Source organism: Amblyomma mixtum, chromosome 1, assembly GCF_055824585.1.
Source record: "Amblyomma mixtum isolate Tamu chromosome 1, ASM5582458v1, whole genome shotgun sequence".
Taxonomy (NCBI): Eukaryota; Metazoa; Arthropoda; class Arachnida; order Ixodida; family Ixodidae; genus Amblyomma; species Amblyomma mixtum.
The window spans coordinates 89878718-90022896 of NC_143012.1; positions in this window are offsets into that span (position 1 = coordinate 89878718).

The window sequence follows — 144179 nt, forward strand, 5'->3', positions numbered from 1 at the left end:
ATAAGGAGGGTCGTCAGGTAAAGCTGCTATGGCATTTAAAATCGCTTGCAGCTCCAAACGAAGAGGTGATGAAGTGTCAGTACAGTAGGTTTGTCAGCTGCAGAGATGAGGGTGTATCGGCCTTATAAAAGCAGTTGATCCCCCTGTTGGGGTTATGGCGACATCTGTGTAAAGGATAAAGCTATCAAGTTGCGTAGGAAAAGCTGGAGGTAACGGCGGAGATCAGAGCTCCTTCTTATGACGAGCAGGCTTCTTTGATGTAATGTGACAGTAGTCCCATGGAGGTGGTAGGCTCGAACATCGGATGAAGAGAAACTTTCCGTGCTCTATTGGTTTATCGTTGGGTAATTTAATCTTCCAGTGTGTTGAGCTTCGCATACTCCTGCAGCAGACAAAAGGGAGTTACTCGGGGTAGGCCAGCAATGACTCGCATGGCTTCGTAGTTGAGTGCTTCAAGTGTGGACCACTGTCGATTGGTAAGTTGTTGAAATTGAGCCTGGTATAGGAGCCGAGGTTGAAAGACAATACGAAGAAGTCGACGAGCCGTATCTGAACGGGCACCTCCAGAGCGATTGGCTATTCTGCTGATGAGGCCAAGTGTGTTTACAGCACTCTTACGCATAGCTGACAACCACGCCGTGCCTTTGCCTGAAGCATGAACGTACAAGCACGAAACATGGGTATATTCCACTTCACCACTTCAGGAAGTGGTACATTGTCAGCAATGAGCACGAATGGAGTGGCATTGAAAATACGGCGGCCAGCTTTATTGCTCACATGCAAATAGAAGGATTTGGAGAGGTTGGGGGGGGGGGGGGGAGGCCAGTGTCGGCAAGAAAGTTATGAAGAAGATTCAGGGCATTTTGCAGGGAGTCTTGCTGCACCTGAGCTGAGCGGCTTGTGAACCAGAGAGTGATGTCGTCTGCATATGCCAGAATTTGGATGGAAGGATGGAGAGACTGTGTATGAGAGGAATGAATGCGATGTTAAATAGAGTTGGGGCTAAGACTGAGCCCTGCGGTACTCGTCGATTAGAAAGGAAGCGGCCTGTGGGTTTACCATTAACACGGATAGCAAATGTCCGTTACGAAAGAAAGGCTTGCTCGACATAGCTGCAAAGGCATGCCAAGTGATGGCATAGTGTTGAGAATGGCTGCGTGGAGAATGTCGCGGTAGGCCTTCGTGATATCTGTTGCTAGGACTGTGCGAACGAGACGGCTGTTAGGTGAGCGACGTATCAGCTCGTTGGCAAAGCGGTCAAGACCATCCTCAGCGCCGTATCCTGGTCAGAAACCAATTTGGGCAGACGAATATTTCTGATGATGGTCGAGCCACTAGGAGATCTGAGTGGAAAGCAATTTTTCATACAGCTTACAAATAGTTGCGGTAAGAGAAATCGGTTGGAGGGCTCTAAGAGTTATGGGTGACTTTCCGGGCTTTGGTATTGGAACTACCACTGAATGTTTTCAATCAGATGGCATTTCACTGGATGTCCAGATTTCATTAAAAATTCTGATCAGTGAAGTCAATGCTTCATTGTCCAGATCCTGGAAGAGAGCGTAAGGTACACCGTCATGACCAGGTGCAGTGTTAGGGCTGATGTCTTCAATGGCAGCTATAAGCGCACCCATGGTAAACGGGCATGTGATCTTATCCTCTGCCTCATGTTTGGGACTGACTGGAACAGGTGCAGGAAAGCAATCATAATTCGGAAAGTACTGAAGGGCAGCAGAAAGACGAAGGGCATAGCGAGCACTCTCGACGTAGTCTTTGATGGATGGCTTGCGTTCTATGGAATGAAATACACGCCAGAAGTGGCGGTTGCCGACAGGAGTATTGAGTTGAGAACACTCTGTACAGCGCTTGTGTAGAAGACGTTTAGAATACAGACGGGCTTTAGCGGTGTCTTTATGAACTTCCGTTTGTGCATTCTGATCTGACGTCCAGCTGCTTGCGCCTTGCCCAGAGATTAAGAAGGTGAAAGTCATGACTTGGTTGGTTTTCGTTGACAGTGTAAGAAATGGTGTTCTGAGGTAAGAAAAGCATGAATGTAGAAAGGGCTGAGGCAGGAGGTATAGAGAGGAGGCGACCATCCGTGCGAAGACTTGCGGCGAATTTTACATGATGTACTTCAGACAAATTCAATTAGAATGGGGGAGTCGTCACTGCCCCAGGTGTCTGCCTCGCAAGACCAATAAGGATTGCCGGGACCCAGCCACCACGTAATCTCCGGAGTTGATGGAGGAGCACGCAGGCGGGCATAATGAGAGTTGTTCAGAAGTGTAAACTACTGGTCGAAAAATATGTCGTAAATCTGTTCCCCACGTTTGTAGTTAAGAATGTGTCCCCAGGCTGTATGTGGCCCATTGAAACCTTCTCCAAGTAGTATGGGTACACGTGGGTAAGAGGTGCACAGATGTGTAAGCCATCCAAAGTTGAATACAGAGGTTTGGAGCCGACCATAAAGAGACCAATAAAACCGGAGTACGCTGCGGCTTAGTGAGAATGGCAGTTACTTCTTGACGGTTATTGCACCAACGAGATCGGTCGACGGGAGAATGTGGTGTCGAACAATGAACATATATAGCTGCTTTACAAGGAGCAAGACCACGGCGGCGATCGGGTATTGACGGATAGTGATATGCACAATAACCAGACAGCGTAAGGATGCCATTATGTTCCTGCAGAAGGAAAACCCTGGCAGAGACTTTGCCTTCTCGAATACACAGCTTCAGTCCAGGGAGCTTATTATTAAGACCCGGACATTTCCATTGTACGACATGGGAAGTAGCGTTAGTGGTCATTCGCTTGCAAAACAGATGCAGTCATCTGAGGCAGTGGCTGCAACGGGATAATTGGGGATGAAATTGAAGTTGTAGTTACAGATTGCTCGGATTGTTCATATTTTGAGCCTGAACGATTGTGCACATTAGATAAAGGAGGCACTTGACAAACAGGCCCAACTCGAGGTAGATGCGGACGTCGTAGGAAGAGAGAGCGCTGTCGGCAAAGCTGGTCAAGTTGTTGGCGAATGTTGGCGATCGCATTATCGATGGCAGAGATCTCATCAGGCGTAGAGGAGGTTATCGGAGGAAATTCATCTTTTTCCCGCTGGGTGCGGGAACCTGGCTTTAAAACAAAGGCATAAGTAGGGCGGATACTAGAAGGTGAAGGCAACGATGCTGGCGGTTTTTGAGTATGATCCACATCTGTGTCGGTCGAAAGAGAAGGAAAACTGTTCGAGATCTTGACTCCAGCCTGAGCAGGCGCAGCCACCGGACGACGTTTCTTTCGAGGGCATTTAGAATAAGTGATGTCATGGTCGTTCGTCTTAAAAAATGGACACCTGAATGAGGGAAGACCATCTGCTGATGGTTTGGGCAGAGTGTCTTGTGATGCAGGGCACAATGTTTTGATGTGACCTTGTCACAGGCCCAGATAGCAGAAGACTGGTGCAGGACAGAAAGGCTTCGGATGACCGAGTCGTCCATTGTAGAAGAATAGAGTGGGAAGTTCTAACGGGCTCACAAGCAGAAGGAATGTGCCCCAGCTGCCTAGTCGGCGGGCATTAAGCACTGAGTGGGTGTCGGAGTAGAGATTTGTCACCACTTCCTTCGGAGGGTCTATAGGTTCCAGGGCATAAATGACACATTTTTGCAAGGCGGGTCCAGATGCTAGATAGGCTTGCACACGTATACATGCTATTACTCACTGATATATAATTTGTCAATATGACAGATCTTTTCGGCATCGGCAAGTGACGGTACTTGGACAGTGATGGAGTTGGAGGGACGATGACAAATAAAACCGCGGTACCCTGAGATGCCCAGTGCAAGGGCAATAACCTTCTGCACCGATCCTGAAGGAACCGACGTTATGTCGTTATTGCAAGGTAGGCTTAATGTGTACTCGGAAGGAGCGACTAAGTTAGTGGGGTTAATATTTCGATGGTGTCATCTTTGAAGCGGCAGGATCGGTTGGAGTGGCCTCTACCTTCAATCAAGGCGGAAAGCTGGGCTAATTGGTGTGTCGTCATTAATTAAAAGAGAGAGAGAGAGAGAGGGAGGGAAAGGCAGGGATGTTAACCAGAAAGGATTCCGGTTGGCTACCCTGCACAGGGGAAGGGAATGAGGGGAATTAAAGAGGAAAGAGAGAAGTAACGGGAAATAATCACAGTCTGTCAATTAAGGCAGTCGCTCTCAAAAAGCGAAAGAGTGCCTTGTAAGCCTTGATGGCAGTTGACTGTTGTGGCCACGGACCGAGGATCTTGGCCTCTGTGATAGGGCGAGGGTCCAGGCGGTCCAAAGCACATCGCAGCTTATGTCTTTCGGCTACAAAGGCAGGGCACTCACACAAGATATGGGTGATTGTCTCATCACAGGCGCAGTTCACACAAGAAGGGCTGTCGGCCATCGCGATCCGGAAAGCCTACTTATTCGTGAAGGCAACACCGAGCCACAGACGACACAGTAGTGTTGCTTCACGACGCGCTACATTACACGGAAGACGGAGGCGCAGTCCAGGGTCCAAAGACCTGAGGCGACGGTTGCACAACTCACCAGAGTTCCACGCTGAAAGTGTGAGCTCCAGCCTCAAAGAACGAAGCCCACACGCTGCGTCAGCTCGCGTTACGGGGATATAAACGGGGATTCCATCATTGTGGGCAGAACGGGCAGCTTCGTCAGCCTGGTGATTGCCATGAATGCCGCAGTGGCCCGGCAGCCACTGGAAAATTATGTTATGTCCTTTCAATGTGGCGTCATGGTAGAGCTTGCGGATTTCGGCAACGAGTTGTTCGTGTGACCCACGGCGTAGTGCAGTTTGCAGGCCTTGAAGGGCTGCTTTAGAGTCGGTGAAAACTGTCCAGTCATCTGCAGATTCCTGACTAATGAACTGAACTGCAGCCCGTAGGGCAGCTAGTTCTGCACCAGTTGAAGAGGTGAGATAGGTAGTCCTCACCTTCATTAAAATAGACCTGGCCGGTATCACCACAGACCCAGCAGAGCTTGTTGAAGTCACTGAGCCATCTGTGTAGACATGTATGCGGTGTTTATGGTTAAAATGCAAATGATGCAGTGTCAGTTGCTTGAGAGCAGGCAATGATAAATCAGATTGCTTATTAATTCCAGGAATAGATAGGTGCACCCGGGGTTCATGGAGACTCCATACGGGTGAGCATGATCTTGATGGGTGGGCGAACTGCGAAGGAAGATAGGCACGGTGAGCTTGAATTACATTTGCAAATGCAGTATGTGGTCTGAGTACGGGAAGAGCTGCAAGATGACTCGGAACTCGCGTGAGGTGCCGAATGTGTGTTCTCATGGTTTCAACAGCAATGTATGAAGTAACAGGATGCTCCCCAGCGACAAGAATAGTGGCTGCCGTTGAGGCACATTTAGGTAGCCCAAGGCAGATTCGTAGAGCTTGCGCTTGAACACTTTGAAGTGTCTGAAGGTTTGTCTTTCTGATATTGTTTAAAATGGGAAAGCTATACCGCATGTATCCCAGGAACAGCGAACGGTACAGTTGAAGCATCGAGCGTACAGATGCACCCCAGGACTTTCTCCCGAGGAAGGAGAGTATATGAACAATCGCTGTCAGTTTCTTTCGCATGTCGTAAAGATGGGGACTCCACGAGAGGTTCCTATCGATAACAACGCCAAGGAAGCGATGGTTTTTCTCATAGGGAATGGCGTTTCCATTAATATATATGGGGTAACTTGTCATTTTTTTTTTGCGTGAACGCCACGAGGGAACACTTCTCGGTTGAAATATTTAGGCCCTGCTGACGAAGGTATAACGTCAGTATCGTTGCCGCCTTTTGTAGTCTCGCACGAACTTGGGGACGGGTCACGCTTGATGCCCAAATGCAGATATCATCGGTGTATATTGAGATCTGGACTGATTGTGGCAATGAGTCAACCAGGCCGACGAGAGCTATGTTGAAAAGAGTTGGGCTCAGCACTCCACCCTGCGGGACTCCGCGCGAATTTAGATGCGAAGAGGTTGGTCCGTCTTCAGTCTGGACAAAACACGACCTCCCTGACAAATAGCTGCGTATCCAGCTGAACATGCGGCCTCCAATCTGAGCAGCTTCTAATGCGTCCAAAATGGCCTGATGCGTTACGTTGTCGTAGGCGCCCTTGATGTCCAAGAATAGTGCCGCAGTCAATAAGTTTTTTTGGTGCTGGACGGACGATACAAGGTCAACCACATTGTCAATGGAAGAGCGGCCACGTCGAAACCCAGACATAAATGCAGGGTAAATTTGGTATCGCTCCAGGTACCATTCCACGCGTGTTAACAGCATTCTTTCCATGACTTTCCCGACACTGCTGGAGAGTGCAATTGGTCGGTATGCTGAAATGTCGAGTGGTGATTTTCCCGGTTTAAGGAGTGGTACGAGACGACTGGTCTTCCATGCATTAGGAACTATGCCCTCGCACCATGACTTGTTGTATGTGTCCAGAAGAACCCGTCGAGCCTCTTGGGCAAGGTTGGCGAGCGCGGAGTATGTCACACCATCGGGCCCCGGCGATGACGACCTTCTGCAACAAGCCAGCGCAGCGTCAAGTTCCTCCATGGAGAACAAGTTATCCATTCGTGAATCCCGCGAGGGTGGAACATCACTGCAGTGCAGCGTTCTGGATGGGTTCGGTTGGCCTGTTATCCTTGCGCAAAATTCTTCGGCTACCGCGATCTCGCTGCGTCTTTGGTGGAGCGCGAGGGATTTAAACGGGTGGCGCTGTTGAGGGGACGTACGAAGGCCACGGATCACATTCCAAACGCGTGACAAAGGCTTTCGTGGGTCAAGTGTCTCGCAAAATGTTCTCCAACGTTGTGTCTGCAGGGCTTGAATTCTGCGCTGGATTTTCTTCTGCAGGCGTCTTGCATCTCTGAGGTCTAAGCGCGACTTTGTGCGTCGGTATCTGCGCTCTGCCCTGCGCCGTAGTGCCCGCAGTTGTTGTAATTCAATATCAAAGTCGGTGTACTTTGCGACGGGGTTGTAGCAACACGTTGCGCTCTCCATGACCTCCTTAATTTTTTGTTCAAGACCTGTCGAGAATCCTTCCATGCATGCATCCTCCATACGCGCTTTAAAAACTGTCCAATCAATGCGCTGCATACGTGTGGCAGAAAGGGACGTGCAATGGCCGGTAAAAATCAGGTAGGTTGGGATGTGGTCACTGCCATGGGTTTCTACATCCAAAAACCATTGGACGTTGTTGGTTAGGCATCGCGAAACGAAAGTCAAATCTAGGCAGCTGCTATAGGTCACCCCTCGAATATACGTCGGGGTTCCGTCATTTAGGCACTGGAGGCCGTGGTCAGAGGCGAAGGAGACGAGTTTCCTTCCACTAAGGTTCATCCTAACGCCTCCCCACATGGTGTGGTGAGCATTGAAGTCACCTATAATCACCCATGGACCGGAGGTGGCTTGCATCAAATCACTCAACCTTTTTTCGTCAAAGCGGCTTGACGGCGCCATGTACACAGCCAAAAGCGTAAACGTGAGGTCACGGCTCTTCACTGTGAGGCAAACATACTGGTTGTCATTGTGTGGGGGAACCGAATGATGCACATAAGTAAGTTCACGTCGAATGTAGATGATGACTTTGCTGGTTCTGTTGCGCGTGGGGGAAGTAAAAGCTTCATAACCGGATAATCGCAAAATGTTGGGTAGATTCGGTTCACAGATAACAAGAATGGGGAAGCGGTTTTCATAAACATAATTTCGAATATCTGTAATCCGGGACTGGAGCCCGCGGGCATTCCACTCAAAAATAAAAGCTTGCTTGACTTTCTTCGTAAAAGATTGTTCCGGGGGAGCCATGGTGCCTTCTAATGAAGAGCTGCAAGAACTGGCTGTAGCGCGTCCAGTACTTGCAGTGCGTTGTGTGCTGCTGGCGTGCGCAAGCCGGACAGCAGAGCATGCATAACATTCATCAGTGACGTTAGCATTGCAGTCACTTGTGTATCTTGGCCGTGGTCGGAATCGTGCCTTTTGCCCGGATCAGTTGTAGGTGTTGCAGACATGGGGTGCGGCAACGTACCGGACGAAGTGTGTGCTCTAGGCTTTGGTAGTGGTGGCCACGTTGCGTCAGAGGCAGCAGGTCGTGTGTCACCAGTCGCCAGGCTTTCCTGATTTGTTGTCGGTGGAGGCGGACAAGCTGCACTGCCGCTTGGGGTCTTCTCTTCGAGGGTATTTGTGTCATTCAACGACCTTCGGCGGCGGCGCGAACGACGTCGTCGCACCTTTGCAGCGGCTTCTCTGTGGGTGGAATGATCACGCACCATTTGCTTCAGTGCCGCCCTCTCTGTCTTTAGGCGAGGGCAGTCCTTCGAGGAAGAAGCGTGAGGGCCACGACAATTGGCGCACTTCAAGGCAGTCGCGCGGCAACTGTCGCCGCTGTGGGGCTCAGAGCATTTTGGGCACACAATGGTGTTTTGACAGACCCCGCTCACATGACCAATCTTCATACATTTCCGGCACTGTAGCGGCTTAGGTACGAATGCACGGACTGGGTGACGAAAGTGCCCCACCTTCACGTAGGATGGAATGCAGTCACCCTTGAAAGTCAGCTTAACGCATGTAGACCTTCCAAGGCGCTTAACTTGCATTATAGAAATGCTGTTGGTTGCCGGCTTGATTAATATGGGCAAGTCGGCGTCAGGGATAGCGATGTCGACGTTGTAAATTACGCGAGCCGTGGTTCCGCTGTCTTGTAGAATAAGGGGGCGTACACTGATATTTCCCAGTTTGGTGATGGCGGCCAAACTGTCCAGCTCGCTGGGCTTCATGACATCAATGGCAATGATGTTCTTATGCGGGTTAACTCTGACGTCTTTAATCCCTCCTGGTACAAGGCTTTCAAGGAATACGGAGATGGCTTGCCTGTTCAGGAGATTCAAGTTTTCTGTTGGCTCCAATGGCACGAACAAGGCTGTATGGGCCTCGGCACTTCGCGCCGTGATGACCGTATCCGTACTTGAGGACGTCGTTGACGTCGACTCAGTTTGTCTCCGCAGTCTGCGCTTGGCCTTCTTACTGACGACGGGTACAAACCCATCGTCGGTCGAGGAGTCATCACTTCGGGGAGTCGAGTAGTCATCACCGTACACAACGGTGTCCTGGCTGCTGGAGTCACTCGGGGCGTACAGGCGCTTCCTCTGAGCGGCCGTTGCCGACCCACCGGGATCCACAGAAGGCACAGCGGCCTCCACTTCCATCGCCGTGACACAAGGGGAGCGGCGCCTCCCTAATTACGGCACAAATTATCAAAAAACTGCAGAGATATGAAGCCAGCGTTCTGACACAGAACAACTTCTTGCTCCTCATCATTAATTAAAAGACTAACGCATAAATTAAGGACACAAACATAGAAGGAGACAGGACGCAGCCGGTTCACTGCTGGCATCACAAACTGTCCGCATAGGAGTGAGCACGAGTGGTGTAGGGGTAGGCTCAGGAGTAGGCAAGGCGGTAGCGGTTAACGTTGATTCGTCCCCTGCAAGTGAAGACGGCGACTTGAGTAGCGATGAAATACCGGGTGCAGGAGGAGCTGAGGGGCTGAGGATACATCCTTGAGGTGGAAGGGCAGGCGAAAAAGCAGACTTATTAAGAGCAGGATGGGACTTTTGCATGTCATAATTACTGTTCATGTCCGTTGGCCAGGCTGAAGTAGGCCTGTGCGTCTCACAGAACGATCGTCGGCATTGCGAAGGCAGTGCCGGAGGGCCAGTCCCGAGATCTTGTGGCGTTCTGGGGATCGTCAAGCAGCGTGAAGAGGTGACACTATAGCCGGTAAGGTAAACACAGCCCATAAAAGCACCAAAGGAGCCGATCGGTACAGACAGGGCGACAGCCCAATTTGGTCTTTATCCTGTTGCTTAGCACCCCCGTTAGCCATTAGATTCGTTCGCGCCCCCAAAGCCTACTCTGCCTCGTCGCTATCGCTTTGGCCACATCCACCTCGATCTGTTTGGGCCGCTTACTCCGTTTTAGGAGTCCCGGCACATCTTGATCGGGGTTGGTCGCTTCACCCGTTGGCCGCAAGCTGTGCCCACTCCGGACATCACTGAGGAAATAGCTGCACAGGGTTTCTTAGCACTATCGTTTCGCGCTTCGCCAGCCCTGGCACAGTCAGAAAAAATCGCTGTAGGCAATTTCAATGTGCCGTACGCAGCCACAGCCTTGCCCCCAAGCACAGCCGTACCACCGCATACTATCCCGTCGCCAGCCAAATGGCCAAGCGGCTCTATCACCATCTCAAAGCTGTCCTCACTGCACACCTTGACATTCAGCACTGGTCGACATCCTACCTGTGGAGCTTCTCGGTTTACAAACCGCCCTGTTTTGAGATCTCGGTTGTTGCGCGGCCACACTCACCTTCGGCGCTCCGCTACGGCTTTCTGGCTACGCTTCCGTCACCCCAGCCCCAGCACTATTTCTAACACCTCAAGACTGGGTGCAGAACGTCCGCCTTGTTCCGCCACGATATTCTGTACGGTTCATTTTTGTGCATCTTGACATCATGCATTCGAGGCACATTTATCTAAGGCGGAACGTTGTAAAGGCGCCTCTTACACCATTCTATGACAGCCGTGCCGAGTACTCAAGACGGCCAAGTTTGCAGCCGTACTCCTTAGTACCAGGAAGAGATGGTCACGTTGGACCACCTCAAACTGGCATACTTCAATATGGCTCTGATGGAGCTGCCCACGGATGTTACTGGCGTATCCGCCTATCTCTCTGCTGCTGTAAGGAGCCAGCGCCACACTGCGGCGACAGAAGACGCACGCTAAGCGGACGAAGAAGAAAAGGAAAGGAATACGTGGCAGAGAGAACGTGCGGGTGAGAAGAGGAAGACGGCGGTCGGCGACGGAGGTGGACCTGTTCTGCTGGCGCCCCGAGTTACCAGGCTTGGGCCTCAGCTGCAGACGTCCGGGTGACCAGACTCGGACAGCCGTCGTCGGGAGCCTCGGCCGTCACATCCAGGCGCCTCTCTTCCCGCCCAGCCGACAGCTTCTCGACACGGGCCGCCTCTAACATCTCCGTGGAGCACCCGGGCTACCTGACCTGGGGGCCGTGTCCGGAGCACACAGACGCTATTTTCTTCGGCAGCGTTGAGGCCGCCTTGGAGAACGCCGCCAACCGGGTGTCAACGAAGGGAACCCGACACATGTGCCTAAAGTCTGCCCCGACGCCCAGCCACGCCTCCTCGATCGACGCACCAGGCTCATCACTGGGACACAAAGAAATTTAAGTGTGACTTTCCTTTTTGACTGTCTTCTCGCGAGAGTTTGTTTTCCTTTCCTTTTTCCTCTTTGTTCTCTCTCTTGTCTGTTTTTTTTCCCGTTTCATTTCAATACTTCAATTAGATTTTTCTTTCCTGCAAATGCCGCCTCGTTTATTTCTTTCCTATAACTCATGAATGTTAATGCGTAAATTTGACCTGCAGTCTTCACCTCCTCACAAATTTGGCGTCCGCGACAGGACGATGTCGGCTGTTATCGCTTTGGTACTTGTTTTTCTTTAACCACAATGAGCGCGTCTGAGCTTGTGGCGGCAGGAGAGCGCATGGGGCTCCAAGGTGCAGAGTTGCGCGCGTGGGTAGAAGAGGAGCTTAAGAGATCGCGGGATGAGAGAGCCGCTGAGCGTGAAGCTTCCAAAGAACGTTTGGAGAAAGAGGCACAAAACTTACAGTTGCGAGTGAAGCTTATGGAGGGTGGGGAGCGACGTGCTGATGTTGAGCCAGCTGTTCCCAGGGCCGAATCGTCTATTCCCATCAACCCTCATGGGCTCATTCCCGCTTTCAACGAAGGTCGGGATGATCTTGACGCATACCTCAAGCGATTTGAGCACGTGGCTACTGGTCAGGGTTGGCCGAAAGACAAGTGGGCCACGGCGTTGAGCCTATGCTTGGGAGGAGAAGCTCTTCGTGTTTTCGGAAGGTTATCGCCGGAAGACTCTCTAGATTACAGCAAAGCTGAGCTAGCGCTTTTGCAGCGATTACGATTCACGGCGGAGGGATACCGCGAAACGTTTCGCCATAGTAAGCCCCACGACGGCGAGACCGGTAAGCAGTACGCTACGAGGCTGTTGAGTTTTTTCGACCGTTGGGTCGAAATGAGAGGACGACATGACGAGGTTCGCGACATGATTGTCGCCGAAGAATTTTTGAACAACTGCCACGCCAAGCTTGCGATATTCATTCGTGAGCGTGACTGCAAGACAGTCGACGAGATTGCGGTTGCCGCGGATCATTTTTTGGAGGCCCAGCGGCAATCTAACTTGTCAACTTTCAAGGATGAGTTGGAGCCAAATATCCCCAAGGTGAAGGACAGTACTACGGGATCCAAATTACAAGTGCGATGCTTTTTGTGCGATAAGGCGGGACACAAAGCGTCGGACTGCCGGACGCAGCCGAAACAACCGTACTGCACGTTCTGTCGCACGCAGGGTCATAATGTACAGTCTTGCAGGCGCAAGAAACCAGGAGACCGCGAGGCGTCAGCCAGTTGTATGCATCCTGCCATTCCTCCGGTTGAAGTGCTGCCTGATATCACCAGTGTGGATGCAGGCTTCCGGCCAACGGTCTTGAGTGTCAGCATGCCGGTGCAGCAAGGCGAGCTGTTCGGGCAGCCGGTTTCTGTTTTGCGGGACACTGGTACGAACAGTATCGTGGTGCGTAGAGACCTGGTTCCCGACGCGGCTCTTACTGGTAATAGAACTACTTTGCTCCTGGTGGATAGCAGTAGTTTCGAGGTCCCAGAGGCGGAGGTGCTGATCTCGTCGCCGTATTTTTCGGGCAAGTCCATCGCTCGGTGCTTGAAGATTCCACTGTACGACGTCATCATTGGGAATGTACCAGGCGCTCAGGACCCCTTTTCCATCAACCGAACGGTACCACCAAGAGTTCTGACTGTCCAGAAAGGGATAGGAGAGGCCGAAGGATCTGCGGTGCTGGGGACGGCGAAGGTTCCTATGGCGTGCAGGGACGGGTCCATCAAAGCATTGGAGGTGTCGAAACCCACCTTCCGAAGGAAGCAAGAGGAGGACACAACATTGGATGTGTGCCGGAACAAAGTCGGCGAGACTTATCCTGGCAAGAACAACACCGCCTATTCATTTCACTTCGAAGACGGAGTTCTGTTCCGTGCGTTCCAGAGCTGTCCAGGACAAACGATACAGCAGGCCGTGGTACCGAAAAGCCTGCGCCATCAAGTCCTTACGCTTGAGCATGAAAGTGCTTTCTCCGGCCACCAGGGCATCCGCAAAACCACTGAGAAGGTGCTCAGCGAGTTTTATTGGCCACCTATGCAGGCGGAAATCAAGAGATTCGTGAAGTCTTGCGACATGTGCCAGCGGACTCTACCCAAAGGAAAGGTAGCGAGAGCCCCGCTGGGTCGTCTACCGCTCATTGATACACCATTTGAGCGAGTAGCTGTAGACCTGATCGGGCCACTGCAACCTGCTTCATCCAAGGGAAACCGCTGTATCCTTATGTTGGTAGACATTGCAACATGATATCCCGACGCGATACCTTTACCTGCAATCGACTCGGCCACTGTCGCAGAAGGTCTTCTTGAGTTGTTTTCACGCATTGGATTTCCGAGAGAGGTTCTGTGTGACCGAGCCTCAAGCTTTTCGTCGGCGTTAATGACGGAAGTCAATCAAATGCTCGTCATCAAGCACCTGTCTTCGACACCATACCATCCTATTTGCAATGGCCTGGTGGAGCGATTTAACGGGACGTTGAAGAGCATGCTCCGTAAGTTGACTCAAGAACAGCCCAAAGCTTGGGACCGATACCTTGCGCCTCTGCTCTTCGCGTACCGGGAGGCACCGCAGGCAAGCTTGGGCTTTTCCCCGTTTGAGCTAATCTACGGCCGACAAGTCCGAGGACCGTTGGCGATCCTCAAAAAGCTCTGGACCGCGAGTCAAATAAGCGAATCCGCTAGAACTACCTATGGCTATGTTCTTGACTTAAGGGCGAGGCTGGAGAAGACGTTGCAACTCGCACATGACAACTTGGCGAAGGCGCAGAAGTCACAAAAACTGTATTACGACAGGCGTTCCACTCGCAGGCAGCTGCGCGTCGGAGATCGCGCTCTGGTTCTTTTGCCTGCGTCGGAAAACAAACTGCTTATGCACTGGAAAGGCCCCTTTCTTGTGACCGGCAAGAAGAACGACGTTGACTATTGGCTCGAGGTCGGCCACACGAAGAAGCTATTTCATATTAACATGTTAAAAAGGTACGAAGAGCGACAGCCTGCGACGACTCTCCAAGCGTCGTCATTCGTCGTGGTGGAAGAGGAAGACTCGGAGCAACCTATACCGACCTTCGCTGCGAAGCCAGGGGTCGGCGTGGAAGCCATCAAGAGGTCCAATGCGTTAGATAGTTCCCAGGCGGCTCGCCTTGACTCGCTGTTGGCTTCGTACAGTGATATATTTTCGGAAGTTCCTGGGCACACCAACCTTCTTCAGTGCCACTTGGACCTGATGACAAGGGAACCAATCAACACTCCTCAGTACCCACTACCGTTTGCCATGAGGGAGGTTGCTGAAAATGAAGTTAGTGACATGTTAGCGCTAGGAGTTATTGAACGTTCCCACTCTGCATACAACTCGCCTTTGGTCCTCGTGAAAAAGCCGGATAACACATACCGCACTTGTGTAGATTTCCGGCCTATCAACACTCTCCTAGTAGCCGACGCCGAACCCATCCCGAGGAAGGACATCATGTTCGCGGAGGTCGGCACTAAGACCTACTTCTCGAAGTTGGACCTCACAAAAGGCTATTGACAGGTCCCTCTCGACAAAACCTCTCGACCAATTACTGCCTTTTCGACTCAGTCGGGACACTACCAATTCGGGTATATGCCTTTTGGGATCAAGACCACGTCTGCTATTTTTAACCGCCTTATGAGGTTCCTCCTAGAAGGCCTCCCAAATGTAGTTCACTACATAGACGATGTCCTAGTCGCAACCTCTACTTGGGAACAACACTTGCTCACCTTGACAGAGTTGTTTGGCCGCATTCGAGCGGCTGGTCTTACTGCCAAACCTCAGAAATGCGAGATTGGTGCGACCCCGGTCATTTTTCTCGGTCATACCCTGGGTGATGGAGCGATCCGACCGGTGGACGCGATCGTGGCAAAACTGCAACATGCCGCGAGACCCGAAACTAAAAAGCAAGTTCGCTCATTCCTCGGTCTGGCCGGCTACTACCGCAGTCTCATTCCCCGTTATGCTCAGCTGGCTCAACCTTTAGTTGAGCTAACGCGCAAAACTGAAGGCAACCGCGTAAGGTGGACACCTGAGCGAGACCAGGCATTTGACAAGCTTAAACAGGCTCTAACATCCAAACCCATTGTCAGGGCGCCTGACCTAGCGAAGGATTTCATTCTCCGCACGGACGCTTCTGGCACTGGTCTCGGGGCAATCCTTTTGCAAGAATACAACGGCACCCTTTATCCCGTATCATATGCTAGTCGACAACTCCTTCCCCGAGAGACGCGCTACTCAGCTATACAGCGGGAGCGTCTTGCACTTGTGTGGGCGGTAGAAAAATTTCACATCTTCCTTTATGGTAGCTCCTTTACCATTCAGACTGACCATCAGCCTTTGAAATACTTGTCTCAGGCCAAGCACCACAACAGCCGTGTGTTGCGCTGGAGCCTTCTACTCCAAGAGTACAAATTCCATATAGAACATATTAAATGGTCCTTGAACGCCGGTGCCGATTATTGGAGCCGGGCTTGAATTACTGACGTGTACTCATGCTGTAAATATTGAAGCGGGTAGACGACGACGACGACTAAGAGCGTGGGAAGAGTGGAAGACGACAACGAAGTTCGGACTGTGTTCTCGGTGCCGCTCACAGCTGTTCTTCTCTATTTGTAAATATTTGTAAATATATTCTTTCCCGCAACATATTTGGTGGAGGTGCGGCTTTCCCCTACGTCTACCGACGACGGAGCTCCGCAGCGGCCGCCAGTTGCCTTCACTCATCATGACCCAAGACACCTCCCAGCAAACCTCAGCCCCGGCCATGACATCACTCGTTCTTTCTCCCCCTCGTGACCCTGGGACATTTTCTGGTACCGACAACACTGACGTCGACGACTGGATCAACATGTACGAGCGAGTGAGTACCTACAACCGCTGGGATCCGACCCTTATGCTCGCAAATGTAATATTCTATCTAAAAGACACCGCCCGGGTCTGGTATGAGACCCACGAAGACCATCTAACCAGCTGGGACGTGTGCAAAGAGAAACTCCGCGAATTGTTTCGACGGCCGCTCGGCCGAACACTTTCCGCTAAGAAGGACCTCGCCTCCCGAGCTCGAACATCTACGGAGTCCTATGTGTCGTACATTCAAGATGTGCTGGCCCTCTGTCACAAAGTTGACGCCAACATGCCCGAGTCTGACAAAGTCGGCCACGCGTTGAAGGGAATCGCCGACGATGCCTTCAACTTGCTCGTATACAAGAGCTGCACTACAGTCGATGGAATTATTAAGGAATGTCGACGCTTCGAGGAAGCCAAAAGCAGGCGTATTAGCCAGCCGTACGCACGCCTCCCCAACACGGCTGCGACTTCTTCATGTGAAGACCTGCGACACCGGGAAACTCCAGCGCCCCCAGAAAATGTGACCCGCATCATCCGACGCGAGCTCGAAGCTATGTCCCCTGCCCCCCTTCATCTACATGATGGCGACAACCGCTTGCCCACCATCTCTCTGGTACAAGCTGTCGTCCGCCAAGAGCTTGCCAACCTTGGTTTCCAGCCCATCAGTCCTGTACGGTCTTCACCACCACCCGAAATCACTGCGATTGCTCCTGGACGACCTTCGTACTTCACTCCACGACGCCGAAACCCTAACGACTGGCGGACAACCGACGACAGGCCCATTTGTTTCCATTGCCACCGCATTGGCCACATCTCCCGCCACTGTCGAAATTATTGGTCCCGTCGCAGCACATACCGTCCTCTGAGCTCCCACCGCGACGACGAACAGCCCAGCCACTACACGCCCCCTCCAGCCCAGCACAGTGCTACAGTCGACGGCCAGATTCCCCGCTCCAGCCGCTCCCCGTCCCCCCTGCGTCGACAGTCTCGTTCGCCCCAACGCCGTCGCTCCTCTCCTGGCCCCTACGGACGCTCGCAAGCGGAAAACTAGACGCTGCAGTGTCTGGAGGTGATGCTGCAGTACAGCCCCAGTCCCAAAATCCTCGATTAGCCCTTCGCGCACACCATAATTTGCTCGCCATTCATGTCGATGGAGTGCCTGTGCGAGCCCTGATCGATACAGGCGCGCACGTATCCGTCATGAGTTCAGCCCTACGACGCCGCCTCCGAAAAGTACTGACCCCTGCACCCAAAGCCGTTCTCCGCGTTGCCGACGGCGGAACGCCTCATGTTGTTGGACTATGCACAGCCCGTGTGACCATATCCGGCCGCCATACATCCGTTCTGTTCTCTGTTCTGGACCAGTGCCCTCATGAAGTCATTCTTGGCCTCGACTTCCTATCTGAGCGTTCAGCCCTCATTGACTGCCCCACTAATGTTGTTCAGCTTGACCTTCCTCTTTCTGCTGAGTCGCCGTCCCCAGTTATACACCGTCTTTGTGCTGTCGACTTTGTCCGTCTACCGCCTCAAGCCGCAACTTACATTTCTTTCTCATCTGTTCCCCCTGTACCTGATGGTCACTACGTAGTCACTCCGGAACTTGACGTCGCCCTGACGCGCAGCATTGCGCTTCCACACATTGTATTTACAATGTCGGCCAACCGAGCGTACCTTCCGGTCCTGAACTTTGGTTCATCCATCCAACCGCTCCCGCAAGGCATCTCACTCGCCACGCTGTGCCCTGCTGCCGAATGTGTGATATCAGTGGTGGACAGCTGCTTACCTTACACTCAGCAATGCCGGTTGCCTGCGGCCCCATCAACAGCGAACCCAACGGACGACTACGCCGACATGATCGCTTCTGACCTACCGCCGATGCAAGCTCGCGATCTTAGGTGCCTCTTGTCATCTTTCCGCGACATCTTCGACTTTGATAGCCGTGTTTTGGCTCGGACCTCTGTGGTGACGCATCACATTAACACCGGTGATTCCGCTCCTCTCCGCAAACGTCCGTACCGAGTGTCCAGCGCCGAACGCACCGTCATAAATCAAGAGGTGGACAAGATGCTCGCAAAAGACATCATCGAGCCCTCGTCAAGTCCTTGGGCTTCACCAGTCGTCCTGGTGAAAAAGAAGGACGGCAGCTGGCGCTTCTGCGTTGATTATCGGCACCTCAACCGCATCACAAAAAAAGACGTATATCCACTCCCAAGGATCGATGATGCCTTAGATTGCCTCCACGGCGCCAAATATTTCTCTTCAATTGATCTTCGATCGGGGTACTGGCAAATATCCGTTGATGAAAAGGACCGCGAGAAGACCGCCTTCGTGACGCCTGATGGCTTATACCAGTTTAAAGTCATGCCGTTCGGCCTCTGTAACGCCCCGGCTACCTTCGAACGAACGATGGACTCCCTTCTTCGTGGCTTTAAATGGTCCACCTGCCTCTGTTACCTAGACGATGTTGTCGTTTTCTCGCCTACTTTTGCCACGCACCTCGAGCGCCTCTCCAATATTCTGACAGTGTTTCGTAACGCCGGACTTCAGCTGAACTCATCGAAATGCAAGTTCGGTCGTCGCCAACTCACTATTCTCGGACACCTCGTTGACGCTTCTGGTGTACGCCCAGATCCCATCAAAATTCAAGCTGTGAAGGACTTTCCTCTTCCAAGGTCGTTGAAAGATGTGCGCAGCTTTGCCGGCTTGTGCTCGTATTTTCGCCGTTTTATCAAAGATTTTGCCGGCATCGCTCGTCCCCTCACTGATCTTCTGAAGAACGACACCCCCTTTACCTGGGGCCCTGCTCAAGAGAACTCATTTTCATCCCTCGTCCATTTGCTGACCACTCCGCCCATCTTAGCACATTTTGACCCGTCGTCTCCCACAGAGGTTCGCACCGACGCCTCCGGATATGGCATCCGCGCCGTCCTAGCCCAACGTCAACAGGGTCAAGATCGAGTCATCGCTTATGCCAGCCGCCTACTTTCAGCCGCAGAGCAAAATTACACCATTACTGAGCGCGAGTGTCTTGCCCTTGTCTGGGCAGTAGCTAAATTCAGACCCTACCTGTTCGGCCGTTCATTCGCTGTTGTCACTGATCACCACGCTCTCTGTTGGCTGTCTTCACTAAAAGATCCCACCGGTCGCCTTGGTCGCTGGGCATTGCGCCTCCAAGAATACTCATACTCCGTCGTGTACAAGTCAGGGCGCCATCACCAGGACGCTGACTGTTTATCCCGATACCCTGTGGAACCACCTGACCTAGAGGACGCTGAGACCCTGCCCTGCCTCTTAGCTATCTCTGATTTTGCCAATATTGTACATAGTGGTCAATGTATATATGCTCCTTCAGTGTGCTCCTTTGTTTCCCGTGTTGTGTTTCATTGTGTTCCCGGCTGTATGGTTGACTGTCGAGTGTTCAGTGTTTTCTGGTGCGAACTGGGCTAGTGCGAACCAGTCGTTCGGTTCAGAGTGCGTGTGTGTGGTGATGTGGTGCGTGCAAAACAGTGTCCAGCGCCTCCTCGTCGCGTCTTCGGCTTCAGTCTTGTGTGCCGCTGCCCCAGGTAATTTTTTCCGATGGAAAAAACTCTGAAAAGGGGGCTTTTGTAAGGAGCCAGCGCCACACTGCGGCTACAGAAGACGCACGGGAGGCGGACGAAGAAGAAAAGGAAAGGAATACGTGGCAGAGAGAACGTGCGGGAGAGAAGAGTAACACGGCGGTCGGCGACGGAGGTGGACCTGTTCTGCTGGCGCCCCGAGTTACCAGGCTTGGGCCTTAGCCGCAGTCGTCCGGGTGACCAGACCCGGACAGCCGTCGTCGGGAGCCTCGGCCGTCACATCCAGGCGCCTCTCTTCCCGCCTAGCCGACAGCTTCTCAACACGGGCTGCCTCTGACATCTCCGTGGCGTACCTGGGCTACCGGACTTGAGGGCCATGCCCGGAGCACACAGACGCTATTTTCTACGGCAGCGTTGAGGCCGCCGTGGAGAACGCCGCCAACCGGGTGTCAACGAAGGGATCCCGACACACGTGCCTAACGTCTGCCCCGACGCCCAGCCACGCCTCCTCGCTCGACGCACCAGGCTCATCACTGGGACACAAAGAAATTTAAGTGTGACTTTCCTTTTTAACTGTCTTCTCGCGAGAGTTTTCTTTTCCTTTTGTTTTTTCCTCTTGGTTATCTTGTGTCTTGTTTTTTTTCCCATTTCATTGCAATACTTTAATTAGATTTTGCTTTCCTGCAAATGCCGCCTCGTATATTTCTTTCCTTAAACTCATGAATTTTAATGCGTAAATTCGACCTGCAGTCTTCACCTCCTCACAGTGGTATGCGGACTCCCAGGGATTTATGGACGTTAAATAGCGAATTCCGAATTCTGCGTATCTAGGCATTACCCGTTAAGCTAACGCGTTATACGCTTAAAGGTGCACTGAAGAGGAATCTGAACTCGTCTTTTTGCCCCGGGAACTCAATCTACACGTTCTGAGCATTCTTATAAACTTCGATTTATTGACCTGTGTGGCCGATTTCCCTAATTAAATCGAATTAATGTCCGGCTCCCGCCTTTTTTTTTTTTATTCTCCCTCGTACGGTGGGCGGAGTCGACCAACGCGCGGAGTGCCTTTCACCCAGTCCCGTGGCGGCTTGCCGCTTTGCCATCGGCGGAGTAATACGTAGTAATCCGCAGAAGCAAATAGTTCGCGCGTATTTTTATTTCTGCGGGCTTATTTTGCGGCTATATTATCTGCGAATGAAACTATTTATTCGTGGAAACCTAAAAAACAACATAAAGCGAAAGCAAAGCCTCCACGGAGATGGCTGAAAGGCACACCACGCGTTGGTCGACTCCGCCCACCGTACGAGGGAGAATTAAAAAAAAAGGCGGGAGCCGGACGTTAATTCGATTTAATTAGAGAAATCGGCCACACAGGGCAATAAGAAGGAGTTTCTAAGAATGCTCGGAACGTGTAGATCGAGTTCCCGCGGCGAAAAGTCGAGTTCAGATTCCTCTTCAGTGCACCTTTAAGGCGGAGCTGAAGTGCCCCCTCGAATTTTCGCGCTGCTTCCATTGTTCCAATTTCTTCACCAGCTTACAGAACGACCGTATGATTTTTACTCATTTGCAGCGCAAATGTTTGATGCTAGAAGACGTTTTTGCTAGCAACGGCTAAACGAAATCCCCTGAAGCTTTGGGAAGTGAACTTTCCCAAGCATAACTTAGTGATATAATGCATGGCGTGTTCTTTCTTTGTTGTCTGTGCTGCGGCTTTGGTTATTGGCTATTCTGCAATAAGTGTTTGCATCACAGAAAAGCCGATGCGGCAGTCTCTTCGAGCATGCACGTAAAATAACACCCACTTCGGCTTCATAAATTGTAAATTAGCACCAAAAAAAATCCCGAACTCAGCAGTCTGCCTAGCGCAGAGCACAAGTAACAGTCACATAAGTACCACAGCAAGTGGCATAACCTCGCGAGCGCCGTTTTCCATCCTCCTGTGCACTACAAGTGAAACGTTCCATAGGACCGCTTTCATCAAATAACAGGAATACAGAGTACATACGATATCAAAAAATCTATGGAAGTCATTACGGTCTTCCTATATTTTTTAATAATTTTCATATCATTTAGCTTCGTTGCCCAACTATCTGTACATTATGACAGTCACGCACTAACAGGTTCGTATAAATTTCCCCTCCTCCAAATATGTTCTTCTAGTACGCACAGAACACATGCGCCACATATTTCCATGAGAGCGATGGACACAACAAGAAGTTATGGGTATCGTCACGTGCAACGTTATCCTAGGCCTACATTGGCAACGTTTGCCTTTGGGTGCCGGCAGGAGTTCGGGCTTAGCCTATTCGGCAACTTCTGTCCAAACAATAACCCCGCAGGTACCTTATACTGCTGTAGATTGCAAAGCCTCACCGATTGTTTCGTTCTCAGGGACGATGAGCGATAGCTCTATCGGCATATTTTTAATAAAACCGGACGAAGTGCACGTGTCGTAAAAAAAAAATGCCGTGTTTTGCGGTGGTCGCAGCACGTCACACCGGTGCTTACACCTGATCTCCATCCTGCCGTTCCTAATTCCCGCGTAGGCACATTTTCTTTTGTTTGTCTTTAAACCCGATTTCAAAAACATTTGGAAAATCTGCTTGGACAATAGCCGAAGCTAGTGAGGCCCTTTGTACACATCTATTATTTCAGCCACAGAATTTACATAAAGCTCGATAACACGTGCTCAGTCAACAAAACAATGGCGGTCAACATTCAGGATGTAGAATATAAAAGGTCAGCCAATATAGCCTTAAACCTTCAAAAAGTAAAGCCGCTCAATAGAGAATAGGAAATTGCTAGTCATTTTGATTTGCACTGAATTCCAACTATAGCCCAGCAATACGCAATTAAATGCTGCTGATAGATGTCTCGGGCTATAGGTAATTAAAAAAAATTGCTCGCACTTCTGGTATTTTTCTTAGGCAACAAAAGAAACATTAATTGAAAGTTGGTAATAATACATTATGACGTTACTTATTACCATTGCGATTCTCGTTTCGTAAAGCAACGGAGATGGCAAAATCTGTAACCTGTTGAACAAAGGGGCGCCGGCTTGATACGTGTTCAAGTGGGATATTATACGCAGTGCTCGTTTCTGCAGAGAAATAATTGGATCACTGTAGCACCTGCATGTACTAGCAACACGACTCGCAGCAGTAGGTCAAGTGGCAAAAAAGGGAGAAAAATAAATGGCTTTCAGCACAGATATGTCCATCAACCTCCTCGTTCTGAGTGGGGTGTGACAAGCTGAAGCAAGCTTAGAACACAATCAATCAATATGCGCCTGCCAATTAAGACTGGTGTATAATGTTACACGAAAGTATTTAATGGCGTCAACTTACTGAAAATGTTATCAAGGGGAACATGTAATTGAGCAACAATGATATGTTTTAGTGTTGATTTAAAAAGAATGTTCTTTAAGCCTTTTTCTTACACTATTCCTTGCTTTGCGCGGTACAGATAAGGAAAAAGGATGATAAATGCGATAGTTATCAAGCACTCTCGAACATTATTTAGTTCAACTCGAAGGAGAAATTTCTTCTCGTTATGAGTACGGGCTAAAAGGACCACATGGAGAGAGAGGGTTTGATACAGACCATTTACAGAGCTGGCTCATGTAAGCAGCCATATTGGCGCGAATCTTTGTAGTGTTTGTTCATTCTTGAAAGCTGCTCGCACACGGATTTATCTCTTTGTTTGTGGCGCAAGACGCGACCAGATTTATCTCGATCGATCGCATCCAGGCGGTGCCGATTCTACGTTGTTCCAGAATGCTGTGGTAACTTCCCGCCGTATCTCGAAAGTTTGGTAACAGATTTAAATTGAGCATGGCCGAGACCGGCTGGCATTCTCTTCTACCACCACCGAGAACGCTTGCTGCTTTCGCCACCGCCAACTCATTCTGTTCATTGTGGGCGCAGGTCAACCCAATAAACAGTTTTCTTTTAAAGCGAAAGCTTTACTACTTGCACTTCCAGCCTTTGCCGTGGCGCGGCGGTGCCACCATTGACCTTTAGTTGACCTCTGTGTGACGTCATGTGTGACATCACGCCGAAGAGAAAGGCGACCGACTCGCGCCGTCGCAAGCCCCGGCGGTGCCACCAGCGGCGCCTAACTCCTGCGCTCTCCGCTAGGAGCGCGATTGTGGCGTTACGCTGAATAGATTAGGCTCGACTCACGTCGCTAGAAAGCAGTAGCTGTGCCAACCACCAGCGGCTTAACACTGCTTCGCGATCTCTCACCGTCCGTGTGCGACAGCGGTGCACATGAACGGCGGCCTGACTAGACTGGATTGTACTGGATTGGATTGGATTGAGTTGAATTGGATTAGAATAGATTAGATTAGATTACATTGGATTGGAATGGAATGGATTGGATTGCATTGGATTGGATTGTATAACAGATGCATCGCCACAAGTCTAATCACAAGCACCACCACCAGCTGCACTACCAGCTGAACCATGGCGTAGGTACGGATATTGTTTTCGCAATCACCGGGCTTAACCAAGCTAAGCCACAGCGAATTTTTTTAGAACTCGCTGTCTTGCGGTCTTCTTGGACTGCCGTAACCACTACCTGACATCCCGTGGAGGGGGTAACAGATGCGTGGGACTTGTACAAAAGAATATGCAAAAAAAATATTTGTATCATTGTTTTATTATGTCTCGTGATCCCGACCTACTGACTTAGTTCGAACGATTTATAAGCAAATTGAACTGGTATTAAAAAAGGGCAGTGAAGATTACTACGAACGAAAATTTGAGAACATTCAATACAGTCAACGAAAACCGTGGAACACGGTGAAAGATTTAACTAGTCGAGGCAAATAAAACGCATCGTAAATATAATTATTATTGATGATGCCAGTCTAGTTGGAAACGACTTTGTTGGCTCAGGGATATATAGCGGGCGAAATTCAGAAGTGGATGATTTTATTCTTAGAGGACAACCTGATTCCATTAAGCTTACGCCAACAGCTCCAAGTGAAATAGAAAGAGTTATGATACTAGATAACAACGCTACCACCGGGGACGTCGAAACAAAGGCCTCACCTATCAAGTGCGTAGCGCATGCTATTAGTCCTGTATTAGCCCATACAATGAACCAGATGGTTGCACAGTGTTAATTGCCAGATGAATTATATGTAGGCAAAATAACAGCTGCTTACGAAAATGAGCAGATTTACGCTTCGCCGTTATTTTTCAACATATTTGAACGCGTTAATAATGAGAGATTTACATGTTTTCTGTGAAAACACGAAATAATTCCTAAGTCTGAATATTTTTTTCATAAACATACATCTGCAGTTCACGCTCTCGTATAAAAATACAGGAGAAAATAATAGAAAATATTGAGAGGAAACTGCTCATTCTGGAGATACTCTTTGATCTTAAAAAGCTGTTGACACTGTACAACATGATATTCTGCTTAAGAAGCTTGCTGGTTACGGTGTTAATTAAATCTACGTTCGAGGTTTAGCACAGAATACAATTAAATGGTGTCTTTAAAATCGGCATCACAAACTGAAAACAGAATACGGCGTCTCTCAAGGACCCATCTTATGGACCTCTCTTGTTTCCTCTTGAAATAAATTAGATAACAAAAATAATCTGCTCTCGTGAAATAATAACACTCGCCGATAACTCTCATTTTTTCTACACTGGCTCCACGAAAAATGTGAGAAAAATCAGCAGACAGGTATCTCTTAAACCTTCCCCATCCGCTTAAAAGCAACCGGCTCAGTTTCAACATAAGCGACACGAAATATATATTTTCAAGCCAGGAAATGAAAAAGATCCGTATTGCAATGAGCTGAAATTTCAGAGCTCAATATTAAAACAAGTAACCAAACAAATGTTTTGGGGTGTAGTGTTTCTTAACATAGAATACTCATGTTGACAAATTAAAAAGCGAGCTATTCCCAGTTACCGTATGCATATATAGGATAAAAAATGTGTTACCAACAGGTTAAGACAAACCCTATACTACAAACTTTTCTATTCCAAACTTAGTTATGGCATTCTGGCATTCTGGTAAGTCTGGTAAGTTATGGGATTCTGGGGACCGCGACCGCTTGAAACTATAAAAAATTAATAATTGTTCAAAAGAAAATGTTGGGAACGTGTGAAACTGGTGATAAACGAGCGCTTCCAACAAAATCGCTCTTCATTGAGTATAACGTGCTTAAGGCTCATCAAGTTTATTAATTCAAACTGCTTCAGTAAAATAGGTACAAACTGCTTCAGTAAAATAGGTTACATACCACACCTGTCGATAGCTGCAATCCGCATGCAATGTGTAAGCCATACACTAGAAGGCCCGCTACGAGAAACTAATTGCAGGAGGTAAATATTGCATTTTCATCAATTATTATAATAAACAATGATCACTTCAACGTACAGTATACAAAGACCTTCCACACTTCAAGAAAGAATGCAGAATGTTATTAGTGGGCAGTGATACTAGATTGGGTAGTGATACTAGGTGATACTAGTGATATTGTCCTCATATTGTTACGGTGTGGGGCGACACAGGAAGACACGAATTAAGGAATCCCCGGAAAACCACCGACCGACCGTCCTTCTCGTTCAGTTTCGCGTATGAATGCCTACGCGCCCCGATTCGTTCTCGTGCCTTTCTTGCGGCGGGCCTCTTCGTCCTCTTCTGCCATTGCAATGTATTTCTTTGTCGCAGGAGCCACATCATTAGATCAGGACACGTCGCGGTGGCTCAGTGGTTATGGTGCTCGGCTGCTGACCCGAAAGATGCGGGTTCGACCCCGGCCGCGGCGGTTGAATTTCTTTGGAGGAGAAATTCTAGAGGCCCGTGTAATGTGCGATGTCAGGGCACGTTAAAGAACCCCAGGTGGTCGAAATTTCCGGAGCCCTCCACTACGGCGTCTCTCATAGCCTTAGTCGCTTTGGGACGTTAAACCCCAAAAACCAAACCAACCAAACCATCTTTATTTACTTTCTGCTTTCCCAAATCCCTTTACGCTCTGAAGAAGTATATAAAGTCCTAAAAAAAAGACTTCAGATTTCCTTTTTTGGAGTTTTCGAAGCGAAGCTGGTGATCTGAAAATCATATTTAAATTACACTGCGCTTTGGCGTGTACAGTTTTTTTACCTGTGCGAAAGCGGAAACGAAAATCACATTAGCTACGATATGTAGCTAGATCAGTGAGTATATTGAAAAGGAATTCTCGTGGCAGTCAAGAGAGCGCCTATTTTTTATTGCGCGTTTTAATTAGATCTTGACTGCGTTTCGTTTGGATGCGCTGAGCATTCGGTTTCGTTGTAAACGTTGTATACAGGGGTGCCGCACTCCTTGAAGGCACTCTCGCAGCATGTATGATTTCCATGGAAATCATCATGTCTAACCCACAGCGCACAAGATTTCATTGTTCCACTTTGACTGGATTCCGCAGGTGTGTTGCGGAGATCATCTGAAAAAGGGTTGAACAAAAACATCACTCCTATAATATTGTAAGTGGTTTGGAAGAAAAATGGAGCATTTATGGCACTAAGAACCCTAATCTCGTTTCTTAATTATCGCAGTGAAGTGAAGCGCTCTGTTCCTTTTTCCAAATGTACAGGCCCGGACAAAAGTAAACAGAGCACGCAACTGTCTTCGAATATTTTTCACGCGTCACCTAATTGAAATTTCCAGCAGTGGTACGCGCATGCTGGCAGCGGAGGTTGGTGGGCTTTCTTGTAGAGAAACAACGCTTCTTCATTGCCGATGGAGAAAGCGTGATTGCACTTCGAACGCAATAGCGTGCTCCGTTTACTATGGCCGCGCCTGTACCTGCGTGTCCACTTCAGAGAAAATATTTATATAATATTGCGGAATGAAGCCTCACACCACACGCACCCTAAATGTTTAAATTTCCTCTTAGCGTGTTCTCTTCTAGGAGTTGTGATTAGCGCATCTTCTTCAACATGAAGGGTTACTGGTGTACGTCAAGACTGCCTGATGGAGCGTTGTCCATGCTATATCATCTGCCAGGGACGACCGGAGTGTAGAAGCGGTAGTTGAAGTGAGTGCCCGCGAAGCTCGGAGCGGTGCCACCCATAGGGCATCGGCCTTAGCCAGCATCTCTCCTTTTTCTGTATCAGGTAGCGATGATTTGTATTGCGAGAAGCGCCGCAACTCGGCCTTTGTTGGAGCGCCTGCGCATGAGCAGCTGCGGCTCCCACAGCTGCGTCAATTTGCCTCAGTGAGGACGGTGTCTGTTGCTGGCGTTTCAAAGACTTTTTTCTGGTATCGTAAGTTATGTTCAATTCAGTTTATTAGCTTAAAGCCCCCGTAGAAAAATTATTTAAAGTCGGTGTTTTTACAGAAAGGTAAGCACCTCGTCATAACTAATCACTGAACAAAACGGTTAATTAAAAGCACGTGGCTTCCCGCTGCGTCCGTATAGCGTTCTGCTTTTTTCTATACGGCAGTAAAACAGTGTCTTGGCTTCTGTTTCAGGTGTTGTGTGAGTAATGATAACCAAGCATAAATCGAGAAGTAGAAATGCGCAGTAGCAGGGCATGGTTATGAAAATAAACAAGATAATGTTGGCTTCGAGGAAGCAGCAGAAGTGACAGGATCAATGAAGAAACACAGAAAATTGTAGAGCACATTTAAGCTCCGCCTCAAGGGTATGACGCGATAGCGTAGTGGGTTAAGCTTCCCATTCTGAGCCGATTGACACCTTTCAACGCAGTTTTAATTTTTTCAATTGTTCCAATTAATTAATTGATAAATTACACAAAGTAACTTTTCTTAATTAGCATCATAAACCACTGGCTTTTCATTGCGAGCATTTTGACAACTTCGAATCCCCTTCTTCAAATTTTTCCTTTGCTTTAATTAACCCGTTACAATATTTTTATTAAATTTCACCTCCTATCACACACCAATCAATCATCAATCACTAGAGCCACAAATTACCATGATACTGTTTTTTTTTTACGCAAGCCACAACCATGGGCCACCAATTCGAATCCCTTCCTCGGGCTAGGCTTCAAATTAGCTAGTAAGCTTATGCTGCTAGAAACGCTGAATCGTACGATACCATTCGAAAAATTCTGTGGCAGACGGTTGGCATGATACGATATTTTTTACGCAGCCCCCATTATTTCCAACAAAGGGCGCCGACTACGAAGACGGCTTTTAGACCAAACGAGCTTTATACGCTGTCACGTAAAACAAGTTCCTATTCTGTTTTCCGTCATCCTCGGAATCAACTTTAGCTACGAACCAACTAGCCCGAACGAAACTATTTAAACAGTGATCCCTCTGTTTTTCAACTTATTTTCAAGAGAACGCAAAGGCAGCAATGAAGGGACGAATATTACGTGGATAGATAAGATTAGGAAACCACACACAAATGGTTTGTCGCTGCTGCCACAGAACAACGGAAATTAGTGGTTAACAGGAGAGGTCTCTGTAGTTCAGTGAACACGTGTAGGCTGCTGCTTCTGCTGCCGATGCTGATAATGTTTTTCGTAGTGCGAACTCTTTGCTCCTAGAGCCCGATAAGTTCAAATTGTGTCATGTATTCTCAGACATGTGGCATCCAGTACGTAGTGCAGCATGCTCACACTGATCATGCAAAAAATTACAGGCGTATTAATGTTTTCTGCCAGTAGTTTGTATTGAATTTGTGTGCGGTCATGTGCAATAACTTCGCTCAAAATATGCAAACCTGGACTGATTTGCGTTCACTGCAGAGGCAAAAATGAAAATAGCCAAACGCAAGCGCATGCAGTATTCAAAAAAACGACCGACTTACTATTGGGGATGTAAGTAACCTGAACAACACTGCAGTTCTTCTCCGTATACAGGAATTGGTATGATGTGTTCGCAGGGCCTAGTTATTAAAAGAAATCATTAGCATCCCTCCTTGAAGTAACTCGATCTGCTGTTATAAACCAGCTGTGAATGGAGATTTTCCCGCATGCAGTAGAGAAACTAACCTGCCGCGCGGCGTCTTTTAAAACGCAATTCAAATATGAGTACAGTTCTTACAAAAAGATCAACAAATTAACTTGCACACAATGTTCAACGTCGCTTTATGCAGCCCGATTAGTCTGTAGTTTTCTTAAGGAGTTTCTTTTCTTTGCAGCGAGTGCTAAATATGGCGCCAACAGTGAAATCGTAACATCGTAGTCCTCCCCGCACGCCCCATGTGGGTACCCACGGACCTAGTTATCAAAACATATCATTAGCGTCCTCCCTTGAAGAAACTCGATATACTATTAGGACATAGCTGCCAATGTCATTGGAATTGGTATTACCTCTGTGATTAGGTGGGTCGGCTTTTTAAAAACTACTGGAATTCTTATTCTCAACTACATTAATTTTCTTTCCAGAAAAGCAATGTGACAAAAGTCTTCGCGTCTTGGAATTCAGTAATTTATGCGTATTCACTGCACATACACAATAACCCAGGGCATGGCGCTTGACAGCCATTATTTAGATGAATTTAGCGCTAAATGAGAATAAAAATCACGTCAGTGTCAGTTGGACTTAAGCAAACAAAGGAAGGGGAATGAGGGGCTCGTTATAAATATGAAAGAAGTCAACAGCCACAGAAACCAAGGGGCACAGGGGATTTTTTTAATTTATTTATTTATTTTGTGGTGTTGATCAATTTAGAATATTACTGAATACGTTATCGCTTAAAGGTAAATGATTAGAAAAGCAGAAGAAAAAACAACCACATGCCGCCGGTGGTATCCGACTTGTTTGTTCACAGTAGACAAAATTTGAGGCATGAAACTTATCCTCTAAGTATAGTGTGAAAGCATCCAGGAAGAGAACCAGTGCGTCGTGCAATGATACAGCGTTTCTCTATTATTGTCAGTCCGCGTCGGTGTCATAACTTCGGCACTGTAAAAGAAACTGTCGCCGTCGACAGTAGGCGCAAGCCCAAGAGGCATTCCACGAAGGTGTAGCCTATATTTTAGATGGCAAGTAGATGATAATGGCAGCAGTCTGGCAACGGCTATGTCCCTTGGCTGCTTGACGTGTGACCTCCTTTGTTCACCTTTGCTCTTGGAGCTGGGAACGCGCATGCTCTTTGCTAGTCTATCGGCCTGTGCTGCAGCCACGATCAGCCGCTTTTCTTAACAGCCCAGCGCCTTCGAAGTCCCTCCCTTGTTTCCTTGCTTGACACAAGAAACCAGGCGTCGTCTATTTCTCCACCTTAAAGGTGCAGTGAAGTGGAATCTGAACTGGTCTTTTTGCCGCGGGAACTCCATCTACACGTTCTGAGCATTCTTAGAAACTTCGATTTATTGCCCTGTGTGGCCGATTTTCCTAATTAAATCGAATTACCGCTGGCACCCGCCCTTTTTTTTATTCTCCCCGTACGGTGGGAGGAGTCGACCAACCTTTCACCCAGTCCCGTGGTGGCTTGCCGCTTTGCCATCGGCGGAGTAATACGTAGTAATCCGTAGTAGCAAATAGTCCAGACATATATTTATTTCTGCGGGCTTATTTTGCGCCTATATTACCTGCGAATGAAACTAGTTATTCAAGAAAACCTAAAAAGCAAAAAAAAATCGAAAGCAAAGCCTCCACAGAGCTGACTGAAAGGCACTCCACGCGTTGGTGGACTCCGCCCACCACACGGGGAGAATTAAAAAAGAAAAGGCGGGAGCCGGACGTTAATTCGATTTAATTACGAAAATTGGCCACACAGGGCAATAAGTCGAAGTTTCTAAGAATGCTGGGAACGTGTAGATTGAGTTCCCGCGGCAGAAAGACGAGTTCAGATTCCTCTTCAGTGCACCTTTAAGCAAAGCATTTCTCAGCATCGCCATCTTCGCGGCTACCTAAAGCTTCCGGTGACGACACAGGCGAGCCTTTCTGTCTCTTCGCTGATTCGGCTGAGTGAAGAGAATGCACTGCAAGACGTACTCCTACTTACCTAAAGTCTTCGTGGTATTCATGAAGTTGTAGAGGCCCTCTTCTTCGTAGGCCTTCAGATCCATGTAGCCAGTGATCCTACAATAAACGGAAGGTTGAGTGGCACGTAGCAGCAATTTATCCACTTCCGAGATGCATATTACTTGTTAGTTTCAGTGCAGTTCCCATTCCAATTCTTATGCCCCGCTACATTGTATCACGCGCCCTGCTGTCCGTAAAGATCACACCTGGAGGTAAGGCAAAAAGGGCCGAACTTAAAAGCAGCCTATTCGCCAATATTCGGCCTTGAGCATCCCTGCTTGGCCGCTCTTTTCAATTACTATACTGCTAACTATAGCTTATTAAGATACAAGATAGGCAAAAGAGTCAAAAATAATAATCTTTTCATGTCAGAGCATAAAAATAAAATAGCGGGTGCGTTACAATCTGAGCAATCTTAAAAAACTGAAAAGGCGCAGTTATTGGTAACTAGTGCAATGCAATCATTGAAGTATCACATGTTACTTTCCCTAACGTTTTACTTCAGCCACACATTCCATACACTAAATTTAAATATGACACACTGGAAAAAAATTTCTTCCCTTCACCATTACACAGGTACATAAACAATGTAAAGTTTATATTCCCGCGTGTATGGTAATGTTTTAATGCTATGTATAGCCATAGACGCACAAAAAAGAATTACCATGACACTTAAGTGGCCTTAAACATATTGGGATATCACAAGCAATCAAATATTTTTGTGCAACTTTTAAATGCGTATATTGCCACTTTTTGGAATTATTATACTCCATGTTCTTCAATGAAATTCCTGCTGGCCTTCTGAATTTATTTTTGTTTTCTTCTCAACGAAGAAACCTAAGAAAAAAACACCCATTCGCTCCGCAAATAGCAAGCCGTGAATTCCCACTGCTGGATTGCCGGCATTAGCACTGCCAGTATAGCTCGGTTTCAAGCACATTTCTGCTCCCACAAGACATTTTTGTCCTATTTCGCGATCTCATTTTCATGAAACATGTAACATCCCCAGCTTGCTATCCGAGCTGTTCTTGCATACTAGTGGTTCCTTCGAAGTTGCTCCTGTACGTTTTAAATTACAAATTCCCCAATGGTGCTAATACAAAACAGCCTATGGTGTGCCTTATCTTAGATTGCCATTGACTGCATTAGTACTCTCATGAGATTCGCTTCTAGGCTAAGCTTTAAACTTATTTTATGTCTAGCAAAATAACAGCGCCTTTCCGAAAAATTATTTATTTTAATACTTTTTTGTTTTCCTCCATGTGATTTGAGCGATAGGCGTATCTGGCACGTAATTTTTTGTAATTGTACTTCACTAAGATGCAACACACAGGGCTTTTGTCTTTCTGAAGCAGAATTTAGTATCCTGTATTTCTTTTAGCTGGTTATGTGCGCGGTGCAAAATGTCATGCGCTTTTGAACAAATGCCTTCTCTCTAATGGTCTCATCTCGAACGTTCATGAATGTCACCTCGAATAGCTTGTCAAGTTCGTTGCTAGGTAAACTTTTCCAGCCGCCACAAAAGAGTCCAACGTTTAAATGAAGAAGATCTCTCACGTACACTGTCTCTCCTGGTGATAGGTTACCCAAAGTCTTCATTTGTGGTTGATAATGCAGTGACAGTAAGACGTAGCCTTCGATGACGTAGTTTCATAGACCATGCAGATAAATGTGTAATACATGCAATATACTGAATTAGTGATAGATTCTTAACAAATGGCTTCTTCGGAAGTCCTTCATATACGTGAGGAAAGAGTTCTTCTGCAGCAGTGGGAATAATAAATGTATTCCTGCGCACCTCTGAAGTTTCAAAACACGTCATCATAATGTCCTTACCATGCAGATGAATTCCAGTACCGCACAAGCTGCGTTAATGTGTGTGTTTCTTCAGATTTATTAACGGTAGTGCTGCTCATACACGAAATGTTCGCAGTCATATTAAAAGTTCTTTTGACCATGTCAATTTGTGAACCGTTCTGTAAAAACTGAAAAGAAAATAAACAAGATACATGTAGCCGTAAGTGTGCAGCACCAAAAGAAGAAAAAAACGGTATCAAGAGCCGTTTTGACCGGATAGTTATCTAATGTACTCTACACCAAGAAAATTCAACAGAAAGCTAGAAAAAATCAATAATATGGCAACAATGATCTGTGTGCAGAGGGGATGGAAATCGTACCGTTCACATTGAAAACCAGCCATGCTATGTACACCCCCCTGTCATAAGTATTCGGCCCAAGGGGTTTGCTTGTGAGGCTTGCAGCATGCCTCGTTATGCATGTTCAGCGACCCTAACCTCTCGAAAGAGGAATGGCTTCGGTTCCTCAATCCTCCCAAGCTTTGGACCGCTAGATGTACTAAGGAGACCCACTAAACAACATAGAAGCAAACCCCTTGGCCTGCATACTTTTGACGGGGGCTGTACGTACCGAGTGTCACCGCTAAAAGTAACCGGGCTTTAAAGGTAAAACGACGGAAGGGTTTTATCTTAGTGAAACCAACTGGGGGCTTTGAGAACCACATGGCCTAGGCACCTCTGCTTTTTTTGTTTCCGAAGTAATTATTCTGAAGTACTATTAAGCCAACTTTATAAATATTATCTTCAAAAACAAAGTGCCAATTTAGAAGTCTTAGATCAATTCAAAACCAACCAGCTGGCACAAATGTCTGCTCCAAGGTACCATTTACGCGGCTTCCTTTGCTGGCCTCTCAATAAAGCTACCATTAGCTGGGGATCTCACATGTATTTACATCCCTGAGATGTATCTTAAGACGCTGAAGCAGCAATGCGGTACCGGGAAGCTCTTTGATAGCGTGGATTATATTTAAGGCCAGCAAAATTAATTTTTTGAAATGGTACCTTGTTGCAAACATTTCAGTCAGCTATTATTCATGACGATCTAAAACTTTTGAATTGGCACTTTCTTCCTGACGACTATATTCAGAAACCTAGCTAATCAGTCTATACTAATAAATTAACTTTGGAAAGGAAGGAAGGGAAAAGGGAAGGGAAAACTTTATTTACACTAATGGTTTTTCCTGTGGTTTGGGGGCATCTTCAGAGACGTCTTGGTTCTACCCCCAGGAGGCTTCTCTGTGGATGTCGTCCGCCTCTAATCAATGGTCGGTTGCCCTCAGTCCAGGGCTCCGCTGGCCACTGCCGCCCGTTGAGCTCGCTGTACCAGACCTTGTTGGTCTTCTCAGCGGTCGCTGGACAGCAGAGTCTCCCACTGCTCCGCACTCGGGTTTTGGATTTTGGGGACCACGTCTATGTCTTGGCAGGCCCATGTGATGTGGTATAGAGTAGGTTTTTCGTCGCACCAGGGACATTTGTCCGCGTATATCGTAGGGTGCATTTTGTTTAGTATATGTAGGTTTGGGAAAGAGCCTGTTTGTAATTGTCTCCAAGTGACAGCTTCCTCTCTGCTGAGAGATTTGTGCCGTGGGGGGATATCGCATTCTTCTGCCTCTATAGTTTTGTAGTATGGCCGAGTATTCCCTGGGTGCTGGCGCGAGTTCCGCGGTCTCGTCGGATGCTCGAAAAGCAATGTATCCTCGAGCTATCCTGTCGGCCTCTCGGTTCCCTGCCACCCCCGTGTGCCCTGGTATCCACACAATTTTGTGTCGGATCTTGTCGTTTTGTTCTTCCCGGTTTTTAATTCTGTCACTCGCTGCGAGGAGTATACGGAGCGCGTGACGACCTATCCTGCCATTCATGTAATTTCGGCAGGCTGTTTGAGAGTCCGTAAGTATTGTTAGTGACCGCCCGGTTCTATAGCCCTCCGCCACCGCTAGTGCAACGGCTACTTCCTCGGACTCTGCAGCTGTGCAGCCTCGGAGAGACGCGCTGGTCATTTCGCGTAAAGACGAATCGACCACCGCCGATACAGCGATTTTGGTATCTCCGCCTCTCCAAGACGCGGGTGGTAGCTTGAGGAGCGTATGTTTTCTCAATGAATTTGGCCCTCGCTTCTCTTCTGCCTCGATGGAGGTTGGGATCCATGTTTTTTGGTATTGGAGCTACCTTGAGGGTCTTGCGAGGCTCGTCGGGGATTGTTGCCGTCCTCGACATTTATCGCATCTGCTCGCGGTATCCGAGCCTCTGCAGGAGCGCTCTTCCAGTCCTTGTTTCCAACAGCCTGAGTTTTTGCGACTCAAGCTGCGCCTCTCGTAGCTCCTCAGAGGTGTTAGGTAATCCCAGGGCCATGAGTTTTTCTGTAGACGTGCTGCGCGGTAGTCGGAGCGCTGTCTTATACGCTTTGCGTAGCAGGGCATCCGCTTGTTTTATTTCGTTTTTGTTGAGGCACTGGTAGGGTAGGCTGTACGTGATTCGACTAACTACTAGGCTTCTGACTACTTTTGGAGACAAGGCCACGTGACTGTCGAAAGTCCTCAGTTGGTATAAAGGGACTAGGATTATTCATGTTTTTTTAAAAAGGAGGTCTCCATTACGTGGGGAATTCGGCATGTTCATACATTTGTCCAAAAAGTAATCTAAAAAGACAGCCTAGTGGCCACCGGGAGATTTTTCACCACCCAAGGTGACGCGCTTTTCTATAAAATCCCTATTAGATAGCCAGTTTCGGCACCGACGTGCAACCGGGAAACGCCGCCTCAACAGCTTTCGGTATCATAAGTTCCCGGCTCCTTGCCATAACGTGAAAAGCAGCAGTGGTTGTAGCCGACGTGGTAAGCTTTGCTATGGCTTGGGGAGCAAACTGAATTTACATGCTCCGAAAGCCTGAACGAATCGTCCAGCACAGTAAAAAATTTTTGGCCGCAGAGCACAGACTGCAGCATTGCGATAACTGAACTGCTGTTGAACATGTTCTCAGTAAGCACAACGAAAGTTTTTTAGCAGACACCAAGTATTACAAAGTGGCGCTAGTATATCGTATTTGGTGATGGGCTTAAGCCATCCGCTGTCTGAACTCGCCGCCGCCGTGGTCATTCCTTTTAATGCACTCGGCTGCTCAGCAAGAGGACGCAGGGTGAACTTCACAACGGAAACGTTTCTAACAAGGTGGAGTGAAAAAAAATTCAGGGGGGCACTTTGTTGACCTAAAGTGCGGTGAGACGAAAGCTTTTAAGGGCGATGTTGCTGCTGGTGCAACTGATGTGTGGTTCAGAGGTTAAGCTGGTTAAGCTTCGCCTCTAAGGGTGGAACAAGACAGCGTCTTGCAACGCCGGCAGAGAGTCCACAGAACGTCATCGCCCGTTCGGCTCTGCGCCTTGCTCGTTGGTGAATATGTTTTTGAGGAAAGGAAATATATCGGTCTGGCATATCTCGGTGAACACCTGAACCTCGCCGAAAAGGAAGGTAGGAAGATGGGAGTGAACGAAGACATCGTATTCATTGGTTGGTTTATTAGGGTTTAACGTCCCAAAGCGACTGAGGCTATGAGAGACGCCGTAGTGAAGGGCTCCGGAAATTTCGACCACCTGGGATTCTTTAACGTGCACTGACATCGCACACATCGAATTTACTAGACGAGCCTTTGTTCACTAGACGCGCCTTTGTTCATTCCAAATCATCGAGCTGGCATGGCGGAGTGGTCAGCGTGCTCGTCTCGCACTCCGGAGACCCTGGTTCGATTCTCCAACTCGACCAATTTCCTACTAGGTTTTATTTATTTATCTAGTCTGACTCGAAAGGTTAATTGGGCTAATTGGTTACTTCGCTAATTAACTAAGCTCAGTCCCACTTACTTGGAGCATCATTATACCATCCCTTTAATTGGTTGCATGGTTACTAGCCAAAGTACAATTGGCCCCGTTTGAAACTCGCGCACTGTGGCGTAACGACCATTTAGACCAATTGAAAAGCGTGACATTTCTGTCGACAACTCCTGCTTACAAAGATGAGACATTAAAGTCTTCCGCCTTAATACGCCTGTGTGTGGGTCAATTCCAGTACATGTTAATCAATGAGCGCATGAGTGCGGCGTCAGTGACAGTAAATAGTGGTTAGGCTGAGTTGCGCCAGTCTTTAAGAAACGACTGCGAACTGCATGAAGTTAATCTCAAAGGAAAACGCCTTTCGTTGAAGGACGCTTTGCTCGGTTCCCTGGCAAAGCTGGAGACTGCTAGCGACCCGCACCGCTCCTATACCGAGAACCGGAGACTGTCCACTCCACATGCGCCGAAAGACTTTGTGCCGGTTCAGTCATGGCGAATTACTTGTCTGCGTGACGTGGAACAAGGCTTATCTGATGCCTTTTAACACGATACCGGAGTCCGCTTCAAAATAGTCGTCGGCAGTCGATACCACTAGTATAATATCGAGACCAGTTCTGTCCATCCTGACGCAGAACTCTCACGTAATGAACGCAGTGTTTGCGTGCTTTTGACCCAGTACTGTTTCTGCAGCCACCATGAATATACCTTTTGTAGCCTTTTAGGAATGCTGTGGCTTCATGCAGGGCGAGTGTTCCGCATCCCTCCCCACTTTGATGCGTGCCGTTTCAACGTGTCCGCTGTCCATGGATAGTTCCAGACGGCTCTCCAAAATTAGTAAGCGACCAGTGAGTGTCGCGTCGCTGGAAGCGGGGCACGTCTCCATTCTTCGGGTTCAATTCAATTCAATTTAATTCCCAGAAGGTTTTGGTCGGCTGCCTGGGCTAAAAGCTGTGCGTAAACATCTTGACGAGGCCCAGCCAGCCGTTACAAGGACGGTACCGGCTTCTGCGTCCTGGTGTCCCCACTGTGGGTTATGCCACATATAAAGAACTCAATTGTGGATAAATAAATGATTAATCAGCCCACTGGCCATTGTGATCGTTGCACAGCGGGGGTCCCTTCACAGGAGCGTGACTGCGCCGCCGCCATTTTACGGCATAACAGATTCATTTATTTCGTTTTAACCTGTTAGCGCTTATGTTACTACAAAATGACTCCAGCAAAATCATTGCGACCGGTGGCATTTTTATTCATTGTGCTGTTGGGCAGTCAAGGTCCTCGTATGTGAGCACAAATGGGGGTACTCTGACAGCTACGCAGGAGTGCAAACGCCGTTAAAAATTTCGACCTTCTGAGCTTTCCTTTTAGATCAATAGAACGACCACGTCTAAGGTGCTTAACAGAAAACTATTAAAATCGCTACTACTAAAAACATGCTCTCAAATATTTACACCGAAATGTTTGCACTAAGCAATGAAGTAAATTATGTGATGTCCAAAAACATGTTGACCTGTTCAAACGAACGCGTAAAGCCTTGTACGAGACGAAACTTTTCATAGTGCGTCGTGCCTTTTTTTCAACCAGCCATCCTGTAGCCAGAGCACCTTTCATATGAAGCAAAATGAAGTTTTTCTAAAGAGCTATAATCTCATATAGGCATGATCTGTTTATTATATTGCTGTAACCTTAAGGGTAGATGAGGAAGAGGAATTACAGGAAGACTGGATTCCTGATTAAAAAGGCAAAATAAAAAGGGTCGAGGGCAACTTTAGTGCGCTTGCCAACGTTCTGCCTAAGTCCTCTTGTCGAAACTTTGGCTAGCTGATTATAATGAGGTGCATCACAGTGGTATGGTATTTCCCTCTGAAGGCAGGGCTCAAGGAAACAATAGACTGAGAAATGATACTTACGTTCCATCCGTCCATGGTCGAGTTCCTTCCATTGCATTGATTATTGTCACTGCTTTCAGCGGCAATGAAAATTACAAAGCACAAGAAGAGGGAGAAGGGCCGAAACATCTTTTCAAGATGATTAGGACTGAAGTAGAACAGTATTTAGAAAACCTCCGCTAACCTATACGAGTAGCTAGCAAAGCCTGTGCCTTCTGCTAGATTTGTGCGCCTTATATACAAGAGAGCTAGATTCTCATATTTTCTTTTTCTATTGTCTTTTGTGTTGTCTGTAGTGTATTGTCTGCAGGTAATCAATTTCTAGTGGCAGGTTTGGCACAAATGACAGATCATAATAGACATATTTTTCTTCTCACTTCTACACTACATACGTGGAGAAAGCAACAGATCCAAATGTGGTAAACAGCAATAATTTATTTTTTGTGACATGCCATATGTTTTTCGAGGAATGCTTGATTGAAAAACGCTTTTTATTATGCTCTTTAAGCGTACTGTGTGGGATGCATGCGTACAGGCGTGTAGCCCCTCCGTTGTCGCTAGGGTGTAGGCGGACGTTGTTTAGGCGTCGCATTCCAGTGACGTAGTAAAGGAACAACTCGCCTTCTTTGACGTCACAACCAGTGGCCTCTTATGCCTGAGACAACAGTCGGTATGAACAGCTGAACGAGAATGCCCTGCGCCACACTGCCCCTACATAGCAGGCGTTTCAGGGAAGGCTCTAAGTAATTCTCGAAAATAGGTTTTTGAAGTAGAAATAGGGTTTTTACACCATAGCATCACCTGTGTTGGGGACACCAAAAGCCGGTGAATCGTTTTAGGTAGTGAGCTGGCTAACTAATTTTTAATAGTTTATTTCTTAACTTAAGGCGTCTCGTTGAAATTAGGGATGCGTAGCCGGCCCTTAGGAATAGCCGTTTCAGTTTACAGACTTTCGAAAACGCGGTTACACTTGACGCTATGGCTAGACGAAATTTGGCTTTTTTTACTAGTTAGGCGCACTGGATAGGTTGCCTTGCCTGGATGCTTTTCGAAAGTGCGTGTATTTTGGCGTGATGTAGGCAAATTTTGTCGAGCCACAGCGTCGACGATAATCGCGTTTCGAAACTCCAAAAACTGATATGCCTATTACTAACGACCGGCAACAAATCTCTCATTCCAACCTGTTGCCTAACTGCGATAGTTAAAAAGCCATCATATCCGTCAACACCGGTAATGCTATGTCGCAAAAGGCACATTTTTACCCCAGAAAGTCTGTTTTCGAAAATTACTGAACGCCTTCTCTTGAACACGTGGCATCAGCCGGGTGCAATGAAAAGAACTATTTTGAAATCGTTCAGCAGTTGAGGATGCAATTTTGATTTCGCAGCTCCAACACAATGCATTTTCAGTACCATAGCATCAAGCCACTCCAAAGACGCGGGTTCGATCCCGGCCGCGGCGGCTGAATTTCGATGAAGGCGAAATTCTAGAGGCCCCGTGTACTGTGTGGTGTCAGTGCACGTTAAAGAACCCTAGCTGGTGGAAATTTCCGGAGCCCTTCACTACGGCGTCCCGCTTAGGCTGAGTTGCTTTGGGACGTTAAACCACAATAAACCAAACCAAACCAGCAAGACACTCCTCATGTAGCCGGGAAAAGACGAGGCTTCGGGCACAGACGCATGCACTGGAAAGAGGAGAGCTGCATTAATTCCTCGTTAGCGATGGTTACATTCAATGAGGCGAAAGGGAGCGATAATAGAGAAGTAATTACTGACGATAACGACAGAATAAAGAGGGAAAGCATCCAGGGAAGTGGAGCACACTTCGCTGCTAAGAAACTGGTGAAGGCAGCGGAAGTCAAGTAGCCAGGGAGAGACATCTCCTGATAGCGCCATTCAGTAGTCTCATAGAAATATGTAAGCTCGTTCTGCAAAGGATAGTCGGCTTGCGCCTGTTTTGGAGGTTGACATACACAGCCAGATTTTTCCATTCGTCAATAGTCTGAGCTTTTTTTTTTTTGTAGTTAGTGGATGGAACGTGTTATAGACCGGTTGATGTTGGTCAATAAGGCTTGCCGATCAGTACCGCTAGCAGTACTGGCCACTAGAACCGCGGTGTAAATAGTGACCGGAGCGGAATAAGAGTGGGTGACTCTTGCGACATGTTTTGCCAATATTGGCTTCAACTGACATTGCTTTTAACTATGGGAGCGCACGTAACGGCTTACGCCTTTTTTGGAGGTTGACATAAACAGTCAACTTTTTCCATTCGTGAAGAGTCTACGCCTATTTTTGGTAGCCAGTGGATGGAACGTGTTATGGACCGGTTGATGTTGGTCAGTAAAGCTTGCCAATCAGTACCGCTAGCAGTACTGTTAACTAGAACCGCGGTGTTAATAGTGACCGGAGCGGAGGAAGACTGGGTGACTCTTGCGATATGTTTTGCCTATATTTGCTTCAATTGGCATTGCTTTTAACTATGGGTGCGCAGATAGGTGTTTGCGGTGCTTAAAGTGGAATATAAAGCTGCTGATCTGCGTTCACGAACACGGAAGTTTGCCGCGCAAGCCCTTTCCACGCTCCTCACAAATGCCCTTTGTCAAGGAGGAGACTGCAGCAATAGCGGCCGAGAAGACATTCTGCAGCTGGTAGCGAGCAATGTTTCGTACAGCAGTGTAGAGCGGCTGTGAAGAGTTCATTGTCCCCAGTATAAGTGGTCGTCGACAGCTCCACGTGGCCTTCGTGCTCGGTTGGCTAACCTGTTTCGCCTTCAATGCAGTTCGGCATAACACGTTTCGCCTCCACTGGAGTTCGGAAATGCTTAGACGCTCTATCTTCTTGAACGAGCTCCTCAAATCCAAGTAGTCGCCTGGGTTGTCGGGCTAGGTTCTAACAGGGCTGGTGAAAAAACATGTTGCTCTCGCTCTTTGCCCACTTTAGTTATCAGCACGAATTATTAGCAGGACCAGAGAAGCATATCCAAAGATTGGCGCTAGAGTATGTTTAGCCATGCGCTGCGTTAGTCTCTGTCAGATGGTACACGTGTTCAAGGTGGCGTAAGTCCTTTTTCGTCGCTGCGTTTTCTCTGCGTGCGGCGGCATTCACTACCTGCTCAGCCTTTTCTCAGCTCGTGCTTCAAGCCCGCGTTGCCTAAGAGTCTTTGTAGGCCCTTTCTGGGGTCGAACCGCCAAATCACATTATTCAGCTACATGATCATAGTGGGCAAGCATGTGCGGGGGCACAGAACATGCAGCCCGCATTAAGGACGCCAAATATGATGGTGATAAGTTGTACCCTTTTCTTTTGTTTTTTGTCGGGAAGTCCCCTCCATTTGGAATGCCATGCAATAGTTACAAGCGGCCTCAAAATAGCTCTCTATGTTATCAGTACGTCCATGTAGTGTCTCGACAGTTCCGTTGTGTATGCTACACATACGGAAGAAGGACCTGATTGCATGGTTATGTCGAAGGCTCACAAGATGCATCAGCCTGTATAAATGTACACCATGCTTTAACAAAGCTTTAGCTCTTTTGGGAAAACAAGGTATTCAAAACACGGCTCACTGTTACGACGTGTTAACCTGATAATGCGCAGAGTTCTTGTTGGATGAAGCAAATGAAGAAAACAAGATAGCACCAAGCCTTCTAAAGCAGTAGGCCAACTCGGTCAGCGCTCACGCCGGTTTTACGTGGGCCTGGTACAAGACAAGCTTTCTTTTCCGTTACATGAACACATTCCTGCAGTAAGTTCAGCGCCTCTTTGGCCATCAGCGCCTGTAGGCTTGTGCCGTCCTGCTCTGTGTCGTCCGTATCCTTTTTGCGCTATGTTTTAAGGAAACTGTTACCAACTAGCCCAAAGCAAGCTACTTTGGTCATCATTTTTAAAAAGTAACGTTGAGCAAAAACCCTAAAAAAAGGACGCCGAAGAAACACAGAATCAGTAGGAGTAACGCTGTTGTTAGTTTCCTTGTTTCCTGGGACGTGACATTTTTTTGACGTCGTCATAACCTGCCGACCGAATGGTCAGTTATTGCCTGTGAAAAGTTAATCGGGAAGAGAAACGTGGGCTTTATAAGCCCCACCGTTGAAAGCACCTGAATCACGCGGCAGTGGCGCAATGACCAATTCCGCATATATGGGCATTACCGCATCAACCCCATTGCGGTATACCATTTTGGTGGACCTTATGTGTCTTCTCCGGATTTGAAACAAAGCGTTTGCGTTTAGTTTGGTCATTGCTCTCACCGCCAAGATTGCTAAACTATGACACGAGTTTCGAATTTCAAAAAACTGCCGAGAATGACTCCTGAAATCTTTGAGAGTGTCTCAATCTTTATTGTACTTGGTTGTTGCTACCCTTCTAAAATCTCCAGTCTGTCTTGTTCACTGTGTTCGCATGGATACTCCCCAAACACAAAGGGAGCCCGAGAGCGCAACGAAATCACTACTGCTTGCGATGTACTGGCAGTGTTGGTGGTACATTAGGTGGCGCTATTTCTTTCTGCTGGTAGGCAGTCGATCAGCGGTCCGCTCTCTCCTGTTGACATTTGGAGTTGGCTTCTCCTAGAGTACATCTTCGCTCTGCAAAATAACGGCTGCCTTTTCGTTGTCGCTCTCTGCGACACCGCTCCGAGCGAAGCGCCGGAAAAAATATATCAGTAGAAAACGCAACAGACCACCGTGGCTCGCACAGGCCTTGAAAGGAGTTCTTATTCTGTGCAACGCTTTCCCACAACTCAGAACATCACGATGCCGAGAATTCGACACCTACTCGTTAATCTGGCAGACATCAGAATTAGGACGATCGCGCCCTGGCGCCAGAATTGAGGTTTTTTATTTTTATGTTTCCTGTGGCCAGAGAGGCGTAAGCAAGAAAATAGTTTCACTACAACCTTGGCAAAGCGGGGTATCTCTGAATAGAGAATAAAGAATTAAAACGTGTTCGGAGCAAGGGCACCAGCTCTCTCTAGAACACTGCCTGTAAAGTAAATATTTAAAGCTGGTTAACCACTTTACCACTTTAGACGACACACCGGTTTTCTGGTGACCGCCAGCACTGGTAATTCTGCGTTGCAAAAGCCGACTTGCGCACGGAGTATAAAATTCTTCTTTTAAGTTAACAGAAGGTAAATGTTTTACTTACTGAATACATAGGCAAAAATTTGCACTTCTCAACAAAGTTTAGTTGGCCATAACTAGAGAACTGTCTTTGGTTGGGCAAGTTGGAATTTAATTTTTGGTGGTTTTTCCAATGCACAAAGACAATGACCGACTGTAAAGTGAACAGGCATATCGCTGACTCGGAACTGATCTTTATTTGCAAAGCGTATACATATATAAGAAGCTAAATTGTAATACGATGCCGTCTAAAACAAGCTTCATATGACACGTGCCATCTAAAATCATGTTACATCTGCACTGGCGGTGTGGAACAAAAGCAAGGGAATGAAAACAAAAAATACTGAGCACAAATGAGGCTCTAAAGGTCTTCTGTTGTCAATATACATAGAAACTACAAAACTGCTGCATCACACACTGAAGATAAGGTTGAAGCCGAAAAGACCTGCCCTTCATGTTTAATACCAAACTGTATCGGTGTGAATATGCCGCCTCCTGGACACCAAGTTATTTTTCAAGGCGCTGAAGCACCCACCCCTTCTTCTGTTTTCCGCAGTGGCTCAATGGTTACGGCGCTTTGCTGCTGACCGGAAAGCCGCGAGTTCGATCCCAGCCGCGCGGTCGTATTTCAATGGAGGCAGAATTGCAGAGGCCCGTGTACTGCGCGATGTCAGTGTGCGTTAAACAACGCCAGGTGGTCGAAATTTCCGGAGCCTTTCACTACGGCGTCCCTCACAGCCCGAGTGGTTCTGGGGCGTTAAAACCTGTAAACCAAACTTTTGTCAGTTTTATGACTTATACATTTACTCTGTGTCTTGTAATCTGGTCATTATTACATTTTATTATCGTGGTCGATGAATCAATGGCACGCATTGTTTCAAGTTGCTGCAATGCAAAGCAAGATATTTCTGATTTAGATTTGATTCTCTGGATTTGATTGTTCTTATTGTGTTCACAGAGGTGGTCGTTAAGGGAGCAGCCCGCTTGGCTTATACCTCTTTTTCCGCAGCTTCAGGATATTTGATAAACAATTTCTGTGCTGCAGAACACAAACCGAATCTGATATCTTTGGAACACTGAGCGAGCTGTGCTGCGCATATTTGGGTAATATTGCATAGCCTCGACAACAAATCCGTGGCCGAAAAGACAACTTTGAGTGTTCCGAGCTCGGCTCATGAAAACTGGTGAAGCATTCAATTGTTAACCTACGTCTAACAACTGCGTTGAACAAATCCTCTCCGCTCTTAATAGAACGCAGTTTGAATCAACACTTTTTAGGTTTAAAAAAGCTGGTAACTCGCGCAAATTCCGCAATATCTCGGTGGACGCCCGAACCTCGCCGTAGCGGTGAGAATATGGGAGTGAAAGAAGAACGATAAAGAAAAAGGTGCGTAATAAAGGGCTCCGGACAAATTTAAACCTGGGGATCGTTAACGTGCACTGATATCGCACAGCACACGGGCGCATTTCAGTTGTGCCGATATCGAAACCGCAGGTGGTGGTTGGTGGTGGTGAAAACATTTCTAAGGCTGTACAAACTTCACACACAAATAAAGGGACAATGTTTACAAAGAGGCAATTACGTTAGTACACCGTTAGATGAGAGCGAAAAGGCAGCTCGAATTGAGTACTGAAGTCAATGAAGCCGACGACGACGCGGGATTTTCAACGATGCGACCTCCTCAACGCTGTCGCGGTAAAAGCAACGACCGCAAGAAGAGAAATTTAAACGTAATCACGTTAAAAAAGAAAGGCCCTGCAACGCGCAGCAGCCATAATGGCCATAACCTACGGTTGGCAGGTACCAAATCGGAGAGAAGCTGATCTCCCTAGCCGCGTTCAAGGAACAAGAGAGACAGGGCAAGGGAGAAAGGGCAGAGAGGGAGGGCGAGGCAGAGCAGTGGTGTCCAGATGAGGCTTTGTTTTACGGCTGACGATGTGCCAGACCAAAACATGGGCATATTCGGTACGAAATTTGCGGAATGGTCAAGAAAGTTCATGTGGCCTTGGGACGACATCACAACCTCTCGGAACGGGCCACCCTGATAATTCCGACAAGTCACGTGACACCATGATGCCACTGTAACCTCTATAGAGTGCCAAGTAAGATTCTGGCCATCGGCCTGGAAGTAACGTGCCATAGTGCTAAATTTGAAATCACTGAGCGCTTGAAATCATTCAAAAACCGCGCTTTCTCTTAGTCGCAGTGGCAAGGAGAGATAATCAGGCTTAGCGTGAAAAAGTTGCTGCCTACAGTCTGTGACTAGAGAAAAGGGCGAAAGAAAAGTATGAATGCTATTTAAATGCGCCTGTTCATACACAAATCTTAGTCTCAATGGACACTTCTCATTCATTTTTATGGAGAATTCGACGTTGAAATGGAAAATTGCTTCAGTAAAATCCGGGAAAAGAAAATCAATAAGAGCCGCCGCGTTGGCTCAGTGGTTATGGCGCTCGGCTGCTGACCCGAAATACGCGGGTTCGATCCCGGCCGCCGCGGCTAGAATTTCTTTGGAGGAGAAATTCTCGAGCCCCGTGTACTGTGCGATGTCAGTGCACGTTAAAGAACCCCAGGTGGTCGAAATTTCCGGAGCCCTCCACTACGGTGTCTCTGATAGCCTTAGTCGCTTTGGGACGTTAAACCCCAATAAACCAAACCAAACCAAAATCAATAAGCTTTCGCCATCTTGTATAAATGCGTGTAGTGCGCTCAGAAAGAACCTACAGCGGCGCACAACGCGGCTGTGAGGGACCATAAAACTTTGACCTTTTAGTGTCGAAAACATTGCCTAAAATTAAAAATAAACGGAGCGCAAAAGGAAAGGCGATGCGTGCGAACTCTGCCTCGGCTGCTGGTTATTAAGTGTTATTCTGTCCAATTCGAAATGATGGAGCATTTCGAAGATATGAAAACATGAGTTAGGTTTTGTCCGTGTAGATAGCTGACAAATATCAGGATCAGTGATGAAGTGTTATTTGTACACTGTTTCTGGCCGGAAAAGTGGGCGTGAAAAAAAAAACAATAACGTGATTCGAATGTGAAGGTTCACGCAGATATCTCACGAAGTATTTCTAATTTTGTTCACGAAGTTATTGACAGGGACTTGACCTTGCAAAGAAAAACCGCCTTAGAAACACAACGTAAAAGTAAAAAAGTTGACATTTGCCCCCTCGACTATGGAAGTACACTATGCTAAGAAAGAATTTTCAGCGACGCTCAAAGCAGCTGCGCTCTGCCTTGATAAATTGTTCTTTCCGTGTCGAGAAGCGTGCCTAAAATAAAATAAACGCAAAAAGAATGAGTTTTGTTGCGTGTCTGTTGCGTTCCCGCTCTCGCTCTCATCCTGGTATTTTCGAAATCGCTAAAAATTTAGAAGTATTCAATGCATGTGGTTTGTTCTGCTGGCAATAGTTCGGTGAGAATGGCGAAGCCTTTCTGCACAGTCCGTGGCTGGAGCAGGGGCCGTGAAAAAGTCGTTTACGTGTTTAGAGAGCGCCCTGTTACAGAAATCTGACGAAGTCTTTCGACAATTAGTGCATATTCAGACAAAGAAAAAGTAATTGATGTCGAAATATTTCGTGAGTACATTAATATGCTAAATATGTAAACAGCGCTCAGAAACAATTTAGTGGCGCCCAGCGCAATCCTGCTGAACCTTAATTAATTGCCCTCGCAGAGTTGAGATCCCAGCCTAAATCGAGAAATAAACTGAGCGCCAAAGAAACAAAAGGACCTGTGTGCCAGCAGTGTCGCTGTTGTCGGTGAGCAATACTCGAGGTCTAAAATTCGATATTAGTGAACAATTTGGAGAAATGGAAATGCGATTTATTTTTGTCAAACTAGTTCGCTGATGGAAATGCGCGGGTCAACTACGCCCATTTACAAGACACCGACTTTTTTTGTTTCTTTTATTTTTCGTTCTTCGCGTCTCTTAGTCGGCCCCGCCGCGGTGGCTCAGTGGTTACGGCGCTCGGCTGCTGACCCGAAAGAAGCGGGTTCGATGCCGGCCGCGGCGGCCTAATTTTGATGGAGGCAACCTTCTAGAGGCCCGTGTACCGTGCGATGTCAGCGCTTGCTAAAGAATCCCAGGTGGTCGTAATTGCCGGAGCCCTTCACTACGGCCCCCGTCATAGCCTGATTGTTCTTCTCGGCAAACTCTCGCGACCGATGATTAATCTATCTGCCGCCTGCTACGTTGGGCAGTTTGCTCACAGTCCGGTGGCTGGATTGTGACGACGACAGTAGGGGACTCAAGCTAAATGGCCCACCTATTCTTTATCGTGGATCCACGCACATAAGCGTCAAACAACATGCACTACAGCGGTTCCTTTTGCCGCGTGTGTCTGCGCTCGTCACTGCTCACCTCGCACTGTTTACGCCGCTGCTGCCGTCGTCCCCATCCTTTCTAATGAACCCGGCCTCGTTTTAAGGCGGGAGCCTTTAATGTCTCATCGTTGTAAGCAGCAGTTGTCGACAGAAAATGTCACGCTTTTCAATTGGTGGAAACGGTCGTGACGTCACAGTGCGCGAATTTCAAACGCGGCCAATTGCACTTTGGCTAGTAACCATACAACCAATTGAAGGAATCGTATAGTGATGCTCGAAGTAAGTGGGACTGAGCTTAGTTAATCACTTAATTACCCAATTAGCCTAATTAGCATTACTAGTAAGGCCATATAAATAAATAAAAGCGATTAAGAAATTGGTCGAGCTCAGGAATCGAACCCCGGTCTTCGGCGTGAGAGACGAGCACGCTATCCACTCCGCCATGCCAGCTCGATGGTTCGGAATGAACAAAGGCGCGTCTAGTGAATACGGTGTCTTCACTCACTCTCATCCTCCTCCATTCCCTTCTGGCGAGGTTTAGGTGTCCACCGACAAATGAGAGATAGATACATTTCCTTTCCTCAAAAACCAATTTACCGACGAGCGAGGCGTAGTACCGAATGGGCGATGGCGTTCTATGGACTCCTTGGCAGCGTTGCAAGACGCTGTCGCGTTCCACTCTTAGGGGCGAACCTTAACATCTTAACCACACATCAGTGACCACACTTTAGGTCAAAAAAGTGCCCCCCTGAATTTTGACGGGTGTCCACCGAGATATGTGAGACAGTTACTGCGTAATTTCTTTTCCTCAAATACAATTTTCATTTTCATCATTACGGCTCCTCTTTATCTATCTTCTTTCACTCCCACCTCCCTTCCTCTACGGTGCGGTTCAGGTGTCCACCGAGATGACAGAGAATTACTGCGCCATTTCCTTTCCTCAAAAAGCGTTGCGTTCAAAGGGCAAGGCATCGCGCCGAACGGGTGGTGGCGTTCCGTGGACTCCCTGGCAGCGCTACAACGCGCTGTCGCGTTCCACTCCTAAAGGCGAAGCTTAAGCGTCATTAATTAGCAGTTAATTAGCATTCAGGCATTAATCAGTAATTAACAATTAATTTGTGATTTGCCATCACTTAGTAATTAGTACTCAAATATATGTGACGATATATGTGACCAGTGCCACAAAATATATGTGACCACAAATATATGTGACCACAAATATATGTGACCAGTGCCACAGAAACAGCGAAGGTGGTGCGGAAAACACTTCCGCCTCTACCCACTTTAGGCAGTCAAAGTGCCCCCTGAATTTTTACGTTTGGCGGACGTGAAGGGTAACCGCCCTGGAACTCAGCAGCCGTACTCCCCTGACACCTGCAACGCGTGAGGATCTTCAGCGTCAAGCCTTGCAAGCGGGTCCGGCTCTTATCTGTGCCGGCTGAATTCTCCAACTGGACCCCGCCACCATCAACAGAGCCGGTGAGCCCTACCTGGAAGATTGGCTCACATCTTACAAACGGATCAGCCTCTCCAACAAATGGAAGGATGAGACAAAACCAAACAACGTTATTTTTGAAGCGAATGCTGCAGTACGTGACCTCGTCGTTCGATCGCCGGGTGCCTAGTTTTGACCTTCCGCTCAGTTAGAGGTCAAACCATAAAAAAGAATTGGTTTATTGGGGTTTAACGTCCCAAAGCGAATCAGGCTATGCGGGACGCCGTAGTGAAGGGCTCCGGAAATTTCGACAACATCGGGTTCTTTAACGTGCACTGACATTTAACAGTACACGGGCTCTAAAATTTCGCCTCCATCGAAATTCAGCCGCAGCGGTCGGAATCGAACCCGCGTCTTTCAGGTCAGCAGCCAAGCGCCGTAACCACTGAGCCACCGCAGCGGTGTGGAGTCGGCTTCTGCTAGAGCGCATGTTCGCTCTGGAAACTAACGTCTGCCTTTTCGCTGTCGCTTTAAGCAACACCGTTTGGAGCGAAGCGCCGGAAAAATAATATATCAGTAGAAATCACAGTTATATCAGCACAATTGAGGCGCTAAAGGTCTTCTGTGTTCAATATACATAGAAACTACAAAACTGCTGCATCCCACACTGAAAATACGCGTAAGGTTAAAGCCGAAAAGACCTGCTCTTTAAATTTAATACCATACTGTACGGGTGTGAATATTGCGCTTACTGGCCGCGAAGTTATTTTTCAAGGCGCTGAAGCACCCCGCCATTTTTCTGTTTTCCGCAGTAACTCAATGGTTATGGAGCTCTGCTGCTGACCAGGAAGCCGCAGGTTCGATCCCGGCCCCGACGGTCGTACTTCGATGTAGGCGAAATTGCAGAGGCCTGTGTATCGTGCGATGTCAGCGCGCGTAAAAGAATCCGAGATGGTACATATTTCCGGAGCCCTTCACTACGGCGTCCTTCATAGCCCGAGTCGCTCTGAGACGTCAATGCCCATAAACGAAACCTTTGCCTGTTTTATGACTTATACATCCAGACCCTACCTTGTAATCTGATCATTCCTCCTTTCTATTATCGTGGTCGATGAATCAAGGGCATCCCTCCTTTCAAGTTACTGCAGAGCAAAGCAAGATTTACCTGGTTTAGATTTGATTCCCAGGTTTCCTATGTTCTTATCGTGTTCACAGAAGTGGTCGTTAAGGGAGCAGCCGCTTGACTTATATCTCATTCTCCGCAGCTTTGGGATGTGTGATAAACAACTTCTGCTCTGCAGTGCACAAACCAAATCTAATATCTTTGGGACACTGAGCAAACTGTGCTCCGTGTATTTGGTTATTATTGCATAGCCTCGACAACAAATCCATGGCCGAAAAGACAACTTGAGTGTGCCGAGGTCGGCTCAAGAAATCGGGCGAAACATTCAATTGTTAACCTACGTCTAACAACTGCGTTGAACAAATCCTCTCCGCGCTGAATGGAACGCAGTCTAAAAAAACGCTTTTTTAGGTTTAAAGAAGCTGGTAACCAGAAACAGCTTAACGTATCTGTGTACGGCGGAATATTAGTTAAAAGAAAATTGAGCACACCACGCATAATTCAGCGGACAGCAACAGATGCGAAGCCTCACTGTGGTGCCTTACTTTACATTTTTACATTTTTTTACATTTATTGAACCCCCAAGGCCAAAGGCATAAAAGAGGGGAGTGGTTACAAAACATGAAGATACATAAACAGATGCAATGCATGATACAAAACAAAGTATTATCATACTCCTGTTATACAATGTTAGCTAGTGCAGAACGAAAATGCTGGTTATCACTTATGTCGACGAAAACTGCGGGAAGGCGGTTCCATTCGCGTGATGTACGAGGCAAGAAAGACTGAAATGCAATTACAGTGTTGCACGTTTCAATACCAACTTTGTGACGATGATCAATGCGGTTTGACACGTCTCTGGGGGAGGAAATGAGGGCATCATGCAGCATGGGATGATGGTATAGCTTATGAAAGAGGCTCAAACGAATTGTCTGCCGGCGGGATGCTAAAAGAGGCAAAGAAAGATTAGCAAAGAAAGATTAGCTTGCACAAGGTCTGAACACGTTGTAGTGGAGAGGCAACAAAGTAGACAAGGAAGTATTCTTTTCAGCCCCGCATAAGTCGTACAAAACGATGCGTCGGAATCGTTCGTGAAGCTCAGGTAGAGCGCCGCTAAAAAAATCTTACCACACTTCAAACCTCGAGACTGATTCGAACCATCGGCGGCGACAGGGGATCAGCAGCTCTAGCGCCTTAAAAATTCTTAGAGTCTGTAGACTGTTCATAGACTTTTTTAAATAATGCCCACGATGTGAATGATGGCTATGAAGAAATCTTATATCATAGTCTACAGCCAGTCTATAGATTTATCACGATAAACGTTTGTAGATTTCTGCCTATAGCCAATCTATAGAGAAATGTGTGCCAATCCAGTAGAATCAGCTCTATAGACTGTCAATGGATGTTCTCTAGATTTATGAACTTGCACTTTTATAGATTTCTGTGCATTTAAACTTCAGCAGACCACTGTCTATAGAATGGTTATACAGATTCTACAACCATTGAACAATCTCGCCGCATCAGTATACTTCCAAATCAAGTTTATTACAAAGCTAAAGTAGCGGGGCATATAGATTCATGCACGGTAAGATATTCACCCCGTTATAGGATTAAAAGTTAAAAGTAACAGTCGATCTAGATTCTTCAAAAGCATTCATTCCGCCTGTTCTCTGGTGTCAACCATGTGCGTATGGTGATCTCTAGAGCCAAAAAGAAAAAAATTAACATACGGGTAACAAAAAATGCTGACAGTAAAAATGGCATAGCCATGGCATGCCTCCACGCAACCTTGAAAAAACCTTGGTTCTACGCAGTTCAACTCAATGTCGCGTACCGGGTAAACAAATCGACTGCAGCTAGGTATTTCCTGTCACTAGACCCTGCAGCTTCCAATATATAGACTAAATGTGCTGCATCTAACTTCATCGCAATTCCACGTAACGATTCATGTAATGACAAGTTTGATGTTGTCCTACATCAACACCAAATATTTCCCTGCTTAAAAACGCCTCCCAATATTATGAGAAGGAAGTCATTTTTCAGCCCTTTTAAAGAGGCGCCACTGGGTCCCTGTGTCCCGCGAAGAATTCGTTTGTAATCTAGAATCAGCCCGTTCACATTAGACAGACTAGAAAACTACGGACTCTGCATTGCCGCGGGCAGGAGTGCTCGGGCACGACCGTCCGTCTTTAAATGATGCCGTAGCGATCTGTCATGTCATACATCAGGATGTGACATTTGTCATGTCATGTGTCTCATCTGTGAATTTTAATCTCGACAACACGTGAATTATTGTGGCAGCGACACCGCTTTGATGGCTGATCGCGTAGCTGCTATTTTCTTTTCCTAGTTATGGTTTTCCTTTCTTGTATATTCCTCACGTATGTCCCAATAAAATCAGTCGAGAGTGGCGCATGTCCTGCATTTAGCGTGTTGCCTCTTAGCGCAGTAACTCTTTTCCCGTTATGAGCCATCACGAACTCGCCTATCTGACTGCTTTACTACAGCACGTATAACGCGTCTTGAGGTCAACTTAAACACTCAACTCTAAGCCGCCTTCCTTCGTGTAGTGTCACAGATATTGAGACAAGGAATCTTGTTCTCGGCTACAAATAATGAGCAACGCTTTCTTAATACGAACCCAAATCGAACCCACATATTTTTCGCAATCTTGGAACTGAACCTGGTCCAAAACAATTCAAAGGAATCGTTCCGAACCTGTTCGGGACTCGGTTCAGCCACTTTCTTTGTTCCTACAAGGCGAAATTTTATTCAAACAAAATTACATGCGCCAGAACGTAGATTTACCCACCGAAAGCTGTCTGCGCTAGGCAGTGCGAAAATGGCATTCAGTCTATGCGACAACAAAACTGAAGGAAGTCTTGTGTATAGAAATAAACTTAATTGGCGTTTCTGCAATGTACTTTCGGTAATTATAAATCGCTGTACGCCAGATTGACATAAAATCTTCGGTTTAATTGTATCCCCCATTTATATTTATTTATTTCAGATACTGTCAATTCCATTGGGATTTTTACAGGTTGGGCACATAGTAATAAGGTACAAACCGAATACAAATGGAATGGAATACATTAAAAACATTCTTGGTTGCAAATAATTACATGAGTGCGGGGAAAAAATACAGATAACAGAAAATAAAACACCAAACGAAAAAGAATTTTTCACAGAAAAGGGTGCAACTTTATACACTGTACGTAATGTGTTTATACAGATGCTGTTAAATGGAGTGATACGAGTGGTGTCTTCTACTTGTCTGATTGTGTTTTAATTATCACGCAACGGTTCTTCTACCAGAGTTACAAATTTCTGCAAAGAGGTAGTAGTAGCGATAGAGGGGTTCAAACTATTCCATTCTTTTATGGCAAGCGGGAAAAATGAATATCTGAAACAGCAGGTTCGGAATGCATACTCTCTAAGGGTTAATATGCTTATACGTACAGCTTAAACCGAGTTGTAGTCGCTCCTCTAACTCATGAAACGGCTAGTGAGAATGGCTTCCCCTTCTTTTTGCCGTACGACATGAATATATGAAGTAGGCGCGACGACCCAATGACATTGTGTAACATTTCATTTCGGAGACATTCCTTGCCTAAGACAGCACATACTCACGATGGCCCCTGACATCTCACTATGCCTCAGTGGCTGTGGTGCTCGCCTGCTGATGCCAAGGTCGCGGGTTCGATACCAGTGGCGCGGCCACATTTCTATTACAATTTGGCTTAGGATTTTTATTTTTCAAAACAGCAAATCACCGATTCCTGGAAGCTATACTTATTTGGCGACTGAATGCTCATCTGTCTTTTCTGTACATAATCTTGAGAGAATTTAGTGCTGACACATTTCATTTCCTTAATCTTCACTTTTCCGTCGAATACCTCTACGGCCTCTCCGGAAGGGAACTGACAAATGTCCTGATCGATCATTACTTCCTCTAGCGATACACCTGCAGTCTCACCTAGCCGTTCCTGACGCCGGCGTTTTAAAGCAAATTTTTCGAGTCGCCAAAAACTTTTCTTAGAATTAAAACGTGGACATTAGGCGTTAGGACGCGCTGTCACGTCTAGCTAACGTTTGTGCCATTATCAATGAATTCATACATCTGCGAGCAACGACAAACTATTGAACAACGAAATTACTTCTGTTGTGTTGTGATGCTATGTTCCTCTGGGACATAGCCTACTTCAGCAGTCTCTTAAAAAGGACATTGCGATAACACCTTAGACAATAAGATTTTTGCGTGCGATAAAAGGCTCACGAATTCCGTGTGAACTTTTCCAGTTCATAAGATTGTTTAGCGTGTGGGACAGCTGCGCGATTAACAAACACGATCGCCACGTTCGGCGAGTTCAACGTTCAGAGAACAAAGCGTTTTAGCTCAAAACGTATGTGCTGCGCAAGTTCAACCTCCTCATCGGTTGCCCTTTCTGGACGCGTGCGCTTTCCGCAATTTCTATGCGCGGCCGGAGTAAGGAAGTGACGGTGGCGAGAGGCTGCATGTCGAGATCGCTCAATTGGGCAAAGAAGAGGTTCCTGATATTTCATGCGACAACAACAAAAAGAATCTTCGAAAATGGCCGAGTAGCGTAAAGCATCAGCAAACGAAGCGTCTCTGTTGCGCCGCCACTGGCTCGAACCTCACTCGGGGTTAGAGTATGGTGGATGTTTTCTATACTACGTTAGCATTATGCCTCCTTTCTCAAAAACTCACAAATTACCTTCATTCTTGTGTGTGTGTGTGTGTGTGTGTGTGTGTGTTTGATGTGTCTGTAGTGTGTGTGTGTGTTAGTGCGTGCGTGTGTGTGTGTGAGTGGTGTGTGTGTGTGTGAGTGGTGTGTGTGTGTTTGAGTGCGTGGTGTGTGTTGGGTGTGTGTGTGTGTGTGTGTGTGTGAGAGAGAGTGTGTGTGTGTGTGTTCTGTGTGAGTGTGTGTGTGTGTGCGCGCGTGCGTGCGTGCGTGTGTGTGTGTGTGTGCGTGCGTGCGTGCGTGTGTGTGTGTGTGAGTGGTGTGTGTGTGTCTGTGAGTGGTGTGTGTGTGTTTGAGTGCGTGGTGTGTGTGTGTGTGTGTGTGTGTGAGTGTGCGTGGTTTGTGTGTGTGTGTGTGTGTGAGTGTGTGTGTGGTGTGTGTTTGTGAGTGTGTGCGTGTGTGTGTGAGTGAGTGTGTGTGTTTGCGAGCGTGCTTGCGCGTGTGCAAATCCATGTCCACACGTGGGCACAATCCGGTGGGCACACATCCGGGCACTTACTCCTAAAAAAAGGACACACTGTTACGATTGCAGTCTGCTACTTGGACAAGCGGTTGCTCCGACAACGCGGGCTACGACGCGGAACACAGGAACGGGAGCACAAGGTCTACGCTCTAAACTGCATCTTCGCCCACCTTCACCTCAGCCTGCCCCATCTCCCGAGTCCACCCGTAGCCGATGTAGCCGAAGTGGATTGCTGTGAATGCTCCATACGTGGCGTCGCCAAAGCGTTCTACGAAAAATCGCCAACAAGCATAAGACGCTCGTCTCTGACACAAACAATCCGAAGTGAGGGTTCCCGCACAGCTTCCGACCTCACCGTTCTATCACTTCCCTTCTTGGCACTCGCGGTAGAAGATGACGTACTACGTCCGCCGCTATGGACGAAGGTGGCGCTGGTGAACCCCCTCAAGTTTCGGTTACACTAAGCCTGGCAGCTTTACCAAATGCCTCGTGTGACCCGTCTAATAACGGTCCACAAGAACAGTGACCGGCTACTCGCGGAAAACTTTTGACCAATTTGATTCATACCTACAGACAAAAAACACTAAAAGCAATCATCGATCATTGGATAAAAACATTTTGAACGTAACAAATCTTTAGCTGATTTTTAAGCGTTGATTTCGAAAGCGATTGTTGATGCGTAACTTTTAACAACTTGCCATATAACCGCTCTCACCATGACTAGATTCCTCCAGGCAAAGTCTTCGTTTCTACTTTCACTTTAGAAAAGAATCTGATCGGATACCTCATAGCAAAATTCTAATAAAGCTTACGAATCTCGGTGTTCCTACTTGTATCAAGTGAATAAGCGCGCACCTCCGTTCGTCGGCTCCGTTCGTGAGAAACCGTAGTGGAATACATCCTCCTCCTAATCTATGCGAATCATATAACTGGTAACATTAGGTAATTAACTCGTGGTGCAACAGTACCTTGGTTCGGGCTAGTTCGTAGAAGTACTTCGAAAACATAGCGCGAAAAGGACAACGGACGACGCACAACTGGAGGGCACAGGCGCTATCAGCTCATGGTTATCTTGCCTTTAATGAGATTACATATTGTGATGATAAACTTTCTTCAAGCACTGACTTAGCCAGACATAACGAATGGCGTGCCGCCTGCGCTAAGACCCCAAACACCAAAAAGCCTAATTTACTCTGAGCCAAATGCACGAAAATCTCATTCCATTTTTGTGCCTCATCACTAGTGCATAATTTAAAGGACATCTAAGAATATAAAGACATTTACATAACAATTACAAACGCTATTTTGCGATCCAAGCACACTGCAAAGGTTAGCGCGGCTCCTGTCAAAAACTGGCTTTATGCATCACAAACTAAGAATAGCACCTTAGTATCCTAAAACACAGCTTTGAAAGCCTATAACAAGTTTGGGATCACTGACGCCCTTCGACAGGTAAAATATGACCCCAGAAATACAGGTTGCAGCAACTTAACGGACGCACATACATTCAATCTTATCTGTCACGCGCAGTTAGGCGCCGTCCGCTCACAATTTCCTTCTTTTACATCATCATCATCAGCCTGACTACACCCATTGCAGGGCAAGAGCCTCTCGAATGCCTCTCCATTAACCATGCCCCTTGACAGCTGCGGCCACCGTATCCGCGCAAACTTCTGATTCTTGATCTCATCCGCCCACCTAACTTTCGGCCGCCTCCTGCGACTGTTGAGACGCAAGACGCACAGAAAGAGGACACAGACAGACGCTTACTCGGATCTAATTTTTTATTAGGAAGAATCAGCGGTTATCTTCGAATTGCATGGCCTTCCCAAGCTCATTTATTCCTCTTGATTTCTAGTTGGATGTCATTAATCCGCGTTTGCTCTCTGAACCACTCTGCCCCTTTCCAGTCGCTTAACGCTTCACCAACCACTTTTTTTTTTTTGCATAGCTCGCTGCGTGGCCCTTAAGCTTTTCTACAGGCACCACTCTTGTATCTTCCAATCATCAGTTCTTCCTGTTATCTTTGAATGAATGACGATGAATATGCAACTGTATTTTTGCTCCTCTTCTACCAAGGCAATCATTTTTCAGCGCTGAAAAAAAAATTAGGCGAGCAAGCTTCAAAACGTATCGTTTCAAATTAAAAAACTTTTGCATGGAGACGTACCACAGTTTATTATAAAAAAAGCCGACTTGTTGATTGGGGTAAAGATTTCTCCATTTCCCTTGAATATGTACAAGAAAAGAGCACATCTATTTTTTTGTCTTACTTAAACTTGGACGGTCTGATCATGGTCTTGGTCTTAATGACACCACAGTGTGCATAACCGAGAAAGAAAAGCTACAAAAATATATATTATTTGAGTTCTTTTCGCTGGGACCATTGAGGAAGGTTCTCACTATTATATTTAAATGCTCTATATGTGTACGAGCGCAGAATGTCCCAAGAGTTGGCTAGATCGGCGCATGAACAAGTGCAATGCGGCGACCAAGTCAAGTCACCTTTATTTAACACGACATGGATGTCAGGAGCGATGCCAAAGAGCCTATTGAAAGGCTTGACAAAGAGTCGCGCCCCTGTGCAAAACTTGGCCAGCACAAACAAGTATTTCACTTATGCAATAACAACAACAAGATAAAACGGCACTTCCATGTGGGGTAGATTGTAACGACGAAAAAGATCAGACATTACAACAGTACAGTACTTGAGAAGGAGCCTGTGGTTTTTGAACGGTTTGGTTTATTAGGGTTTAACGTCCCAAAGTGGCTCAGGATATGAGGGACGCCGTAGTGAAGGACTCCGAAAATTTCGACCACCCGGGGTTCCTTAACGTGCACTGACATCGCACAGTACACGGGCCTCTAGAATGTCGCCTCCATAGAAATTCAACCGCCGCGGCAGGGATCGAACCCGCGTCTTTCGGGTCAGCAGCCGAGCGCCGTAACCACTGAGCCACCAAGACGGGGCGGATTTTAAATGCGCTCCAAAATGTTACAATAGGTTTGGTTTCTTCAAAAAGGATGGTGGATTTTAACTGATCGTCTGGCGTCCATAATTTGGCGAATTGATAGCGAACTGTGACAAAAACAAATTGCGTGCTTTTAATTTCTCGAAATGTTCAATAATTCTGAATTTCAGATCTAGAGCCTTGCTCAGCGACAGAAGGGATACGCCAAGCACGCAGCCCTTTTCGTTTCATTTGCATTTAGTTTTTTTTTATGCTGACTTCTCGGCACTGCGAGGACAATTCAGTATGGCGCCGAAAAACAGCGCTAGGCGCCAATAAAGTCTTTCTGAGTGAAATCTACAATATTCTTTTAAGCACGAAGCTTTTTGGTGAAAGAATGTGCGAAATACGTTGAAAGACTTCGTGACGTCTGTGTACAAACAATCGTGACACGCTGAGCGCGCGAACTCCGCATTGGCGAAGTAAGCCAAATGGTCTGAACTTATCGATTCGTTATTGTGGAAAGCGAATGACGCAGTATCTCTCACATATCTCGGTGGATGCCCGAACCGCGCCGTAGCGGTAAGAATATGGGAGTGAAAGAAGAACGATAAAGAAAAAGGTGCGTAATAAAGGGCTCCGGACAAATTTAAACCTCGGGATTGTTAACGTGCACTGATATCGCACAGCACACGGGCGCATTTCAGTTTTGTCGATATCAAAACCGCACGTGGTGGTTGGTGGTGGTGAAAACATTTCTAAGGCTGTACAAACTTCACACACAAATAAAGGGACAATGTTTACAAAGAGGAAATTACGTTAGTACACCGTTAGGTGAGAGCGAACAGGAAGCTGAAATTGAGTACTGAAGTACATAACCTGCCTACTGGCTTGCTTCTATGGGGACTTTTTGTGGATTTTTCGCTTTCGGTCAATGAAGCCGACGACGACGCGGGATTTTTAACGATGCGACCTCCTCAACGCTGTCGCGGTAAAAGCAACGACCTCAAGAAGAGAAATGTAAACGTAATCATGTTAAAGAAAAAAAACGCCCTGGAACGCGCAGCAGCCGTAAGGGCCACAACCTACGGTTGGCAGGTAGCAAATCGGAGAGAAGCTGATCTCCCTAGCCGCGTTTAAGGAACATGAGAGACAGGGCAAGGGCGAAAGGGCAGAGAGGGAGGGCGAGGCAGAGCACTTGTGTTCAGATGAGGCTTTGTTTTACGGCTGACGATGTGCCAGACCAAAACATGGGCATATTCGGTACGAAATTTGCTGAATGGTCAAGAAAGTTCATGTGGCCTTGGGACGACATCACAACCTCTCGGAACGGGCCACCCTGATAATTCCGACAAGTCACGTGACACCATGATGACACTGTAACCTCTATAGAGTGCCAAGTGGGACTCTGGCCATCGGCCTGGAAGCAACGTGCCATAGTGTTAAATTTGAAGTGACTGAGCGCTTGAAATCATTAAAAAAAAAGCGCTTTCTCTTCGATCCCGGCCGCCGCGGCTAGAGTCTCTTTGGAGGAGAAATTCTGGAGGCCCGTGTACTGTGCGATGTCAGTGCACGTTAAAGAACCCCAGGAGGTCGAAATTTCCGGAGCCCTCCACTACGGCGTCTCTCATAGCCTTAGTCGCTTTGGGACGTTAAACCCCAATAAACCAAACCAAACCAAAATCAATAAGCTTTCGCCATCTTGTATAAATGCGTGTAGTGCGCTCAGAAAGAACTTACAGCGGCGCACAACACGGCTGTGAGGGACCATAAAACTTTGACCTTTTAGTGTCGAGAACAATGCCTAAAATGAAAAATAAACGGAGCGCAAAAGGACCGAAAGGCGATGCGTGCGAACTCTGCCTCGGCTGCTGGTTATTAAGTGTTATTCTGTCCAATTCGAAATGATGGAGCATTTCGAAGATATGAAAACATGAGTTAGGTTTTGTCCGTGTAGATAGCTGACAAATATCAGGATCAATGATGAAGTGTTATTTCTACACTGTTTCTGGCCGGAAAAGTGGACATAAAAAAAAAACATCAACGTGATTCGAATGTGATGGTTCACGCAGATATCTCACGAAGTATTTCTAAATTTTTTTCACGAAGTTGTTGACAGGGACTTGACCTTGCAATGAGAAACCGCCTTAGAAACACAACAAGTATACACTCCGCTGAGAAAGAATTTTCAGCGACGCTCAAAGCAGCTACGCTGTGCCGTGATAAATTGTTCTTTCCGTGTCGAGAAGCGTGCCTAAAATAAAATAAAAGCAAAAAGAATGAGTTTTGTTGCGTGTCTGTTGCGTTCCCGCTCTCGCTCTCATCCTGGTATTTTCGTAATCGCTAAAAATTTAGAAGTATTCAATGCATGTGGTTTGTTCTGCTGGCAATAGTTCGGTGAGAATGGCGAAGCCTTTCTGCACAGTCCGTGGCTGGAGAAGGGGCCGTGAAAAAGTCGTTCACGTGTTTAGAGAGCGCCCTGTTACAGAAATCTGACGAAGTCTTTCGACAATTAGTGCATATTCAGACAAAGAAAAAGTAATTGATGTCGAAATATTTCGTCAGTAAATTAATATGCTAAATATGTAAACAGCGCTCAGAAGCAATTTAGTAGCGCCCAGCGCAATCCTGCTGAACCTTAATTAATTGCCCTCGCAGAGTTGAGATGCCAGCCTAAATCGAGAAATAAACTGAGCGCCAAACAAACAAAAGGACCTGTGTGCCAGCAGTGTCGCTGTTGTCGGTGAGCAATACTCGAGGTCTAAAATTCGATATTAGTGAACAATTTGGAGAAATGGAAATGCGATTTATTTTTGTCAAACTAGTTCGCTGATGGAAATGCGCGGGTCAACTACGCCCATTTACAAGACACCGACTTTTTTTGTTTCGTTTATTTTTTGTTCTTCGCGTCTCTTCGTCGGCCCCGCCGCGGTGGCTCAGTGGTTACGGCGATCGGCTGCTGACCCGAAAGACGCGGGTTCGATGCCGGCCGCGGCGGCCGAATTTTGATGGAGGCGACCTTCTAGAGGCCCGTGTACCGTGCGATGTCAGCGCATGCTAAAGAACCCCAGGTGGTCGTAATTGCCGGAGTTCTTCACTACGGCGTCCATCATAGTCTGAATGTTCTTCTCGGCAACCTCGCGAGACCGATGATTAGTCTATCTGGCGCCTGCTACGTTGGGCAGTTTGCTCAAAGTCCGGTGGGTGGATCGTGATGACGACACTAGGCGACTCAAGCTAAATGGCCCACCTATTCTTTGTTTATGAGGATTCCACACGGGAGACGCGTATTCAATTACGGGACGAATTAAATGTTTGTACAATAATAGCTTAGTTTCTTTTGGTGCATTGGTTAACTTTCTCCTCAAACCCTTACAAAAAAGTTTTCGACAGTCTATAGAATGTCTATAAACTTCTGTCTATAAAATCTATAGATTGTCTATGGACAAATCCTAAAGACAGTCTATAGGCAATAGAAATGCCATAGATAGTCTATAGACAATCTATAGATTTATGGCCATACACTTTTAGTAGACTTTTGTCTATAGACAGTCTATAGACTATGAATAGACAAAAAGCAATATCTATAGGAAGTCAATAGAGTCAATCAGAAGTCTGTAGACTGTCTATAGACCATTTTTATAAGGAAATACCCAAGTGTATTTAGTGCTTTTGTACAAATGAAATTAATATGTTTCGCCCAGGACATGTTAGTGGTGGTTCAAAGTTTTGGTGAGTTCAAAGGGACTGGTATATTATAAATTATCATCATCTAGTCGCCGCGGTGGCTCAGTGGTTATGGTGCTCGGCTGCTGACCCGAAAGTCGCGGGTTCGATCCCGGCCGCGGCGTTTGAATTTCTTTGGAGGAGAAATTCTAGAGGCCCGTGTACTATGCGATGTCAGTGCAAGCTAAAGAACCCCAGGTGGTCGAAATTTCCGGAGCCTTCCACTACGGCGTCTCTCATAGCCTTAGTCGCTTTGGGACGTTAAACCCCCATAAACCAACCAACCATAAATTATCAACTGGCGTCCGTTATTTGGCGAATTGTTGGCGAATTGTGATAAAAAGAAATCGCGTGTTTTCGATTCCCCGAATGGTTCAATAATTTTGAATTTCGGATAATGGGCCCTGCAAGCACAGCGATAGGAGGGATACGCCTAGCACGCAGTCCTTTTCGTTTCACTTGCATTTAGTTTTCTTTACTTATATTGACTTCTCAGCACTCCGAGGACAATTCATTATGGCGCAGGAGAACTGCGCTAGGCGTCAATAAATTCTTTCTCAGTTCAACGAACACCGCTACTCGAGAGGGGGAATGTCCATTTAAGTTCATTTACCTCAATTCTGATAGCTGATTTTTCTTTACAGCATGAACCGTTTCGCTGAAAAAATGAGCAAAATATGTCGAAAGACCTCGTGGAGCCTGTGTATAAGCAATCGCTTTAAAAAAAAACATTAATAATTTGGTCACGCCCACTCCTCCAGCCACTCACAGTCTATAAACGCTTAATCATTCTCGGGGAACAATTGTCTGAAAAATAAAACGCCAGTATTTAATTGCCCTGCTCAAAAAAGTTGTATGATGCAATAAAGTCATACAGTTTATTAACAACTATCACAGACTTATCATACAAATCATAGAAAATTATCATACAAATGTCATACATTTCTCTAAAATCATACACTCATCATAGAGATGTCATGAAATATCATACAAATTGTATGATATATCATTCAGATTATATGGTATTCTATGATGAATGCTCTATGAGGTTATTGCATCACAGAACGTTTTTCAGCAGGATGTTCAAAACGTTAGTCAAGTTGAATTTTATCTGGTGACGCCACGAGTAGACACACAGCTGGCACTCAGTCCTTTTCATTCCTTTTGTATTCAATGTAAAATTTATTGCTCGCTGCCATTTCGATAATAAACTTCATTACGGCGCAGCACACTGCTTTCCCCGTCGCGAAAATTCTTTCCAGTTTGCATGTTTACTCGAGAGGGTGATTGCCAGTTCATTTTCTTCTCTTCGTATTACTCGGAGAAATTTTCATTAAGACCGCAAGTTCTGCTCCATAAGAATGTGCACTTCTTCAGCCGCAGAGAGTCTAGAAACAAAGCTTCATTACTCATCCTCCTGTTGCTGAGCGAGTCATGACGACTAAACAAAACACGTGTTCTAACTTCTCAGAAATACTCACTGATTTTCGGTTTGACATGATGTCTCTTACTAACCAAGAGCAGCAACACAGCTGGAACGCGGTGTCTTTCAGTCTTATTAGGTTCAGTTTAGTTTTGTTCTTTTGCTGGGGCACTGAAAGCGAAATACGTTACGGGAAGCCAGAATTGTGTTTGGTGTCGCTGTAAATTCTTTCTCAGCGCAGTCCACGCTAGTACACGAGTCGCATAATGCGTATTTCCAGCGAAAGCTATAATAACTTTCTTCGAGCCATTCAGCGGAATTAACTTACTGGGCGCAGTGGCAGCCGTGTAAAACGTTGTGTGTATTTAGTACGCTCGCAATAACACGCCCAATCTCGAAAACCGTTGACTGTCTGAGTGTCTGAAGCCATCCAGACCTGCAGAAATAAAATAACTATGGCTGCGACTCCGACATGCGTCGGTTCAGCACCACCGGAGCCGTGAACAAATTCTCTTCGACGGCCACTTCAAGAGAACACCATGCTATCGCCGCCACCAATCAACCCTCGTGTTTAACTGCCACTCTCTCGCACTGTGCATTGCATGCCCTCGTCTTGATCAACTTCCATCCGTGCAAGGAGGATCGAGAAGGCACCGCTATCGCAGTGCCCGGTTAGGATGCGTTAAGCGGCCCAAGTCCCAAAATATTGCATTTGGCAAACCACTAAGGCCCCCAGGACCGATTTCGCCGATCTATGCGTGAAGTCTGAGCTTGAACTGCCGATAAAGGAGAGAGGTCAAAGTGTTTTAGGGCTGCCGGGCATAGCAAATTATTGGTGTGAAGGCGGAGAAGCGGCTCATCCGCCTTCTCGAGGTCTTTACATGGGCTAGGGACGAAGGCAATAACTATCTTGATATCTTTGAAGGTATAGGCCGGATTAAAATCGGGTTCCTGATCGGGTGGGGAGGAGAAAACAGCTCCATGATAGAACGCGCTCAGTTACATCTGCTGCCTGGTTTCCAGCCAACCCCTGATGAACAGGGGCCCATACAGGTAACGCTGTGCGGGGTCCGTATCCTGTATGAAATTAGGTAGATTCGATAGGCTAGAAAAGAAGTCCAGCCTTCTTCGGCGTTCCGACAGGCCAGTACCCGCAGTGACACCTACCACGTGATGTGGGCCTGCCAGCAGAACAGCACTTCCCCCCCCCCCCCCTACACGGGAGGACTGGGAGGCGGCCCTGGTCGGCTGATCGGACGTCCAGGCCCAGCGGGCTTTGGTCGAAAGTGCTCCGCGGATGGCTTCTACTAATGGGGTAGCGGCCTACGGACTCCACCTAGTATGTAAGGAGGCTTTCCTCTAGAGGAAGCCCCTTAACACCTCTCTGTACAATGTATAGAATAAATGCTTTTCTCCACCACAACCACCACCGACAGGCTCCTCGCGAGTTGGTGATTATGTATAACCGCCGCATAGGAAACCATCATTTGGTTTCGAGAAAAGAAAGGCGCATAACTGCCTTATTCTGTAGGTGGATACCAGCGCTACCTGGCAGAGCGAGTAAGGTGTCCACTCATCCAGTGTGCCCGTTATTGACCTGTGTTTTACACAAAACCAGCGAAGGATTTGCGCTGCGAGCAAATCAACCCTGGTCCGAACTAGGCTGTTTGCTTCGTGTAAGCGGGCCCCGAGGTGCGTGAATTGTGCCGGGAACGCGATCGAACCCAAATCAGAAAGGTCGAGTGTGCACGGGATGTTATAGAGGCCAAAATAGGCCTGTGAAATGCCCAACCGCTCAGCCGCAAGTGAAACGTCAAAATAGGCCTGCCACTCTAGGTCTCCCGGCCACTAATAGAAATCAGCTTTCCGAAAAACCCAACTTGTTTTTCTCTAACTTAGGAAAACTGAGCTGCATAGATTTATGTTTTTGTTCTTTTTGTATTTTTACTGACTTTAAATCGGACATATTAGACAACCGATGTAGAAGCAATCGTCTACCTGGACATACCGGTTTAACATCTGCGCTGAAAGCAATCGCAACAAAACCAGGACGTTGGAGGCTGCATTTAGCTGACTGGGAACTGTTTTGAGCGGAAGCTTGCCTAGACAAAGTAGCTTCTGATGATCTGAGTATAGACAAGCTTAATGAATTTTTCGCACAGCAGTATTACCTCTGCGCAGGTTATTGGAGTCGAAAGACACAAACACACTGTTTGGTATGCACCAGAACACATTGACGCAAATAACAAACAAAGGAAGCCTGTGGAATTTTCCTAGATGTTAAGTGCCGCGAATTCCTTAATTTTTAAAAATTCCAGACCGAAAGCCTTGTATATCCGCCAGAGTGCTGCAGAAACTTCCCGCAAAGTTACGTGTCATCCATAGCAGTTGAACCATATCAAATCAAATGTGCGACAAAGTTCGAAAACTAACTGATTGCTACTCCCCATTCACAGTTCCACTTTTTACTACCCCTGGTATACAGAGAAGTGTAGAAAACCCGGCAGAAAGTTTGGGGGAATAGCTTTCTCCAGTTTTCAGTACATCACACTAGAGAGAATCATTTGTCAAATACAAATCCTCAGTTGAGAAACAGGCTACTGACAAGTAGCAGGACAAATCTACCTTAGAGTAACCACAGTTCAGGAAATGCATACAGTACTGTGTTCTGGTTAGGAGACTACACCACGGCCTGATTAAATACATTACGAAATGTTGCCTATCTCTCTCAACAAGAAACTTCAAACAGCCCCAGACAAGTGGATCAGAAAGAGGAGAAGACAAACACGGCGATGAACTTACAACTGATTTATTTGAAGATAGATGTCAATTTATACCTCAGAAATAAGCACACATGCGCGCAGTCATATATCGGTGTTCAGATAAAATCCATAAAATGTCACAATATTCACACGTATTGTACCTGCCTTTCAAGCTACCACCCTTTGTGCATTTCTTTCACTGAGAACACTAAAGAAGTTTTGCTAACGCAACCATTAGATTTTATGATGACATGGAATACTTCGGCGACTTCTCTGGTAGTCTTGTCACTATGAAAACATAACAAATCTGATCTGTGTCTTGAAAGAATGGTACGCATTTAAACACAATGCAATGTTTTGCCAGGTTCGTGTCCTTTTTATCCAATGAATTAGCATGCTCCATAAATGTTTGGTTTGGTTTGGTTTATGGGGTTTAACGTCCCAAAGCGACAGAGGCTATGAGAGACGCCGTAGTGGAGGGCTCCGGAAATTTCGACCACCTGGGGTTATTTCACGTTCACTGACATCGCACAGTACACGGGCCTCTAGAATTTCTTCTCCAAAGAAATTCTAGCCGCCGCGGCCGGGATCGAACCCGCGTCTTTTGGGTCAGCAGCCGAGCACCATAACCTCTGAGCCACCGCGGCGGCTCCATAAATGTAATAATGATGCAACGCCCTGTCTGGCCAATATAAGCAAGACCAAATGATAACAGAATTTTGTACAAAATGCTCTTTTGGCAATTAATGAACTTATTCACTTGATTCACCTGGCAGGTGAACCATGTGCAGTGAACATTTTCTTTGGGCTGTCACAAACATTTCAGTGCTCTTAGAATCGTGCTTGAACCAGCGATAGAGGCGTCAACAAGCGATAGCGGCACTTTTACGATTTTTCAGAAAAATTCACGAATAGAGAAAAACACCCGAAAACTAGGAGACAACCATAACCATTTCATGTTCAATATTCGGCAATCCACCAACTTTTCGAACTTATTGTAGGCCCGTAGCCCTCCCCGGCTGTTTTGCGAAAAATTTTGAAAGTCCCTGGAATATTAGTTAAACATTTCTGCTAGATGATAATGAGCTTCTCGATGTTCATTAATGCGGTTTTGAAAATGCATGCTCCACAACCGGTCACGTAGTTCATCTTGAAAATACTGTTTGAGAAGCTTTCGTAAGCGACCGCTGTCTCCTGCGTTTTTTTTTATTATTTACAGTAGGAAGGTACACAAGCTTGAGGTTCGTGACTCTTCAGTACCTGTCTGAGATTAGCATCTGCGGCAGGGTGTTGAACTGCCTAGAAGATTTCTTTTCTAACCGTTAGTTCAATGCACTCCTACGAGGAACTATTTCGAGGAATTTCATATAGAAAATGGAGTACCTCAAGGATGTATTTTCAACACGACTCTTTTTTGTTAGAAAAATGAACTCTATGATCAAAATATGCCTAAGATACATTACGTATTAAGTCTATGTTGATGACCTTCAGGCAGCTTGCACGTCCCTCAGCATAATGTCGGGGATCACAGGGTCGCAGCGGCGGGCTGAGAAAAGAGGATAAGCGAGCAGGCATGGGGAACTGAACTGCCCATTCGGTGCTTGCACACAGAGCATGCATCATTTATGTGTATTTTCCTTCACTTCACAGCCAGCACCGAGGTTCCGGCTTTGAGCGCTGGTCTCGCCGCCTTTTTGGTGCCACGTAGGTGGCGCTACAGGGCCCTCTGCTCAGACTAAACGGGAAAATGCACACGCCGAACAAGCAAAGAAGGGCCTGCCTTGGCTGCAGAGAGATAGGCGGATACACCGGTGACATCTGTGGGAAGCTAATTGGCAGCCGTATCTAGATACGCCATTTTGAGGCGCTCCAACGTGACAACTTCTTCCCCACTATTAAGGAGTATGACCGCTGACTTGGTCACCCTGAGTACACGATACGGCCATCATAGGCATGTGTAAAAGTCGGCTTTACAACGTTTCGCCTCAAAGCAACATGCCTTGAATATAAAATGTCAAGATGAACAAAAATCCACTGGCCAGACGATCAAGGCGGAACTAGGCGGTGGTTGTGTACCCAGTCCAGAGGCGTTAGAGCTGTGCTGGGGCGGGGAACGGAGACGCAGTAAGAAACAACTCACCGGGAAGCTGCAGCGGAGCGACGAATACGAGTTCGGCCGTGGAAGAGCCAAGGTCTCTGAGCAGGACGGTTTGTAGAGCGAGAAGCACCATAGGTAAAAGGTCAACCCAGTTCTCTATATCAAACGTGCTGTGAGGGCAGCTTTCAGCTAGCGATGGAGCCGCTTCGTCATTCCGCTGGCGAAGGGATAGCATGCGATGGTACTGCAGTGCTTTGGTCGAAGGCTGAGGGTGCTAAATACGGCACACTGAAATTGCCTGTCGCGGTCCTTTATGACTGTGCCAGGGCAGCCGAAGTGCGAGAACATGGTGATACGAGAGCCTGTGCAGCTATTTCCGCAGGGACGTCCGTAATGGGCACAGCTTCCGGCTAACAGGTGAAGTGGTGAACCATGCTGAAGATGTGCCGGGAGTCGAGGGACGAAAGAAGTGGTCCTACCAGATCGTGATGCACGTCGTCAAAGCGACAGCTACGTGGCAGAAAAGGCTTTGCGGGAGTGTTCGTATGGCAGGTCACTTTGGCGGACTGGCAGGCGAGGCACGAGCAGATTCATTGGCTAACAGTGATATTAACCCTCGGCCAGACGCACCGCTGCGTCACCAGGCGCTGAATTGATCGGACGATGGAATGGCAGATATCGTCCAGGGTGTGGAGAATAGGACTACGAAAGACACCAGGAATGACGGGTCTTATAAGAGTTGGTATTTCGTATCAGAGGGGTCCGGACACATAGAAGTGAAGCAAGGGCTGCAGACGGAGGGGAAGGGGATGGGCTAGACGCGCATGCAGCTCAGTGTCTTCAATCTGCGCGCGAGCTGCACCCTCCCAGTATACGCCACGTGGAGAAATGCCGATGGTGGCGATTCGAGAAAGGATGTCAGTAGGGTTAATATTGGAGATTTGACGAGGCGGTAATCAGTGCTGAGCTCAGAGATACAGGCCATACGACTAGAGCCTCGTGCGGCATGCTTCAATGTGGTCGTACGGAGTACATAAGCCAAGGGCTTTCGAGCTTAAAGTCTTAAACACTCTAGTAATTCTCAGCAACACAAAAACTAGCGAATGCCACTCAGAGTCGAAATTATGCGTCAGAACCGCACCAATGGCGACGCAGGAAGCATCCACAATGACGCGAGTAGGCACATGAGTTCTCGGATGGATTAGTAGGACAGCATCCGCGACGGCTTGTTTAGCCGCCGTAGATGCACACAGATGCACACAATAAAACCTTCCTGGGTTCCAAGGCGCGTTGGAACGAGCGGTAATGATAAAGCTGACGTAAGTGTTGCACAAGCTCGACAAATAGATATAAAGCGAAGAATCTTTACAACGATGCAATCACGTTATTACACTGTCAGGTAAGAGCTAAAAGGCAGCCCAAATAAAGCGTTGAAGTAAATAACTTGCCTCCCAGTTTGCTTCTCTGTGGATTTTTCGTGGATTTTTCTCTTAGGGTCAGTTAAGCCGACGACAAGGCTGGATATTCAACGACGCGATCTCCTTACCGCTGTCGCTTTAAAAGCAACGAACAAAAAAAGAGAAAAGTCAACGTAACCACGTTTTGACAAAAAAAAAACGCCGTGGAACGTGGGGCCACCGTAGGGCCACAACCCATGGTTGGCAGGTAGTAAATCGGAGAGAAGGTAATCCCATAGGTGCGTTTAAGGAACATGAGAGACAGGGCAAGGGCGAAAGGGCAGAGAGAGAGGGCGAGGCAGAGCACTGATGCCCAGATCAGGCTTTCTTTCACGGCTGGCGATGTCGATTACGGGGCCAAATGGAGAACTAAAGGGTTAAACCAAAGCGGTAAGAGCTTCTTTCGCTTAATAATGCGAATGCATTCGAGTGTCCAGACCAAAACCAGAGCGTATCCTGTACATAGTTTACTGAGTGCCAACCAAGTTCACGTGGCCTTGTGACGACATCACAACCTTTCCGAATGGGCCACCCTGATTGGCCTGAAACGTCACAGGACCTCAGGATACTATTATAACCTCCCCAGAGTGCCAAGTGGCAATCTTGACATCAGATTGGAAGTAACGTGTCATCGTGTTCAGTTTGAAACCACTGAGCGCTTGAAATAAACTAAAAAACACGCTTTCTCTTAGTCACAATGGCTCGGCGAGAAGATTAGGCTTACTGTACAACCGTTGGTGCTTAAAGTCTGTGGGTGGAGAAATGGGCATGAGAACAGTACGAATGCGATTTAAATGCGCCTGTTCATAAACAAATCTTGCCAACTCAATGGACATTTCTCGCACATTTTTATGAAGAACTCGACATTGAAAGTCAAAATTGTTTCAGTAAAATCAGATAAACAAAATTAAATAAGCATTTGCCATCTCGTATAAATGCGTATAGTGCGCTCAGAAAGATGATACAGCCGCTCTCAACGCGGCTCTGATGAACCGTACATCTTTGACCTTTTAATGTCGAGAACATTGTCTAGAATGAAAAATAAACGCAGCCCAAAACGACCGAAAGGCGATGCGTGCCAACTGTGCTCCGGCTGCTGGTTAGCAAGTGTTATTCTGTCCAATTCGAACTGATTGAGCATTTCGAAGATGTAAAAAACATGAGCTAGGTTTTGTCCCTGTAGCGTGCTGACAAATGTCAGGATCAGTGATGAAGTGTTATTTCTACACTGCTTCTGAGAAAAAACATAAATGTGATACCAATCTGAATGTTCACGCAGATATCTCACAAAGTATTTCTAACTTTTTTGACGAAGTTATTGAGAGGGACTTGACCTTGCAATGGAAAACCGCCTGTATACACAGGCAAAAGCAAAAAAAAATTGACATTTGCCCCATCGACAAAAGAAGTGCACTCCGCTGAGAAAGAGTTTTCAGCGACGCTCAAAGCAGCTGTGCTAGCGGTGATATTTTTTTCTTTCAATGTCGAGAAGTATGCTTAAAATAGAATAAACGCAAAAGGAATGAGTTGCGCTGCGTTTGAGCTGTATTCCCGCTCTCAGTGACACGCTGTTAAATTCGAAAGCGCTGAGAATTCGGAGGAATTGAATGCACATGTTTTGTTTTTCTGGCAGAAGTTCGGTTAGAATGATTGAGCCTCTCTGCACGGTTCGTGGCTGAAGAAGGGGCCGTGAAAAAACTGTTTTCGTGTTCAGAGAGGGCCCTGTTACACAAATCTCACGAAGTCTTTCGACAATGAGTGCATATTGAGATCAAGAAAATGTAATTGATGTCGTAACGAAAAACTTCCACGCGGGAGTAACAGGGAACCAAGAGGCGGACAGGATAGCTCGAGGGTACACTTATTACCGAGCATCCAAAGTAGGCGACCTCGAGGGGAACGAACCTGTACCCCAAGATTATTCGGCGATACTAAGCTATTACAAGGGCTGCAGAAAGCGGTATCCACCGCCACACAACTGCCTTAGCAGAGAGGACTCAGTCGCGTGGAGGCAGCTACAAACGGGCTCGTACCCGAACCTACACGTACTCGACAAAATGTATCCCACACAATACAATGACAAATGCCCCTGGTGCCAAGAACCACCCACGCTGTACCACATAACGTCGGCATGACAGAGGATAAGCGTGGTACCTGTTATTACAAACCCGAGTGCGGAGAAGTGGGAGTGAGTGCTCTCTAGCGATTGCCGGGTCGACCAAGAAGGTCTGATTCGGCGAGCACAACTGGCAGCAGCATCCAGCGGAGCCCTGGACTAAGGGCAGCCGATCTTTGCGCAAGAATATGGACGAAGCCATCTGAAAACCGCTGAATACAAGCGAATCTAGAGCGTAATAATGTTTTTCACTCACTCACTCACTCACTGAGTAAGCTGAGGAAAATAAAATATATAATCGTCCGCCGTATAGAGTAAATATGCTAAATATGTAAACAGCGCTGAAGAACAATTTAGTGGCGCTTAGCGCCGTTCTACTGAGCCTACATGAATTGCACTCGCATAGTTGAGAAGCCAGCCAGTAAAGAGAATTAATCTGTTCGCCAAAGAAACAAAACGGGCTGGGTGCCAGCTGTTTCGCTGCTGCCGGCGCGCAAGACTCGCGGTCTAAAATTAGATATTAGTCAACAATTTGCAGAAATGTAAATGCGATTTATTTTTCTCACAGTAGTTCGCCGATGTAAATGTGCGGGCGGTCACCACAAACTGTTTTTTTTTTCTTTTATTTTTCGTTCTTTGCGGCTCTTCGCCATCTTTCTGGTCATCTTTCTTTAAGGCCATAACATCGGTCATTCTCTACATTCATAGGTTCCAGGGAGTCTTCATGCCACTCCTTGCGCAGAGTTGGATAGTTTAAGGAATGCACCACTGCCCTGCTATGGAAGCTGCTGCAATTGGCGGGGCTTGTGAGACACACATTGATCTTCCCGGCAACCTCGCGCGATCGATGATTAGTTTATCGGCCGCCTCCTACGTTGGGCAGTTTGCTCACAGTCCGGTGCGTGGGTTCTGAGGACGACACTAGGTAAGTCAAGCAAAATGGCCCACCTGGAAGTTGCTTCTTGTTCGTGGATTCATCCTCTTCTGTGCTTCGCTTTGTTTACTCTTCGCGCCACTTCCTCCGCGACATGTCCGCTCTAATGGTCACGCATTAAAATATTTTAAAGACGAAGACGCACATTAGCGTGAAAGAAAATAAACATTCACGCATGTGCCATTCAACCTTAGGACATCATCATCGTTATCACTTCAGTGGCATCTTTTGCAGCGGGTGTCTGCACTCGTCACGGCAGACCTCGGTGTGTTTTCGCCGCTGCTCCCGTCGCCCCGATTCTGTCCAGTATACCCAGCCTCGTCTTATTTTTGGTGGACGTGGACGGCAACAGCCTTGTAACTCCTCAGCCGTACTCTCCAGGCACCTGCGATGCCAGATACCGTTCAGCGTCAAGCAGCGTAGGTGGGCCCCGCTGGTACCTGTGCCGGCTGCGTTCTGCAACAGGACCCGACCATCATCAACAGGACCGGTGAGCATGATCTGGAAGATTGGCTTACTTCTTACAGACGGATCAGTCTCCAACAAATGGAAGGATGAGACAAAACTCAATAACGTTATTTTTGAAGCGAATGCTACACTACGCGATCTCGTGCTTCGATCGCCGGGTGCCTAGTTTTCACCTTCAGCTCAGTTAGAGGTGAAACCCTTAAAAGAGGAAAAGAAATTGAATCACTATCTATGATTGGCAGTCGAACCCGCGCCTTGGCGAACAGATCTTCTTGAAGGGCCGTTCAGGGAGACCACTGGGCTATCGCCGCAACCAACACGCCTCGTGATGATAATGATGATGTCCTCAGGCTTAATGGCACATACCCACGGAGGGGATTGGCCAGGGTGCATAGCGGATACAAACGCACTCATGTACAGGGAATAGAGTATGTTGATAATTTTGGGAGTCAGAGCTAGAATTTGTACAAAACAAAAAATACGCGGGGAAGGAAAAGTTGTGAATTCACATTCTAGCAGAAGAATCCACCAGATGAAATTATATAATCGTGAATATAATCGCACACTGGTTTCAGGGCATACCCCTTGGCGCTTGCCCCGAAGGATAAGAGAATCGGAATAGATAGAGGAAGCCCGAGCCGAGCGAGGGGGATCTCCAAGCAAATTCTACGAAGAGCAGCGAGCCGACGGCAGGAGTCGTGTTAAACTGCACCACACCCTCGCGCTGTGCATTGGAGAGCGTCGTCTTCATCAACTTCCATCTGCTCCGTCCCGCGGCACTGCCTTCTCACAGTCGTCTTCTACGTTGCACGAATCCGTGATTTCACTTCGATTCGAGTGTAGTAAACATTCTCTCTAGTTTTATCTCAAAGGCGTGCCTAACCTCTGCTACCTGAACGACGAGGTGAACATCCGACATAGCCTGCTTTCAAGACTAACTTCTGAGAAGTTTTTGGTCGTCCGGCTGTCTGAGAACACTGCGCCGGATAACCGTTGCGAGTATAGTCGCAGCAGGTCCGCACAAGCTTCACAAGCTACGTCGAAGATGTCCTCCACTTATGCAAGCGTGTAAGCCTCGACACGTGCTAGGCTGACAAGATCAAACACTTCTGAAAAGGTATCGACAACGACGCCTTTCATATTAACCCGCACGAGTTGCGCATCATTGCTTAAATTTCCATTCACTGCCAGAGCTTCGAGGAGCTACGCAAGCAGAAGATCCGCACTCCTTAACCGCCCAGGCAGGTTTAGTCGCTTACTGGGCTGACATTTGCAGCTGACACCTTGCTCGTGGAGCAAGTCAGAAACCTTTGTCATAAAGTGACGCGTCATCTCGCCGTTCTGCCGAGCCCTCAGCAGTTTATTTAGCTAAGGCTCCCCGACATCAATGCAAGAACAGATTGCTAAGGCTCTTCGACCCCCCATGCACCACGACCTGTCTCCGCTCCGTTGACAAACGTCGATGCCGTCTCCATACCTTGGGTGCCTACCCGTCCTTCTGCTCTAGTACCTGCTGGAGCGCCCACATATTATCTTTGCCCGGCTCCACTAGTCAGCAATTCCTTGGACACCACCGAGAAAAGACCTGTTTTCCGCACTTTCGGGCTGTCTGGTCTTGTGGCACGGCATAGTCATCTTCAAGACTCAGCACCATCTCCTCAAACGAGCCTGTACTGCTCGCCTAATGAGCTGACACGAAGCCTACAATATTTCGACAATATCTTGGCAGTATAAATGTGCTCTGACAAGAAATAAGGCAGCGCGATAATGTGATGACCACTCGTTAAAAAATTTATCATATAATAAACGAATGCTTTCAATAAATATTCACGTAAGTTAATACTATGATAGAGGCTTCGCCCTCTTCGTTTCAAGTGTCAGACTTGTTGAAGGAAGATATTCTGGGAACCCAAATAACATAATAAATTATTTTCTTCCCTGTTTTCTCGAGGATGTTCCGCATATCTTAAAATTAAAATTAAAATTGAAAGTTTATTTCTGAAATTGAAATGAACTGAAACAGATTTTTATTTATCAAAATGCACGGCAACTATGACTGAGGACTGGTGTGAGGGTATTGCGTCGCAGCAGTCCGCAAGACTGTGATCGCCTACTAGTGCAAAAGTTTCTTCCATTTCGCATACATCTGCACGCTTTAGAACACTAAAGGCCATCATTGTTCCTTCATAATGAATTTTCTTGAATGTACCAAATTCCTAGCGTCAATTCAGCATGGATTTCAAAGGTTTCTGTGGACAAGTTATTTTTGAAAAGTGGTCAAGAAATCAATCTAACACTTGCTCCTTCCGGGCTGACTGATGTTTTCTTTCTTCCCACTTTCAAAGAGTTTAATCACCTCCCTCAGAAACAACTTTTTATGAAACTTTCAATTTTCCCATTTCGGCCTTCATAATTAAGCGAAAGCGGTATATGACTTATCGCCAACGAAACCCCATGGCGTCGATGTTGTTGCCCAGCAGCGGTGGTCCGAAAATCGCAATGACGGCACCATGATTACGAATGACGTCAGCGGTTTACCATAATATAGAGAGGCACCCAGCAGTCAGGCCACGTCATCAGAAAACAAAAATTAAATTAATTCCTTAAGTCCGGGGAATTTAACCAAGGGCATTCAGTCTGCGCGAGGTGGTGATGGTGGTGTGACACTTTTATTAAAACAGCCTTTATGTTAGGCGTTCAATAGGTCCTGGGCAAAGGTAACGAGGGCGCGTTGCAGTTTTAGATCCAGGGAGGCGAGTGTGATGGGCCACGGTGAGGGTGGGGGGAAAGGATAGGCGGGGGACTGGAAGGCTGCGTGGCACTGTGTAAGGCAGTGTTCTATGTCTGCCTATGTGTGTGGACAGTTTGGGCACTGACGTGTGGAAGTGTACCGTACAGATAAAGTTTGGCTGGTGTATGTAGGAGATTAAACTGTATTGGACGAAGAATGCGAGCTTAACAGATCGATAAGGATGGGTGTGGTGGTAGTAAATGAATTAAATTTTTTGCTGCGTCTAGTATTCGTCGACAGTGTGTGTGTAAGCCCTGACCGCCTGCTCTGTCGGTGCGCTCGTCCATGGGATCTCCAGCGCCGGTGTATAGTATCGCAGACAAGCTGGTGAGCCAGCTCATTGCCGGGAATGCCCATGTGACCAGGGATCCACCGAAGGGTCACCGTTCGTGGGCCGAATGCTATGAGGGCGGCATCTAAGGCCGATCGGGTAGGGAAAGGGAGAGCTCTTTCGTGGAAGGCACGCAGAGCTGTCTACGAGTCTGTATAGACAAAGTATGCGGGTGCTGGGGGTAGGCTGGCAAAGAGTATGATGGCATCGGCGATCCCGTGTATTTCTAGGGCGAGAGTGGAGGGTGGGGAGGTGTATGGACCGGTTGTGTGAGTGCTGGTTGTAGAAAGGCAAGGGTGGAGGAAGAAGGCTGCTGTGGGGCCCCGAGGTTTCCGTGAGACAAGTGTCTGTGTAGGCCACCGCCGCAGAGTCCAAGGGTGGCTTGCGGTTGTATGCGTATGCTTGGCGGCGGCCTTCGTGTGTGTGGGCGGACAAGTTGTGTGGAATGGGTGCGAGGCGGCGGTTAGTAGACCGGAGACTGCGGTGAGTCTGGGAAAGAGATTGGTGCGTAGGGAGTCTGGGATAGTATCCACCGCCCAGCTGGTGAGCTGAACAGGCGGATGATTTGTCTGTACTGGTGCACATTAAGGAAGGCTTGAAGGGGATGGAAAAGGCCTGTTGTGTACAGGGTGTCTGTAGAAGCCTGAGAGGGGTCTAAATTTTGCTTTCTATGGTGTATTGAAGGCCCGGATTTGTTTGTCTTGTTGTGTACTTGTAAGGACAGTAAGGTATGAAGTACAGGAATTTGTTCAGGGCCAGCGCTTGAGCAAGGCGGCTGGCTTGTGTCTAGGAGAGGCCGGCATGTTTTAAAACTACGCCGCCGAGTGAATGTGTGATTGAGTGGCATGTGCGTATGGACTAATTGATGGCCGAGGTGAAAGTGTTGGAGGTGAGTGACACACCCAGGATGAGAAAAGGGTCTACGCGAGGGATGCGCTCTCCGGCGAGGGTGAGGGAGATGGAGGGGTTCATCGTCCGTTGATATTTACTGCGTGTTATGAGTAGAAGTTCAGATTCCTCCGGAGCGGGTTGCAGGCCCGCTTGGGAGAGGTGTGAGGGAGTGTGGTTTGGACCTCTCCCGGTGAGGCAGTGGTGACCCATAAGGTTAGATCGTCTGCATAGAAGAGGAAATGAAGGTCGGGAATATCGGCTAGGGCCCGGACGAGCGGTAGAATGCCTAGGTTAAAGAGAATGGGAGAGAGAACGGCACCTTGTGGAGTGCCACGAGTGAGTGGGATGGCGTGAGAGTCTGTGGAGATAGCGTATAAGGGTGGAGTGGTGGGACAGGAAAGCTCTTATGTAATGGTGCACGCTGTGTCCGTACTGCGTGTCAGCTAGTATAGTGAGGATGTGGTCGTGTGATTATGTAGTCGAAAGCCTTGCGTATGTCAACTGTTACTAAGGCTTCGGCCTGCGCAGCGTCTGGAGCATTTGAGTGAAAGAAGGTGTGTTGAAGAAGAAGGAAAAGGTCTTGGGCGGATAGTGCTAGGCGAAAGCCAATGAGGGGGGAGGGGGTGATAGTCGATGGCCAGAAGATGGGAAAGTAAGGTGGGCAAACACCAAGTCCTCCATGAGCTTGCCCGCGCAGGAGATGACGGAAATTGGACGGAGGTTATTGATGATGGAGGGTTTTTTAGGTTTCGGTATGGATGAGACCAGGGACGATGTCCAGTCCACTGGCAGGGTGCCAAAGGTCCAGGCGTCGTTGATGACAGTAAGAAGAAAAGTGTGGGCTTCAGGGGGGAGGTTCTTGAGAGTAGTGTATGTGATGTTGTCTGCACCGGGGGCAGAGCGAGTGTTACAACGTGCGAGTGCTGTGTCAGGTTCTGTGTGTGTGAAGGGGAGTCTGCGAGAGGAGTACGCAAACTATAGGCCAGAAAACTACTTTCTTTCCTCGCGAATTAGTGTAAATCAAGTATACGCGTCTTTTCACGACAGCATGCTAAGGCGTAGGTGTCATTAAAAAGGAATTATTGTTTAATGAACCTCACCCCCAACTCACTTTGAAACTATGATTTCACATTCAAAGCACGGAAGTAGTAGCGCATTATGGATAGCAGAAGAGCTTTCAAGCCACACTTCGTTCGCGGATGTTAAGTGACATGCGTCTAGGGTGTTACCGAGTTTCTACGGGGTACCTCGAGGACGCGTACTAGGACAGATTCTTTGCCTAGTCTGTCAATGTTACAACCAGTACCGTAAGATTATTCGCTGATGATCGCCCTGTTTCTGAAGAGGTCACGTGCCGGGCTGATGCACTGTTAAACAGTAGTTTAGCCAGACTTAATAAAGTTTGCATCACCTCGTCTATGACCCTAAATACTGAAAAAACTGCTCGAATAAAAAGCAAACTGTTCCTTGTTCTACTCAATATTGCACCTGTTATACACAAATAAATGAATTCTAAGAATAAATATACTTAGCCACACGCTTTCGTAGTCCAGGCACACTGCAAACGTTTGCGCACCTGCCATGCCCGTCCATGGCAGGGAGGCCACGACAACGCTTGACGCCATGCTGCCCAATGTTACCGAAGGCCCGCCATGCTGCCCAATGTTACCGAACGTCGACGTCGCCGCATACGTTCAACGCGCAGAAGAAACCCGACGACTTGCCAGATTAAGGATCAAACACCAGCAGCGGACCGACGCCAGACGCTACAACCTACGATGACACAACGCGGAATACAAGCCAGTAGACCGAGTCTGGGTTTGGACGCCCTTTCACCGCCGCGGATGGAGTGAAAAGCTTTTGCGCCGTTACCTCCGTCCGTACACGGCTCTCCGTAGGCTAGGTTAAGTGGACTATGAAGTCGTAACTGACGAAATGAGTGCATCCCAGCGGCGCCTTGTACGACCCGAAGTTGTCCATGTCGCCCGTCTAAAGCCACATTATGCGCGCTAAAGGACGCCGTGTTTCCACACCCAACGCATATTTTTCCACAATCCGTTTTTAATTGTTTGTAGCCGCATTATGTTTAAAAGCATCGGGTCGATCCTTCTCTGAGATAGGAGTAATACCGTGAATGTTTGTAGTGTTTGTTTGTTCATTCTCAAAAGCTGGCGGCAAGACGCTTTATCGCTCTGCTTGTGATGCAAGACGCGCCTAGATTTAACTCGATTAATCGCATCCAGGCGGAGCCGATTTAATGTTGTTCCAGGATGTTGTTGTAACTTTCTGAGCTTTATATCGAAAGTTCGCTATCAGCTTTAAAAATGGCATCGCCGAGAGCAGCCGGCATTCTGTTCGACGACCGACAAGCACGCTTGTTCTTAAGCCGCCGCCGAAGGATTCAGTTTTTTGCGGGCGCAAGTCAGCCCAAATAAAGACTTTCGTTCTGAAGACAATCTCGCTGTTTTCCTGTTCGCTGAAATGCTTTCTCGAAGGGGAGAAAGCTGTTCATTCGGTGCAGAAACCTCAACACCAGTGTTGACAAAAGCCGTGAGAGAAACTTCCCTGACGGAAACTTCAGCGAGATTAGTAGATGATAAAAGAGGCCTTTGAGTGTTCGAGTGGGGTGCAGTTCACTCAAGGTCTATGACATAGTTTTCCTATTGAGTAGCGTTCGGGCAACGACGCAAAGGATAGATGAAACGGCGCTACGGGAAGGTGAATGGCGGCTAGAAATGGTCCTACGGTAAGGGCAAAGGGAGGATTTGGGGTAGGCTCAAGGCGTGGAGTACAGACTCGTTTGAGGCCAGTGGCCGGAAGCTTAAGCAGATAGGGCTGGATCATGAAGATGACAAGACAATACCGTGCCATAAGGCCTTGCATTCCGCGAGAGCAGGAAGCAGGTCCTTTTTCGGTGGTGCGCCACGAATTGCTCCCTCCTGGAGCCGGTCAAAGATAGTGTGTCTGCGCTCGAGCAGGCACAGGAGTCGAACGACAGGTAGGCGCCTGAGGTCTGGCAAAGACATCGGCGTAGGTCAGCGGAGCGGCGACACGTGGCGGCGAACGGGTGGGCGAAAGAGCGTCAAACATCTGTTCTTGTTAAGGCGGAAACTTGGGCTAGTTGGAAAGCGTTTGGATTCATATTTGCTGGCGCTTAGTTAACACACGGGACAAGAACACAAATACAGCGTCTGTCCTGTATATTTGTGTTCTTGTCCCGTGTGTTAACTAAGCGCTAGCAAATATGAATCTGTTCTTTATTTGCCTCTTGGAGAGCCTTAGCCGAAATATACTTTTGAGGACTCGGCAAAACGGAGAGATAACGCACCACTTCAGAAAAAAGATTTAACTGCGCGAAAGATTTAACTGCGCGATTTTCTGAAAAAAATCTTTTTTCAGAAATGAACCAACTAGCCCGGCAAATCCTTTTGCACCACTTCGCAAAAAAGTCTCTGATCACCGGCACAAGCAAGGTGTCAGCTGCAGGCGTCAGCCAAGCAAATGACTAAGCCTGCTTGGGCGTCTGACGAGTGAGGGAGGGTCTTCTGTTTGCTCAACACCTCGAACCTCGCATGCGCAAGTTTTTTTTTAAGATACGATAAGATAAGAATTTATTGGCCACATATTGGTTACATAAATTCAGTATACAGGCGAGGGTCCCAAAGTCAAGCCACTGTCACGGGACCCCCGGTAGAATAATGCTAACTTGAATAAAAAACAAGCAGCATCACAGACAGGTACAATTAGCAGTAATAACAATGGTAATTTAAATAAGGAATATTTCTATAATTGAAATGAAATAGAAGATTAGCAGGCCGAAAACAAAAAGACAAGCAAAATAAAAATAACAAACCACTATAAATACCATTGTACAAAATACAGAGTTGTGAAAAAACATATAAAGAAACAATTTAGAATACAAGGATAAAGTAGTCAAGCCACAAAAAAAAACAAATTTAATTTTCTATCAAATAATTAACGACAATTTTCTAAAGTGAATAGAAGCAGTTTACTCCACTTATTGCTGCGAAAGAAAACTTTCTAAATTCGATTTAAACATAGACAAAGACATAGACGATTTTATACTTTCCTGGGTATTAAACTCGATTCTCAACTGAAATTTCATCTTCATTTGGACCATGTGAAGAAAAAAACTGCATTTGGAATTCGTACATTAATAAAGGCTCGCCATTTGTTTCCACCATCAGCACTCATCACTTTACTTGTCTTTTATTCACGCACACATTAATTACGGCATTGTAGTAAATGGGAGCACTTACAACTGTCATTTGCACTCGACCCAGCACATTCAAAATCAGGCTATTCGTATCATTACCCGCAGTTCATACCTTGTTACTCCCTTTCCTTTGTCAATATAATATGTTATCCGTTAAAAATTGATTTGATTACAACCTAGACATCATGTTTTTTAGATTAATGCACAAAACACATTCTTTTGAATATATTGACAAATTGTTTTTGAAGAATTGTAACCCTACGAGATTTGCAGCTAGAAAAAATTCGTTGCTACTCCAAGTTTTTACTGATTATGGAAAACGGCATTCTCATTTTGCATGCATTTCCGTCTTGAATAATTTACCCTGGACGCGAAAAGCTGAAAGGCGTCTCCGCCGATACCTTTTCAGAAGTGTTTGACCTTTTGAGCTTTTGACAGGTCTAGGATCATACGCTTGCATAAATCGAAGACGTCTTTGGTGTAGCTTGTAGCGACCTGCTGCGACTATGCTCGCAAGCGTTATTCGGCGGCGAGTTCTCGGACAGCCGGACACCGAAACACTTGTCAGAAGTTCGCCTTCAAGGTAGGTAGTCTTCGGATGTTCACCGCGTAGTTCCGATACCACAGGCTAGCCAGTCCGGTGAGATTAGAAAGACACGTCATTGAGTATTGTCTCATGCTTTCTGCTTGTAGCAGAGGCTACCACGTTCATAAGATGTCAACCAATCTTGCACATCATCCTCGCCGGTCCTGTTGATGATAGCCGGGTCCCGCTGGAGGACGCAGCCGGCACAGATAACAGCCCGGGCCATCTATACGGCTTGAGGCTGAACGGTATCTGGCATCGCAGGTGTCAGGGGAGTATGACTGCGAAGTTTCTGGTCTGTTACCGTCCACGTGCACCAAAAGTAATAGGGGGGCATATTGGAAAAGACCGGGACGATGGGAGCATCGGCGAAAACACTGCGAGGTGAGATGAACGCATGCACCCGCGGCAAAAGATGCGGCTGAAGTGAAAGCTGATTGTTGTTGTTGTCCTCTAATTAATGGCGCGTACCCACTGAGGGGAATGCTGATCGTTGCTGTTGTTGTTGTCCTCTAATTAATGGCGCGTACCCACTGCGGGGGATGGGCAAAGACACAGGCGGCGACTGATGGTCTTTGACGCTAATGTGCGTCTTATCTTTAAAACAATTGTAATGCGTGAGCATTGGAGCGGACATGTCGCGGAGGAAGTGGAGTAAACAGAGTGAAGCACAGAATCGTAACAGGTGCTACATAAATTAATCGCCGGTCGCGAGAGGTTGACGGGAAGAACAACCTGAGTCGCACAAGCCCCACCGATGGCAGCAGCTACCATTGGAGGGCAGTGGTGAATCCTTTAATCTCTCCAACACTGCGCCAGAAGTGGCAGGAAGACTTCCTGGAATCTATGTATGTAGAGAATGACAGATGTATCGGCGTTGAAACAAGACGGCCATAACAATGGCGATGTGACGCCAAAAAACAAAAATAAAAGGAATAAAAAAGAAATCGGTGTGTGGGAAATGAGCGTCGTTGATAACGGTGACCGCCCGGGCATTTCCACCGGCGAACTATAGTGAGAAACATAAGTAGCACACCGCTTGGACACAAGGACCTCATCATCGTTCACTGCTCGATTTCATTAGATCAGCGAACCTTTACTCATTCATTTAGGCATCCTCATTTATCATTACATGCCGTTTTATGCCCTGAGGCAATGAACATCGCATTAAAAAAAAAAAAAAAAAAAACATAAGTAGCTGGCGCCGTTTGTGTTGATGTCAATGAGTAATTACGTCCTTATTAAAAAGTAGCATTTGCCTTTCTCCAAATCGATGAATATTATGTAATTTTAGACCCCGAGTCTTGCTCACCCACAGGAGCGACACAGCTGGCACGTAGCCCCACTTGCTTCTTTGACGCTCAGTTTATGTCTCCTTTCAGGCGGGCTTCTCAACTATGCGAGGGCAATTCATTAAGGCTCAGCAGGACTGCGCTAGGCGCCACTTTCTCGTTTGTTGCTCAGCGCTGCTTACATATTTATCATATTTACTCGAGGGCATGGAAGATAACACAGTTTAAGAGCGTACGTTGTTGGGCTAGTCGGTCAATCATGGTAAATAAAAGTAGCACAAAAAGACATATGGACAAGAAGATAACACAACAAGCGCAGACTCGCGACTAACTTTGCATCAAACAGAAGGGCAAAGATTGCGTAAGTGACCCTTCTATCAAACCTTATCAGAATAAAGACAGGTTTTTGGTTTCCGCATGTGTGTGATGTGACAGTTTGAAGCTATAAATGGAGTGTCGTTTTTCAAATAAAGTTAGTCGCGAGTCTGCGCTTGTTGTGTTATGTTATCTTCTTGCCGTGTCTATTTGTGCGCAGTACCCCGTTTTACTTACCATGATCACATATTTGATTTGCCTCCTTTTACTCAGTGAATTTTTCACAACGACATCAGTTTTTTCTTTGTCACACTATGCAATAACTGTCGAAAGATTCGTTTAGCTTATTGCTGCTTAACGTCCCAAAGCAACTCCGGCTATGAGAGACGCCGTAGTGAAGGGCTCCGGAAATTTCGAACGCCTGGGGTTCGTTAAGTACACTGACATCGCACAATACACGGTCCCCTAGAATTTCGCCTCCATCAAAATTCTACCGCCCCGGCCGGGATCGAACCCGCATCTTTCGGGTCAGCAGACCAATGCCATAGCCACTGAGCCACCAAGGCGGCAACTGTCCAAATACTCCGTGAGATCTGTGTAGCAGTACGCTGTCTAAACACGTAACCAATTTTTTCACGGCCCGTCCTGCACTCACAGACCGTGTACAGACGCTTCATCATTCTCACCGAACTATTGCAATGGTTTACATTTTATGGTTTATAAGGGTTTAACGTCCCAACGCGACTCAGGTCATGAGGGACGCCGTAGTGAAGGGCTCCGGTAATTTCGACCCCATGGGGTTCTTTAGCGTACACTGACATCGCACAATACATGGTCCTCTAGAATTAAGCCTCAGTCGAAACTGGACCACCGCGGCCGGGATCGCAGCCGCGTCTTTCGGGTCAGCAGCCGAGCGTCATAACCACTGAGCCCCCACGGCGGTCGAATGCTTGTGAGAAAAACAAAACACGTGTTTTCAATGCTTTAATTCTGAGCGATTTCAAATTTTAGCCATGATAGGAACACAGCTGACACGCAACGCCACTTATTCCTTTTGAGTTCAGTTTATCTTAGGCAGGCTTCTCGACACGGCGCAGCGCAGCTGCTTTGGAAGTTCCTGAAAATTCTTTCTCAGCGGAGTGTACATCTATAGTCGGACGGCAAATGTCAGTTATTTTTACTTTCCTTTGTTTCACTCAGGCGGTTTTTCCTTGCAATGTCAAGTTCCTCTCAATAATATCGCCAAAAAATTTAGAAATACTTCGTGAGATGTCTGCATCAAGAGGCACATTCGAATCACGTTTATGCTTTTTTTTTTCATGCCCATTATTCCGGCAAGAACCTGTTAAAAAATAAATTTTCTTCACGCACCCTCAGCTTCCCAGCAGGCTATAGCGACAACACCAAACGCATGTTTTCACATCTTCGAAATGCTCAATCATTTCGAATTGGACAGAACAACCCCTAATAAACAGTAGCGGGGGCACAGCTGGCAGGCAGCACTTTTCGGTCCTTTTGCGCTGCGTTTAGTTTTCATTTCAGGCAAAGTTCTGGAATCAGAAAGGTCAAAGTTTTATGGCATATCAGAGCTACGTGGCGCACCGTAGTAAATTATTTCTGAGCGCAAATTACGCATCTATACCAGATAGCGAATGCTTAATTAATTTCCTTACTCTTAGTTTAGATAAACAATTTTGAGTTTCAACGTCGAGTTTTTGATTAAAATGTGCGAGAAATGTCAAAAGAGTCTGCAAGATATGTGTATGAACAGACGCATTTAATGCGCATTCATACTGTTCTGACGCCCATTTCTCTGGCACAGACTGTAAGCGCCAACGGTTGTACACTAAGCTTAATTTTCTTGCCGAGCCATTGCGACTAAAAGAAAACGTGTTTTTTTTTATTTCTTTCAAGCGCTCAGTTGATTCAAATATAACATGATGACACGTTGCTTCCAGTCCGGTGCCCAGACGGCCACTTGGCATTCTGTGGAGGTTATAATGATGTCATGAGGTCATGTGAACTTTCTTCGCCATTCAGCAAGCTACATACCGGATATGGCCCAGGTTATCGTCCGACAACTCTAATGCTGTGACATTATTAAGCGAAAGCTGTTTTAGCTTTGGTTTAAACATATAGCTCAGTATTTTACCGTGCAATCTACATCATCAGCCGTGAAAGAAAGCCTGATCTGGACCCCAGTGCTCTTTCTCGCCCTGTCTCGCCCTGCCTCTATCTTCGCTTTCGCCCTTGCCCCGTACCTCGTGTTCCTTAAAAGCGGCTAAAGGATTACCTTCTCTCCAATTTGCTACCTGCCATTGGTGGGATGTGGCCCCACGGTTTTCCTACGTTCCTCGGCGTTTTTTTGTCGAAATGTGGTTATATTGACTTTTCTCTTTTTTCGTTCGTTATTTTTAAAGCGACAGCATTAAGGAGGTCGTTTCGTTGAAAGGCCCGCGTCATCGTATCCATCATTGAGCCTGAGCAAAAAATCCACGAAAAATCCCCAGATAAACAAGCTAGGAGGCAAGATATTTACGTCGGTACTTTATTTGGGCTACATTTCAGCTCTCACCTGCCGGTGTACTGACCTGATTGCGTCTTTGTAAAGGTTGTTCACTTTATTTCGATGCTTCGAGCTTCAGCACCACTTACGTCATCTTTTTTCATTACCACTCGTTTCCACGCGCCTTGGAACCCACGAGTTTTATAGTGTGCATCATTGTGCATCTGTGGATGCTAAACAAGGCGTCGGGGATGCTGTCCTGCTGATCCGTCCGCGAACTCATGTGGCTACTCGCGTCATCGTGGATGCTTCCTGCGCCGCTATTGTTGCAGTTCTACAGCAGCAATTCGACTCTGGGAGACTCCAACCTGCCGACACCCGCTGCAGTGCTTCAGACCTTCAGCTCACATGCCCCGGCGTGTGTACTAAGTACGACCTCTTTGAAGTGTGTCGCACGAGAGTTTCGTCATCTGGCTTGTATCTCTATGTTCACTACAGGTATCCGCCTCGTCGAAGTCCCCACCATTAAACCTTCTGACCTCTGTTTTGGAATCGCTACCATCGGCATTTCTCCACCTGCCGTAGACTGGGAAGGTCTCGCCCAAGAACAGCCTAAAGACACTGAGCTGCTTGAGCTGCGTGCCCATCCCCGTTCCCGCCGTCCACCAACAGCGCCACCCTTGAAGATATCTGGCATCCCATCTTCCGGTCCACGCAGCGCCTGGTCTCGCAGCGGTGCGTGTGGCCGAGCATTAACACCGCTGTTATCCATTGGAGTCGCTCGTGCCCGCAAAGCCTTTTCTCCAACGTAGCTGTCGCTTTGACCACGTCCATCTCCTTCTGGCTGGGCCGCTTACTCCGTCTTAGGAGTCCTGGTACTTCTTGATAAATGTTGACTGCTTCATCCGTTGGCCTGAGCTATGCCCATTCTGGACATCACTGAGGAAACAGCTGCACAGGGTCTCTTATCACTATTGTTTCACGCTTCTACTGCCCTGGCACAGTCACAAAGGACCGCGGTACAGGCAGTTTCAATGTACCTTATGCACCCACAGCTTTGGGCCCGAGCACTGCCGTACCACCACATACAGAATGGCCAAGCGGCTCCATTGCCATCTGAAAGCTGTCCTCACTGCACATCTTGAAATTCAGCACTGGTGACGCTCTAATGAGACCCGCCGTAACTGCAAGTGTGCGGCTTAAGCTACCTTGACTTCTTGTGTACATCGCCTCCTCAGAGGCTCTGGAAGATCGCGCTGAAGGCACATGTGAAAGTGAGGTAGACCTCGCCGTGCGAGACGAGCCCTTGAAGCCTGCTGACCTGAGGGTCTATGAACCTGCTTAGAAGTTGTTGTAGCAGGGCTAGCTGCTTCCATCGTTGGCACGCGGGACCTTGCTCCAGGCTTCCAGGGTGGGACCTGGGCAGACACGGAAGGACACTGTCATGCCGTGCCTTGTTGCATCACTACAGAATAGCTAAGTTTCTGCATTAACGAAGCTAGCTTCCCTGCTACCCTGAAAGTTATGTTTTTTATTACTTTTATTCAGGCAAATTCTTTCGCTTGTCCCCGTGCAGGGCATGAACGTAAGCAAGCCGGAAGGCTGCCCTCACTGCTTACACACGGCTGTGGTTCAAGTTCAGATTCGCCAGAGCGATGTTCGTGGGAAGCACATTTGACCTCAACAGCTATGTGAGCACCGTTGCCGCATCTTTGGCCCTTGTAGCAGCGTGGTACATATCAGATGTACGATCATTGTTGGATCTCTTGCTGTTTGTTATCCCGCTTGTTATCTGCTTGGTTGATTTTTCTTATCCCGTCTCATTTTTATTTTGTAGACAATTCCTACGTTTTGATCTTTCTCTGAAGAGTTCACCTTCATTTCCGTACGTAAGGTCATCATCGGAAATAAATCCCAGAACAGAGTTCAATGAACGATGCTGGCTGATGGTTACAGGAGAGAGAGAGAGAAAGGCAGGGATGTTAACCAGAAAGGATTCCGGTTGGCTACCCTGCACAGGGGAAGGAAATGAGGGGAATTAAAGAGGAAAGAGAGAACTAAAGGGAAATAATCACAGTCTGTCAATCAAGGCAGTCTCTCTCAAAAAGCAAAGAGTGCCTTGTAAGCCTTGATGGCAGTTGACTGTTGTGGCCACGGACCGAGGATCTTGGCCTCTGTCAAAGGACGAGGGTCCAGGCGGTCCAGAGCACATCGCAGCTGATGTCTTTCGGCTACAAAGGCAGGGCACTCACACAAGATATGGGTGATTGTCTCATCACAGGCGCAGTTCACACAAGAAGGGCTGTCGGCCATCTCGATTCGGAAAGGATACTTATTCGTGAAGGCAACACCGAGCCATAGACGACACAGTAGTGTTGCTTCACGACGCGCTACATTACACGGAAGACGGAGGCGCAGTCCAGGGTCCAATGTCCTGAGGCGACGGTTGCACAACTCTCCAGAGTTCCACGCTGAAAGTGTGAGCTCCAGCCTCAAGGAAAGAAGCCCACACGCTGCGTCAGCTCTCGTTACGGGGATATTAACGGGGATTCCGTCATTGTGGGCAGAACGGGCAGCTTCGTCAGCCTGGTGATTGCCATGAATGCCGCAGTGGCCCGGCAGCCACTGGAAAGTTATGGCATGTCCTTTCAGTTTGGCGTCATGGTACAGCTTGCGGATTTCGGCAACGAGTTGTTCGTATGACCCACGGCGTAGTGCAGTTTGCAGGCCTTGAAGGGCTGCTTTAGAGTCGGTGAAAACTGTCCAGTCATGTGCAGATTCCTGACTAATGAACTGAACTTCAGCCCGTAGGGCAGCTAGTTCTGCACCAGTTGAAGAGGTGAGATAGGTAGTCCTCACCTTCATTAAAATAGACCTGGCCGGTATCACCACAGACCCAGCAGAGCTTGTTGAAGTCACTGAGCCATCTGGATGGTTACAGGAATTTCTCCAAAACATGTTACTCCTGGCAATTTCTGATACTGGCGGTTGTGATGCATTTTAAGAGAAGGTCGCCATTTGATAGCTTTGTTCATTTTGGACCCTAAGCAAAGCTTTCTTTTAAGGTTCAGATTACATGGAAAAGTGACAGTAGTTGTGCTGTTATGTCTGCGCGTTCAGTGAAGGACCACGTGGAATCGAGAAAAATTGCTCCCATTTTTCTTTAAGAAATTTACTCCCTGAAAAAATTGTTCCCTCGTTTCAAAGTGCATCAGCAGCAGCGGCAGTCTTTTCCCTGCAGGGCAAAAGCCTCTCCCATGTCTCTCCAATTAACCCTGTCTTTTGCCAGTAGCAGCCACCGTATCCCCGCTAACTTCAATTACTTGTCATCCACTGTGGAAGGCGTGCACAACGCGCAGCCCAAAGTGGGGACGGGACAGCTACTTTCTGGCAAGACCTGACCACGTTGCTCCAGCAGGTGGCGCATGCATAGGGTGAGGCAGTGCCCTACTTTTTGAAGCTAGGTCAGGGTCTCTTGGAACGCGCAGCTACAAAAAGAAATTTAACGAAGAAGATGACACATGTGCAGTATGTGGGAGATCTCCCTTAGAAAAATGACTTTTGAGCTTCAGTTGACGCCTTGTTGAGCTCTTGTTGAATCAACTGGAAACCAACATGAACCCAATGTGTGAGCTGTGGAAACAATTGAACACCTCATAATCAAATGTGATGGTATCCATCGGATGTCGATGCAGGCGCAGTCACTCTTCCTGAGGCCCTAGGGTTTAATGATAACAATGGTCACGTAAATAAATCTGCAGTGGAAGTTAGCAAAAAGCGATTGGAGGATTGCTGGCTGAAAAGCAGAGATGTGACATAAGGTTAGAAGTGTAGGAAACCGAGTAATGAGAATTGACAACACAGTTGAACAAAAATAAAGAAAGAAAAAGTGAGCATGGTGGCAATTCCTACCACCCCGTTTCAAAGGGGGCGCTCCTATCCATCCATCCATGACGGAGGCAAGGTGGCAGACGCGCATGAGGAGGAAGGACTCGCAGTAAGAGATATGCTTTCGCATTTGTGCACCTAGCCAGACATAAAGTGCAGCCATGTAATTTTTAACATTTCTAGTTTCATGATGTTGCATATCGGATTTTTCTTATCTGGGCTTATTTGCAGTCGCTTTCATGGGCTACTTTTCTTGTTCGCATAGGTTACCGTCACCGCTTACCAAAGTGTATTTATTCCGTTTGGTTTTACCTATGTTAAAAGTTCAAAATCAGTGGTGGGCCCTGTTTCTCGTTCTACTTCCGTGTCTCAGTGTCCAATCCGGCCCACACAAACGGGTGCGTTCAAACTAGCTTCACGTGCATTGTTCATCAGTGATATAACGCTCAGGGGCACAAGAACTTTGCAGAGCCCAACACAAGGCTGAACCTAAAACGAACTTACGAAAACAAGAACGTCATCGTCATTGTTCGCGGCATGTGAACATTTTTGCAAAGACTCCTGCAACTCTAGTCCCAAAACCATAGCTTGCGATAAGCAAGTGCATCAACTGAACTAGAACCAACGTGCACCACTTCTCCTCCTTTCCGCGAACCATAGTAGAATGGAATGCACTTCCATCTGAAATAGTGAACAGGTCCTCAATCGACTCATTTTTAACTGCTCTAAAAAATCATGTCACATAACGCGCCATGTCGTTGCTTCATTTTTCGCGCACGTAAGCATTGCGGAAAGTGCTCCTTCCGATAGCTGGCGAAGCGATGCCTAGCACTCTACTGTACCTTTTGTATTGTTGTTTTTTGTGCATGCGGTTTCTTCGTGCTTGATCACAATTCTTGCTGCTCATATCTGCTCTCCCCACAACATATCTACCATGTACTGCTTAACTTCTTTTGATGTTGTTCTTTTGATTATGCTGTGTTCATTTTGTAATTTCATGTGAACGCCAAGAGTGTATATTGATTGTCTTTTGTTCGCACCGCTCCTGCCTTGGCCGCCGAAGGGCAGCCAGCAGTATTTGATAAATAAAAAAAATAAAACGTCTGATCATTGTTCGGGGAAAGCTAGCATTATTGATGCAATACTGGTGGGTACAAGAGTTCTGCAGCGCTCTGCAAATCGGGTTTCAAAATACCAGCTTATAATCTGCGAATGCATGAAGAAGGACGTCACCATCATTGTTCGTAGCAAGCTAGCATTATTGATATAGCGCTGCGGGGTACAAGAATTCTGCTGTCCTCTGCAAATCTGGTTTCAAAACAAGAGCTTAAGATCAAAAATGCATAAAAAAGAATGTCGCGATCATTGTTCGCAGCATTATTGATTGGTTGTTCACGGGTACAAGAATTTTGCAGGGTCATGTAGAAGGCAGCGTTTCCTACAAGTGCATAAGCAATGGCGTCAATAACTGCGTCAACTAGAGACGCCGATATCATTGTTTGCGGCATGCTAACATTTTGTTGGAGGGAAAAATTGTAAAGGGTCCCTTGCAAGTCTGATCCTAAAGCAAGAGCTTATGACAAACATCTGTAAAGCAAATCGTCTGTGCGACATGCTTCTCAAATGCATTTGTGGTACTTGCTTTGTGTTTGAGTCACTTTGTTTACGTACTGTTGGAAGCAAAGATGCTTGTTCTTTTTCCTTGTTCCTTGTTGATGATGACTCGGGTCCACGTGGATCATGTAGCTCTCTCATCTTTTCTTAATAAAGGCGTTGGCAAGATTTTTTATTTCAGTTCACTTCGTTGAGATTGTTATCATCTCTCTTCATTTAGATAAATATTACAAGTATTTTTCTACATCAAACCAAGTTCGGTACATCGATGTGCATAGGTACATAGATACGTTCCTATGTGCATAGATATATGAAAGGCCAATAGATATATTAAGGGTATTTCGGTTGCGATACTGAGGTACAAGCCGCTCATTTCGGTGACATTAGCTGGAAATCTGAAGATGTTCAGTCGTTCGCGGGCCCTCGTCATCAGGATAACAACAGTGGGTCCTACTGGTGCTTCTGTTTTGGTTCTACGGGTACTTCTTGGCACTTCTGTTGTGTTTATTAATAAATACGAAAAGAATGTTTTTATTTAACTTGGTTTTGTTGAGGTTTCTGGCACGACTCTAGATATGCATGAAGGGTGTTTTGATATATCAGAGGTATTTCGCTACGCATATATACATAGATGCGCACTTATGTACATTCAGCAAGAAATGAAACGTGAACAAGAAAACTGAAAGGTCACCGCAAATACACGAACATAATAGGTTCTGGAGATAGAATAAAAGCGACATTGATAAGCACTTCTAAAGGACAGTCTTCGAGCCTTCGAATTGAATTTAACCCGCGCTAGAAATGAGCTTCCCGCAACTAAGATATTCTGATTTTGCTGTCCCGTTTCTGATGTCTTGTTCGCGTTTCATTCGTTGATGTTAGTACATATCTACATAGATAGATATCAACGACACATAATACAGCAAAGATATTTCGACATAAGGCGCAAGCCACTCATTTTGACGACATCAGCTGGAAATGCGAGGACGTTCTGTCCTTCGCGATTACTCATCATAAGGTTAACAGCAGTGGGTCCTACTGGTGCTCGCAGATCTTCTATCTGAAGCAATAGACCCACCCTCGTGACTACTCCGTGTTTAGTCGGGAACATCGTGTACAGATCTTGCGGTTCCAAACCGCATCCATTTATTAGAAGTGTTGTATGAAGAAAAAAGAATAAGATGCAAGCGCGACTCAGAAATCTTGCTACCGTTATGTGGCATTTGGAATGAAGCCTGCACGAGGAGAAAATCCGTTTCTCCCTTTGAGTTCGACGTAGCCAGCCTCATTAAGATCTTATTCGCCTACTTATTTTACGATTAATTTCTTTTTTAAAACAGACAACGACTCCTTTCCGAAGTGCACATTTTCTATTTCCTACGATTAAACCTGCCGTGAGAGAGCGTTCAAATATCTCCCAAAATTTCCGCACTGCTGGCCGTCCTTATTTTGTCAGTTTTCAGTTGCCCTTTATTTCCTGCCCTTTATCCCCTCAAGAGGATACGGCACTCAAAGGAAACTTCTGTCATGAGCAGTAAATTTATTCCATGACAACAATGATCTCTGATCCTTTGTTAGTTCTGTATAACGATGCTACGTTCTTCAGAAGCATGCCTAACAGGGCAGAATAGGGTATTGAAATCACACACTGCTCTAAGATTTTTCTCTTAGACGGAAAAGACTACCACTGAGTGGCGTTATTTTCTTGACACGAGACTTTTTCGCGTGTACAAAATCCATGGGATGGACGAGGATGATTAACGGACCGGCTTTCTGAGCCTACTCCCGAATTTTCAGCGTTTCTTCGCAGTTTGAGTACTCTTAGATCCTCTTTGGTTTGTGTATTCACCGTGCGACGACGTGGGACTCCCCGCTCACAAGGAGAAGCACGTCAAGCGATCCTCTGGGCGCTCGACGCCGTACCCGCCCCGACCCGAAACATCTCCGCAGGCTGCAGTCCAAGCGGCACTCATAGAGGCAGTGGCATTCACTGCTCCGGTGGCCACTGTAGCTCCGGCCAGAGACCATGGCCCAGCAAACAAGAGACTGCGGGGAGAACAAGTCACCTGCAAGCCCTTGGGCAATAATACTGAGGAGATGGACCAGGTACCCTTCAAGGTTTAATAAAAACATAGGGCCACTGACCAAAGTTTAATGAAACGTACTGACGTTTCGGAAGCCCTACGGCTTCCTTGTTCACAATGGGGAAACCAGGCAAAAAGCATGTGTTTGTGCCTTCTTCAAAATGCGTCGTGATGATCTTGCGTAATCAGATGGCAGATTTCGTTGCGTCAGATTTAGTGTGCCGGGAGTGATCTGTATCATCAAAGACTCTAGATGCAAGCGTCTAGAAGTGATCCGTTCTCTGGCAAGCACAAGTGCCCCGTCCCAATTGATGACAAGTCCAGTTTCTTGCACGTGTTACACGTGCAATAAACTGGACTTGTCATGTCATCAATTTGTTCAATAGTGTTGCAGGGATCTCGCTATTCTGGTAGCGGAATACTAGTCCTTAAATTCTTAGAACTTGTTGCAGATCTTTTATGAATTTACGAATGTAACTCGCAATGAATCTCCTACTGCAGCCTTCCTAACAGTAAATTGCAGTGGAATGAAACTTGCGCGTCGTAATATAGTGTAAGATGTATTTTGTTTTGTTTTTCTAGTTTTATGTTTGAAAATAAACCATGGTTCACTGCTCACAAAACATGGGGACGTAGTATCGGCATGACGATGGAAGTGCCGCTCACGAATATTGTGCTGCTTGTGCCGGTTATCGCCGTTGTCCCTTCAAAAAAAAAACACGTCACCGAGGTTAACCCTAACGGATTGTGCACGGCGCCTACAGTCAACAGTGAAACATCCCGAAGCAGTGACGTTGATCCTGACCGGTCCAGTCTTCTGATGGACGAACATTGGGACAAAAATGGCTGAGGCTTAACTTGGTTAAGCCTGGAGAATGCGAAGCATCATCGTGTCGCGTAATTTGGAGGCGCACAACCACAGCGACGGCGCGAGGTGGGCCCCCGTTTCTCCACTGTCGTGACGTCATCGTGTCACGTGGTGTGACGTCATGTATCACGTGATTTGGAGGCGCACAACCACAGCGACGGCGCGAGGTGGGCCCCGTTTCTCCACTGTCGTGACGTCATCGTGTCACGTGGTGTGACGTCATGTATCACGTGATTTGGAGGCGCACAACCACAGCGACGGCGCGAGGTGGGCCCCCGTTTCTCTACTGTCGTTACGTCATCGTGTCACGTGGTGTGACGTCATGTATCACGTGATTTGGAGGCGCGTAACCGCGGTGAAGGGCTGAAGTGGTAGCTAAAGTAGTATGCTTCGCATAAAAACAAAGTAAACCGCCCACAAAGCGGTGGACATAGGGGCCATAAACTCAGGTTCTCTGCGCGACGACAGCGCCATGCGCTTCGCCTAGCGGCAGAATTCTGAAGCGTTGATCGGGCACGAAGCAGCTGCTGTGCTTTTTCTCGCGTTCGCGAGCTGCGGGCCCGGTAACTCCGCGTGCCGCTCGCGCCCGCTGCACTACTCTCCTCGCGGGCGCTACCCGATGCACTGCAGGGTGAAGACAACCGCGTGGTCTACTACGGTGTCCGCCATCTTGTAGCCCACTCCGTACGCCGCCAACAGGCAGCGCGCAGCTGGATATAGTTTCATTGCAAAAAAAAAGAAGGCTGCTGCGTTAAGAATGAAAAGAAAGGACTGAAATAAGCGTCAGCGTTCAAAATGAACAGTGATTGATGCTCTGATTAATCTCTCTTTGTCAATATCAATTTATGACTGCACTCATTAGCAGAAGAAAACCATGTCCTCATCAACCGCTTCGAGACGTTTTGGCTCAAAGCTTAATGATGAATTTGATTAGAAAACGGCGCATAGTCATGAGACGCAAGGCGAGGTGGCATGACACACATTGCTTTCAATTGTGTTTTCCATCACTGCCTAGCCCCGTTAAAGGTTGTATGCAGCCGCGCCGAGTGGAACGCTGTGGTGGTGACGTCACTTTGTCGCTCTGCGATTGGAAGAATGCGGCGCCTAAGTGGCGCTCTACAAATGTTAAATGGTCATCTCAGCGTGGATGGGAACTGGAGCGAAGGCTACACTTCTCCATTTCATGGTAGATTACTCGAGTAGCGGTTATCTCAGCTTCGCATTATACAAGGTGTTTCACGTAACTTGAACCAAAGATTTAAAAAAAGCGGTAAACCGCAGCCCGCTGCAACCAACGAAACATTTTTTGCCATCAAGTGGCGCTGTTCCGAAAATTTTCTTATTGCGCTTAATAGGTAATTAACTGAGATGAATTGTGCATATTTTCAAATATTCATTTTAGTGCCAAGACCGTTACGTTAGGCTGTAGAGCAGGTTTATAAACAACCGATCCAGTCTATTGTAGCATCGTATCTCCTACGTGGTCCTTTTCTCTGGCATCTAAAGAAAGCCCGCGAAATATGAAACAATACCACGTGACTGCGCTCGTGCGCTACCATATTGCAGCGCTCTCAACGGCTCTTCGAGCAAACAGAGCGTGCGCGCTGACCGTGGCGAAGTGAACGGCCGCCGCGCCACTGTCAAGCCGCTGCTATGAGCGGCGGCCGTTCACTTCGCCCCAGTCAGCGAGCACGCTCCGTTTGCTCGAAGCGCCGTTGAGAGCGCTGCAATATGGTAGCGCACGAGCGCAGTCACGTGGTATTGTTTCATATTTCGCGGGCTTTCTTTAGATGCCGGAAAAAGGAGGAGATGCGATGCTGCAATAAACTAGATTGGTTGTTTATAAACCTGCTCTACAACCTAACGTAACGGTCTTGGCACTAAAATGAATATTTGAAAATATGCGTAAGTCATCTTGGTTAATTAACTAATTAAGCACAATAAAAAATATTTTGAGCAGCGCCACATGATGGCGAACAATGTATCGTTGGTTTCAGCGGGCTGCGGTTTACCGCTTTTTTTTTAATCTTTGGTTCAAATTAAGTGAAACACCCTGTTCGCCCTGGCCAAGCCCATTTTTTCCCTCTCGATTTCGTCTAGGATGTCTTAAACCCGCGCTTGTTCCCCACAAAGTGAGTGTTTTTACGAACATCTTCCACGTATTTCGCGAGTGGTTCGTGCACTGAGGCACCCAACAACGAGGCATTTATACCCAAAAAACGCAGCGCGCGCGTCTTCCCAACCCGCAGCAGCGAAAAAATGTGGGCGCCGCAATGGCCGCCGCAGATTGGAAAGGCGGCGTTCACCCCTTCAAAAAATAACTCCACCCTTCGAGAGGGGGCGCGCGCATCGAGACATCCTAGAGCAGATTCTCGACGGTGGCCTAAAGGCGGTGAACCGCTATGCTTGTCTTGAGGGCTTCCCTCAGATAACGCATTCGCGAAAAGGGGCATGCGTTGTCTATAAAACTCCTCGCTGGTGGCAGGAATTATTTATTGCAGGGAAAGTATCGCTGCAGTATCAGGTGCTGCTGTAGTGATTAGAAAAAAAAATGGCTGTGGCTTAGCTAAGGTTAAGCCTGGATAAGCGAAAAGCTCTCGCTGCTTTTCAGCCAACTCCCAAGCTACCACTTCTGGATCGGTGTTTCTGCGCCGTCCGACTGTTGCTTATTCTTCTCCTTCCATGGCGAGTGTCTGCGCCTGTTCTATGGGCAAGCGCGCCTTGTATACCCCCTCATTTCAAATGAGCACTGCGCACGGCTGCGGCGAAAGGTCAAACGGTGGCGAGGATGGCCGCCTCTTCTATGGCCGCCGCTCACGCGTTCTCACAACGCCTTGCGAAAGAACCATCTCCTCTTGGGACGGTGGCGGCGACCGCGCGGCAGCAACAAAGGGTAAAATGGTGGCAAGGAGGAGAAGCGGCGACGCTCAGACGACGGAGTCAGCGCGCGGCGGCGACGACGTCTGCAGCAGCAGCGGCCACCTGCGCTCCGCGTGACGTCGCTCGGTTTCGCGCATGCGCAGCTGTGGCTAAAATTGATGACGGCGCACGCCAGACCCGGTGTTGACGAGCCTAGTGAAGCTTTTCGCTTCAAAATGGTAATGAACCATCACCTGCGGCAACAGGACAGCGCACCAGTGGGCTGTCTGTATAGGGAACTCGTGTACGTCTACACCAGTAGATTTGAAGTTTCCTAAGGATCTGGGGCAGACCGCATGACCACTTTCGAAGGCAACCCTATGACACCGTAGATCATCCTGTGGCGAAGAGTACTTACGCTGCGCTGTTTATTCTCGTGCTCTTCGCCTTCTTATGGAGTTCCGCGCCCAGTTTCCCTACCCGAGTACGTAGACGACAAGTGCATATTCCCGCGAATCTTTGTAGTGTTCGTTCATTCTTCAAAGCAGCCGACACACCGCTTTATCTCTTTTTTATGGTGCATGACATGACCAGATTTACCTCGATTGATCGCGTCAAGGCTGTGGTGGTGGTGGTGGTGAAAAATATTTATTCAGGCTATTTACAGGGGACAGTGGGGACTGGTCTCAAGGGTCACGTGACCTTGCGACATCAACATCAACCTGCCCACCGTGGGAGATGGCAGTTAAATGGACGATCGCTCAGGAACAGCAACTTCTGGGAGCACCTGCCATCACACGGAAGTGGAGCATCGATTAACCCAGCTACTTACGAATTCTAGGAGGGGAGCAAATTCTACGTTGTTCCAGAATGTTGTGGTAACTTTGCACGCTTCATCTCGAAAGTTCGCTATCAGCTTTAAAAAGAGCACGGCCGAGAGCAGCGGGCACTATGTTCGACGACCGGCGGGCACGCCTGTTGCTACGCCACCGCTGAGTCATTGAGACCCCGATCGTCGTGCAGCAGCTGCGAATGCGCCAACATTCAATGGCTCTCTAGGTAAAGACCCCGAAGAATGGTTGGACCAATTTGAGCGCGTGGCATCGTTCAGCAGTTGGTATGATGCGACTAAAATAGGGCACATCTTTTTCTCACTCGAGGGACACGAGTCTTCCCTAACGACATGGGGGCTATTCAAGAGAGAACTTTTGAATACATTCGGCAGTGTCGCGAGGAAACAACGAACCGAACGACTCATCGAGTCAAGGATCGAGCTTCCGAACGAGCCCGTACGCGGTTACGTCGAAAAAAATAAAGCGCCTTCTTAGCTGCCCTGGTTTCGATATAACTGCGCAAAAGAAAGTTCACTTTTTAATGCCCGGCGTCAAAAGAACTCTTTGCCAGCCTCGCCCGCCAGCCGCCAAAAACCATCGAGGTATTCATGCAAGAAGCCTGCACCATCGAGAAGACCCTCAAAATCCCTGCTTATGTCTCCGTAATTCGTCCGGACTCGATGACCACAACCAACGGCAGCTTGCGGGAAGTTATTCACGAAGTCGTCCACGAGGAGCCAAGAAGACTGCTGCCAACCTCCCCACAGCCGCGAAGAATCATCTCAAAGATGTGGTACGAGTGCAACAAGCACTTGGCCCCCCGACGGCCACACAACGCCGGGCCATGACCTACGCCGCTGCAGTACTCACTTATCAGCCCCAACGATACCCCTACGTCCTTTACGACATGAACCACTTCTTCCAGAACGCCGCCTCCCTGCCACCGCCGCCCAGCTTACAGGAGGCGGTCAATCCCCAGGAAATGCGCCCCAGGATTTGTCTCCATTCTATCCGGAACTCCACTTCAAGAAAGTTCGACCGTCGAAATGCTGGGCTTGACAATACATGAGTGCTGAACAGACTGATTGGCTTTCTCGAGCTAAAAAACAAGATATTCAGTCGTTAGGTCTGATTAGACGCATTGCTCCTAAAACAGGCGGCGCCCGCTCTCATGTGGCACGGCAGTTGGTGCGGGCGGTTGTGCAACCGCGCCTCGTTTACAAAGCCCAATTCCAGCATTTGACGAGGGCTCAACGGGATCACCTTGTAGCCGTTAATCGAGAGGCAATGAGGATCATCACTTGCCTTCCCCGCATCACCCCGATCGTGGCGCTCCAAGAACATGCGTAGCTGAATACACTAGATGAGCTGGTGCAGCAAAGACGTGATGCTCGTCGGCTTAACCTTACGCACGAAACGTGTGCACTAAGGGCGTATGCTTCCTCGTGCTCCATTCTACAGCCGCCTCCGCCAGTTCTCCCTCCCTGGCATTTTGCACAGCTAAGCAATAACAAACCAACTGATCTACGTCGGCCATCATCTACCCTCGCGGCGGCGTCGTTTCACGAACGAATTACACAAGACGCATATCTGCCGCATGGCTCCATCGTTTTATAGGTTGACGCAGGTATCCTGGCTTGCCAAACAACTACGACAATTTGCTGCCCTTGCAAGCCTGCCCGGAACAAAACGTCCAGGTTTCGCTTCCCAGAACCTCCTTCTGTGCGGAGATGCTTGAGGGGAACAGGCACTTTGCTCTGTGGCCGCCGTTCCCCTACTACCTACGGCTCGCACTGTCATCCTCACCGACGCCCTTCACGTCATACGCCTACTAAGACGCGTCAGTCGCACCCAGGCATTTTCCAGGACATCCATCGTCTCGCGGCACGCATCCCGCAGCCAATCAGAATTGAGTGGGTCTCACGACACCTCCTGAGTTCGCAAAGCCGTGCCGATTCTGCGACCCGCCTTGTGACCCCAACTTCGTCTTCGCCTCTAGTCCTCACTCTGGATGACACCACCCTCCTTTTAACAAAAAAGGAACACCTCCGGCGGCGCACACGTGCTCTAATCCCTCCGTGTGCGGTAACCCTCCCCCGTGATCTTACCCGTGCAGGGGAGGTTGCGCTTCGCAGGATCCGGGTCAGAATTGCGCTAACTCCTGCCATGACACGAAAGTGGCCGCAATTCGAAGGTTTATATCCCCGGCCTGGGTGTCCAGTCTGCAAGAACCGAAATCTTGAGGACGACATTCACCACTTGCTGTGGGTTCGCCCGGCTTTGAAGCCGACAAGAATTCGGCACCTGACGGCAGCGGGTCTTTCGCCCGACACTAGTGCTTCATACACCACTTGAACACAAGACCTGATCATCGTTCACTGCTCGATTTCATTAGATCAGCGAACCTTTTCTCATTTATTTAGGCATCCTGATCTATCATTACATACCGTTTTATGCTCTGAGGCAATCAACACCGCATTAAAAAAATGCGACGCCTGGAGGGCTACCGACAACCAGCCATTGTTCTTCCATTGCGGTAAGGCCAGCCATATTCTTCGTCACTGCCCGTACCATTGCATCGGTCTTCGTGGATTTGCCTCTGACGCACCACGACCACGCTTAAGCCAACATCCGCAAGAGATCGACGAGTACGTGCGTCGAGAGGAGTATGCGCCGAACCGCCTTTCGCGCTCCCCATCACCTTTTTGCGTCGCCACACCACAGCTACCCAGCCGCGGTACGAAGATCTCCCAGCTCCCGTAGGGGAAACTGAAGGCAGCAACCTCCGGAGGGGAGATTGCTCACGAGATAAACACCGAAGATCCTCCAACGACCATGCCGCATCAAGACGCCGCCCACGACATGCCGATGCCGCCTACGATGAACACCTCGGCCACGAGGCGAACTGCCTTCAGAAGGGCGCCGCCACCCCGAAAATCCTCAACGATACGCACTACCCAAAATTCACATATCCGACGAAGCCGTGACCTGAAGCCGAGGAAGACATGCAACAACATTCCCTTGTGAGCAGTTTTATTTTGCCGATACACCGCACATGTAGCGCCAGGCACTAAGCGCATACAGTAGGCCTATCAGTTACTGCTCGCGCGGTGCTTGTTGGGCCCTTTCGAGCACGTACGAGAAAAAACTTTGCATGGTAGTCTGCGCTTGCTCGGTGCTAATCAGTGAGTCATTGCGCCGTCAGTACAAATGTTTATCACAGGGGCGGTGGTTCAACGCGTTCTCTTCTGTACTCCGCAGTGTGTAAAAGCTCCAAGAAGAAAAAAAAAAAGGACGAAGAAAGAAAAAACCCGCGCACAGTGTCTTTCACCTTGACATTTCTGTTCGCAGAGAATGCGAGCCTTCGTGGGCTCATAGCGGGGCGTCGATTCGTTTTGACGTCAGCAAAAATCTACCTCTGCACGTTTCAGCGCGAATCAGAGATGCCAAGGGTTCCGTACGAAGAAAGTCAACGATTGATTGCAGCCCCCCGCCAGCAGCTTCACAGGATATCCGAAGACGTTGAGGGCAGCTATCTTTGAACAATGGAGTGGAGGGCGCAGCCACCACCTGCCCAATCGGCCCTTTGATAGCGCTCTGGAAAGATGGAGGCCGTCGTTGCCAGCGACGGAGATTTAACGCACAAGCACTTATTGCTGGTAGACATATTTTCTGACTTCCCCACAGCAAATGTCTAACAGTATGATGATCACAAAATGAACAAGGGAAGGGAAAACCTCAGGTTGCTTGAGCCAACGTTTCGACAAGAGGACTTGTCTTCGTCTGGGCGAAGCGTTCATCATTGGCAGGGATTAAATAGGGCCTTCGCTCAAAGGAGGAAGGCCCCGGGTGGGAGAAGGAAAGTGGTGTGAGAGGGGATGCGTGTCAGGAAGGGGAGGGAGGTGAATCTTGATTGGTTAAGCTGCTGTATGATGGCTGTATGATGGCTGTTTATAGCAATGCCTTCCTCTTTTTTCATTCTTAATGATTTCTGCCTGAAATAATAACTTTTTCTCGACATCCCTGTAGTTCGAGCAATAATTGTAAGCAATAATTTTTCAGCAACGCTCCTATGCTATGGAAACGTTAACGTGTTTCTGAGCAAAGACACTGCGCAGGATTTCCTGTCGTCATTCTTTCTTTGCCGTTAGAGCTTTCACATAATAGGCACTATTTTTGAATTAATCCATGCAGCACCTGGCGACGCAGGCAAGAAACGACGAATGGGGGTGGAATAACAGACGCCCCATACCAGCCTAATATTGTAAAAGACATTACAATATTAACACCTCTGGTATCTTTACTTTTCGACGGGTTATAAACCAAGACAACGACATGACAGAATTATATTGCCCCTAAACTCAAGAATTCTTTTACGTGCTCTTACTTGCCACGAACTATAATTGATTGGAATAACCTCACTAACGACGCAGTCACGCAGAAATCATTAAAGTCTTTTGAAGAGCACCTGAAATAATGTACTGATATTGCTCTGCCTTTGTGTATGTGAAATTATGTACATGTACCCACCCTGCTAAGGTCTTGAACAAAGACCGCAGTATGTACCGTAACCGCCTTTATTGACAGGAGAAGACTGGTTGTCAAGGCCGGTTAGAGAGGGCAAGGGCAGGTCCGTTCCCAGAACAGTTGATGCTCTCGTCCATGGAGGAAAAAAACTAAGGAGGGAGCGTCCGGCGACAGCCTTGAAGCCTAGTCTAAACAAGTAAAGATATAGCAAAAAAAAGAGAGTGTGTCCCCCCGTGATCACACCACGTGATAGCGTGCGGTAGAGTCTAGCCCCGCTGAGCGCGCGCATGCGCCGATTAGCGCGGCAGACTAACTGTAGATCAACTTCCTTGCTGTAGACGCCCGCGCCGCGGGTCGCGCATACGCGCGCACTAAAACATACCAGAATCAAAACATAAAGGACTGCCTCGGAGAGCGAAAAACTGAGGGAGAAAACGACTTCAAAACAACTCGGCTTGCGAACGCTGGCCGCGTGACGTCACGCTCCCTCCTTAGTTTTTTTTCTTCCATGCTCCCGTCTCGCGCCGCGCGTCGGCTCTGCTGCTTCAGCTGTCGACCGTCTTCCTCTCGCCTCGCGCCGCGCGTAGGTTCTGCTGCTCCGACTGCTAATCATCTTCCTCTTTACATTTCGCCCCGGGGGAAAAAGAGCCATCCTGGCGATTTAGGGGGTCGACAGAACGCAGGGGTTGTAGTGCGGCTTCAAACGCGAAACGTGGACGATCTGGCGCCCACGTCGTCGAAGATCGGGTGGTGGCGTCACGGGCTCAACTATGCAATTGACGGGAGAAGTGCGCTCAAGGACACGGTAGGGTCCGTGGTAGTTTCGCAGCAATTTGGTAGAGAGCCCTGGTGCAGCAGAAGGCGCTCGGAGCCAAACAAGGGATTGCGGCTGAAAAGTGTCTCTGCCATGGGAGCGGTCGAAGCGGTATTTTTGGCGCCCTTGGTCGTCGGACGTGAATGACCGGGCGAGCTGGCGGCACTCTTCAGCGTGTCTGGAGGCTTCAGATACGGTTGTGGATTCCGACGAATCAGGATGGTGTGGAAGAATAGTGTCGAGCGGCGAGGATGGTTCACGGCCGTACAGAAGGAAGAATGGTGAGAAACCAGTAGTGCTCAGCGTAGCGGTGTTGTAGGCATATGTGACGAAGGGGAGGACGACGTCCCAGTTAGAATGGTCTGCCGCCACGTACATTGACAACATGTCACCTAATGTTCGATTGAAACGTTCTGTCAAGCCGTTCGTCAAGCAACGCGCCTATGCCGCAGAATGGCGAGCCCGGCGGCGTTCTACAAGTTGAGTGAGCGAGAGTAGTTTCATGGACTCTCTGAATGCCGAAGAATCGTCTATGAGTAGTGCAGAGCGATATAATGACGACTATGTAATTACCAGTGTTCACACCAAGAGTCACTCTACTTTACGGACCACCAAAGCGTGTTCATTGGAATAAACAAACAGTAGACACCATGTTGTGTCCAGAGTAAATCCTTTACTGTTCACTTTTAACTGATGTGATCATTCTCATTGCCTTATTGTATTAGGCTTTTGCTGCGGTGCAATAAGTACTTTCATCGTCATTTTATTTCCTAACTTGCTTTGTACATATTCTATCTACAATTTGTATCATTTCACTGTGTGAATTGTCTTGTCGAGCTTGTTCTGTGTAATTAATACTTCTTTTGCCTTGTTCCCCCATATTATTTTTATACGTACTTATTTCTATGAACCTTGCAGCACTTAGAATTGCATATTGGCATTGTGTAAATTATTTTGTAAGATTTTCTGTGCACAACTAACATTTTTTGTTCTATTCTGCAATCTGTAAATGTATCTGTTGTTATACTAGAATTTTGTCCTTACCAAATGCCATGTAAAGGGGGCTCGAACGTAATCAAGTGAACTTGCTTCACTTTTTGTTCGAGCCCCCTCCATTGTTATGACCGGAAATAAACTAAATTTGAATTTGAATTTAGTTGCACAAAAGGCGAAGCCATGCCAAACCACCAGCAGAGCTAAGCGCAGACAGGGAGCTATTGCTTTCGCAATCACTCAGGCTTAACCAGAGCTAAGCCACAGCTAATTTTTTTTTGCGAAGCACATTTAAAGCAGTACAGACTGTAGGCACTCGCTTAGGACAGCGAAGTAATTTATAATCCTATTTTCCTGTCATGCTACTTCGGGTTCGGTTTCGGCAGCCGAACAATGGCTGTGACGTCAAAGAGCTGCTAATATCATATGAGGCATAAAAAACATCCGATATGATTGCTGCTTCATCGTTTTATTTTACTGCAGTGCTGAAGTCACCCTTTTTCAAAAGCTGGAATGATAATAAATGCAGAAGCAGGAATTAGTGATACTGCAGCTATTTTTTGCGCTTCACGTGACCTTTTACCACACTTTGACGTCACAGCCATCGTTCAGCTGTTGAAGCTGAAACCGCAAAAGCACGAGAAAAACTGAATTTTAAATTGTTTAGCCCTTTCATCTCTGGCGGCTTCAAATAACACCACGACACAAATATTCCGCTCGCGCCTCAGTAAAGCACGAAAATAGTATTCATCTTAAATGAATAGTTCCCCTGGGAACCCTGTTGCAATCGGCATCGCTGTCCGTATATTTCCATTGAGCTGTGCGGTTTAAGGATGCAGCAGCAGCAGCACGGTAATCAGATCAGGGTTTTCCATAACCAACCTTTGAGTCTTGTGGCGAAATTGAGTCTATGAACACTTTTTCCTCGCCTGCCGGTGGTGGTGGTGAAAAACTTTAATTCGCTGAGAGAGTTTGAGGGTCAAGAAACCCTGCTACATGGTCGGTATCCTTAGTCCGGGACACCGCACGACGAGGCCCCGTCTCGCGCCCGCTTTACTAGAGCCCTTTGGGACTCCAGCGTGGAGCAGTTGAGGAGGGCAGTCTCCCATGCCTCTCGGGTGGGGGTGGGGGAAGGGGGAAGGTGAGGATTCCGAGTACATGCCCACACCATGTGAAAGATATCGCAGATCTCTCCACAGTGCGGGCAGCGCCCATCTTTGTTCGGATCGAAGTGTTTTGCTATGGCAGGACAGAGAAGAGTTCCTGCCGCCGCGGTGGCTCAATGGCTATGGTGCTCGGCTGCTGTCCCGAAAGACGCGGGTTCGATCCCGGCTGCGGCGGCTGAATTTCTTTGGAGGAGAAATTCGAGGCCCGTGTACTGTGCGATGTCAGTGCACGTTAAAGAACCCCAGGTGGTCGAAATTTCCGGAGCCCTCCACTACGGCGTCTCTCATAGCCTCAGTCGCTTTGGGACGTTAAACCCCAATAAACCAAACCAGAGAAGAGTTCCTGTCTGCAGGCGCCGCAGAGTTCGCTCCTCCGCCTTACTCAGCCCCTTGGCAGGTACTGGGTAGAGACGGTGGCTGTCGCAATAATGAATTAGGATTTCGCGGAACCGCAGAAGCGGCATGAGCCAGGAGAGCTAGGATGAGGAGCCCGGTGTGTGAGCGCTCGGGCGGCCGCATCAGCGGCCTCATTGCCTCGTAGACCCTGGTGGCCAGGAGCCCAGATCACGTTTGTGCGAGTTGGATCGGCGGGAGCGCGTCTTAGAATTTGGGAGGCAAGAGGGGATATTTCGCCTGCAAGATAATGTTCACAGGCCCGGCGAGAGTCCGTGATAACTGTTCTCGATTTTGGATCGGCGGCAGCGAGAGCTATTGCGACTTCCTCCGCTCGCGTTGAATTTGGGGCCCGAAAAGATAGGCCATCGACATTCATTCCCTGGTGGACTACGGCAGCCGTGAAGAAACCCGTGGGCGACGGCCCTGTGATGTCCACGTAGTAGACGCCCTCTTTATATCCATACTGCCTCTCAAGCGTGCGAACCCGCGCTTGTCGTCTGCCTTCATGTGAAGCCATGTCCATGTTACGACGGCTCGCTGCTCTCCGTGTAATTTACTTCGAGATCCCCTTCGCTCGACTCGGGCTTCCTCTATCTATCCCGATTCTCCTATCCTCCGGGGCAAGCGCTAAGGGATATGCCCTGAAACCAGTGTGCGATTATATTCACGGTTATATAATTTCATCTGGTAGATTCCTCTGCTAGAATGTGAATTCACTACTTTTCCGTATTTTTTGTTTTGTACAAATTCTAGCTCAAGGTCCCAGAATTATCAAAATACTCCATTAGTGCGTTTGTATTCGCTATGCGCCCTGGCCAATCCTCCGCCGTGGGCATGCACGTGCCATTAAGCCTGAGGACATCATCATCATCATGCGGTGAAGAAGCTGAGGTACAGCAGATTTGTAGGCTTATATATCACTAACCGTTCCTTCTTTCCCGCTCAGATTTTTAAATGCTTTGTGAAGCACTTATCCAAGCTAACATTCGCGCCGCAGATATTATTGAATACGTAAGGGCTGCGCTGCAATATGTTTTTAACATGTGCGATTTAGACACCACCAGGCCTCAACGATTGCGAGCGGTGGAGTGAACGTAGTTCATCTTTTATTGCGAAAGCAATACCACTCTCAAGAACAGCCTTCCTCGCAGCGGCGGCCTCTTGGCACGTTTGACCTTTAGAAAGACCCCTGATGTCATACCATGCTAGTGACGTCACAGCGTGACGTCATACCAGGAGCGAGAGACGGGCTACCAACTCGGCTCGTCGGGTAAGGGCAGCCGCTTGGCACGGCGCGCCGCGGTCTTGCCACTAGAGGCGCTGCATATGCAGTATAAAGCACCTGCTTTCGCAACCTACCAGGCTTAACCAAAGCAAAGCTCCCGCCAATTTTTAGGAGACCATTTACTCAACTCCATGAGCATCCAGCGTTTACACGGATCAAGTAATGCTTTTAACAAATCTTTTTGCCAGCTGCTATTCAAGACTGGAATGGGCTTCCAGAATCTATTCTCATTGAATGTGATCCAGCAAGGTTTAAAGAACGTCTGATGTCTTATCTTGCTGTATAAATTGTTTCATTTTCCTTTCGTGAGATTCTTTCTATTTATGCTTTTGTTGTCTGGTTTTTTGGATTGATTTTTTCCCCACCCATGTGAGCCATGTTGAATGTACTACTCCCCCCCCCCCCCTATGTAATAACCCCAGAGGCCTTTAAGGGTCAAATAAATGACGATGATGATGATGATGATGATATCCTCGCCGCATAAGCCATGGTTGAGAGGGAATTTCTTGTCGCCCGTACAGTACAGCGTTTGGTCAAGATTTAAGGCACGACAGATATCTTCCTGTTTATGAATTCTTTTATAGCAGAGAGCTCGTTTAAAAACAGGTTCAAGCCGCTTTCACTGTGCCTTGCGCAAGGTAAGAACTTAAATGTGCTAGGTGCTGCGCTCAGCGCTATTGATGCGCTTCATGAAGCTGGGTATAAGAGGGCGTTACACATTTGGGGAAAGTCATCTTGTCTACCGTCGCCTTACAGGAAGGCTGTGCAAATTTTGACCATGTGCGCTGTTGACGTGGCATACTATCAGCTGGAACACCCGGGTGAGCGACATGGACGAGGATAAATGATACAAAACGCAAGGCAAACAGCAGAGAGCGGTGCCTTCTGTGGCAAATGCAAGATCTATCTGTCCCTTACAAAGTAAAAAAAAAAGCTTCTGTAGAGTTCTCTAAACTCCACAATAAGAAATTTTTCCTTTCGCTTTTTTGTTATGGTCTGAGCCCGCTGAGCCCTGATGTGCGTCTTTGACACCATAACTGTAAATCACTTAATACTTGCACCACGAGCTTTAAGTTATTACTGGGTGGTTATAGGGCCTTAGAGATTGTAAAAACTAAGAGCGAAAAAATCGGCGACCAAAAGAAAAAATCCAGGGTCTAAAGGGTAAGCGGTCGCAGGAGAATACCACACGGTAATTCATGTACAGTAATAATTTACGCATCATTCGAAAGAAAAAAAACACGCACGAAAAGTTAGTGTCTCATCATCATCATCATCAGCCTTACTACGCGCACTGCAGGGCAAAGCGTCTCTTTAAATAGTTCGCCTTACGTGCTTGGTGTCATGTGTTCTTGCAAATGTCAATGTATCTGGTGACCTTGGCATTTGTACATATGTAAATAAACTTTTTTTCTAAACACGTCGCATCAGTTTAATGACTGCCTGTCGAAACTTCCTTCTCCCATGTCTCTCCAATTAACCCTGTCCTGTGCCAGTTGCGGTCACCGCATCCCTGCAAACATCTTAAAGGGACAGTGAGGAGAGCACTATTAATATTTGTTTTGTAGCAAAATCCAATAGTTCGGCATGTCATGGCTTTGTTGCCACTTGGCCGGCAGCGAAAAATGCATTTATTTCTAAGAAATTTGGATTCGAAGTTGAAAACGTTTTTCCCGCCGCTCTGATACAAACTTGGGATTCTCCTATGACGACAGAGGACTAAGTGACGTGAAATATGACGTGAAGATGACGTGACGCAGACTCCGTGATTTCTGGCGGCCAGCAGCGCGGTCTAGCAGCAGCCGAAAAGAAAGCTACCGCCGGCCGCACGTTGAAGGCATCTATCGTCTATTGCGGCCGTCGCTACAGTCGCTTCGCTTACGTTTGCACCGGCGTTTTTCCAGCGTTACGATGGATCTCGTTCTTGAAGTCGTCAACGAAGTTCTCGGAAATAGACACCTTTAGCATACCGTGTAACTTGTTACCGCTAGCGGAATACCGGGAGCCCGCCTAACGTCGGTGAGCAGGCGCTGATTGGTCCCGATGCTTCAGGTGCGCGCGTAGCTGCCGGGCACGTGGCGCCATCTGGCGACGTCAAGGAGATTTGCGCATGCATTGACTGCGCCTCAGTGATTTGTGCTTCTCGTGTCCTAGCGTTGCTAGAACCAATGGTTCTAGCAACACTGTTTTGTCCTATGACGTCATGACCGCACTTGCGAGTTTGGCCTCTGGCGGCGTAACCTGTATTTTGGTTCTTGCTCTTTTCTATGTTACAAGAGCTTTGTTGTCAGTATGAGTGGCGTTTTTGTAATCAGGAGCTGATATTCTGTCGATACAAGCCAACTTCAATTTCTCCTCAGTGTCACTTTAATCTCATCTGCCCACCTAACTCCATCACGCCCCCTGCTACGCTTGCGTCTCTGCGAATCCAATGCCTTACCCTTAAGGACCAGCGGTTATCTTGCCCTCAAATTACACGCCCTGCCCAAGCCTATTTCTTCCTCTTGATTTCGACTAGGATTTCATTAACCCGCGTTTGCTGCCTCACCCACTCCGCTCGCTTCCGGTCCCTTAACGTTGCACCTAGCATTTTTCTTTCCATAGCTCGCTGCGTTGTCCTTAACTTAAGCTGAACCCTCTTTATTAGCCTCCACGTTTCTGCCCCATAGGTGAGTAGCGGCAAGATACAGCGTTGGGATATTTTTCTTTTAAGGGATATTGGCAAACAGTCAATCATGATCTGAGAGAAACTGCTATATGCGCTCCACCCCATTCTTATTCTTCTAGTTATTGCCCTCTCGTGATTTGGATCAGCGGTCACTACCTGCCCTAAGTATATATATTCTCTTACTACTTCCAGCACCTCGCCACCAATTGTGAAGTGCTCTTCCCTTGCTAGACTGTTGAACATTACATTGATTTTCTGCATATCAATTTTTAGACCCACCGCTCTGCCCTGCCTGTCTAACTCATTGATCATGCTTTGAAGTTCATGTCCTGAGTGACTAAGCAAGGCAATGTCATCAGCGAATTGCAGATTATTTGGGTATTCTCCATTAACTCTTTCCTTAACTGTTTATACTCGTTTAGATTGCATACCCAGCCACACTTGCTATTGCAACCTGCTAAGCAGTGAATAATAAGCCACAAAGGCTCAGAAGTGAATTAGCCGAGACATCTGTCATGAATTATTTTCATATTTGCAGGTTGTCGCAGCAGGGTACTTATGTTTCAGTGTGTCCATTATAGGGAGACACTTTATATAACGATAAGCTGCATCCATCATGGATCTCTTGATATTGTTTCTGGCACTCTCACATTTTTAGTTTACGCCTCCTTCAGCCTAAGCAGGCAATAACCACAAGTGCGGCAATGTTCGAGTTGTCCAGAATAATAAAATGTTATGATCAGATAAACACAAGATATGGGAGCTGCGCGTCGTAACACAAAAACGTGTTATGGCTTGCTCTACAGTGGAACTTACATCAAATGCGAAAGTTCACAATTACAAACGGAGGTAAGCTCATTTACAAAGCTATTGGCTGCTATGTGCGCACAAAGACTCTCCACTGTCCCTGGAGCTGCGCGTCATACATTGTCCCTTAATTTCGAGCGGACGTATTCTCCCACATCGACCACAGCATCAGTATAAAGAGCATGATTTGAAAATCAATTTTGTTTTTTACCATGAGTAACGTACTCACGTAGACGCTATGTGAGCAATATTTTATTATTAACAACAGCACAATGACAGCTCTAAATTGAACTTCAAACAGTTGAGTTGAGGCCCTCCTCTAGTACCAATCAATGCGAAAGATGTCATTCTCGTCAGACACCGGAGTAAATAAAAAAAAAATAACACTGCAGTCACATACACCTAAAGTCTGCACTGAAGCGCAGCCCATATTCAGGACGGCCTCACAGAATTCCTGCACGAAGAAAAGTAGTCCGTCGTTAATACTTTTCTTGTTCCGTAAACAAGAAGCAAATAAAAAGGTTTCGTAAACAAGAAGCAAATAAAAAGAAAAATCATAAGCTCAAATTTTGATACCCGTCTTGTGTGGTTAAGCGAAACATGAAAACGCTGAGTTTCTTTGCCGTTGCAACCGTCTAGCGGAGTAATACAGGACGCCGCGGACTGTAGCCCAGAGCTACCAAATGCCGATATCTTAAGTTTCATCCTTCTTTGTGTTCACACTAAGTGCGAAGCGGCATTTATTGTTTAAAACTGACACTGCCGTCTTATGGAACTCGCCTATCTCCACCAAAAATATCCACAAAACAGAGGTGAACATCCACGCGCAGTGAACCCTGAAATGAACGAGTTACAGAGTACGTGTACAGAAACACTGTTCGCGTGAATCCTTGCTGAATTACACAGAACAACGACAGCTGATTTGAAAGGAATATCTGAAATATCTAAATGAGATATTAAATGTGGGTGCCAATAAAGTGATATGGGCTTTCAGAAAGCCGCATGAAGCCTTCTGGACAGCATAAGTTATTTTCAAATCATGAAAGCAAACCAAAGTCCATAAGATAGAATGCGTGGTGAACACGAGGTTTCAGCCAAGACCGGCGATAGCCGGCAGGTAGCGGCAAGGAAGCCGCAGAATATTCAAGGCTGGCCAGCGAGGACGAGGAAGCGCAACGATTCCTTGTGCGCCGAGCCACGATGGCAGCAGTCAAGTGCCGCATCCTGGACCAAGGATCGACCACGGCGCCCAGTGACCCGTAAGGGTCAAGAACACTTGAAATTTCTCAGAAATAAAGTTTTTCCATCCATCCATGAAGGTGGTGGGCATAGGAACCGCTGGCCGCTGCACTGAGAGTACGCGAACTAGTGTTTCATAAAAATACGTTGTACTTTAAAAACAAATGTGCACCGCATAAAAGAGATCTGAAATCTGTTTAGAAACAAAGGTGCTCTGGTCAGGAGCTACTATGGGGTAATAAATACATTTAAGCCATGCAGAATCGTAATGCATATCGTACTTTTACTGACAAGCTCATATTATGTCTGCCCAATATATTTTAAGGAAAGTGGCCTGCTATTCATACTTTGGCACATAACCACCTCACTATTTAAACCTCTTCTTATTATTTACCCCTAAAATTTTGAGAACAGAGGGTCAGTGAGAACAAATTTTAGGTCTCTCTGTTCCCGCCTCTGAATAAGCGAAGGAACAGCAGTGGCATGGCGCTTGAATATCTGAAGGCCAAAAGACAGGAACATCGTGAGAGTGCCCAAGCTGGTGCCATGGATTTTTCGTACATTATGGCCGGGCTGTTGAAGCTTAAAGCATCGAAGCATTTAGACAATTCCTTTATTTTGTTTGTATTTAAATCCTGCAATACGGTATGGAAATTTGTACAGCAGAAAATTCAAAATTAAGTAGCAGTGCACATTGCGATTACGTATCATGATGTCACGTGCGAGATGATATCTTGACCTTCTTTACAAAACTGGTTTCGTTCCAGAGAGCTGTGAGCTGGGAAATGCTTTTTTTTTCCCACCTTCAACAAGTTACTCAGAAAAAACATTCGATTCTCTCATGCTGGTTTTAATGCCTACACGCAAAGAAATTACTTCTGGATTCCATCATCATCATCATCAGCCTGACCATGCCCACTGCAGGGCAAAGGCCTCTCAAATGTCTCTCCAATTAACCCTGTCCTTCGCCAGTTGCGGCCAAAGTATTCCCGCAAATCTTAATTTCATCCGCCCACCTAACTTTTTGCCGCCCCTTCTACGTTTGCATTCTGTTGGAACCCACTCAGTTACCCTTAAGGACCAGCGGTTATCTTCTCTTCGCATTACATGCCCTGTCCAAGCCCATTTCTTCTTTTTGATTTCGACTATGATGTCATTAACCCGCGTTTGTTCTCGCACCTACTCCGCCCACTTCCGATCTCTTAACGTACACCTATCATTTTTCTTTCCATAGCTCGCTGCGTTGTCCTTAACTTAAACCCTCTTTGTTAGCCTCCACGTTTCTGCCCTATAGGTGAGTACCGGTAAGATACAGCTCCAAAAGCTGTGAAATTTCATTGTTGGAGATAAACAGTGCGTTACAGCCAACAATGCTTAACAAGGAGCTCAAGAATACCCTGCCTCACCTTCACTACTAGCTTGCCCCTATAGTTATCCACGTACTGTATGGACTAGGCTGAGGCCCGTACTTTTCTGCGGCTTCAGTGGGCTGCATTTATCTACTGCACGATGCAGTGGATAAAACCAAAGCAACTTTCATTTACCACCCTAGGAAATGAAGGCTTCTTCGGCTCTATCTACTGCGTACTGAATTAGCGCACCTTCATAACTTTCTAGTTTACAAACTCACTTCCCGATACGAACTCGAAATTCATGACCAAACGAGTTGAGGTGACGGTTTTCTTAGCTGCCCTAATGGTGTCACTTTGTGCTCGGTTCCTTCCATCCATACTGAGTGCAGGCCTTATAGACGCTTACAGCGCCGTATCATGGGGGCTGCCATCTTTGATCACGTGATCACGCCGCCATTACTCGCCTCCTGACCGCTCGGCGCACGCGTCGTCGCGGCGGCTGCTGTGTCTGATGTTTCGGTTCCGACAGGCAGTGTTTCGGCTGATACGGTTGTAAAGGAGCGGGAAGACGACACTGTGGTTGGTCCGAAGCTTCGAAGGACATGTGAAAACCCTTATTTGATCACTTTAAGCGTGAATACGTGATCGGGATTCATGGCGCGGAGAGCCGCTGAGCTCTCCGCCTGTTCGAGCCAACGGTTGGATGGCCTGAATGCTTGTATTTGCATCCACTGAAGGCTTTTCTTTATGTTTTTCTGTTATTATCTAAAACTGCAAGGTTTAATGCTCCTACGGCAGCACAGGTCGTTGTCATATTGTGTACATGCATGCAGATACCGCTCTAAAACGCTCACATCCACATCATGCGCATTTGTTTACAACTTGTTAGAGGTGCTTAGGTAACCTAAAATGTTTTCTAATGGTTTGCTAAATGCAGAAAGGCGGCAAAAATAAATGTACATACAAATTTTGCCAAATCGTGTTAGCAGTGCCACGCATCAAGCAGCTTCCACAAGCTGGCATGCAATCGTTTCCAAGGATTCCGCATATAATTGTTATAACGCGAACATGGCCACGCGTTCATGCTACACGAAGCTCACAATTATGGTAGCCGCACGTATGAAATTGTGCAGCACAGCAGCCGTGACGCAACTGTTTTATTCCGATTGTGGTTCCCGAAAACCGCGCTACTAGGAACGAAGTTCAACAGCAGCACCAAAACGGCGTGTAATACACGGACTGACGCTAAGCGTTGTCCGCTCGCACGGCTATGCACTGTACAATACACGGTAGCGGTATGTAGGAGCGTAAGTCGTCTTTTTTTTTCCTTCATAATTCAGCCTCGGGCGCTCCTTTTATGAATGGCCGCACACTTACGAGCAATAGGTAGGGTCTCAGCACACTCTACAACAAACGAAAGCACGAAGTGACGATTTCGGTGGCGGAACAGCTTGTTCATGCGGCTAGGTTGTGCACTTACCATCACAGATTTTCCAAGATCGAAACTGTTGCGTCGTAGGCACACGTCAAGCGGGTGCCCTGATCGAAGAACCACACGGGTCGGGTGCTGGCATCAGAAGAATGTTTATTGCTATCTAAGCGTATCTTTTACAGCAGCGAAAGGAAAGGAACGGCAGGGGAAGGGAAGGAGAGATATGGAAAAACGCGCACTCATAATGCGTGGTGCCGACGCGCGCAGGTCGGTCGTGAAATGAAAAGCAGCTGATACCGGTTACAACAGAAACTGTATTGGCTATCTAGCGCCGGCGAACATGTTTGTTGCGTTCGCCTGTTCGGAAACGGTGGATGGCGAACGGGCGCGAACAGGGGCAGTACGTCCTTGTGCAGTTCGGTTCCGTGAGCTCGCAAACGATTGCATCCCCACCTTTAACTCCCTGTCGCAATTCTTTCCTGCCCATCACCATCTCCTGTCCAGCGCCATCGATTTCCTGCCAGCGCAATTTAAAGAAGTTCAGCGTTCTAAGAGGCCACCGTAACCGCTTTTTAATTGCATCACTGAACACATGTCTACTGGAACCTTATTTAGTGTAAAGGAGCAGTCTCAGCCGCAAATTGAACATTCGCCGATGCAAAGAAGTGCTCCAGTGATTGAACTGTGCTGTAGTCCTCAATTCCATACCGTAGGTCGTCCCGTAATACTTGCCAAAATTCATCCAGATATATACTCTGCAGAATGCACAACCTGCGGACATTGAATAGGTTGGGGCAACCGAAAAGGAAATAAAAAAAATAGGCCCCTGCCTGCACCGTTTACACACAACAGGCTTAACCCAATTGAAAAATAAAAGAGGAGGCCCGTAGGCAAGTTGTAATTTGACCACCTGTGGGTGGAAAAATAAAATAATAGGGAAAATGCTACATTAGCGACCCACAGCCGAGAGAGCGGGCGCGGGGAGGCTCCCCTGAACTCCCCTGGGAAGTAGCGGAAAGGGAAATGGGACATGGAAAGGGAATGGGGACAGCGAGTTTTTTGCTCTGATACTTCAATTATCTCGACTCCATTACTGGCCCGCCTGGCCAGGGCAGGGAGAGCATCGAGATTGCCCAATGGTGCGGCCCCACTCACGGGATGCCCGACCACCCACCATACGCAACGGGCTCCGACCGTCGGAGACAGGAAAACCTAACACGGGGTCAGTAGCTACATGGGGCTCCTCATCGCACACTAGAAGGCCTTTCCCACCTGCCGGCTACTAGCCGTCGAAGGTTTTTCGCGGTTTTTCGGACACCGGAAGTATGTGTGATAGTCCCGAGCCAGTGGAGGTCCAGAACGTCAACGGCCTCGCGGCCTCAGAACTGGTCGCTCCGGGGGGTCCATCTGTGCTTCCTCCAACCATCCATGCACTTATTTCCTCTCCTAGCTTACTCTTCTCCTACTGAGGAGAGAGTGTTCAAGGCTGGGCGACCGGGCCACTAACCAAGAACGTGGCTTAGGATGAGATGACCCGGGCCTACTCCACCGGTACTCCACACATCTTCGGTTTTCGCCAGACTCTTACGAGGCAATACTAAGCCCTCATCCCCCGGCATCCCGCAGGCGGTTAAGCCTGCGGCCGGCCGTAAGGCCGCTTCCCCGAGGCGGCGGTCCTCAGAGCCTGGCCACTATGAACCCCCGCGCGGACCTGGTTTCTCCGTAACCAGAAACCGACGCGTCGGTAGCCAGACTTGCACGCCCCCGCGCGCAGAGGAAGGAAGGTAGCATGTATTTGAAAACCTTTTGGCGTTTTGACATGCCTTCGGGGCCGGATTTCGTGGGTCCAACCTGAGTATAAACCCAGGCCTGCCTCCGCTCAGGCATCGGACCTCACGTGCACGACTGGCCCTCACAGTCGTCTGGGAGTCGCTGCCACTCCCATTGGGGGTTTGCATCCCCAGAGGATGGGTCCCGGCCATCCCATCCCCACTGCTGGCATTGCACCGAAACAAAGCCTAGTAGCCGAAACTACACCGGCCCGTATTCGGTGGCGGGGGGGGCCACGAGCAGGCTGCACAGTCAGATTTCCCCCCCAACCTGCGGACAGTATGCTAACCTCGACCACATCATGTGCGCCTGCAGTACGAATCCTTTAAGCGGAATAACCACGGAGGAGCAGTGGGAGACCGCGCTGCGCAGCTCGGACCTGTGGCAGCAAAATTTGCCCACAGAGAGAGCTCACCACGTCGCCGAGATCCAAGAGATAAAGGCTACCAAGCGACAGTAGCCCGCCTGCGCCAGAAGAGAGCCTTCCTCTTCAAAAACTTTAAAAATTAAGTTTATTCTCTCTCTCTCCCCTGTTCAATTTAAGGATGTCACTGGGCAACAATAATTCAACTTTCGCCATGCTCTTAAACTTTGCTCATGATGATCATGGACACAGTTCTTGGTGTTCTTACAAGATGTTTTTGTTGATCTAACACGACTCCCTGCGTATCATCCAAACTGGAATTTTCGCAGCGCGAGGAACTGATAGGCCCCTTCAGTTACAAAAAAAGTCACCGACATAGAAAAGAAGCGTGTGTTGGTACCGGCTCAAAAGGGTGAATATACAATTTTCCGCTAATTTATTAAATTAGCACTTGAATGCTCCATACATTCAATATGCACTTGTGCGCTTTCAGCCAAATCATGCATGAAACTTGGTTAGTTGTCTGCGCTTTTAATTGCGTTTTCCTGATTCAGGTTGGCTCTGAAGTAGACGCATTTAAATTGATATGAACCCAGTTTGTGTGGCTGATCTGTATTTTATTGAAAACCTTTGTCATTAATGTGAATGCGTGACTTGAGGTATGATGTGTGAAGTACATGCTAATGGACTGTAGAATGCTTGCCATCCTTATTACGTTGCGTTTTCACTTCTGAAAAAACTTAGCCGTATGCGTTTAAATGTCACTAATTGGTAAGCGCCTATCTCGTATTTGTGGAATACTTAGACCTGAAATGTATACGAATGAACAGAAGTAGTCTGTGCATGCTGGCTTGTGCATGCAATTCATTTTGATGATTAATGCTTCCTTCTTTTACGCATCTGTTGCTGCACTGTGCTAGCCAGTGACGTATGGATGCCTGATATTTAGCTTTTGCCATTGTTCTTCATTTTCTGCATCAAGTATTTTTAAAATAGCTTCTGAATGAAAAAAAATGTTTCTTAATTGTCTTTAGGACAGCATCATGACTCGCAATAATTGTTTTCATATATTCATCTATTAGCACGACATGTATGCTTTAGTGCGTTATGGGAAGAAAGTGGCTATGGTGGCTTCGGACTAACAATTCTCTTGGTCTTCAACAAGGAATAGTGCACTCAGAAATTAGTACGCTACGAGACTCTTTAGTTTTTTTCATCGTTGTGTCGAAATGAGGGGACGAGGCAAAACGTTCGGAGGTTCACGGCATGACTGTCTCCGAAGAATTTTTGAACTGCCACGCGAGGCTTTCGATATTCATTCGCGAGCGTGACTGTAAGACAGTCGACGGGAGCGCGGTTGTCGCATATTATTTTTGGAGGCCCAGTGCCCAAGACGAAAGACAGTACTACGGGATCCAAATCACAAGTGCGATGCTTTCTGTGCGATAAGGCGGGACACAATGCGTCGGACTGCCCGACGCGGCCGAAACAACCGTACTGCACGTTCTGTCGCAAGCTAGGTCATGCTGTACAGTCTTGCAGGCGCAAAAACCCAGGAGATCGCGAGGCGTCAACCTGTTGTATGCATACTGCCAGTCTTCCGTTTGAATTGCGGCCTGATATCACCAGTGTCGATGCAGGTTACCAGCCAACGGTCTTCAGTGTCAGTATGACGGTGCAGGAAGGCGAGCTTTTCGGGCAGCCGGTTCCTGTTTTGCGGGATACTAGTACCAACAGTATCGCGGTGCGTAGCGACCTGGTTCCCGAAGCGGCTTTTACTGGTAATAGAGCTACTATGCTCCCGGCGGATGGCAGCAGTTTGGAGGTCCCAGAGGCGGCGGAGGTGCTGATCTCGTCGCCATATTTTTCAGGCAAGTCCATCACTCGGTGCTTGAAGATTTCACTGTACGACGTCATCATGGGAAATGTACCAGGCGCCCAGGACCCATTCTCCATGAACCGAACGGTGCCACCAAGACATCTGACTTTTCCCGAATGGGATAGGAGAGACTGAAGGCTCTGCCATGCTGGGGACGGCAAAGGTTCCTGTGGTGTGCAGGGACGTGTCCATCAACGCGTTGGAGGTGTCGAGACCCACGTTCAAGGAACAAAAGGAGAACGCAACATTGGATGTGTGCCGGAACAAAGTCGGCGAGACTTATCCTGGCAAGAACACCACCGCCTATATGTTACAATTCGAAGACGGAATTCTATTCTGTTCGTTCCAGTGCTGTCCAGGACAAACGATACAGCAGGCCATGGTACCGAAAAGCCTGCGTCATCAAGTCCTTACACTTGTGCATGAAAGTGCTCTTTCTCCGGGCATTAGGGCATCCGCAAGACAACTGATGGGGTGCTCAGCGAGTTTTATTGGTCACGTATGCAGGCGGATATCAAGAGATTCGTAAAGTCTTGGGACGTATGCCAGTGGACTCTACCAAAACTGAAAGTAGCGAGTGCCCCGCTGGGTCGTCTACCTCTCACTGATACACCGTTTGAGCGAGTAGCTGTAGACCTGATCAGACTACTGCACCCTACTTCATCCAAGGGAAAGCACTATATTCTTACGTTGGTAGACTTTCTGTGTGATCGAGCCTCGAGCTTTTTGTCGGCGTTAATGGGGGAAATTAAAAAAATACCCGCGATGAAGCACCTGTATTCAACACCATACCTATGGCCTGGTGGAGCGATTTAATGAGACGTTGAAGAGCATGCTCTGCAAGTTGACACAACAACAGCTCACAGCTTGGGACCGATACCTCGCGCCTCTGCTCTACCTCGCGTAGAGCAGGGCGGCCTGGCGTGTTAGGCCGCTCTTCACACCAACATGCTAAAAGCTGCTTCACATCAGCATGCTAAAAAGGCAAGAAGAGCGCCAGCCTGCGACGGCTCTCCAAGCGTCGTCATTCGTCGTCATTCGTCGTCATTCGTCGTCGTGGAAGAGGAGTCGGTGCAATCTATACCGACCTTCGCTGTGAAGCCAGGGGTCGGCGTGGAAGCCACGAAGAGCCCCACTGCTTTAGGTAGTGCCCAGGTGCAACGCATCCGCAACCCTAAAGGGCGAAAATGCGCCACCGAACATAGACAGCAAAGTTTTCAACATGTGGAGCAAAAAAGTGAACCTAAGAAAGAGGCTAAAAGGCCAGCGATCGAACCGCAATATCAGAAGGGAACTAGCCAAGCACAACAAAGAAATAGAAACAATGAAACTAAATGAACAAGGCTGGTGCAGCAGATGCGACAATATGCCGAAGGGCATGAGCCTTTCTAAAACCTGGAATATCCTGACACACCTGCTGGATCCGGAAAAGTCAAAAACACAGGCAAACAAAAAAGAAATTAAAGCGAGACACAACTTCGAAGGGATCACACAGGCAACCTGAACAGAAATTGAATAAAACGTACGTACGCCAGGTGGACAACGCGCCGCCACCAAAATACACAAGAGAACCCAATACGGACCTAGACGCCTACATCACGGAAGCCGAGACGCGAGCAGAGATTATTGGCCTAAAAAATAAATCGGCTCCGGGGCCAGATTGGATTCAAACCCGATACTCAGAAACCTTGACGACGCATCATTCTCGGCTTTAACCAAATAAATGGACTAAGCAAGGGGCACCGACAGCGTCCCGCGAACGTGGAAAAAGGGACGTCGTTCTCATTCCCATACCAGGCAGACCACCCAAGCTAGAAAACATCTTATGGAGCATGTAGTGATGACATCATTACATGGAGAAAGATTTTTGGGGTGGGGTTTAACGTCCCAAAGCGACTCAGGCTATGAGGGACGCCGTAGTGAAGGGCTCCGGAAATTTCTACCACCTGGGGTTCTTTAACGTGCACTGACATCGCACAGCACACGGGCCTCTAGAATTTCGCCTTCATCGAAATTCAGCCACCGCGGCCGGGATCGAAACCGCGTCTTTTGGGTCAGCAGCCGAGCGCCGTAACCAATGAGCCACCGCGGCAGGGAGGTCCTCTGGCCGCACGAAATGGTCGGTTCCAGAACGGGCCTCAGCACGCAAGATGTCATGCTTAGACATGATCGAATGGAAACACGACGCAGTACTCGCCGGGCTGCAAGACATAGGATTGGTTGGTTGGTTTATGTCATTTAACGTCCCAAAGCGACTAAGGCCATGAGAGACGCCGTAGTGGAGGGCTCCGAAAATTTCGACCGCCTGGGGTTCTTTAACCTGCACTGACATCGCACACTACAAGGGCCTGTAGAAATTCAACCGCCGCGGCCGGGATCGAATCCGTGTCTTTCGGGTCAGCAGCTGAGCACGATAACCACTGAGCCACCGCGACGGCTGCAAGACATAGGAGTAGGTGAGAAAATTACATCAAAGACTTCCTCTCAAACAGAGAAATAGTCATGAAATTCCAACGCAATCAATCCCCCACGACCAAACCAAGGTGCAAGGGCACCCCTCAGGGCTCCGCCCTATCCCTGTTTCTGTTTAACTTAGCAATGAGAGCACCCACCCTCCCCCCCCCCACACACACACACACACCATTACTAAATTGAACAAAGGACGCGACGCGGAGACAGGCCAAAAACTGCAAGCTGCCGCAGACACAGCAGACAGGCACACCGAAGACAAAGGCCTATCATGCTCCCCGGAAAAATCGGAATTTTTCATCTACAGCCCTGGGAAAAAGAAAGACGTAAACATAAAAATCGAGGTAGAAAGCAAGACCGTCCAATTTCAAGGGAACAAGCGCCCCGCCGCGGTGGCTCAGTGGTTATTTATGGTGCTCGGCTGCCGACCCGAAAGACGCACGTTCCATTCCGGCCGCGGCGGTCGAATTTCGATGTAGCTGAAATTCTAGAGGCCCGTTATTGTGGGATGTCAGCGCAGGCTAAAGAACCCCAGGTGGTCGAAATTTCCGGAGTCCCTCATTACGGCGTCCCTCATAGCCAGAGTCGCTTTGGGACATTAAACCCCATAAACCAAATCAATCCGAATATGTCACGCCACACCCTTTCTAAACATCGAAAAATTGGCGGGGATTAGCTTTGGTTAAGCCTGGTAGGCTGTGAAAGCGAGCGCAGCGCCTCTAACGGAAGGAACACGGCGCGCCGCGTCTAAAGAAGGAGCGCAGTGCGCAGCGTCTACAGGTCATGCGTGGCTACCGGCCGCCGCTGCGCGACGACTCGACATGGTAACCCATCTTACCCTGGTATGACGTCACGCTATGACGTCACTAGGCATGGCATGACGTCAAAGGTCATTCTAAATGTCACGCGTGGCAACCGGCCGCCGCTGGGGGTTGGCAGCCCTCGGGCTGCGGTCGTGTATCTGTTTTTTCAGCCAGCGTCCGTTCCCGCGGACGCGGTTGTTGCGACGCGCGTCTTTACTCTCTTTTACTCCGTCCTCTTATCTTTCAACTCTCTTCTATCTGCATGTGGCAGCGGTAGTGGCTCGGCTTGAGCCAGTTGGCAGGCTTGTGCACTTTTCCTTTTCACCGTTCTCTCAGACGCAACCAACCAGCAACCAACCGGCCGCCGATGCGCGACGACTCGACTTGGTAGCCCATCTCTAACCCTGGTATGACGTCAGAGGTCATTCTAAAGGGCAAACGTGGCTACCGGCCGTCGCTACGCGAAAGGCCGTTCATGAGCGCAGTAATGCTTTCGCAATAAAAAGCGAAACGCGACAGAATCGACGCCATAATTAGGTATGAACCCGAACGCGGCGGCCCGGTTTCGATGGGGGCGAAACGCCCGTTGCTTAAAAGGTGTCCACTGCTCTAGGGTTCTAGTTATGCGTCTTTCCTTTGCTTTCAAAGCTACTGCGCTCTATCGGGATTCACCTGTCGTTTCGTTGGAAATGTGGCATGGGCTTTGGTTATAAAGGTCATACTTGCGGCCACCGCGATATTGGCTATACGTATAGGGTAATGAAGTTTTCGCTTCAAAAACCGTGTCCTGACCCGCCGCGGTGGCTCAGTGGTAAGGCGCTCGTCTACCGAGCCGGAGTACCCGGGTTCGAACCCGACCGCGGCGGCCGCGTTTCGATGGAGGCGAAACGCAAGAGGCGCCCGTGTGGTGTGCGATGTCAGTGCACGTTAATCATCCCCAGGTGGTCTAAATTATCAGGAGACCTCCACTACGGCACCTCTTTCTTCTTTCACTCCTACCTTCCTCTCTTCCCTTACCGCGCGGTTCAGGTGTCCGCCGAGATATGCGAGACAGACACTGCGCCATTTCCTTTCCTAAAATCCAATTTACCACATGAAATGCTTTTAGCTCCCGTTGTCGGCAGTGTGGTGACGTCACGCCGAGACCGAGAGCCAACATCCGGGCACTGAATTCCACACATCCGGAAGCTGAAACGAGAGCATCCGGGCACCGTACGAGATTTAACGAGACTCTCTAAGCCCTCCTACAGGACCGGCATTCAAGCGCCGGTAGCTTCGCCCCGAATGAATGAATGAAAAACTTTATTGTACAAGGGTTCTTTCTCGCAGCGTAAGTGGAGCCCTCAGTCCAGGGCCCCAGCGGCCTTTGCAGTCTTGCGAGCCCTGTCGATCAGCTTGAGCTGCTCTTCAGGCTTCGAGCTGGACAGCGCAGCCTCCCACTGCTCCGAACGGGTGGTGGCGTTCCTCCCTTCCTGTATGGTGCGGTTCGGGTGTTTACCGAGATGACAGAGAATTACTGCGCCATTTCCTTTCCTCAAAAACCCTTGCGTTCAAAGAGCAAGGCATCGCACCGAACGAGTGGTGGCGTTCCGTGGACTGCCTGGCAGCGCTACAACACGCTGTCGCGTTCCACTCCTAAAGGCGAAGCTTAAGCTTCATTAATCAGAAGTTAATTAGTATTAGTCATTAATCAGTAATTAGTCATTAATTAGTAATTTGCCATTACTTCGTCATCAATTATGTGTGACGTAATCGAGTGGTGACGTCACCAGTGTGACATAGGCAAAGTGGTACAAATAACCGAGGAATGAAAACAACGACTAAAAACATGAAAGTCATACAGAAACCGGATACAGCTGACGAGGCAGGGCGGAAGACATTCCCCAGACACTCACAGGAAACGATTGCGTCCACATGGATCAGTGCACAGTAGGCGTGGTGTGGTGTGGTGTGGTGTGGTGAACACTAGACCCATTTCAAGATTTTGAATACTACCATCTACAACCAATTTGTTATGCCCGTAAGCATTTCATGCTTACTCTACTCTCGGTTGCGGTAGAGGCAGAGATTTTATTTTGACTCTAGTTTCTGGGCGGTATTTGCTAATTAGTTTTGTGGCCGGGGGAACAACGTTTCCTGGGCTTCATCGTCATCTGACGTACTCAAAACAGATTGAGAACGAATAGGGGGACGTCCTCAGGACAACACAACGTCTTCAAATATAGACATTCTCCCTAAAAACTAATTTTCACCAACAAACAGTAAATAGAAAATTTTGGTTTATTAGGGTTTAACGTCCCAAAGCAACTCAGCTATGATGGACGCCGTCGTGAAGGGCTCCGGAAGCCTCATCCCCCCAGACGAAGCGACCTAGGAGGGTTCTTTACGTGCTCTGACATCAATTACACGGGCCTCTAGAATTTCGCCTCCAACAGGAACAGAATATACTACCCGCCGCCGTGGCTCAGTGGTTAAGGCAGTCGGCTACTGAGCCAGATTACCAAGGTTCGAACCCATCCGCGACGGTCGCCTCTCGATGCAGGCAAACGCGATCTGCCGCGGTGTGTCAGTGGTGAGGGTGCTCGGCTGCTGAGCCGGAGTCCCGGGTGTGATCCGGACCGTGGCGACCGCGTTTCGATGGTGGCCCCTTTAATGTTGTTGCGACTGAGAGAAGGATGAAAAGGAAATTGCGCGGGCCTGCCAACTGGCTCAAGCCGAGCCACCACCGCTGCAACGTGCAGTTAGAGGAGAGTTAAAAGATCAGAGGAAAGAGAAAAAGAAAAGAAAAGACGCGCGTCGCAGCAACAACCGCGTCCGCCGAAGCGGACGCTGGCTGTAAAAACAGATAAGCGGCTGTAGCTGCACTCGCTTCACCTCCTCCTCCCGCCCCTTTAAGATCCCGAGGTGGTCGAAATAGTTAACGGAGTCCTCCACTACGCCACCTCTTTCCCTCTTTCTCTTTTCACTCCCACATTCCTGCCTTCCCTTAAAGGCGCTCATCGAGTGTGTTCAGCGAGATGTGAGCCAACCACTGCACCATTTCCTTTAAGAACCCACATCTGCTGGGCGATGTCAGTGGAGGTTGAACATTCCCAGGCGGTCCGAATTATTCGGGAGCCCTTCACTGCAGCGCCTCTTCCTCTCTCTTTCTTTCACTCCCAATGTTTTTTTCACTCCATCTTTCCTCCTTTCCCTTAAGGCGCGCTTCGGGTGTTCAACGAGGTGTGAGACCATCACTGCGGCCTTTCCTTTCCTCGAAAACCAGTAATCCACTAGGTGACCCTCGAGTGTGGTGATAACGGTGAAACAGCTCAGAAAGAAATTAACAAATATAGCTAGGCGCATTTCCTCGTGCGGCGAGGTAGCGACGCAGGCGTCACGTGATAAGACAGGGAAGTCATGTGACTTCTTCGTAAGAATGGCCACGAAAGCAGAGCAACAGTCAGCCGGGCGGCTTGGTGGCGTTTGATTTGCTATGTTCACCGGGCGTTCCGATTGCGTACATACAGGACATGAAAGAGCGTTTGGAGGCTTGCAACGCAGTGCTTACTGACCGTGTTCCGAACTGTTCTCCGACAACCTTGCTTTTGATAAAAGGCATGAAATGTAAACGAATCGCTCGAAGCGAGCCGACGGGGGTGATTCAGGCAAGTAGTCTACTTTCTTCTGCACCATTTATAATTTCAGATAAAGAAGTCGCTGTGCTGCTGACGGTGCCTTAACAGTAGTCCGTCGCATGCACCACATGGTTGGTATAGTACCATTGAGTGCTTTTGGTTTTAATTCTTTGAAAGGTATTCATTAGTCTCGTCAGCGGTATTCAGTCGCGGATGCTTGTAGGCGGTCGAATTTGGATGGAGGAGAAATTCTAGAGGTCCGTGTATGTACTGTGCGATGTCAGCGCACATTAAAGAACCCGGGGTGGTCAGAATTTCCGGAGCCCTTCACCCAGGCGTCTCTCATAGCCTAAGTCCTTTTGTGGCCTTAAACCCCCACAAACCTGTAAGCTTAGAGATATTCGCCACGGAGGTCGTAACGACCACGTGTCAATGCCACGCTCACGAAATACCGTTCGCCCTCGTCGACATTTCTGCTGTTGCGACTGAAGGAAGGGAATTAATGAAAAGACCCGCCCACTAGCTCTAGCTTAGCCATAAAATCTCTGTGGCGGGCAGAGGAGATCAATGAATGAATGAATGAATGAATGAATGAATGAATGAATGAATGAATGAATGAATGAATGAATGAATGAATGAATGAATGAATGAGGCTATGAGGCGACTGAGGCTATGAGGGACGCCGTAGTGAAGGGCTCCGGAAATTTCGCCCACCTGGGGTTCTCTAACGTGCACTGACATCGCACAGTACACGGGCCTCTAGAATTTCGCCTCCATCGAAATTCAACCGCGCGGCCGGTATCGAACCCGTGTCTTTCTGGTCAACTGCCGAGTGCCATAACCACTGAGCCACCGTGTGTATAACAGCGACAACGTTGGTTTTTAGGCGAAAGCCTATAATGCCTCATACTGTCGTTAGCAGCCGTGTCGGCAGCCGCGTCGGCAGTTGTGTCCGCGTTTCGGCGTCACTACTCAAAAAAAAACTGCCGAGGCTGAGAATCGAACCAGAGCCTTCGGCATTCGAAGTCATTAACTACTCATTTGGCACTTAACTAGTCATTAACCACTCATGACTAGTTAGTCATGATTGGTTAATAACTAGTGATGACTAACCAGTCATGACTGGTTAGTCATTAGTCACTCATGACTAGTTAGCCATGAGTCATTAGTCATGACTAGTCATGACTGGATAGTCATAAGTCATTGTTAGTCGTGACTGGTTAGTCATGACTAACCATGACTAATTAGTCATTACGTGTTAGTCATTAAGCAGTCATGACTAGTTATTAACCAGTCATGAGTACTTATCACTGGTTAATGACTGGTTAGTCATGACTGGTCTCTCATGGCTGGTTAGTCATGACTGGTCTCTCATGGCTGGTTAGTCATGACTAGCTAGTCATTAACCCGACATTAACTAGTCATGAATAGTTAGTAATTAACCAATCATGGCTACTTAGTGAAAAACCAATCATGAATAGTAAGTCATGGGTCATGACTATGACCCAATTAGTCATGGCTAGCCAAACCAAGTCGCCCCATGCCGCCTCCTGTATGCCCACGGCCGTGCAGCCAATGTCGCGTGGCAAGGCCTCGCGCACTATAGGTCGTCAAAGTGGCCCCTGAATTTTTAAGAACAGATACTCCAGGGCAGTGCCTATGCTTCTAAATCGGCAGCCTTATTGTCGTCCTCGTAGGTATGGTGTGACAGAGCAATCTCTCGGAGAGGGCTTCTGGCGACGAAGATGGTGTTCGTAGTGCCAGTTAAGTGCCGCGTCCGTGTAGTGTGAAGGCTCAAAGAGTAGCGCGTCGGGTCTTTGTACCATGTGTGTTTGAAGCGGAAACTTCACTACGCTAGGTAAATGGTCACCGTGTCTAGAAAGGTCCATAACTGGCCCCCAGAGACAGTGGGCAATTTAGTCGCGCTTTAATCTACAGAGAATGCCGCCGTGGCTCAGTGGCTAAGGCGCTCGTCTACCGAGCCGGAGTACTCGGGTTCGATCCCGACCGCGGCGGCCGCGTTTCGATGGAGGCTGAAGGCAAAAGGTGCCCGTGTGCTGTGCGGTGTCAGTAATCGTTAAAGACCCCCAGGTGGTCGAAATCATTCCGGAGACCTCCACTACGGCGCCTCTTTCTATCTTCTTTCACTCCCACCTTCCTTCCTTCCTTCCTTCCTTCCTTCCTTCCTTCCTTCCTTCCTTCCTTCCTTCCTTCCTTCCTTCCTTCCTTTACGGCGAGATTCAGGTGTCCACTGATATATGCGAGACAGGTACTGCGCCATTTCCTTTCCTCAAGAACCAGTGATCATTATTATTAATCTACGAAACCGATGAAGGGCGGAAGCTTAGAAAGAGAAGGAACGGCGCATAAACTGGCCCCATGGGGCAGTGCCTACCTTAGTCGCGCTTTATTTAAGCTGCAAAACCGACGAAGAACACTCGCTCCGAAAGCAAAGGAAAGGCACATAACTGCCCCCTCGGACAGTGGACACCTCAGTCGCGATTTAAGCTACGAATGCGATGCGGGAGGTTAGAAAAAAATTGCCGACGATTACATTAGTTCCTAATGCGAAATTTGAGCGCAGCGCGTTTCGATGGACGCGAAACGCAAGAGGCGCCCGAGTGCTGTGCGATGTCTGTGCACGTTAAAGATACCCAAGTGGTCGAAATTATTCTGGAGACCTCCATTACGGCGCCTCTTTCTATCTTCTTTCACTCCCACGTTCCTTCCTTCCTTCCCTTACGGCGAGATTAAGGTGTCCGCCGAGATATGTGAGACAGGTACTGCGCCATTTCCTTTCCTCAAAAACCAGTTATCACTATTATTAATCTACGAAACCTATGAAGGGCGGAAGCTTCGAAAGAGAAGGAACGGCGCATAAACTGGCCCCATGGGACAGTGCCTACCTTAGTCGCGCTTTAAGCTACAAAACCGACGAACACCACTCGCTTCGAAAGCAAAAGAAAGGCACATAACCGCCCCCTCGGACAGTGGACACCTCAGTCGCGATTTAAGCTACGAATGCGATGCGGGAGGTTCGAAAAAAATTGCCGACGATTACATTAGTTCCTAATGCGAAATTTGAGCGCAGCGCATTTTGATGGACGCGAAACGCAAGAGGCGCCCGTGTGCTGTGCGATGTCTGTGCACGTTAAAGATACCCAAGTGGTCAAAATTATTCCGGAGACCTCAGCTACAGCACCTCTCTCTCTCTCTCTCTCTCTCTCTCTCTCTCTCTCTCTCTCTCTCTCTCTCTCTCTCTCTCTCTCTCTCTCTCTCTCCTTTCATTCCAGCCTTCCTTCCTTCCCTTACGGCGCGGTTCAGGTGTCCGCCGAGATATGTGAGACAGATAATGCGCCATTTCCGTTCCTCAAAAACCATTTTACCAATTTCGCGCAGCTCATTAGGTGTTTTCTGGCGAAAGCCTTTAATGCATCATACTGTCGTTAGCAGACGCGTAGGCAGGAGTGTCTACAGACGCGTCGGCAGGAGTGTCTACAGACGCGTCGGCAGCCGTGTCGACAGACGCGTCGGCAGGAGTGTTGACAGACGCTTAGGCACCCGTGTCGACGACGCTTAGGCACTCGTGTCGACGACGCGTAGGCAGCCGTGTCGACGACGCGTAGGCAGCCGTGTCGACGACGCGTAGGCAGCCGTGTCGACGACGCGTAGGCAGCCGTGTCGACAGACGCGTCGGCAGGAGTGTCTACAGACGCGTTGGCAGCCGTGTCGACAGACGCGTCGGCAGGAGTGCTGACAGACGCTTAGGCACCCGTGTCGACGACGAGTCGGCAGCCGTGTCGACAGACGCGTCGGCAGATTCGTCCGCCTTTCAGCGTCACTGCTTTAAAGGCTCAAGGTTCCAGCGTGAATAAAGGCGCATCTAGTGAATGCATGGGCTTCATAAATAAAATAAAAGGAGTAAAGTCAAGAAAAAGAAAATAAAAAAATAAAAATAAGAAAGCAAACAAAAAAGAAAAATAAGATGTGATAATAAAAAAATATATATATATAATTAAGAAAAGGAACAAAAATAAATAAAAGCAAGATACGAAAAATAAGAAAGTAAATACAAACAAACAGTGGCCAGGAAGCGCTTTCGCCTTGCAGCACTTTAGAGAGCCAAAGTGCCCCCTGAATTTTTTTTAAATAAATTGAGGCAAAGAATTCCAGCAAGAAATGTATGTTCAAATGCAGACAACTTAATTTTCACGCACATTCCTTCAATAAACACTCCTCTAACAACCTACCCTGCCACCCTGGAAGGTGGCAGTAGGTTCGCTCACCGTTGTCAGCACTAACGCATGCCGCCCGCATCTCTCTCTCATCACCCCACGTAAGCGCAATTCAGGTGTCTATTGACCAAGGGAGCGAGTTATGCGCACTTCCTTCCCTTAAAACGATCAGAATGCAAATAGTTGTCAGCGCCAACGCCAATTAACGCACAATGAACGCCGACAGCCAATGGCTTCAGCTCCGCGTTTCTGGCACAACGTTGTCAATGCCACAACGCGTGCAGCGCACATCTGTCACTAGCGCCACACAGATTAAAGCACGACTGAGGTGTCCACTGTTCAAAGAGGGCAGTTATGCGCCTTGGCTCTGCTTTCCAAGCTTGTGCTCCGTTGTTTTCGCAGCTTAAAGGTGTCCACTGCTGGTTACGAGGGACAAGGGCACGGCGACGCCGCGCAACGCATAAACGGGCGCCAGAGCTGCGCTTTAAAACTAAGGCCGCATAACTTGCACGATTGAGGTCTGACACCTATATTAAGGCGAAAGCCTTTTATGGCTCATACTGTCTTGACCAAAAAGTGTTAGCAAATTTGTCCGCGTTTCAGATTGGTCGACCTGGTCCTGACGTCACTGCATGCGAATATTGAATATTGACGGGTGTCCATCGAAATATGAGACAGTTACTGCGTAATTTCCTTTCCTCAAATACAATTTTTATTTTCTTCATTACGACCTCTCTTTCTCTTTCTTCTTTCACTCCAGTTGCTCCCTTCCTCTCCTCCAATGAAATTCTAGCCGCCGCGGCCGGGATCGAACCCGCGTCTTTTGGGTCAGCAGCCGAGCACCATAGCCACTGAGCCACCGCGGCGGCCGAAAGGGCCGAACGGGTGGTGGCGTTCAAGGCGTTCCGTGGACTCCCTGGCAGCGCTACTACACGTTGTCGCGTTCCACTCCTAAAGGCAAAGATTAAGCGTCATTAATTGGCAGTTAATTAATGAACCAACAGAATGTGAACAGTGTTGGTCAAATGTATAGTGGAATCCCCCAAGGTGGAGTAAATTTGTTATAAGGGAGTAATTACTCATTGACATTCACCCAAGCGCAGCCATACGGCTACAAAGGAAAGCTATACAGCTTTCTCAGAAACTTCGTAGTTAAAGAAAATTCGTCCTGGTCCGGGGTTCGAACCCGGCACCACCGCTTCCCCGGAGCAGTCGCTCTACCAACTTTATTTATTTATTTATTTATTATTCCTCAAAGGTCCAGAAGGACATTACATGAGGGGTGGGCTGACAAAATTCTATTATTTTGGACACAGATGATCTTCGATGGCGGATTTGAAAAGGACTGGTTTGATGATGGTCGCCACTATCTGAGCTAACCGGGACGAATTTTTTCTTTAACTACGAAGTTTCCGAGAAAGCTGTATAGCTTTCCTTTGTAGCCGTATGGCTGCGCTTGGGTGGATGCAAATGAGTAATTACTCCCTTATTAGAATGTGAACAATCGCGTGGCAGAAGGCCGCCGGCGTTCATTGTGTTCACTGGCGTTGGCGTTCGCATTTTAGACCGATCATTTCAAAGAAAGTGCGCATATAACTTTGGCTCCCTGGGCCAGTGGACAGACGCCTGAATCGCGCTTTGACGTACGTAGGGTGGTGAGAGAGATGTGGGCTGCATGCGTTTGCGCTGACAGCGTTGTGGCAGACACGCGGCACTGCTGCAAATGGCCGCAGCGTTCATTGTAACTACCAGCTACCAGGATGGCAGGGCGGCCGGCGCGCTGCCTATCCAGTGCCCGGAAAGCACTCAACATTAGAAGCTCCAAGCCGCGTATAGCTGCTTGGGGGTAGTAGTTTTTAGAATGCTAGTTCTAAATGTGAATTTTGCCTGGTTGTCAAGGTCACTATCAAGCGTTAGAACGACACAGCTACCCCCGCATTGAGGAAATTGTGGAAGTGTCCTTCCACAATGGTCAAGTGTCCTTGACCAGTGTATTATGCAAAGTTTTAGAGCATGTGTTTTATACTAGTATTATGAATCATCTTAGTATACATTCATTATTAAATACTAATCAACATGGCTTTCGCAGTGGTTACTCGTGTGTCACCCAGCTTACCGAATTTGTACATGACCTGTCAAGTGCTTTAGATAAGGGATATTCTGTTGACTGTATTTTTCTAGATTTTAAGAAGGCCTTTGACGTTGTATCACATTCCTTATTAATACAAAAATTATACTGGTACAACATAAATGAGAACGTTATTAGGTGGATAAAAGAATATTTGAGCGTTAGGCGTCAATGTGTTGTTGTCAACGGGAAACAATCGCATGAGGTGGCTGTAACATCAGGGGTGCCTCAGGGATCCGTCTTGGGCCCATTACTGTTCATAATTTACATGAATGACATCTTTTCAGGTATTTCTTCATACATGCGTCTTTTTGCGGACGATTGTGTATTGTATAGAATTATTAACGATCAAAGTGACTGCGATGCATTACAACAGGATTTGTGTAAAGTGGCCCAGTGGTGTGAGAACTGGAGAATGCATATTAACTTACAAAAATCTGTACATATGTGTTTCACTAAAAAGAAGGTTCCCCATATTTTCACTTATAACATAAATAATAGCAGACTGCTTTCAGTGTTGGAATTTAAATATCTTGGTGTATATTTAACAAGTTCAATGTCTTGGCATCGTCACGTGCATTTCGTTACTGCCAAAGCCTGTCGTGTTTTAGGTTTCCTGCGACGTAACGCTAAACTTTTCCCTTTAAAGACTAAAGAACTGCTGTATGATACAAACGTTAGAAGCATACTTGAGTATGCTTGCACTGTCTGGGATCCGAAAACCTTGCTTGACGTTCAAAAGCTAGAAAAAGTTCAGAATTTGGCCGTTCGTTTTGTTTTCAATAACTATGGGCGATATTTTAGTGTAACGAGCGCGAAAAAATCTTTGGGTTGGGACTCACTTCAAAAACGTAGGAAAGTACTGCGTTTAAAATTATTTCATAATATATTTCATTCTAGAACTGGAATAGACAGAACCAAATATATAGCCAACCCTGATTACGTGTCTTTACGTAGAGATAATTCACTTAAAGTTAAAGAATACAGGTGCCGGACTGACCTTTTTAAAATGTCTTTTTTCCCAAAAACGGTTTCGGAATGGAACAAGCTGCCTGAGGAAGTAGTGTCCATATTATCAAATGATTCATTTTCTTCCATGCTGTGACATTTTTTGTGTATAATAATTCCGTGTTCTTTCTATCTCATTGTTATCTTTTTTTTTTGTAACCACCTGCACGCGGTGGCATTTGTGTACTTTTTCTTCTACCCCCCCACTGTAATGCCAGCCAATGGCGCTGTGGGTATGATGATAAATAAATAAATAAATAAATAAATAAATAAATAAAGAAGGAAGTGTGAAAGACGTGCCGTGCTTGAGGGATCCAAATTAATTTTGATCACCTTGCGTTTTTTATTGCGAAGCAATACTACTTTCGCTACCACCTCAGCCCGTGCCGTGCCGCGGCCCCATAGCCACGCTTGACCTTTCGCGTGACCTCGCTGCGTGACGTCATACCATCTGTGTAAAAACGGGGCCCCATCTCACGCCGTCGCCTTGCGCGGCGCATAGCCACGGCCTGACTCCCGCTCCTCTCACCAGGGGCGCTGCGCGCTATATGACGTCATACCATCTGTGTTGCTTTATGGGGTTTAACGTCCCAAAGCGACTAAGGCTATGAGAGACGCCGTAGTGGAGGGGTCCGGAAATTTCGACCGCCAGGCGTTCTTTAACGTGCACTGACATCGCACAGTACACGGGCCTCTAGAATTTCTCCTCCAAAGAAATTCAACCGCCGCGGCCGGGATCGAACCCGCGTCTTTCGTAAAAACGGGGCCCCATCTCACACCGTCGCCTTGCGCGGCGCATAGCCACGGCCGTGGCCTGACTCCCGCTCCTCTCACCGGGGGCGCTGCGCGCTATGTGATGTCATACCATCTGCTTAAAAACGGGGCCCCATCTCGTTGCCGTGCAATTTCCTTTTCATCCTTCTCTCAGTCACAACAACAACAACAACACGCCGTTGCTTTGCGCGGCGCATAGCCACGGCCGCGGCCTGACTGCGCTCTTCTCGTCAAGCCCATGAGATGCCGCCTCCAGCCTATACGCTTCGGCAGGTTGCAAAGAAAAAGCATCAGCGAGCTACGGAGACAGAATTCTGTCGTAGGCTACAACAACAACAGAAGAACGAGAAGAACGGCAGCAGAACCACGTATTGCTTCGCAATTACCAGGCTTAACCAAGCTAAGTCACAGGCAATTTTTTTTACCAAGTATTGACATCGCTAAGGACATGGACCTCTGTTGGACTATGGACTATGGTGGACTCTGTTGGACCGGTGGACCGGTGGACTATAGAATTATTCCGCGGGCGACGGGCTTGTGATGTCCACGTAGTACATGCCCTTTTTATCCATGCTGCCTCTCAAGCGGGCGAGTCAGCGCTTGGCGTCTGCCTTCGTGTGAAGTCAGGTCCACGTTACGCGGGAGCGGAGCGACCCAGAGCATATCAACCACGTATATTCGTTCACTAGATGGGCTTCCCGCAAATCCTGAAAGGAGTTTAGCACCCACACACAACGCATTTTGGCGTTGGAGGTTGCCACCGGGAGGTCCAGTGCTCGCTTTTTCGACTTCCTGATCATGGCGTGAATGCGCTGGTCTTCCTGTTTAGTGGTGCAAGGTAATGGCGAGCCGTAGCGCGCCCCTACTCCGCAGACCACCCGCTTGTAAAAAAGGCGATGGGATAATGCGCATTACCTGCTCGCCTGCGCGCTTGAGTTCCGATAGATATGCGTAGAGACGTGTTGTCTTTGTGATTTCCCCTGGCATGTATAAGGTATGATTTTGTGGAGATTGCCCCATTAAGAGGCCGTTTTGACGAGGTAGGCAACCCTGGCCTCCCAAATGAATTGCGAAACAGTGATAAAATTAGTAAATTGGTTTTTGAGGCAAGGAAATGGTGCAGTATCTGTCGCACATATCTCGGCGGACACCTGAACCGCGCCGTAAGGGAAGGGAGGAAGGTAGGAGGGAAAAAAGAAAAGGAAAGAGGTGCCGTAGAGGAGGTGTGGACGAAGAAGAAGAAGACGAAGAACTGCTTCGCGATCGCGAGCCTTTCGTAAGAAGCGCCGAAGACGCCCTGGACCGCAGCTCTGATCGACACTGCGGGGTAGCGGCTGAGTACCTGGCGGTGTTGTGCTAGCTTGCCCAATTTGTCCTTCTTGTTTTCTGTGCCTGCTCCTGTTATAGGGTGATAGGGCGCGGGACGACGGCTTAATGTCTACCTCTTCTCCCGGCCAAGGGTTTTCCCCTTGGTCGGCCTCTCTTCCACAGGACCAGCTCCCAATCGATGTCTTTTTTCGCAGTGGAGTCACCAGCATTCCTGTGGCTTTAGTTCCAGCTGATGGAGGCGCCATTCGTTTGAATAACCCGGAAGCGGTGCAGGTGGCCCTTCAGACTACATCGCCACATTTCATGCGAATCACAGATGTGCGGCAGTTCGGCAAGGGTGGGATATTGTGCAGGTCGCCGGACAAGGATTGTGTCGCCGACCTTTTGAGGTGTACCTCTTTCGCCAACCACCCGGTGAGCGCATTTATTCCGCCTCATTTAGCATGTTCCAAGGGCTTAGTCCGAGGTGTTGACTCTCGATTGAGCCCTTCAGAAACGCTGGAGAACCTCTCGTCTGCGGGCGTCATTGCGGTCCATCGTTGCAGCAGAATGGTAGAGGGGGTGAAAATACCTACAGAGTCCGTCATAGCCACATTCGCAGGAGTAGTGTGCCCTTCAGAGATCAAAGTGTGGCCACTAGTGTTTCGAGTTGACGCATTTAACTCTCGTCCCCTTCAGTGTCAGAACTGTTGGAGATTTGGCCACAGCGCCAAAGCGTGCAAATCGGGCTCACGGTGCTGTGCATGCGGCGAAAGCCATGCTAGAGAAGAATGCCCTGAACAGCAAGAAAAATGTTGTCTGTGTGGTGGTGCCCACTCTGCCAACTGTCCTGATTGTCCTGCACGAGCTCAAGAAGTGCAGGTTCTAGAGATAATAGATAAACGTCGATGCACGCGACGAGAGGCCTTTGCAGCAGTTAAAGAAAGAGCCTCATGCTATTCTAGTGTGGCTGCCAAATGTCCACCTGCAATGGACGCCTCTTGGACACAAGCAATTACCGCTGCGGTTGAAAAAGCAGTGGCGAATGCAATGGAACGTATTATGGAAACGGTATCCACGTGCATCTCACAGGTAGTAGCTACCCAGATGACTAATATGCTGCAAGCGCACGCCGCTCCGCTCTTGTCCTCTATGGTTTCGGCTGCTCCTCCACTATCTGTGGACATCAATAGCGCTCCACAGGGCCAAAGTCAGCATGAGCGACAAACGACTCCTGAAAAATCTCTCCCGAACAGCGTTAAGGACGCATCCTCTGATGAATGTGTTGAGATGGAATTCGATACCCGCGCCCAAAAACGAAGTGGGTCTCCTTTGAGTATCCCGGATCCATCTTGTCACCAGTCCAAGTCCCAGAAAAGTCATGCAAAACAAAATCCTAAGACCAGGATTCTCGAAGCGGCAGTTGCCGCTGCAGCTCTCCCGCCAAGATAGGGTCGTTAAGTATTCTCCAATGGAATTGCCGATCTATATCCCCAGCTTCAACAGATTTAATATGCCTATGTACTCAACTTCAACCGGATGTAATTGCGTTACAGGAAACATGGCTTACTTCAGATATTAATTATCATCTCAAACATTACCGTTCGTTCCGGCTAGATAGGTCTTCACGAGGGGGAGGGTTGTTGCTGCTAATTTCCATAAAGTTTTGTCACAGGGCCTTCATTTCTTTTCAGTATGCGGACAGTCAGTGCGAAATACTGGCGGTTGATCTCAATATCCCAGGTCAACAGCCCTTTACTGTAGCTAACGCATATTTCCCTTCAGGTGTGCATGACACTCGGCCCCTTGACTCATTGATGTCTAGCAGCAGATCTCAGGTTTTATTAGTTGGGGATTTTAATTCGCACCACGTGACGTGGGGGTTTAAAACAGATTGTTTCGGCTCTAGACTATTTGATTGGATTTGCGACAACAACATAGTCTGCAACAATTCAGGCATGCCTACATTTGTACGTGGTCTATGCCGCTCTGTTTTAGACTTAACTTTTTCCTCCCCAGGAGTCTCTGTCTCGTCTTGGGCGCCTGTTGACTGCGCGACTAACAGTGATCATCTACCGATCAGTTTCAGGGTTGCGTGTAACTTAACTCTTCCCGAACGACAACAGCGCACCTTCATAAATTATGTTCGCTTTAAAGACACTCTCAAATCAGCTCTCACAATCGATTCGGACCGAAACACCACTACGAGTTACGAATGTAAAGCTACACATATATGCACAGTGTTGGAACGCGCAAGGCAAAAGTCTGAATTCATAGTCACAGGATCCAAGGATGCAATCACCAGTTATTGGTGGAATGCAGAGTGCACGCGTGCCTATAGACGGCGGAAAGCAGCCTGGAAGAAACTCCTCCTAAATCAATGCCCTAAAAATTGGATGGATTACAAGTATGTCGCAGCAACATTTAAGCGCACTATCTCCCGCGCGAAGGAGGAGTATATTACAAGTCATTATGATTTTCTTTCTCAGTCAGGGAATAAACGGGCCCTGTTTAATTTTATGAGGAGAAGGAAAGTGATTCCACCGGCTGTCAATATTGAATCCCTCGTTCAATCCCCTGCTGACATCGCTAAGGCCTTAGAGGGAATTGCGGGTGGCCTAGAACGTCGATTCACATCTGCACTTCATTATCCACCTACATTCTCATGCATCTCCAGTGATTTCATTGAGGTCACTATGCCTGAGCTTTCGCAAATTGTTTTGCGCCTATCTCCAGCGGCTCCTGGCCCCGATAAGGTCACTACATCTATGATTAAAATTTTGTTTACCGAATCTCCTGAAGATCTATTGGCTTTGGTTAACCATTCCCTTAAAGGTCCATGGATACCCCATGAGTGGCGTCTTGCGGAAATAGTTCCAATACTTAAAAAACAAGGGGAGGGTTTCACTTCTGACAACATACGCCCGATTTCATTAACATCGAATTTAGTGAAATTGGTGGAACGGGTCCTGCTTCGTCGTATCATGTATTTCATTTCTGCAAATGATATCTTGAATCCTTGTCAAATTTGTTTCAGGCCGGGCTGTTCGATTTGGTGTGCTCATACTGACCTTGAGAGCCGTATTAAATTAGCTCGCAGCACTAAACAGTTTGCCGCGCTTGTCACACTGGATATCAGTAAAGCCTACGACAGCGTCGAGTACTCGATGCTGTTACACAGATTACAGGTCCTTAATTTCCCAAACTATTTCGTAGCCTGGATCTTTGCTTTCCTGGAAAACAGAGAATTTTATTGCTGCCGAAATGGTGTTTCTTCTAAGAAATTCCGACAGACAAGAGGTGTTCCGCAAGGCTCAGTTCTTTCCCCTGTTCTTTTTAACATCTTTCTAAGCTCCATTCCATGCATCCATAATGTGTCAACTTACGTGTACGCTGACGACATCGCATTTTTTGCTTCTGCAAAAGATATTCACTCTCTGTATCAGATCTTGCAGGATTACCTCAATATTCTTGACAACTGGTTAGGAAGTATTCATCTATCCCTCAATGTGAACAAATGCGCCTTGTTGGTCTTCCCGGTTTCTCATCCTGTACATATCTGCGTTTCTTATAGAAATCATATAATTCCTCAGGTTCAAACAGTGAAGTATCTTGGAGTGATCTATGACTCTACTATGTCCTGGCGGCCTCACATTGAGCGAGTTTCTGTAAAAGGAGTTCGGGCCATTGGCATCCTGCGTCGTCTTTGCAGCGCTAGGTCAGGGATGAGAAGGCACACACTTCTGCTGATCTATAAAATGTATGTCCGCCCAATTTTGGAGTTCGGATGTGTTTTATTCTCAGGAGCTCCTGCCTATAAACTTCGACCGCTTGTGCTCTTGGAGCGTGAGGCGTTGCGCCTCTGCTTGGGACTTCCGAAGTATGTAGCTAATGTTGTCCTGCACCTTGAGGCGCGAATTCCATCTTTATTAGCCAGATTTCGCCTTTTAACAGTCCAAACCTTTTTAAATTTGTGCGAATCTCCTCTCCACACATCCAATGTAATATTTCTTAGTCAGCCCGCAGTCTTTTTAAATGCTACCTGGTCTCGTTTGCATACTCCGCAGATATGTTTCGTGCAGTCTCTCCTCGATCCCTTAAACATTAAGCTCACAGATATCCATCCTCTGCATAACATCTCACCTTCAGTCGAGATTGCATTTGATAACATTTTCCCATCGAATGCCAAGCTCCAGCCCTTTCCTCTCCTTCTCGGTTTGTTACAGGACCACCTAAGATCCTTTCCTTTTCATATTCTCATTGCTACCGATGCCTCGCAGGATCGTGAAAAGGCAGGTGTGGGCATTTTTTCTCCTGCATTGGGATGGTCCTTTTCTCTCCGTCTCCCTGACTTCACTCCAATTTATCTGGCCGAATTATTAGCTGTCATTCTAGCTTTACGTAAATTAGATCCTGCCGTTTCCAAAGTCATGGTTATGACGGACTCTCTATCTATTTGCTTTTCATTATCATCACCCTCTGAGTCTCGGGCATTACGCCTCTTTAAGCAGCTGATCCCGCTTCATCTAAATTCGGTGAGGTTGCTTTGGGTACCGGGTCACGTGGGCATTCAGTTAAATGAGGTTGCTGATTCATTAGCAAGGGCTTCTCTCTGTGGCCCAATAATTGCGGTCCTGCCAACCTGCGCATATACAGCTGCGGTGAGGTTTCGCAGTTACACAATATTTCAGGAATTTTCAGCCTCGGCGCTTACTTCATCCCCCGAATACAAGCATCTTCTGCACCCTTGGAGCAGCAAAGACTGGAGTTCGCGCAGACTGGAGGTCTCTTTCACGCGTTTGCGATGCCGAGTTCCTCTGCTAAATTTCTACCTTCACAGATCTGGTCTGGCGGTTTCTCCACTGTGCTCATTTTGTGCCGAGCCTGAGACAGTGGATCACTTCCTGCTGTTCTGCCGCCGATTCTCTTCTTTGAGGAGGCGCCTATTAGAAATTCCGTTTCATCAGCTGGGTCTGCCTGTGTCCACTGAGGTTGTTCTTTCCTTTGGCGCTACTTCGCTTGGACGAAGCAACAGGAGTGCGCGCTGTGCAGTTCAAAAATTTCTTTTAGAAACACAGCGACTCCCATGCTAATTTTTTTTTACCTTTTTTAATTTATTTATTTATTTATTTATTTATTTTTCCCCCTTTTTGTTTTCATTTTTCTGATTATCAAACTCTTAATTTATTATTATTATTTTTTATTTTTTCTGCCTCTCTTTCAGTCAATACAAAATTGAACCATTCCAGATGTTGCATTCAAATCTGCACATTATGCCGTCCTCCCATCTTCGATCTCCCAGCTAACAGGACCCCTTTCGTTGCGTCGTCCAATCTGTCCGCCTATACCCTATTAATTCTCCTTTTCCTCTAAAGCTCCTAATCATTCCAACAGTTCACCGCCTGTGTCTTGGCCACTCCCCCGTAGTGGGTATGTGCCATTCTACTCGAGGCCAACCAACCAACCAAGCTGGGGAACGATCGGTTGAGTTTCGGGTGGTTGGTTGAGGTTTTGTTTTTCTCCCTGAGCCTTTGCCTTTGTCGTTTTGTGGGCATCAAGCACACGGTGAGGCCGTAAGCCCGGGGTATGTCTACCCAGTCTCCCGACCAGGGGAGCTCCTCCTGGTCGGCATCCCTTTCCCCTGATGTCTTGCCCTTGGAGGCTTTTTTGCGCAGTGGCGTCGGCAGCATCCCGGTTGCGCTGGTGCCTAAGGATGGTGGCGCCATCAAGATGACTAATCCTGGAATTGTTCGGGCTGCGCTCCAGTCAGCCACTTCTCATTATGAAGCCATCAGTGAGGTCCGCCAGTCTGGACGCGGCGGTATTCTCTGCAGGTCCTCAGACCTTGCCTGCGTCAGAGATCTTCTAGCTACCTCGTCTTTCGCATCTCTCCGGGTAAGCTCTTTTATTCCGCCCCATCTGGCTTGCACGAAGGGCATTGTCCGAGGCGTCGACTCTTCGCTGTCTCCAGTTGAGACCCTTGATCTGCTGTCCGCCGCAGGTGTTGTTGCTGTGCACCGCTGTAACCGTGATGTTGGCAACATGCGGGTGCCCACAGAGTCGGTAATTGCCACCTTTGCCGGCACGTCTTGCCCCAGTGAAATAAAGGCCTGGCCTCTAATTTTTCGGGTTGACCAGTTGTCGTCTAGGCCTCTGCAGTGCTCCAACTGCTGGCGCTATGGCCATAGCGCCGGCGGTTGTAAATCCACCTTGCGCTGCTGTCGCTGTGGAGAAGATCATGCTACGAGCACTTGCTCTGAGCACAACGAGAAGTGCTGCCTTTGCGGTGGCGCCCACGCTGCTAATTCTTCCAACTGCCCCTCTCGTGCGCAGGAAATTCAGATCCTGTAGGTTATAGACCGGAAACGATGTTCGCGCCGAGAAGCTATACAGGAAATTAAGGAACGGGCCTACGGGTATGCAGGGGTGACCGCTCGTCAGGGCATGGCTTTAGACTCAACGCTGACTCAGGCAATTGCGTCTGCTGTGGAAGCGTCCATGACAAAAATGGTAGAGAAAATTGCAGCAAGTGTTTCGGAATGCCTCACCAACGTCCTCGCTTCCCAGCTCACTAATGCTATGCAGACCAGTTTGGCTTCTCTATCGAATGTAATTACCCCTGCTCTTGTACGTTCTTCTCTATCTGCAACATCTCAGCCCCAGGAACAAACTTCTGCACCCAACATTGTTCTTACCTCGGGTACTTCCAGTGACGCTGGAGTCACTCTGATTCCGAGATGATGGAGCCTGACGTGCGGGTCCTAAAGCGTAGCGGGTCCCCGATATCTCCTTCATCTTCTTCTCGTTCACAATCCAAATCACAGAAGACGCAGATTGGCAATATGCCGAAGGACACCATTTTAGAGCAGGCAGTTGCTGCTGCTCTGCTTTCGAAACCATAGCGTCGTTGCGAGTTTTACAGTGGAACTGTCGCTCTATTCTTACAGCTTCAACAGATTTACTCTGTATTTCTTCCCAGGTTAATCCGGATATCATTATTCTTCAAGAAACGTGGCTCTCAGCCGACAAACATTTTCACTTTAAAAATTATCGTTCATTTCGTCTAGATCGCCAGTCACGAGGAGGGGGTTTGCTTACGTTAGTTTCTTCAAAACTTTGCCACAAGGCTAAGGTATCTTTTCAGCTAATGTCCCCTGATTGTGAGATTTTGGCATTAGACTTTCTTCTTCCTGGGTGCTCCCCATTTTCCTTAGTAAATGTTTATTTCCCCTATGGAGTCCAGGATACTAGACCTCTAGATTCGCTTCTCGCTAGCTGTGGAAACCCAATTCTCATGGCTGGCGATTTCAATTCACACCATGTGTCTTGGGGCTACCGCACAAATCTATGTGGGAAGCGCCTTTGGGTCTGGGTTTCTGATAACAGCCTTACGTGTTCAAATTCTGGATCAGCCACTTACCTTTGCGCTCAGTCTAAATCTGTTTTAGATCTTACATTCACCAGTCCTGGAATTGGCATAATGAATTGGTCGACTGTTGATTGCGGCTCCTCAAGTGACCATATACCTGTTCGTTTTGATATCTTATGTCGTGTAACTCCTGCGGCTCGTCCGTTGCGGACGCATGTAAATTATGACAAATTTGAGACGATG